General features: G+C 40.7%; 1 protein-coding gene across 1 annotated transcript; it reads left to right on the top strand.

Annotated features, from left to right (window-relative positions):
- The first annotated feature begins 61,054 nt into the window (after nucleotides 1-61,054).
- On the top strand, nucleotides 61,055-128,474 carry SLC44A1 (solute carrier family 44 member 1). The gene is made up of 16 exons (XM_084505147.1): nucleotides 61,055-61,312; nucleotides 77,968-78,057; nucleotides 80,670-80,812; nucleotides 89,493-89,629; nucleotides 99,191-99,284; nucleotides 103,586-103,755; nucleotides 105,526-105,615; nucleotides 107,613-107,740; nucleotides 108,642-108,828; nucleotides 110,463-110,628; nucleotides 113,922-114,078; nucleotides 114,320-114,403; nucleotides 115,538-115,675; nucleotides 117,545-117,781; nucleotides 119,293-119,373; nucleotides 121,622-128,474. The coding sequence occupies exons 1-16, from the start codon at nucleotides 61,286-61,288 to the stop codon at nucleotides 121,643-121,645; spliced, it is 1,953 nt and encodes a 650-aa protein (XP_084361273.1). The 5' UTR covers nucleotides 61,055-61,285; the 3' UTR covers nucleotides 121,646-128,474.
- Nucleotides 128,475-144,179: the final 15,705 nt, after the last annotated feature.

Raw genomic sequence — 144,179 nt, 5'->3', positions numbered from 1 at the left:
AAAACATGTTTCACAAGGTGATAGGTGCTCGAGTGGGCAAGAGACAGAGTGAGGACCGAACTGTTAGGTGCAAATGTAAGGAACAAAGGGCCAAATTTTAAGTGCTCTGATTTGATTTTGCTATGAAATGCTGTGAAATGACTTTCTTTGTTGCTGAAAGTCTCACTAAGAGCTTATTGGCCTCTGCAGTCTCTGAGCACTCTGTGCTTCCACCCAGGGACCAGCGTGGCTGTCCAGGCTGGTTATGGACATATTCTGGGGAGAGCACTCCTGCAGTTCTCCTCCAGTGTATTATCAGGATGATCGCACGATGCCCACATTAAAAGTGTTGTCAGTGAACTGTGGGAGCGTTCAAGGAGATTTGCAGTGGGTGGACCAACATGATTTTACTGTCAAAACTGCAGATAGGTCTTCATCTGTCTCTAAAGGCTGTCAGTGTCTCAAAGGCTCTCCTACACAAAGAAATCCAGAATTAGTTTAGTAGACCTGAGCTTTTAAAGTGACTCCTTTGCAGCAGCAACAGGCCAGGCAGCGTGAAAACAAAGTGGCTTTTAAATCACTTTGTTTGCTACATCCAGATCTCAGGGAAGATTTTGACCCTAATTTTTCCAGAGACATTTTCTAATAGCAACCTTGATGCAGAGGCTTACCAAATCAAGATAACACCTGTTTCTCGTAGGGCTTTTTCTCACCATGTGATTTTCCAAACAAACTGGAAGGATGGCCTTTTGAAACACAAACAAGACTCGCTGACAGAACTGTCTGGCAGTGGCTCAGTTGCTTTGCCTGGCCAGTGTGATGCCAAGGACCGAGGAGGGCACCTCTCAGGCTGTCCTGTAGCCAGCTGGTCATCCTCCTCTAGTAACGGGGACTTGTTTTTCTACAGGAAATTCAGTCATAGGCATTTTCCCTTAAATATTTTAAGGCTGGGGCTAAGGCTGAGTTCATAGTCTCTGAACTCACAAGGGAAAGAGAAGCTGAATCCAAACAGCCAGGGCACATTGTCTCCAGAGGAGGATGAGACTGGTTATACCTGTTTTATTCATATGTGGCATCCCATGGTCACTTGGCCTATATTCTTGCCTTCACCTCAGCCAGACACTGGGCTAGGAAGGACTCCTCTGTGCCCTTTGGCTTGCTACTGTGGTTGTACTGATACATCTGGTCGTTGCTGCTAATTTTTAAAATTAGAAGAGCAATTTTGCCAGTGGCAGGGAATCAAGAAGTTGAACAAGGATAATAATGCAGACACACTTGTGCTGCCCTGATGCTGAAATGAATAATTAGTCTTTTGTTTTGTTTTGTTTTTAATTTAGAAATAAAAAAAAAAAAAAGAGAGATTGAGAGAGAGAGAGAGAAGATAATGGGTCAGATTTGGACCTTGCTACAGCCTTTAATACAGTTCTGTTTCACATACATTCATCCTGGGATTACCTGCACAGTCCATAACCTTCTCTTTTCCAGCATAATCTCTCACAGCTGCCAGGATAGAAGCATGCCAAGGCAGGGCCAGGGCCTCTGGGTGCATAACAAGGTGGGTGGAAAAAGAGGAATTTAACAATGAACTCCAGAGTTCCCATGAGCAACGAGATTAAATGCCCGTGAATCTGTGCTTTTCTTCTCTTCTGGCCCATCATGTGTTTGGCTTATCTCACAAGGGTCCAGCATGTAAATAGGTTTGCCCTACACACAAGTAAGTCTCAAAATGTCTATGGATACCAAAATAAAACAGATAATGATCATTTCCTTCTCCTGAATAAATGAGTCAATCCCCTAAAGCAAATTCCTATCACTCTTCATGTCCACTTGCATTTGGCTAAATGTAATCCTTTTTGCAGCACTTACCACAAGCATGCCATTATTTAGGGAGTTCAGTTAAAAAATAAATAAATAAAATCACCATCTGCCAGTGTTAGCATCACTGATGTCTGAATATCACGGTTCATTAATCATACACGAAGGGCATGTGCAGGTGTGGTCAAGCTTACTCTTGGCACAAGCTCTGCATCAGTAGGTCTGAATGTCACCTTCCATTGGGATCATCCAAGAAGGTTTTATTTCCAAGGGAAAATAACACCTTAGGCTTTTCAGGAAGTTTTTATATCTTTCACATTTTGCCCCCTGCTTCAGCTAAGTTTCATTTCCTTTCTAGTTACAAACCTGTTCCCCCTGAAGCCGTAGTTCCCTGAAGTTCCTCGTACCAGCCAGAGGGAGCACTAAAGAACAACTCATGATGCTTTTCTGCAGTCTAATAGTGTTGCTTCTGCAGTGAACAGAAGGCTCACGCACTCAGTCTGTGCACATTTTCTGCCTTTAGCCTTGAGAAATCATTTTCATATTTCAAGGTTTTGTTCACAGTCACTTGAGTACTCAGGGTACAGGTGTCGCAAGTGCCAAGGATTAACTGACAAATAGTCACTTTATTTGTTTATTTATTTGTTTGTTTTCTGGAGTTGCATGTTTTGATCTCTACTGGAGAACTTCTTCAACTAAACAACAAGAACATACATCTCAGATCACATTTGAGTCTAACACATGTTTTTGGCTAGCACAGGCTTGTAGTTTATTGTGTTAGAAGAGTGCCCTAATTATGTACACATATGCACACTTACATGCATTTCTATCAGGAGTTATCATTCTATGAGAACTGTCTGGACTACAACCAAGCTTTTAATTTCCTTCTGTGGGAAATGAGTGAATCATAGGTTTTCACTCAAGCTAAGAAAATCCACGTGTAAGAGCATTTCTGGGAAGTGATACAAAAAGCTTGCAAATGTGTTTAAAATGACCTTTACTTAGACTTTGAAGCTACATTCCTGGAGTTCTCCTTTGCCTTGGCTATTCATTCAGCTCTGGTATTTCAAGAGAAAAAAAATATGAAAGTGGGGGATCTCTAAGGTAAATCAATAGACAGAGTACAGAACTGCATATCTCAGGGACCAGAAAACTCTGTGGATACCACTTCAGTGCCTTATCTTTCCTCACACATAACCTTTCCTACCCAACTCATCCCCTTAGCAGGACCAGGAGCTACACAGCAGCTACGGGACATTCTATACAGCAGCTAGCATGGTGAGGGCTTGATTTAATGGGCTTCTAGGTGCTACAGGAATAAAAATAATTGTACAGACAGTTATTTCCCAAGTGCTGTAGAAATGTTTTTATTATTGCTTTTGATCACATCGGACTAGAAATAGCATAAAGACCAACTTTTTGGGGATGTTCCACAGAAACACATGCCATTAAAATAGACCACAAGTATTAAAAGACTCTGTATGTTGCTTGTAAATAAATAAAAGGAACAGTGACACTCAGTGACTTTCTAACAATGTATAAATACTTCTTATAAAAAATAATAAATGGAATGCTCACGATGACAGATATTTTCATATTTCTCATACAATGTTTAGCCACACAACAACCATTACTATTAATGGAAATTGGAGCCCTAAATATGTGTGTGGTACTTCAAAAACTCATACACAGACATATAGTACCTAAAAACAGAATTCAGAATTTATTGGCAGCTAAATGGAGAACTGAGGCAACTCAGGTAGGTAGCATCAAAATCCCCAAAAGAAGCACACAGGTATGCATTTACACTCTGATTCATACCTTACGTGGTTTACCTGGCAAGGGTTTGGTAGTGGGGGGCTGCAGGGGTGGCCTCTGTGAGCAGAGCCCAGCAGCTGCCCCGTGTCAGAGCAGAGCCAACTCCAGACGGCTCCAAAAGGGACCTGCTGCTGGCCAGAGCTGAGCCAGGGAGTCATGCTGGGTGGGCCTCTGGGACAGCAGATTGAAAGAAGGGAAAAAAAGCCCTTAGAGCAGGTGGATGTGGCCTGGAGGAGGCTGCGGCCCATGGAGAGCCCCCGCAGGAGCAGGCCCCGGGCCGGAGCTGCAGCCCGTGGAGAGGAGCCCACACAGGAGCAGGGGGTCTGGGGGGAGCTGCCCCCACCCGTGCTGGAGCAGTTTGCTCCTGGGGCATGGATGGATGGACCCCATGGGACGGAGCCGTGTGGGAGCAGTGCTTGAAGAGCTGCTGCCTGTGGGCAGCCCCCACAGGCTCAGTTCAGGAAGGATGGCATCCCGTGGATGCCATGTGGGGCTGACCACAACCCCCATTCCTCATTCCCCTGCACTGCCTGAGGGCAGGAGGTAGAAGTGTTGATAGGGGGAAGGTGTTTTCATTTTTGTATGTTTGTTTGTTTCTCACTTTTCTAGCTTGTTAGTAATAGGTAATAATTTTCTCTTAATCTTCCTATGCTGAGTCTGTTTTGCCCATCACAATAACTGTTGAGTGATCTTCCCACCCTTATCTCTACCCTCAAGCCTTTTTCATCATATCTTCTCCCCCTTTCACTTCTAGGAAGGGCATTGAGAGAGCAGTTGTGGTGGAGCTCAGCTACCCAGCTGGGTAAAACCAGCACCACATGTCACAGAAAGACCTAGCAAAAAATCTAATGTGGGAATCAGGCAGAGTCATAAGAGGGGGTACATTGTATGACTCTGAACCAATAAAAAATTCCCTCCTTTCAAATTACTTTGAAGACATCAGGGTCCACCAGTGCTGGTCGATTTTTAAGCACAGTGTCTCACAGAGCACAGGAACAGGCAATTGCATAATGTCAGAAGTCAAGTAGGCACAGCAGAAGGCCAGCTTGACTGAGCAGGGGACTTCTTCTAGGGCTTAGGCCAAAAGAGAAAGTGAATGGATGCTGGAAGTGAGGTTGGGTGACATGGGAAGACTACAGTGATGCTGTTCACCACTGCAGAGAGAAAATTAATGTGGCCAAAGCTCAGTTAGAGTTAAAGCTGTCCAATACTGTGGGAGACAATAAAAAGTTTTATAAAAATATTTTAACAGCAAGAGGAGGACCAGAGAAAACACTGGTCTGTTACTTGATAAGGCTGGTCACTTCACACACAGGGACCCAGGAAAAACAGATGTTTAATGCATTCTTCCCTTCTGTCTTCAATACAGATAACGGGCTCTGGGACACCAGATGCCCTGAGTTGTAGTACTTTGACTGCAGTAGTTATAGACTTCCAGACAATCCCAAACTTGTGTGGGATTTGCTGCTTCAGCTGGTTGCGTGTAATTCTATGAGACCCAATGGGATTCATCCCAGGGTACTCAGAGAGCTGGCTGATGTTATTATGAGATCTCCCTCATTTTTTTTACAACAGTCTTGGAAATCTGGAGAGGTCTCAGTTGACTGGAAACTGGCAAATGTGGTCCCAATTTTCAAGAAGGGCAAGAAATAAGATCCTGATAGTTACAGGCTTATGAGTCTCACTTTGGTGCCAATTATAGAGAAAATTATTTTGGGAATTATTGAAAAACACCTGAAAGATGATGAGGTCACTGGTCACAGCTGAGATGGGTTCATGTGGGGAAGGCTCTGTTTAATTATCTTAATTTCCTTTTATGACAAAGTCACCCATCTAGTTGACCAAGGGAAGCCAGTTGCTGTAATCTTCCTGGATTCCTGTAAAGCTTTCAATACTGTCTCTCACAGTATCCTTCTGGACAAAATGTCCAGCATACAGCTAGATAAAGACATAGTATGATGGGCGAACAACTGGCTGATGGGTTGGGCTCAGGGGGATATTGTAAAAGGTGTTATATTAGGCTGTCAGCCAGTCACTAGTGGGGTTCCCAAGGTCCTTCCTCAACTATTACAGAAGGTTTTTTGTTTGTTTTTTTTTGTTTGTTTGTTTGTTTGTTTTTTTTTAAAAAAGGATATTACTTACTACCAGCAAGACATAAGTCTCAATAACGATATAGTTAAAAACATTACCCGTGTAGTTCTTAGTTTCCACACTTTTTCCTGGTGTTATGCCTACCCTCTGCTGTTTTCATGGGTTCTAATGTTCACAGTTTCCACTTTGTTGGAGGGGAAGGGGTGGAATAAATCATCAGCATCCACATTTATTTGACAGGAAGCATATTATGTTGATTTCTCTTTCTTACAGTCCTTTTATTTTTCACATGTATGATGCTTTCTGTTATGATTTCTATTATGATTTCAAACCTTGCTCTTTCTCCACTGGTCTGCAATATTATAACTGAATTTACTACATACAATGTATTTTATGTATGTGAAAAACTTGCATTTTTTTTTTCTCTTTGTTATTCCTACAGATAGCTTTACCCAGCTCCAGGTTTGCATTTCTCTAACTTAACCACTGGGGATATGGGGCTGGAAACAACCTGTGTCCTAGCTCTTATCACTCCATGCCCACACTCTTCCATACAGCATTCTGTGTTTTCTGCTGTCATACCAGGCCGGTTATTCCTCTACACTACATCAGTGCATTAGAGCCATGTCTTGATCTAAACTGAATAACTACTTACTACTACTGGTATAAAAATCATGGCTGTGCCATTCAATGATATGCAAAACTAAAAAAAAAGTCAGACATAGCTGCATGGTCATTAGAACAAATGACATTACAGCTAAATAAAGTAAAAACAAAACTCCAGTCAGTCAAGAAAATTTCCAGCAAAGCAAGCCTGCTGTAGTTCTTAGGCCCAGCAGACTGTACAAAACCTGTGATTTTTTTGACCACTACTGCATTACTAGGCTATAAGGCTACAAAATCTGCCACAACTATGAAGTTCACTCTTGAGACTTTTCTCTCCACATTCAGGATCTATTAGAATAAGCATTCCCATTCACCTTTGGAAAATAAAAGCAAGTTTTTAGCACTAATCTGCCAGCATCAATTATATTTCAAAGAAGGTACAGTACCCATGAAAGGGAGAGTTTGAAGACATTCTTGGAGGTCATTCCAACCCTATCCCCAAAGCAAATAGGAGGCTTGCAGTGAGTCTTAAGCTCTGGACCCAGCTGAGCTGCAACAGTACCATGTGTCAGACATGCCTTAGAGTAACGCCCATGCTTCTAAAAACATGCAGAATTATGCAGAGAGAGGCAACATCTGCTCCTGTCTATGCAAAAAAGGGATTTCTAAGATTTCATATTGGTTGGCCAGAAATAGAAAAATTCTGAGTGATAAAAATTGTGATTCAGTATTTTCATATCAAATGTCTAGAAATCCATAATAATTCATAATTCAGCATAAATACCAGAAAAGGTCCAAAGCAGTTTTGGTGCAAGTTTCCAAACTCATAGCTGAAGAGGAAGTGGCACACTCTTAACCCCAAATGTTAAATAAGTAAACTCTGAATACACGGACACTTTGGCATTCTGCAGAGTAGTATGCCTGAAACAACAATCTAAATTCATGCTACTTTGTAGCTCCTTTAGGAAAAAGAACAAACAAAAAATATCACAACTATCACAAAATCCAACATCGTCTGCATATGTGGTTTAGTATTAATATTACTACATTAATAATTATGCACCAAGCATAATGTGAAGTTCTTTTGGACATTTTGATTTACAAAATAGATAAATATGAACAAAACATTTTATAAACACAGATAAAGCTTAGTTAGTCAACATTTCTGCTTTTAAGCTTTGAGTTTTGGTTACTAGTCATTAATACTTCCATAATGAATTTCATTCTTTAACTTATTAAATTTGGAGATTTTGGTCTGTCTCTAAAAAGTGAACTGATAGTCTGAGTGTATGCCAAACTCTAATAGGTGTCTTTTACTAGGCATAGGTCAATACAAACACTGTCTGATTCTTATTTTGCATTTAATAATGCTTATCATCTATCACTTGTTCAGCTTCAGAAGTACTGCATATTCAAATTGCTTTAATATCTCTAAATTAAAGTCTGATCATGAATACACATACAGCAAATAGCAAATTCACAGCTTTATAAAAGTAATGTTAGCTGGAGAGAAAAATACTTTTATCCATAAATAACCATAAATTTTTAATAACTAAACACAGTACAGGAGCTGATATATTCCGACAGGAATTTTTGGTTTTGATAAAGTGTTTTTTTTCACCACAGAGTTTCTGCTAAATTATTTGACCAGCACTCTTAAGAGACAATCCAGTAATTACAGAAACATGCAATTATCTTTAATCACCTGATCTGTCTATTTTACTGAGATAAGTGAGATCAGCTCAATGTTAATTTGTGTCTGCTTGTCAAAGATAAATGATTCTCCAAGCAATCCATGAGATAATGGTGGTTAATACATTAAAAAAAATAAAAAGAAAAAAAATATCCCCCTTTCTCCACAGAGTCATAATAGGTTTGGGTGTTCTTACTCCTTTATATTTAAACCCAAGTTTGTGAACTCTTCCCATGGACAAGTATGTCTTGAGAGGATCACTTTGTTAAAACCTTTAGGTTTCATCATTTCTACACATGCCATTTTAAAAAGTTGAATTGATTTTACATTAATTCCTTGTTAAAAAAAAAAAAAAAAAAAAAAAAAAAAAAAAAAAAAAGTCGGGTCCCATCTACCCACAAAGGCTTTAAGCAAAGAGTGACCAACTCATGTCCTTGAATAGATGATGCATTCCAGGTACAGTTCTGGTGCCAGACAGTAATATTTTGTACAGGTGGGGATTGTTGGGTAATCCAGACCCTACATGAAGGAGGAAATGAACCAAGAAGTGGCTCTCAGGGTGTCTCAGGTTGCCCTGAGGAACATAGGCTAACCATTCCTAACTCCACCTATAATGGTGTGTAATCAGGCCCTGGTGCTCAGTATTATCTCCTGCCTGTGAACAGCCCTGGAAAGCCCTACCTCCTTGATCCTCCATGCATGTGGTGTGTTGCTTGTGGTTATCTGCCACGTGAAGACTTTGGTGTATGTCTCATTGCTAGGTGGCTGGGTTACTCTTACTTTGAACCCTACACTAATGTAAGTGATTGCAATATTTTTCTATATTTTCGGTCTGTTCACATGGGGAGCTCTGTTCATCCAGGAACTGTCCCCTTGTTTCCTCATTCTATCAAAACATCTGGAATAACTTTCTGATGGCACACATATACACTGAATTATTTAGCTCCCTTCTTCATTCCTTGTTCTGCTTCCTTAATCTCTATTAAATAAGTAAATAAATATTACATAGTTTATGTATTTTTTTGTGTGTTATATTTTATGTTTTTTATGTTATTTTCTTTTTGTTTGTTTGTTTTGGGGGTTGGCGGTGAGGGGATTGTTGTTGGATAGCAAACTAATTCCCTTTCCTATAAGAGCTAAGTGTAATACTGGAAGTGGCTAACTCCAGTCAAAATGCAATTGGGATAAAACAGCATCTCGGGTTTGCCATATATAATCTTTCAGTCTTATCCCAGAAGGTTTTGCACCCTCAAAACCACCCTGCATGCCCTCAGGCCACAGCCATTTCAGTTTCAGGCTAAAAAACATCAAGCTACTATACTAAACCCCCCAGCCATCACAAAAAACAGTAACTGCCTCATGGCCACAGAGCATCACTACACCAAACACGTGCTGTGGATGTGACCACCTCTGTCTAGAGTCACCAACAGCTGTGTACTAAAGTCTGCATCACTTGAACTGAAGAGAATGAGCTGGATGCAGCTAGCCAGGATATACAGCCAAGAACACTTCCCATTATTAATTAACTTGTCACTTCATCCAGTCTGTTTTGGTACAGAACTTCAGCAGCAACCTCAAATGTGTTTGTAATAAAGTCAGGTCTGTACTGACAGCACACGCTGCAGTAATATTATTTTCACTAATCTGCATCAGGTCCTACAGGAGGAATTAGGTCTGCAGGGATTTACAGCCAACAGCTGCAGCATTAGGGAGAATAAACTGGTCTCTGAGCTTAATGGTTATAATGAGTGTTTAAAAAAGCATATGTACATGAAGGTGAAAGAGTGTGTCATGTTTGAATTAAAGGTCTAGGCTAGGCTGTATAAAGGTTATTTGTCATCTCTCTGGTAACATATTTGCAAAGTGGGAGGATGGCTTGTGTATGGTTGCCCTCCAGGTCTCTGGCTCCTGCCTTGGTGAAGTACATTTGAATGAAAGTGACAGTCTAGAGAGCCATACTCTGCTCTGAGGTGTACGTCAACAGGATGAGAGGTAACAAGCTACAACCTGAGAAACTCTAGTGTGGTATCAGGAAAAATATTATAAAGGTGTTCAGCCACTGGAACAGGGGCCCGGAGTGGCCTGTTGGGGGATCTCCATTCCGCAAGGTCCAGCTGGGTAATGCCCTGAACAGCCTGGTCTCATTGACCTGCTTTGAGAAGGCAGTTGGACCAGAGACCTTTAGAGCTTCCTTCCAACTCAGTTACTCTAGGGATCGATGATGCTTTCAAGTCTGTGAAAACTTCAGTGACGAAATGTGGTTCTCTGGGAGAAGAACACTTAATGCTCTCTAGATCAAACCAATTTACATCAAAGCACCTAGAAAAATTAAAATTGCAATATCCCTGTGATATATTTTTACTTTTCTAAAGCACTGACAATGAAGTGATAAACAATTCCAGCAGAGAAACATCCAGCAACACTGTAGTTACTAACGTGTATTTTACCAGTGTTTTGGTTTCTGAGATTTGAATTATAGTTGGCCATAGCTCTAAGATATTCTACATATGAAGAGTTGGAAACCCTTTCAGAAAAATGTAAAAATGAACACCATCATTGCCAGTCACATGAATCTTGCTCCTCCTTTGATGACAACATATAATCTAGGTCTTCTACAGTGTTCTTCATCCATATAATTCAAAATGTTTTATGAAAGAGACTGTAAACATCATCTTCATTTTATAAAAAGATGCTTGAATATGGAAGGAAGTGTTCAAAGTCACACTGAAAAGCAGTGTGGTAGAGGTAGAAACTGAACATGTCTCCCCTATATCAGGATAAATATATAAAAAACCTTTTATCTTTTGGTGATGATCACACCAAAAGTTGGGGAAATAATCATTCTGACTCAACCCAATCCAAAGGACATATTGGTAAGTTATCAGTATACTGCTGAAGTGGAAAGTAAAAATTACAACATTTCCCATTGTTTTTAAAGCCCTTTTTTCCCCCTGAACTCAATACAGATTCAGAACACTTTTACTACTTGGTGACTGTAATTATTTTTGCCAGCACTACATGAGAGCTCCAGTTCAAAGCGTCACCTGGCCACAAATATTTCCAGCACACTGCAAGTGTCACATTGCAGAGCTAGCTGCTAAATGAGAGGCCTGAACTTCTGTCTTTTTCAAAGGACAATCTGGAAAAAAATGCTAGGTGTTAAAATAACCTGATAAAGACCTGCAAATAGAACGCTATTTTCTTTTCCCTAAATAGTTACTGAAGTATAAAAAGAGAGTTGCTTAAATCTTTTGTCTTACTTTTCTAGAAAGGGTAGAAGGACAGAAAAAGTGACAAAAAAGCTCAATGCATTCATTGATTATGTCTACAGAAAACATAATGAAAATTGCACCACTGCAAGGGACTGGGGATGTCAACAGCAATCCAACTCTGTCTTATATTAACTTGTAGGCACAACTACAAACATGAGACATTCAGACCAGATGTCCACCAATCCAAGATCTTGCCTCAGAAAATGGCCAACGGCAAGGGTGTAGGAAAAAAAATACAAGAACAGGATGACTGGAGAGAAATTTGTTACCTGATATACTCTGCTATCTTTCAATGTCTTGAGGGTTAGGGACTTCCTGAGGCAGGCAGAAACTGTATCCTCACCTTTGTATTTATTAGCCTGTGATGGACTTCCATTAATTCATCTAATGAAATTCAGTCAAGTTGCCATCAGTTCTCTGGGGTGGCACTCGCATGGCCATCATGTGTGGTGTAGGAACACACTGTGCTGGCAAACTTTCATATGGACAAGGGCTAACATTATTATAACACCCCATGTAAACCTGGACCTAGTGCTAGACACTCCTTTACAAATAAAGGTACCACCCATTTTGCTGAAAATGTTCCAAAGCTGAGGTTTTGCTGGTCGTTCTTGTTCTCAGAACAACTCATCAACACAATGATCTACCTTTGTGGCCTATGTTTCGAGCAACATGTGAAGGCTATTGAAAGAGTGTTGTCATAAAGGGTGTTGGAAGCTACTGACCGGTGCCCACAGCCTTTTGCTGTGAACACTTCCTCTTCCCCCTCTTCCTGCCCATCCCCTCCATACAGAACTCAGAGGACTAAATTATGACTGCAGTTTGATGTGGGTACTGTCTTAGTCATCTCTGGTGTTTTCATGCTGTCCGTATGCCCTTTGAGTTTCACTTGTTTTGCACATGTTCTTGGATCTCAGCCACAGAAGCTTTTCAGCGGACCCTGATACAATAACTGTTCATTTTTGGTTCACTGCAAGGCTGTAGATGATCTTTGCTCCCACTCTTGGAAGGAGTTGTGACGGTGTTATTGGAGGCATGCCGTGCTGTTAGATTGTTTACATCATAGAGAAGTATCTGTCTGTCCAGCCAGGCAGATGCTACCAGTTCTTTATCTCTTGCACATGCTTAGGCTTTCACATCATGCATCTCTTTATAATGAGGCCTCTAGTGGAGATATTCTGCAAGTGTTAATAAACTCTTAACAACAAAAAGCCCAAAGTGATCCAAATGGAACAAACACCATCTCAGTAATTCCCTTTCATAATTTCAAGAGTCCATCTTAAAATAGGGAACATTACCTACAATTATAGGGACAGTCACCTGCCCTTGGGCTATGCAAATGTTGGAAGAAAAGCTTAATCTAATCTTATGTATACAAAACTCTTGTTTAATCCACAATGTGGCAGATATCAATCACTCTGCATTTACATAATGCTGGAGACAAAGAGTGAGCAAACCCAGCCACCATGCCTTCTCTTTTTTCTTGCACATAAACATTACACAAGTGACTGACAGAATTTTTAAAACATGTAAAAGGCCTCAGGTGTCTGGTTCTTTTTATTATCATTATAATTTTTAGGCATAAGAAATATCAAACAGCAAACATTTTCACAGAAATTGCTGATGTTCCTAACTCAGCACTTTTGGACAGTGTTTTCCTGGAGGGGAGGAGCGGGATATAAAATGATTTCAGCCAGATGCACCATTAAGTTTAGATGCTAATGACAAAAATACCGTGTTTAAGACACTTAAGGTTGCATTAATGTATCTGATCTGTGAGTTCCAGTACGAGGACATAAATATAGTGAGAATGTAAAGTCCTTTTATTTAAAACTCTGAATGCAGGACAGGTTTCCAGAGCTGCTGATCATATATAGCTGTCACTAGCTTATATGGGATCAGCATGTACTTAACATATGGAAATCAGACTAGCTTTGTTAATACAGGTCCTGGACACTACAGGTTTTTTTTTTATTGTTCTATATGGTTGAGGAATACAGAATAGTAAAGCTAAAAAGTAAAAATTATAAAAGAAAATAAAAGACAGAAAAAAAAAAAAAAGCCGAGCTATCACTGATTATTTGCTGCTTTTAAACCAAATAATTTTTAGTGAATTGTGAAGTCAATTTTCTTTTGTTTGGCTTTAGTAACGTTGCCAACTCTTAACTGTCCAGGAAAATACAAAGAATTATATGTTAGTGAAATATGCTACAATAAGTTTGCATCCTACTGTCAGGAATTAGTTAATCAAAGTGAGAAAAATGAGATTTTAAAGAACATATTTGGTATAATGAGAGGTTTTGAGATCCTGAAAGGGTGGAACTGCACACCAGAAAAAGGCATCCCTTCTGCCTGTCAGTTATTTTGTTCTAAACAGGGTGATTCAGGGCACCAGGCACAAGAAAAGCTGACAATGCACAGAATAATGTTCTGCTTCTTTGTTGACTACTGGGCCAATCTTTCAGAGCCTAGGAAATGCTGGAGCTTTCATCCTGTGCCTCTTGATGTCTTCTATCAATGATGCTTTTCGAGAACAATATTGCACTGTCTGTTACTGTTTCAGTGCTGGTACAATTTCTATCCCACAAATAAAAACACCCACAGCAATATTTGTATATTGTGCCTCCTGATTAACAAGCAGGTTTGGGTCAGCATTGCTTTGAACATAAACATCCATTTCCCATTCAATCCCAAAAATCAGTGTTACGTGCTCCGTGAAAACTTGCTGGAGATGTATTTTATGAAAGCATTGTATTTTTACAAAAGTGTGAATTTTTGCATCTGTATGTGAAATTTGGGCATTTGTGGTGATAGCTGTGTACTTGTGATGGTTCCTGCTTACCGTGGTTAAATAGGGCTACCACTTCACTGGGGTTGGTAGCTGTGGGCTGTAGCATTGCTGATACCACTGGCCATATACATCTACTAAAAAGGAACTCTGAAGCAGTTTCAACACACAAAACAATCAGGAAATCCCAGTTCTTTTGAAGCAAAGGAGAGGGGAGGAGGTCCCTTGCCAATGAAGACAAGATTCCACCTTTGGTATTCATCCACAGCTTAACCTATGTGTTACAACTGGGCAGCCACACTGCCTCTGTTCCACATAATTTGTGGAACAATTTGTTATTTCCAGGCATGGCTCTGAAACAACAATTCTTCACACCACTTTGCATCAGCATGAGAGGCCCTCACAAAAGGTTTCTTCTGAGAACCATCCCATTTCTGCTGGCAGCTGGAGCTAATATAAAGGTTGTCTCTAGCACTTTTTGTGGTCACTTTCCTTCTGACCTTAGCCCAAGCTTGTCCACTCCATTTATATTTGGTTTTGCTGCTGGAATAGGTTTCTCTTTCTAAAATAAGTCAATTCACAAAGGGCTCTGTGTCTGCCTGTGCTTGTGGAAGGTTGCATGTCTGCTTGTTCTTGCACAAGGGAAAGCTGCAGGACTATGAAGACAGTAGGAAGTGGCAAGATGGGAAGGGGAAGGAATGTTTTTACTATATTATTACCTAGACTTTCCAGAACTTTCCAATTCTCTTCTTGGCTATCTTAAATAATTTTCTTCTCAGCAGGTTTTGCTGCTTTAATGGGAAAGAAGCATTTATTTTCTAACTAGTAACCAATTGTTAATCTTTCCCAGAGCCTTTTCAGCCTGTGGATTTCAGCCTCACGTAATAGTCTTCAACAAAGCACTTCAAAAAAGTCATTTAGAAAACTTCAGTTCTTTAGCATAAACAGTTTATTTCATCCTTCTTTAGCTTATGTAGCTCAGCATTACAACACTGAAGTCAGGGTACTCTGCTGTTTGATATTAGTTGGGAACCCACCAGGCAATAATTTGTTCCACTGGTCTTCCTGAGGAGTTTACTTCAGAAGTGTTATTTATATAGGCACAACTATTTCATCCCCTCTTAGACTGTTCACATCACAATGCTAATTCCATCTGTAATGACTTCAGAATATTTTCTTCCAACAGCTTTTTCAGAAGAGCAGCATAACTTGGGCCACTCTCCAGACAAGCAGCTGTTCTGAATGATAAAGAACATTTGTCACCAGCTCCCTTAGGAACTCCCAGGGAGATGTCATACCGTCCTGGCAAACACTCACCGATTCCTCCAGTTTTTATATCACATTTATTTTCAATGTCTCTGCTTATGACAATAATGGAATCACAAAATGGCTGAGTTTGGAAGGCACCTCTAAAAATCACCTACATGTAATCCAGCCCACCTACCAAGCAGGATCACCTAGAGCACACTGCACAGGATGGCATCCAGGTGGGTTTTGAATATCTCCAGAGAAGAAGACTCCAAAGCCTCTCTGGGCAGCCTGTCCCAGTGCTCTGTCACCTTCACAATAAAGAAGTGTCCCCTCATATTCAGACAGAACTTCCAATGCTCCACCAGCAGGTAAACATCAACGTGTCTTTTCCCTTGCAGGGAGGACCACAGCAAAATGTTAATTTTGCTGCTGCCTTTTGAGGTTCTCCCTTTACAGAAAGTATTTATTTTACTTTATCTAGTTATTAAAAGTTATTTATTTTACTTTAGAAGACAATAAGGAAGAAACGATTGTAATTTCCAAAGAGTTTTTCTCCCTATATCTGTAATAGAAGAACAGTACCAAAGAGAGAAAAAACTACAATTCTAGAAGTTCAGATTATCATATAATGTTGCTCCAAATCAGGCAAACCCCACTGATTCCCATGCAGAATCAAAGCCTTAGTATTCAAGACACTGCCAAATAATTAACCAAGAAGAGAAGCAGATGCCTACATGAAGTTTATTCATACCTGGAAAGCTTATGTAATTTCTGGCATTTCCTGTCTCCAGCTGTACTGTCAACAGTGCTAAACATTTATATCTTCAAAGCTTTAATTGCTCTGTATAGGAATCTTAGCGACATATGTGCTATACCTACTATTATCCATGTTTATGAAGAGCAGGTGACAGCAACAAAGAGTAGTATAAACACCGCTGGGAAGAGAAGGTAGATTCTGGGATGAGCACAAGAGTGTTCCTGACATATAACTGTACCAGATCTTCTGTCAGCATATGCCTTCCCCTAGCTGTATTACCTATTCCACCTGAACTAGGAAATGAATCAAGGATGTAATCACACTTCGGGGGCATAAATACTCATTCACATTTGGGCTAAAGATGTTCCTTTCACTAAAAAATTATCTGGAATTTCATTACAACCAAACACTCTGGAGATGTCCTCCCTGTTCCTTACACTCTTGCTTGATAGCTTTGACAGTGTACCTGCTGCATGGACATCATGTCTACTTTGTAAGGAGGCTGCCTGCAGGCAGATTCAATGTGTCTGTTCCCCTTGGAGACGTCTTACCTACCTGCACATCCCAAGGATACCCAAGAATTTTCCTTCCAGAAGCAGCAGCAAATTTGAGACCAAAGTGACTGCAGACAGAAAAGGTGAGCAAAGTGACGGGGAAAGGACAGGTGAGCTTTTATAGTGCTCAAGTCCAGGGCACACTGCTGAGTTTCTCAGGGCAGATCAAGGCATGAATGTAGTGCCAAAGAAAGACATCAAAGTCCTGGAAGTGTGCTGGAAGTGTCCAAATGCAAAGCATGTCACTTTAGAGCAGAAACTCCTGTTTGCCCAGCTGTTTGTCTTCATATCCTGATAGTGTTTTATGAGAAAGATTTTCAGCAGTCACAGGCTGCAAATTTCTATGATTTCTCTAATAATTTCTGAAACCATAGGACAATAACCGTCAAATTGGACAGACAAAGCAATCATAAAGTTACAGAACTGCTTCAAGTTTTATGAAAATAGTTGTATGGATGGCAGAGTCACTGACTGTTAGTCTGTACACTAAGGGAAAGGCTGCAGCTTTCACTAAGAACTGATTGGCAGAAATGGGACAAAGATACTACCAGTTCTCCAACCACTGGAGACTCTCCAGTCAGCGTCATACTTCACTAACGAGAAAAAATCCCTTCTATAATTATTTTTACAGGTTTAATAAGGGGTTTACTGTTTAATTAGGAGTAAGTTCTCAAAGCAAACCATTAAAAAATAGAACAACCATAAGACACATCCAAAGAAATGAGGATTCATGAATTCTCTAGTTCTGGAACTAGTTCTTTTGATTCAAGAAGTAGAATCCAAAATTTTACTTGTATTTCTACAAGCATCACTTGCTCACACTTTTATATCCATTTTTTCTTAATTCAGAAAACCACCTCAATTCAATGCATACAGGCACAACCTGTTATCCTACCCTTGTTCACTGTTCTATTCACAAGAATAAAACTTTTAATAGGACTTACGCAACTTAGGAGAAAAAGTCATTAGAATGTTCCTGGACTTCAGCACTTTTCAAACTTCTGTTTCTTGAGTGCATCTACAGAATTTTTTTCAAGTATTTGAGATTTACATGAACATAACAATGGATGTGTTGTGCCCCTTACATGGAGTCTTGGAAATAGAAAGTCTAAGATAAAATTTTATCATAACAACACAATGTGACTCCAGAGTCTCTGATGAACATTTTGTGAGATAGTTAATGTGACGGTAATATCCAGGCTTGCTATTATCATTCACATCTAAGAATTTCTCAGGGTTATGTTGACATTTAGGTTCATGCCAGGACTGTGCTGGTTGTCAATTACTTCCAAAAATAAAAATAAAAAAATCTAGATCTGCCATGATCTGGAGAGTAATTTCTCCATCAAGATAGTCAGCATTTAGTCTTTGCTGTGGATTCTCTGTTTTATTGGCACTATAATATCAAACAAATGCAAAACCTCACACTATCTTTCACTCTCCACTTTATTATGATCTAGATATCATCCTACATTTGGCAAGGGTGTTCAGGAGGTGTCTGTTCTATTTTTGATCTGCTTTTCCATATTTGAATTTCAAATTGGAGAAAAATACAGAAAGAGCATCTCTGAATTCTCAGTCTGATAAGTCAATGTGTAGTGAGTTAGATTTATAAACAAAATCTCTCTTTCCTATATATATATATATATTTCCAAAATATATAAATACAGATTCAAACACAAACAGAAAATACTTTTCAAACCTTCTGTGTCTCAAAAGAAAGACAAACCCCACAGGCTAGCATGACAGAACTGCCCAAGAAAGTCTTATTTCTCTGCACAGTCTAAAAGAAAACCCTTTGGATTCACCAGCATTGCATTCCCTTTCTCCATGCAGATCATCTGAGGCAAGAATGAAAGATGGACCTTACTTGCCCACATCTTTACAAGGGTCCAAGAAGTGACAGAGTGCCAAGAAGGAGACTGTACCACCAGCTCACAGTCCTTCTGGAGGAAGTCCTTCTCCCACTGAAGCAAGTTTTTCTGCCAGAACTCAATTCCTGCCCAGAGTGCTGCAGATATTGTACCATTGCACAACTCAGTTTTCTGATTGTTATGAGACAATTCATGAGAAACAGTAGTTACTTCAGATTTGCAAGCCAAGATATGCTGAACATTTTGGTCCAGCTATTTCTGTGATGTACTTGCTACACTACAGCTCTGCAACATATTGTGAGGAAAAAAAAAAAAAAAAGTGTAGGACAATGCAGGCCTTAATCTTATTTCCCATATTGTGAGCTTGACTCCTTAAGAAAATCCAGGTAACACTAAAGCACTGGCTACCCATCTCCTTTTCAGGCAGTTCCAAGTTAATACAGATTTTTTAATCCACTGAATAGCTTTGCAACCAAACATGAAAGTTACTTACACTATAAATGTAAAAAGTAGAGAACTGGCAAACTGGCAGAGGAGACAGGTGGACTTCCATAATTCCCAACAGAAAAGGCAGGCAGAACATTTCTGTATTTCTCTGAGCTGTAGTCAGTGGACTGATGGGCACTGACCGGATGACCATCATGCATGGAGCTCAGGGCAATGTGCTGTTTGTTGCAAGGAGGCATGTGGGACCTGAACAGGGATGAGGAGAAGCTGGGTTCATGCAGTGAGGAGAAGAGAGTCACGGGACATAGGACCCAACTTTAACTCACTATACTCAATTAGTGCATGTCATGGAGAAATTAATTATCTCCAAATGTAATTAAGAGAAGCATTTTAAGTACTTTATTTCTACTGGGATGAAAGTCTGAAGATAGGCTGATTTACTTTTGCTCTAAGTCCCTAAACATAAGTTCAGAATACAGAATCATAGAATCACAGCATATCCTGAGTTGGAAGGGGCTCTCAATGATCACCAAGTCCAACTCCTGGCTCCACACAGGACCACCCAAAAATCAGACCATATGTCTGAGAGTGATGGCCAAATGCTTCCTGAACTCTTGTCAGGCTTGGTGCTGTGACCACTGCCCAGGGCAGCCTGTCCCAGTGCCCGGCCACCCTCTGGGTGCAGAACCTTTCCCTGACAGCCCATCAGCCTGACCCTCCCCTGTCCCAGCTCCATGCCGTTCCCTCGGGTCCTGCCGCTGTCCCCAGAGAGCAGAGCTCAGCGCCTGCCCCTCCGCTCCCCTCATAAGGGAGCTGCAGGCCGCCATGAGGCCTCCCCTCAGCCTGCTCTGCCCTGAGCTGAGCACACCCAGGGACCTCAGCTGCTCTTCATGTCTTCCTTTATAGACCCTCTGTTACCTTTGTAGCCCTCCTTTAGACGCTCTGATAGTTTTATATCTTTTTTACATCGTGGCACCCAAACCTGCACACAGTGCTCAAGCTGAGGCTGCACCAGGCAGAGCAGAGCAGGACAATCTCTTCCCTTGACCACCTAGCAGTGCTGTGCCTGATAAACTCCAGGGTATGGTTGGCCCTTCTGGCTGCCAGGGCACACTGCTGGCTCATATTCAACTTGCCGTTGACTATAATCCCCTGATCAATTTCTACAGGGCTACTCTCCAGCCTCTCATCCCCCAGTCTGTACTTATAGCCAAAGCTGCCCCTTCCCATCTACAGAATCTGGCACTTGATCTTGTTAAATTTCATAAGGTTGATGATTCACAGCAGTCTATTCTATTAAGATCTCTCTACCGACAATGGAGTCAACAGCTCCTCCTCATTTATTATCACCCGCAAGCTTACTCAGTATGTATTCAAGTCCTGCATCCAGATCATTTACCAAAGCATTAAAGTGAATGTTGGAGCCTTGGGGAACCCCACTAATGAATGACTGACTGCCAGCCTGATGTAACCTCATTTACTATTACCCTGTGAGCCTGACCTATTAGCTCTCATTGTTCACTCATCATACTATGTGTTTGTCTAGCTGTACGCTGGGCATTTTGTCCAGAAGGATACTATAAGAGACAGCGTCAAAAGTTTTACAGAAATCCAAAAAGATTACATCTTTTGGTCTATCTGGCAAGGAGAATAGTGCCATCTGCCCATATGATGTTCACACTGTGTTCTCAAAACAAAAACAAACAAACAAACAAACAAAAAACCCACAGACTTATTTAGTACTTAAACATCTGCAGAGGAGGGAGAAGAGGACATGGATTCATTTTGAGTGCAGATGCTAACTCTGCCAATGTAAAAATAGCATGTGATGGGCCAGCCTACTGCACCGGAGGCCTGAAGCATCATTGAGGGTTATGGAGCAGGTATGCAAGAAAGAAGCAGTGACGATCCCATTAAGATTCATGGGTAAGGACTTGAATGACTAGCACTTCCAGAACCTCAGACTGACTACCTCAGAAATAGAAAACTGCACTTAAAGCAAACAAATTTGATTGCCTCTTCTCATACCTGAAGAAAGCCTACAGAGAGCTTGCAAACTCCCAGCTACCTTGAGTGCAAAACTAGGTCCTCTTCTGTAAGAGAATTATGCTATCTGTCTATAAGATGTTCACACTACTTTTGCTTTTTGAAAGTTGAGTGCCAAGCAGCTGGATCTTTTTGGTCTCTTACTTTTGCCAGTTTGTGGGTGAGCTTTCCACAAGCCAGTAACATGTTAAGCAGGATGCAGTCAAGAGGAAGCTGGAGGAGAGGGAGAGAGCTTTGTCAGAAAGCAGACTTCTGTACTTTTTATATTCAGTCTGAGCAGGGAGTGGAGTCTTTCTTCTGCACAGTGATGCTGACACTGCCCAACTGAAAACACCTCGTGACAACTGGCCCAAAGTGCTGGCATGGAGGATTTTGAGCATGATTTTCCTTGAAGAAGGAGGAGAGAAATTACTCTGAGAAATCAGGAAATAGCTCTTCACTGGGAGGTGGTCAGGCTCTAAAGCAGGCTTCCCAGGGAAGTGATCATGGCACTGAGCCTGCCAGAGTTCAAAAGCATTTCGACAATGCTCTCAGACACATGGTCTGATTTTTGTGTGGTCCTGTGTGGAGCCAGCAGTTGGACTTGATGATCCTTGAGGGTTCTTTCTGACTTGAGATATTCTATGATTCCTCCAAAACCTCTGTAGGTTTTTCATTTCTTGATGGTGGTATGAAAGGTATAAAAATGTAACTCGTCCTATGCACATCTACGTACTCTAGAAAATTTACAAAGAGAAACAGCTCAACAACTCTGCAGTCCTAAGCAATGTCATACCTGATAAAACACATGTTCTATCTGCTGTTTGAATAACCTGAAAAAATGAACACCACTCAGCTATAAACTGCCAGCCAAGAGCTGTACAACCTCCTTTTGCCAGAGCATCAGTGATGGTATGAACTACAGAGAGAACTATTAAAGAAATGTTAACCACTGTATGAGACCAGATAGCTTATACATGTAAGGAGGCTTTCCACCCACTCTGATCAGTTCAGACAGAAAATTTACTTTGTTTTCCTTATTTGACCCCCTAAATTGAAAGCCTTTGGTAAAATCCTGTAGTAAGGTTTTAAAGTCACTGGACTCCTCTTTGGATTCTTTCCTGGGATTTAGACAGATTGATATGTTATGCTCATAGAATACCTTAACTCAGCAGAGAATTTTTATTCCAAGCCGGCACCCGTGTTAACCTGCTGACATGAGTTTGATTTGGTAGTTGTATTACTTTAGTCTTGAATTGTATTACTTTAATCTTTAATCTAAAGCAGTAAAGCTTTAAGGAAATGTTTTCTTGATTTGATAGTTAATCGTATGGATAAAATCAGTCCCAAGTTTCCTTTTCTTTGGTAAGTGACATGAGTTAAGGCTCCAAATCCACTCGCAGAGGACATTAAAAACTTCATATAAATGCCCCACCAGCACACTTGTAGGATCTTACTCGGTCTCTTTAAAAACACTAGCCTTGCCATTAATAATTAAGGAGGAAAATAAATGAAAAAAATATTTAGTGTCTAAAAATAACAACTAGCTATGAGATAAAATACACTTCAGCTCTCTGTGATTGCACCATTGGCAAAGGGTGGGAAAAAAAGACATACTCTCCCTGGGCAAATGCAAAACTTCAAAGGCAATATGAGCCTGTCAACCTGCTAATCTCAAGTGGTAACAGAGCTGGAGCTGTCAGGAAGCACTAACTACTTCAGATAGAAATGTTTTTCCATAATAGAAATAGTATAATTGAAAAAACAGATTAATACTCCACTTAAAAACAAACAAACATACAAAAACTATGCAGCACTATTATTCAGTACTGAATTGCAAACTGAATTCCTTGCTTGCCATCTCTCTTCTTATGTTAGTTATTATATTTCACTACGCAACAGCAGGATGAGCTCAGAAGGAAGAGCGTCTGTTGAAGAGTAATGACATTTTTCACCCAGTATCACTTAATCACAGAGTAATGGAATAATTCAGGTTGGAAGGGACCTCAGGAGCTCTTAAGTCCAACTTCCTGCTCAAAGTAGGGTCAACCAAGAAAGCACAACAATATATGACAATTGCTGGTGAAACTGGCCTAAGTCACTCTGGAGATAAATCGTTTTAAAATCAATAGAGCAATATAGACATTACAATGGAGTAATAGGTAGTAATTAGGCAGAGGGCTTTTCCTTAGCTGTAATGTAGTATGTAGCAAGGAAGAATTGTACAAGTTGTTTAGTAGAGGTTACATCTGAAAGACATTAGGAAGGGGAAGTGGAGGGATAAGGAAGTATTCTCCTTCCCTTGATGTAAAGCAAGACAGTTTGTTCGGTTGTATGGTGTGGTCTGTGAAATAACATGTGGCTGGGTAAAACAGGAAGTAGTAAAATCTGCTGAGCTTCGATTGCTGAGGTGGTAAATTACAGAAAAGGGGCAAATAAGTTTTGCGCCAGACTCAGACTAAAAGTCAGTAAGAATAGTTCACTGAAGAAAGTCATGCTGCAATGAGTTATCTCAGATCAAAACCTGGCGTGCGGGATATGTGTTTTTGATCCTACTGAAAAGTTAAATTCAAGACAAATTCTAGATTCCTACTCACTCCTGATCTCTTCCCAAAGAAAGGCTTACACAAAAGTAGCAATGTAGGCATGTGAAAAAGAAAGCTGATATGTTATAAATATATGAACATATAACATAGAACATACATGTTCTAAAGCAAAAAACTGATAAAATAACTACAGAAAAAGACAGGTTGGTGAGTCATATCAAGTATTTTGTGGTTGCCATAATTTCATCCTTATCTTCTCTGCCATACCTGTCATGCTTCACCTTCATAAAAATTAGTAGAAACCATGAAGAACCACATCCCGGAGGAGCTATCCAAATATTCAGTAACTGAACATCTCACAGAATCACAGAGAGTTATGTTAGACTGATAAAGCATGGCCACCTAGTGCAGGTTGCCCAGGACCATGTCCAGATGGATTCTGAAGATCTCCAAGGAGGGAGACTCCACCACTGCTCTGGGCAGCCTGTGCCATCTGCACAATAAAGAATTGATTCCTGATGTTCAGATGGAACCTGCTGGTTTTCAGTGTGTGCCCATTGCCTCTGAGCCAAAGGTCAAATGTATGATAGCAAGTTTGTTCAACTGTTATTGCCCATCAGGTTGGATTTAGTGTTGCTTATCCTCAGGAACAGCAACCATGCACTGTATTAGGGTACTCTCAAGAAGAGGAAAAAAAAAAAAAAAAACACAAAACAAAACACATCAGAATCTTAACCTCTTTTACTGTTATTACCACCAAATAATAAAAAAGAAAGTTTCAGAGTAGGGAGAGCAACAATGTTGAGATTAACAGCCTAGCAAATTGGATTTGTTTTGAATGAGAAACCTTCACTTTCTTCCAAAACAACTTGTATCAGGGTATCTAGATTAAAATAAATATTTTGGGCAAGACCTCTGCATTCTTCTATACAGCCATAGAAATGGTACTTGTGACCTTATGAAACCATCCACCATGGCCCCTACGCTGACAGCCTATGTTTAATAACAACCAGAGACTGCCTGTTTCACGTGACAGGATGAACAGCCAGATAATCCAGTAAGGCAGAACACCTTCCATCTCACTTGGAAGGCATCCTCTCAGTACAGATAACAGCTATTTATCCTGCAATGTTCTCTTGCTCATTGGCGCCAAAAGCTCTATGAGAATTGAGTAATCCATGCTTTATGCAGCCCTTTGGTGAACTCTAGTAACCCTTCTGCCTGCCGCTACTTACTTGTCATAGACTATACAGACAGGTTCAAAAATTCCCTTGTGGGCTGGCACTTCTCAGAGACACGATTTTGCAAACAGTTGTTGATCTGGGTGGCTTCCATTGCACTAGAATAACCCCAGGACTGGGACAAAAACACCCATTGGTAAGTGCCCTCCCAGAGAGGCTATTTACATAACAATAGCATATGTTCTGCATTTAATTATGATTTTGCAAACATGCATTGGTAGTAAACACATCGGCTAAGCAATAACTGTACATGCAAGCACAAGCAATATGAGTTGTGTTAAAAGAAACAACATCTACTGAAAATTGTAACTATTAACTTAGTGACTGCTTGTTTGCATCTAGTTACTATAACTTCCAGGAGTTGTTGGGACATGTTAAATCAGTGACTTCACTTTGTGCTTTTTGATTGTGATTATTCAAATGCAGTCTACAAGAAAAAACATCTGTATCTTTTTCTGGTCAAATATGTAAACTGGGCACAGTAAGAGGCAACAGGTACTCACAGAATAACTTGGATTCAACTACAATGCCTGTAGCAATTACACAATGTATCATCAGTACAATTACAGCAAGAAATGGTTCAGCTAGACCTACTGGGGACATTACAACAACAAATACACCAAGCAGCTGAAAGCATACATATATATATATTACATATATGTAATATGTGTATATATATATGCATGTATATATATGAATATACCTGTATGCATATTTAACTGTGCTTTTTAACACAGGAATATATACAAAATGTTAAAGACAGCCCAAATGTATTTCCTTAAATATATCTTTTCCATTGGCATCATGCATGGCCATAAAAGCACAATTGTTATGATCACGAAGTCATAAACCATACAATGTTCTTTTGACTTTCTGATCTATATTTTATGATTTTATGATCTACAGGTTTGCTCCTGAATTCTGGTCAAATAGCCTAGTAACCAAAAAAGCTCCATTAAGGTCTCAGGACACATTATAGCCAGCTAAGGGTCTGAATGGCCCAGAAAGACTTCTCGTGCAATTCATGCGTGAAGAGCACGGGATCATTGGATAATCCAGGTTGCAAGGGACCACGGCAGGCCTCTAGTCCAACTTCCTGCTCAAAGCAGGGACAGCCATGAGACCAGATCAAGATCCTCAGGGCTAGGTCCAGTCACATTCTGAAAACCTCCAAGGACAGAGATAGTACAACCTCTCTGAGCAATGTGCTCCACTGTTGGCTGTCCTCATGGCAGTACAGTTTCTCCTTATATTGTTCTGGACCTCTCCTGTTTCAAATTATGATTGTTGTTTCCTGCCCTTCCACCATGCACTGCTGTTTCCTTCACCAAGTTACAGAAGTTAACCAACAGGACTCTGACATTAAGCCTTCATCCATTTGCAGACTTTCTATTTTTCCAGTGGAAATATGGATACCTGTATGGTAAATTTAAGCCTTCTAACCAGGTAGTGGTGTTCTTTGATCCCCTTACAAGTTGTTGAGGACGATCAGCTGGAAAACACTGTCAAGATACGTTCCCAAACACAGGAGAGAATGGTTTGTCAAGTTTCACTGTGGAGGTAGGGGGAACAGAAGGGTAGTGTACCAGTCTAAACAGGAAGATGAGCCTCAGCAACAGACAGTGAACAGTGGAGAAACCTTAACAGAGCACACAGAGTAATTTTATTAAGCTGCAAAGGAAAAAGTTATAATGGAGAGAACATAATCTCAGGTCACTAATGAGAAAGAGCTGGCACCTCAACTGCTGTAAATCTGTTGTGCTCCATTTCATTCAGTGGAGATATATGCCCCTCACACCACCTCAGGATTAGGCCTGAAGTATCTTACTCCCTAAGGAGCTGTTGCTTGTCTCATTCTATGTATCATCTTCCACATGCTGCACATTATACACCAGCAAGGAGTTGCTTGTTATATCTGTACAGTATGGCACTGCATGGTAATTCATTGCACACTGACATGTCAGAAATTTTTTTAATGAGGTGTCTCTGCTGCTCCAAAATAGGGCGAAAGCTGAATGTTAAGTTTTACTGTTTACATTCAGCATTCATTTAGATCAAGTGGCAATTCAATGTTCTCATGACATATTTTAAACTCCTTTTGCCACATTCCTACTGTTTAAGCAAATAATCATTACTCATCAGATATCCATTACTTTGTCACAAGACAAAGGTGGAAAAGTCATTGCAAAGACAAACAGTTCTGACAAAAATTTGCATGATGCTAGACGGATGCTAGGCAGTCTGCTTGTGCAACTGTATTGAGACAGAACAAGGGCTACATTAAACAGCTCTCCTTTTGTCTGCAGGATGGAAGGAAAGAGTAGAAGTATCTCATTCAAGTTTAAGAGAAAAGCTATCCCAGAGACAAGGTTGTACAAAATTTTATTCTAAGTGAGGCTGAATTTGCAATCTGAGGTAATTCTGATAACAGCCACTGAGTTACAAGTCATTCTATGATATCACTCTAGATCTTTAATTACATCCCCTGTCTAGGCAGGTACTTAAGTACATGCTAAACTCTCGTTTCAACAGGATCACTCACATGCTTCAAAGCTAAGACACACGCTTGATTGAGTGTCTAGCTTAATCATGACTGAGTTTGATCCATTTCTAAATCAAACTAAGTAAAGATCGTAACAGATTAGAAGGAAGTTAGATTTGCCCCTCAAGCCATATGCAATATCCCATGTCAGAGCAGATAAGGCACAAGGGTTAAATAGAAGTGTGATAAAACATGACTCACATTGCATTGATTTTTAATGAGGCTGTTAGGTAGATCTTTTGATGATGTAAATCAGCATAACACCATCAAAGCTGACAAAGTAATGCCAATATGCATTTGCTGAGATTTACCAGCAGAACAGTAAGATGGCAGAAGAACTCAAAAGTCCAGTATCCCGTGGACACACACCACGTTTTAGCTCTGCTGTCTCATACTTATATTATGGTATTGTAATACAATCTTCAGTCCTATAATACCTATTCACACTTTCTCTGCATAGCAAATGAAGAAAATGAACTACATTTACTTTTATGTGAGCAAAAAAATAAGGGCAAATTGTGCCTAAAGAATCTGGTGGCCTTCTAGGATAGAGTGACTATACCAGTTGACAAGGGAAGACTTCTGTCTTCTATGTCATCTACCTGGGCTTCTGTAAAGCTTTTGACATGGTCCCACATGACATCCTGATCTCCAAATTGGAGAGATGTGGATTTGAAGGGAGGACCATTCAGTGGATAAGGAATTGCCTTGAAGTCACACCCAGACTGTGGTGGCCAATGGCTCTATGTCCAGGTGGAGGCTGGCGACGAGTGGTGGCCCTTAGGGGTCTGTCTTGGATGGTACTGTTTAGTATCTTTAGTAACTCTTTATTTTTGAGGAAGTCAGTATTGAACTGAAAGAGAAATGTTTAGAGAAAATAAACTCCATCTCTCCAACACTAAAAATACACAGAAAAAAAAATCAGGGCTTGAGATATACATGAAACTTTCCTCTTGAGAGATACAAAAAACATATGTTTATTTTAAGAATTAAAAAGGGAAAAAGCAAAGTTCACTGAGGACCTTCACACTAAAGCTACATGAAGTCATGACAGCAATAGAGATAATGTGCTTTAACTACTGCTTTCTTTTCTCAATTGTTGTAAACAAGAGCAATCAGTGACTTTTACGAGTGTAAAGGCAGGAACAGATAAAACTACATTTTTAGTATAGCTTACGTTCGGCTGTTACATTCATGGAATAGTAATGATAACAAGGACTCTTAACAAAATCTTCCCCCAAAAAATATACATCAAGAGGAATAATAAATCTGCACAGAGTTGTTATGATTTCAGATTAAAAGCTGTCATCAACAGGAGTTTGGTTCTGAAAAAGGAGGTAAACGCCTGGCAACTCTTGTGGATATGACCTCTATATCCATTCTCATCACTGACCATTAACAAGAGGAGTTGCCCAAGTGAGGTTGTAAAGACTTTGGAGCTCTTGAGTCACCTTAAAGAAGTGACAAGATTTTAACTTTCCTTCTGAATCACTCTGTTATTACATGCTGTTTATTGTCCTTTCCTCAGCCCACAAGAACACAGAATTTTTCCATAAGGTTAACACCAAACAAAAAGCTAAATTGTAGAGCGTGGTCATTTTTAGGAAAGTGTAAACACAAAGTTAATCACAAAAAAAAAAGAAACAGTGAAAGCGGTCCACTTTTCTCCTCCCTTCTATATCTCATAGGAATTGTCATGGATTAAACACGCGACTAATCTATTCTGTGGATTCGGGTCAAACAGAAGCAGGTTCTCTCTATAGCAAAAAGAGAGAACAGAAAGTAAGAGAGGTTTAGCCCTCTATCAATATGAACTCTGACTTAGAAGAAAAAAAAAAAAAAAAAAAAAAAGAAAGAAAAGAAAATAAAAAGTGAATATATACATTTATAGCAGATATAAACTGCTCTGTGGAGGTGCCTGAAATGGCAGAGCAGCATCAATACAGAAGGGAATTTTGTTCCCACAGATGTAACTGTGTGTGCCTGCAAACTCAGAACCTACAGCCACGTGGCCTTGACACACCTGTCTCGCTCACCCATCTTTTGCTTGAGACAATGCTGTGTCCTTGACCAGCTCTCAGGGTTAACAAGGCCTGCTTCTGTACCTTCTGTACAGCCTATTATCTGAAACATAAGAATGGTTCAAGTGTCAAAAGATTTTTATTTTGCTTCCCCTGTTGCCAGCTGGTTTACTAGGACTTAAAAATAATTCAGGCCTTTCATGTTATCTTCCTGGTATGGTAAGATCAATGGCTTGAGATGTTACCGATGGAGCAGTATTGGTTGTTCTTTACTAAACCGTGCTTTACTCTAATGGCTTTGAGTTTATACAAGCTATTACCCATCTGTCGAGTAACACATCTTTACAATTCTACAAGTACCCAAAAGGAGGTTGCAATGAGGAGTGTGTTGGTCTCTTTCCTCAGGTGACAAGCGATAGGATGCAAAGAAATGGTCTCCAGTTGCACCATGTAAGGTTTAAATTGGATACTAGGATAAAGTTTATCATGGAAAGGGTGGTAAAGCATGGGAACAGGTTGCCCAGGGAAGTGGAGTCCCCATTGCTACAGGTATTTATTTAAGAGGCGTATGCTTGTGGCACTAAGGGACATGGTTTAGTGATGGGACTCGATATGTCAGGTTGAAGGTTTTTTCCAACCTAGATAATTCTATGATTATATGATCTATGATCTATTCTAGGGACCACTCCTCCCAGTGCCTATGAGGCAACTGGGTACATGAGCTTGCAAGCTGACGCAGTACAACCCTCTTCCCATCTGACAATAACTTCTGGCATTATGAAAAGTCCTACCTCCTAAGTAACTTGCTCCACTAACAAAGTTAAACAAGAAGCACATGATCCTCCAGCACAGTAGTCCACCAGATAGGAGATCTTCTGTCTGTAAAAAAAAAAACAAAAACAAAAACAAACAAACAAACAAAAAAAACACTCTTTTCAAATAGTGGAGAGAAATAAAATTAAAACTCTCTTCAAGAAGCCATTTTCTACAAAGTTGTTAATTCAAGGCTCATGGTATTCAAAGATTTTACTTCTTTAAATTGAATTTTGGGAGATTAAAAATATTGTCATAATACCTACTAACCAAAAGCCACAAACTGCTCTTGTATTTTCATACATAATCAGGCAAAAGTTAAAAGGTCCAAGACTAATTTTGAACAAAGGTTCTTCCTCCACCCTGAAATGATAGTTTGTTTCAAAAATGGCACCAAGCAAAAGGGGCTGTCAGCCTCTCAAATCACCTCTTTGGAACAAGACTACAAGTATAGGTTTCCCTCCCCCTGCTTGAGCCATACAAGCTGTCTGTCCCCTTTCTTCCCTCACCTAACTCCCAACATGCAACTTTCTGTGCTGGGCTCCTTCAGTGGTGCTCCTCTAGATGACAGCCTGCTTTCTACTGGGCTTAGCTCTAAATGAAAGGAAGACTTTTTGACTCCATTTCACAGCAGCAAGATCCTGAAATGATGTGTAAATGAGTGAGGGGAAGAGGTGAGGGTTAAAGTCACATATCATGGAGCAAAGCCTGTGGAAGGGCTGAGCAGCTGCTACAAATCAAGTGAAGGACTCTGTGGTGGGGACTATGAACAAGTCTAGAGTTTGAGGGCCACCTAAAGGTCGGCTCGTAAGTACAGTACAGAGAGGAATGCATACCAAGGTCAGGCAGGACTTGGTTTGGCATCACTGAAGGGCTCATGGTCACACATGGAAGACTTGACCTACAAGCACAAAGTGTCCAGGTATTAAAGGGAGAAATGGAAATGTCACTGTCTGAAGAGAGTGTGCTCCCAGTAGGCAGAAAAAAGAATCATCATATCTCAGGCACAAGCAGTTCTCTCCCTCCCACCCATGCACACACACCTATTGCACTTTACCTTTCCATAGCTGAACATTGCTGGTTGCCTGAGAGAGCAGCAACTACCCATGCAACAGCAGCTGAAAAGCTGTACTACTGAGATGTTGATGAGTGCAGCACACTGGGAAGCTGCAGTTCCTAGCAAAGGGGGCTGCCCAGCAAGCCTTCCAGATGGCAGCAGGAGCTGCAAACAGAGGAGCTGCAGCTTAGCAAGAGAACAGGCTGTCTTTATATGTTTTGGAGGCTACAACATCCTGCTGTATCTACAAAAATGGGAGGCATATCCGCAAGTGGTGTGAATCTGCACAGCATTAGTAACTCCAAAGTACTGCTGCAAGTTTATGTAAAAGTAGGCGTAATCTCTGTTTTGGCAGACACCTACAAATGTCTTCAGGGCATTGATGATCATTTTGTCCTCTACTTGTATAACTCGTATAATGGTACTTTGACCTACATGTGGCCCTTAAGTTACTAGGGAAACCAGTAACAATAATAACTAACAGCTCTCACAAAACACTACACAACACAAAAACATGCAAAGGGTAAATTATATGAAAAATTACAGGTTTACCACTTTCTTTCCCCTAGTTGTAAGACCTACACTATGTCCTACAGAGCAAGGAATACTGAGAAAGCTATTAGCACTTTAACTGCAAAATGCTGAATTGATACAGCTTTTCAGCTTTTATTTCATACAATTTTCCTCTACACAGAACAATTGCTTAGATGGCCTTAGTTTTATGCCCTCAGGAAATTTGAGCTTGTTTACAGAACAAGGCAAAATAAGCCACACCATCCTTTACATGGTGTTTATAACACACCATGAAAATGGTTAATTATCTCTTGAAACATGCATATGTGTAATATATGACTTTCATACCTTTCTTTTTTCCTTAACTTTTACCCAAGGCAGATCTCTGATCTTTTTAAAATATTTCTGCCAGCATGAGAGAATGCCAGGCAGGAAACAGAAACAGGGAGTGGAGAGAAAATGCCAGAACTGGGGCTAGGAATGGGATGGATGCTGGCTATATCACAGAAGTCAAACTGCTTATATGGCAGGTGTTTTTGTTTGTTTGCTTGTTTGTTTTATGCTAGCACCTACATAGATTGTGTTTGTGATGTCCTAGCCAAGGCTCAGCATTCCAAATTCTATGCCATAAAAGCAGTCAAAATGCAGAAATACAGCTCCATGAATAGAATATGCTGTCATCTGAAGTACTACACATTGCATCGTGGCATATCACATTAAACAATATTCGAACTGTCAAAAAAAATAAATGAATGGTGCTTAAATTATCTAAACTCCCAAACATTTTGTGATTTTTTCCCCAGTATGTTGCTTAAATGTTTCAGACTTCACTAAGCTGGTTATTTTCTGAGATAAAATTACCATGACAAATTCAGCTACAGAACTTTTATTCTGTTTTGGCTTTTACTTTTCCTAATCATTCTCAAATGTGTAAAGATGTGACAAATGCATTTGGTATGCTCTGAAACTGGAATAGAAGCATGTTAGGCTTTGTTCACCCAGGTGTGAATAACATTACAAGTTACAAGCAGAAGGCATGGTCAGCCAGGACTTAAACCAGCTAATGTTGCTTACAAGGCACCAGGAAGGCAGTACAGTGTTGCAAGGTGCTTACCATGGGGCTACTATTTGCCTGCTGAAAACTGAAATCACACAGTGGTAGAAAAAGCAAATCAGAATTGTGTTTATCATAGAATCATAGAATATCCTGAGTTGGAAGGGACCCACGAGGATCATAAAGTTCAAGTCATGATTCTGCACAGGACCACCCAAAACTCAGACCTGAGATGTCTGAGAGCGTTGTCCAAATGCTTCCTGAACTCTTGTCAGGCTTGGTGCTGTGACCACTGCCCAGGGCAGCCTGTCCCAGTGCCCGGCCACCCTCTGGGTGCAGAACCTTTCCCTGACAGCCCATCAGCCTGACCCTCCCCTGTCCCAGCTCCATGCCGTTCCCTCGGGTCCTGCTGCTGTCCCCAGAGAGCAGAGCTCAGCGCCTGCCCCTCCGCTTCCCTCGTGAGGGAGCTGCAGGCCGCCATGAGGCCTCCCCTCAGCCTGCTCTGCTCGGGGCTGAGCAAACCAAGGGACCTCAGCAGCTCCTCGTATGTCTTGCCCTCTAGACTCTTCACCATCTTTGTAGCCCTCCTTTGGACACTCTCTGATAGTTTTATATCCTTCTTATGGTTTGGTTCCAAAAACTGCTCACAGTATACACAGCTAAGGTATTGGATTTAGACCCTTGTTTGGCATGCCTGTTTTTATAAAAGTTTGCTGTTTTTATTGTATCTAGATAGGTGCAATTAAGTTGCTAAGACAGGTGTAGGAAGTTAACCTATGTTGTACCAATTGTTTTTGTCTCTCTTCTTATGTAATATTAATACTTCTTAGCCTTTGACAACTGAGGGCAAATCTGGCCCTAGTTCTCCAAGAAGCATTGTCTGTGGTGTGGACTGGCCTTATCAAGAGAAGGGAATTCACTTTGTTACAGATGAAGCTTGCAATATTACAGAAGTCAAACTGCTTATGCAGGGGCCTTGATCTGAGATAACGTTTGTGCATCTTCTGTTATTACACTTTTCCAAAATGAAGGAGTAGTCCAGCCTGCAAAATAGATGTTCAGCTTTAATTGCTTAGCACTGTATCTTTTGCCTTACCAGAGACAAACATTGCAGGTATATTTCAGGCCTGAATTATGTCAGGTTTCTTTTCATCTGCTGTTTATTCAAAGGCTTTGTTACAATAGTCACTTTCATTCTCTTTCTCTTTCATCACCTGTCACATTCACTCCCTTCCAGTGTCAGTCTTCACCCTATCTCCTAACTTCAGGAAAAAGAATACCAGCCTCCCAACCAGCGAAGAACACATTTTGAATGACCTACATATTTTCACCTTATCTTACACTATCTGTTTCTACAGTGATTGTAATGAATACATATACAAATCAAGCAACCTCATTTTTTTCACTTTATTTTTCTGTTTTCTGGAGGTGGTGGATTTTAATGTCTATGGCTCCAAAGCTTTAAAACACACACTTAGAAGAAGGCATCATCTAAACTTTGGTGTTTTTTGTTTGTTTGTTTGTTTGTTTGTTTGTTTTGTTTTGTTGTTTTGTTGTTGTTGTTTTTTTATTTTTTTGGTCTGTTTTATTTTTTTTCTTTCTTTCCATTTTTGAAGACATTAAGCATAAACAAAAGACCTGGGGCGTACTAGGTCCTATAGTGCAGCCTGTCCTCTCCTGTTAACAGTTCTTTGCAGGAAGCCATACCTACAGAGTGGAAATTAAAACAGGCAGGACTGGGACTAGGAGCTCTGCTGAGGACAGCAGTATAAATCAATTTAGCAGCTACTCATCTGAACTAAATCAGCACATTTCTGTAGTACAACCCGCTGACCAGGTGAGGACATGAGTCTTTCACAGTCCTACATTGTGGAGACTGGTCGTGCTTTAGTGCAGGCTGTAGAGACTAGAGGAAATCCCCCATTTAATCCCCTTACAGCAGCCATCACATCATCAAAGTTTAACTGCCAGCTGTCTACATCTTCTAGCAGTTGCTTTTCTTTCAGAAGCAAATCTCTCTCCCCAAAATTCTCAACAACAGTAATTGCTGTACTGTTTATTTTCTGTATATATAAATATTGAGATCTTTTAAGGTGACTTTAAAAAATACTAGCCAACAAACAAGCACTCTAAAACATGACAGTAGCTATTTCATCAAGAGTGGGGGTGTTTCCCACATTCAGGGTCTAGCTCTGTAAATGCACCTCATCCTGTTCATGACGCAGAGTGCATGAAGTTATAGTGGCAGACCATGACAGAATTGGTCAAGGTAATACGCTGGCACCAGCTTCCTCCCATCACTGGTGGTTCCTGTGCCCATAACTCTACCTCTCAGACCTCTCAAAATCCAGTTGACATCTCCCTCAAAAAAAAAAAAAAAAAAAAAAAAAAAAAAAAAAGGAGCAGTTGTCTTGTGTTGGAGAACTCTAAGGCATCCAGCATAAGGGATTACTTTGAATAATTCACCACTCAGCATTTAATTCCCAAGAGGTTTTATGGTATGCACTATCCAAGCACCATGAACCCTGCCTGCTCCATCCCAGTGAAGCAGTGGGCTGCAACTGTGCTCAGTTTACCTGTCAGAGACTGAAAACAGAGAGAAACATGATTTGCCAAAGCCACATAACCCATGGTACTTCACTATAGCTCAGTCATTGCCTTTCCTAAGTATTGCAAGGCACCCCTTTGAGCTGCTCTCCCCTTTTGTTGGAAGGGTAACAGTTGTATTGTTTTCCTCGCCTCCATCATCCCCTGGTGACTAGTAAGAAGCCACACCCATCCTGTCAGAGTCAGGCTGAGCGACACTGATCCAGTGCTCTTGACAGCCAAGTCTAAATAGCATCAACTGTTATGCCTAGTACAGAGCAGCTGCCCCTTAAAGCAGTCACAGCTGGCTTACTGTGCAACAGGCCATCTGCTCAGCGAGCACAGATGGCTAAGAACAGAGCAACTCTGGGGTTTGCTCTCTTCCCTGGCTCCAGGTCAAAATAAGATGAGAGTTTTGATCTTCAGATTATCAGAGGGATGACCTCTCTCTGAGTAAGGTTTCTGCAACAAGCAGGACAAAGTCACAGTCAGCACGGAGCCAGGCAGAGCAGCTGCAGGAAGCAGAAAGCTCCCGGGGGCTGCAGCAGCTACTTGGGTCTCTCTCCCACAGGAGATGAAGAAGTCCACACAGCACAGCACTATTCTAAGCACACGTACAGATACAGAAACAAAGAGCTTCTGAGGACCCTCACGTAAGGAGAAAGAAAACTTTTTACGATCTCACTTTACAAAATTGTGAAACACTCAGATACCATAGCGATGTCTAAGAAGAGAAAGATTTTAAAAGGAAATAAGAGAACTGCAGAAGGTGTGAAAAAAATAGGGCTTGAAGAACAATACAGAGTAATCTTAAATCTAGGACTCACAGCTCTGGAGTCTCATGGCTCTCCTCTATCTCAGCTGGGTGCATTTAGCTGACTGTGTTACACAGCTTCATTTTCCAAAAAATCTCTGAGTAATTATGAAATCTGTTTGAATACATGGGTAATTCAGCTGAAGTAGAAAAGATTCATTATGTACCTAAAGTGAAGCATATGCGTAAATGTCTTACTGAATAGTTGTTAAAGTAATCAAAGCAATTTCTACAGGTGAAATATTTGCCACTGACATATATGCATAGCATATCCCTTACTGGAACCATGAAGCAACATGTTAATTCTTCCTCCAGCTTTAGAAAATGGAAACAAACAATGAAAAAAAAAAAAAAAAGGATATATGCAAGATAAGATGTTCAGTGGCAATAACAAACAGTAACATAAATGACAAATCTTTAGGATTCTCATTGTAAAATAACCTCAGTGCTGCTGTTGAGACAGTTACAGACTTAAAGCTGAACTTGATCAGTTTGCTGAAGGTCCTCTTATTAGCATGCAAGTTCCTGTAAGGACCAAAAATTCCAGTACAGACAGAAAAACAAAACAAAACAAAACAACAACAAAATGGGCTTCTTTCAACAATCCGGTGACTGATACATGCCTGGTTCCTAAAGAGCTCATTGGAGCTCTAGATATACTGGAACAAAACTACCTGAATGAGAATTTGAATGGAAAGGGAAGGGCAAGGGATACAACAAAGAACCATGCTCTCAATTTCTGCTGCAAATGGGAAGTATCTCTGAGGTTATTACTCATCTTCACATGAACCCCATTTCCTATAAAGGTGACTTCTATGTGTATCATTGTAATTTCTTTTAAATGCCTAAAGAAAAATAAGAGGAATTAATGATTTAATCTTATGTGTCAAAAATACATCCACAGAGTAGAGCTGAGTAAGTTTGGAATTCACTTTCTGATATGGATTACCCAAGCCCCTGCATAGTGCAGGGTTATGAGCTGCAGACTGAGAGTTTGCTGGTACTGTACAAAACAATGTTCTCTCCTGTTCCATTCTGGTGATTTTTGGGTCTGGATTGTTTGTTCTCAGCAGCCTCCTTGTTCTGCATGTCTTACATGTCCCTCAGCTTACTCTCAATGTATTTTGATTTTTCCAGACCACCATCGGCTTCTGATCTCAGCTGTAGCAAACCAAACACAGACTTAGTTCAAAGTCAAAGCAAAACTGTGGCTCACTGAAATCTGTAGAAAAAGTTCTGCAGAACTTACATAGAGAGAGCATCATTCTGCCTGCGTGCCCTAGAGAAGCCCACCTGCAAAAGCCCAGAATGGCACCTCCCATTGTCTTTCACTCAGACAAGACCAGAAGGTTTCTAAGAAATCACTGACAAAATCTTTGAGATAATCTAGAAGGCATCTGCTTCTTCTTGTCACTGCAGTATGTCAACATTTCTCAGACTTCAGCTCATGTGCCCATGCCAGTCCTTGTAAGGTAAGTATGGGTTCTGGAAATTTATTTTTTTTCTTGCAACACAGGCACTTTGAAGCTTTTGTGAAAAGTATGAAAGCACTTTCATGTCTTCTTTGGCTGATCCCATCTCTCATTCCTTCTCTGGTTCTGAGAAGCAGCTGTAAGTCCCTCCGCTCTCAAGCCATGCTCACAGTATCAGAGCAGAGGGTCATCACAACTCAGATGCCGTGAGACAGACCAGTAAGTAAACTTCTCTCATGGCCATCAAAGAGCTCATCATTCATCCAGCACTTATTATACACAGTATTCTTACTGGTGTCACTTTATTCTGCATCTAAGCTTTCCTGCAAAAATGACTGCATTGTGAAACAGGCAATGAGAGCAAAACCCAAATTATAGTTATGAGTCAAAACAGAGAGATACTAAATCCTAAAGCTGCTTACTCTTTTCTCATGGAGTCTGTCTGGATTTGTGCCATACAACTGATAGCAATGTCTAGACAAATGGGACAGTAGCTAGAGAAAAACAAACAAACAAACAAACAAAACAAAACAAAAGAAAATAAAAAAAAAAAAAAAAAAAAAGAGAAGGAAAGAAACATCAGACCTCTGAATTTTAGCCTAAGTTTCAAGCAACATGGTATGGTTGCTGCCTGGAAATGGATTCAGTGCTACATCCAAATTTACATGTTCTGTGCACAAATTCTATGAAACTCTCTTCTATGAGATTCTCTTATCTAACAAAGTTATTGTAATAGTGTGCTGGGAACAAGGAGGAGGTTAAATGAGATTTATGACTCCCGAGGATGATATTTAATAACATGACAACAAGTTGATGGGATGGATGTCACTTTAGTAGCAGCACTCTGCCACCTCACATTGATCATTCTTTGGATCACTTAGATTCACAATATTCCCACTCTTTGTGTCTTGTTACAAAGCTTGCAGCTCCAGATTACAAGCTGTTCTCCAGGTACAAGTTACTATACTTCAGGCTTTTAACTGCAACTGTTTGTATTTGCTCAAGGGCAAGAATTGATGGAGCTGTGAAGTGTTGCTGCATATGCTGGCTGGTGTTGTGTGTATTAATTTTGTCAGACAAATCTTGTTCGGTCCGTAGATACCCTGAAAAAGATAAACTGCCAGCATTCAGTGGCATTCCTCGCTGTTGTCTAAGAAGCATCTCTCTTATAGAAGGCATGTGGTATGACTTCCCAGCTTCTGTAATTTGCTCTTTCTTAAAAATACAAATGACAGTAGATCTAGGATGCTTTTTTACAAATATGGTCTCAAAAAGCTTTCCTTTGTTGTCTCCTTGACATTACATATATTGTTCTGCATAAAAAGTTCTTTGGCAAGTGAGTGGAGACTCTTAACGCAGTAAGAAATATTATGATCCTGTGAGAAGTGCAGGAAGAAGACTATATTTTGACTCTCCAAACTGAGACTAAACTTGTTCTGTTATATCTCAGATCAGTGACCTAAACAGAAACACAGAGATATATATTGCCATGGTGCTTTTCAATTCTATTTTTCAAAAAGGAGATAGTAACTATCCCTACTTCTCATCTAGAAACAGATGTATGTATGCTATGGCAAGAGATAATGGCCTTCTTTTGTTAGCATGCTCTTATCACCTTCATTTGGTTCTCTGGTCCTGAACATTGAGCTAACTCCTACTCTGTAAATAAAATCCTCTCTGAAGGACTTTCTTCCAAAACTTCAAAGTACTTCAAAGATATTTGCTCCAGCCAAATATTTAAATTTAATTTAATCTTAAAGGCTGGGACATGATGAAAACAACTTCACACCCAACTCTAATGTGGTGGGACAAGAGAAAAATACAGTAACATTTGACTGACTACTGACCAGTAGGCTTGGCAGAATCCCACCAACATGCACTTAGGAGGGAGGATGCACAGTTTAAGTAAGCACTCATGCTGTCCTGAACTGGGACTGGCAAACAATATTGGAGCAACTGTGAGGAATTCATTAGCAGACATGCATTTGCATGAGAAACTGGCAAATGCAGCTACAACAAATATATGTGTGTGTGTTGCTTGGTTCATTTGAACAGGGCTGCCTGCTGAGAATGACCTTCTGCTTTGCCTGCTTTCCATTTTATAGCTGGCAAGCACAAGCTTTCTTTCTGAGCACTCCTACCATTAAGCAGTGCAAAGAAAGTGGGATTCAGAGTAAACAACGCTATAAAGGCTGGATTGCACCTCTGAAGAGTGCAAAAGAGAAGCTTATTTGTTCCAAAAGCTTGTTGACTCAGTGGGCAAGTGGGCATATTTGGCACTAGAAGAAGCATACAAAAGCTTGTCAGAGTTAATTCTGAAGTAGAGATTTATGTCGACAGCCAATATGGCATAAATGAAAAGATGTAATAACTGGCATTGTCAACTTGTAAAAGAGGTTGCAAGGTGTGTTGCTGCTAATTACAAACCCAGATGTTTGAGCTTCGTAAGATACAGCAAAATTCACTATTTTTACAGATAAATCTTGTAGATATTCCTACAGAGTTTGTAATGACAATATTTGGTACAGCTGAAGACTGTGGCAGAAACAGGTGGAAACAGAAATAGGTAGAAAAAGGGAACAAGGAAACAGCCTTCTTAGGAGCATGAATGTGTCCTTTTGGCCATCTGAAATAGATACTGCTCTCTTATCAAGTATCCAACCAATAACTATCTCAATCAAGCAGCTGGTCAATGACAGGTATACATCATTTTTCAAAAGACTGGTTGCTGTTTTTCAACAGCTGGAGGTGGTTGCTTTTATAAAGGAAATGCCCAGATGGATGCTTTAATGCAGTGTATCTCTGTTACAGGTGATAGCAGTAGCATTCTGTTCCCAGATGACCACAGTCTAAGGGAAATTTTACAAAAGAGATGTATGTTTAATGTCATTACTTTCATGAAGGCACGGGGCAGGACTCAGGAGGCCTTCAGCTGTGTTATGTATGCCACATTAATCTATGCAGAGGCTTAAGACCAAGAAGTGCAAAGTATGCATGACTCAAGGCAAAACAAACAAACATGCACCTGTGGTGCATCTCTTTCTGCTGTATAAATAAACAGAGCTGATTAACAGTTCTGAAGCAACTCATGTTTTCTGCAGTCTGCTTGTCTGACACTGATTGGTCAATCTTAGCTGTTACTTGTACTTCATCCCTTGATTTCATGGAGAATAAGTGATTTGCTACCAGCCTGCTGTAGATGAATAGCCAGAATTATACTCAAAAGCAAGTCTGACTTTAGTTTTAATGTTGCAATCCCAATCTGAGGTCAATGTGCCTTTGCTTTCTCTCTGTGAGTGGGTTACAGTTCTTTCTTTGCAGTGTCACGACTAACCCGTTTTTATCTTTCTCTTCATTTTTTCCTTCAGTTCTCCACCAAAAACTGCATATCGGACTTTTCAGTGCAAGGTTATACATGCTTTACTAGCTTTCTTTTCTCATTGTTTTTGACACTCTGCAGCAAGAATGATACATTTCTTTTTCAATAAAGTGAACATTCAGTTTTGATCTACATGCCAACAAAATCAACTAGGGTAAGAACAGTAAGCCAATACACCCAGAGACAATAGAGGTAGACTGTATTGTTACATTCAAGTCTTTGTTGCATTCTTCTCTTCAACAAGAACTTCGAATCATGAATCTTAAACATGACTGGCTTTATTTTCATGGCACTGATGCATGAACCCATTCAAGAAGTGAAGATGGGGGAAAGTAAATATTATGATGCTTGGCACTGGATCCCCTTAAAGCTTTGATGTTCTTTGAAGTTTCATGCTGCTTCAAAGCAGGAGTAGTTAGTTGCTTGTGCTGTTCAGATTACAAAGACCTGCCAACAGGGGTGTAGCTCACATACTGGTCTACCTAGGTTCAGAGTGGCGCAGAATCCGGTGCTTGAGATTCTGCTTCATTTGTTCTCATGCTCATGATAACAACAACAATAACAAAAGCTACTGGAACTTGTAAGGGTCTTGTACACCCAGGGACTGCAAAGCAGTTTGCAAAAGGTCAGTAAGCATATTGACAACATGTTAATGAGTGAAGAATTCATCCACATTTAAAGGGCTTTCTCAAAATACTTCAAGGTATTCATTGTATACAATGGGCCCACTGAATCCTCATCAGTCATCTGTTCTGGTCAATAGATCACCTTTTCATTGTTATAATAAGCTGACAGCTGGCTAGAATAGCCTCGCTATAAAAATACCATCTTCCATAAAACTAAAGAGTGGGTCATGGAACAGCCATCATGACAATGAGACATTGCTGTTTCACTTTCACTGGAGCTCTCCATCAACAATTACAAAACAGTTTCTGCTTCTATCTTAGTACGTTTTTGGCTGCTTAGTTTACCACTGAACAACGAAGACTGTATATCAAGCCATCTATGTTGGAAAAGATTGATTTGATCAGAGATATATTTATACATTTAAAGACATCATTCTGTATTGGGCACATCTTTCTGGTCAGACAGATTAAATCTCAGGTGGATATTATGCAAGTAGCATTCCAGTGACAGGCAGGTAAGCTGATAAAATTGTTGTCCTTAATGTTCAAATGAGTTTGTATGCATGTGGAGAGAAGAAGAAAAAATGGCTATGAAAGCAGGGGCAGTAATGCTAGATTATTTGTATAATAATAGTAGTAGTAGTAACAAGAGTAATAATAGTAATAATAGGAAAACATGCTTTTTAGCCTGAAACAAATAGCACAAAATATTGAACACAGCTCTCAAGGACAGTTGTTTAGAAAAATAGAAAAGATTTACTATGAAGTGAAATACCATACATTTCATTGTTAAGACACCTGTTAAATGTGATGATCTCTCCTAACTCCACAAAGTCACTATTTCAAAGAACTAGGTTGATAGATGATTTTTTGGAAATCAGTGTAAAAATAACAGAGTCAAACCTGACCCACTCAGTTTAACTTTAGCAGCCAACATTAAAAAGTGTAAAAACAAGAGTAAAGTATGCTAAAATCTCAAGGTCAGAGCTCCTTAAATATAAGTCATTGTGCTGTATATGCATCTGAAGACTTTGGTTGAGCCTCTTAGTACAAAGAATCATATAAAACCTTTCCTTTTCTGAAGAGTTAATGGTCAAAAACAAGGAAGATAAATGATTTGGAATGGAGAGAGGAGAAGCACACTTCTGAGTTCCAAACCTTCTTTGTAGCCACTGTGCAGTACTGTCTTTGTGGATTGTTATGTGGTTAGAATCAGATTTATTAGAAGACAGAAAATCTGGTAGCAGATCATCTTCAGTCTGAATAGCTCTATATGAAAAGCCAGAGTATTGTTTGAAAAAACAATCAGATACCCAGTCCTCTGCTTTCACTGATGAAACAATTTCTGACACAGTCTGCCCGGAATAATAGCATCTAATAAACTAAGTGAAAACACAATCAAATTTATTATAACTGGGTCAGATTAGGCAATTTCAGTTTGATCATTCAGTGAAAATGATCCCTGCGTCCTGATCCACAAAACAAACTCAAATCAGAGACTAAATGTAGTGTTGTGCTAGCCACAGAAGCAAGTTCCTTGGTGATGAGAAAGTCCAGTCACATGCTGATGGATTATAAGTAGCATGTAAGTAGCACCCTGACAAGTTATACAACTCATGCTTCCAGTCAGCAGCTAGCCAAAAGCAGAGCGATCACTTTCCCTCTTCTGGAATCATTCCAATGTTACTTCAGATCTGGGAGTTGTCACAGGTGCTCCCACTGGTATAGGAGCTATATCATCTGAATACGCTACAGACAGACCTGCTCGATTGCTACACAGAAAACACATAGCAGAGAAAGATCTGTGGGAAAAAAAAAAATCCCAACGTCCATACCAAATCCTCTCAGTAGAGCCTGGGAGAACATTAAAGGATTCTCGCCCTGTTCTTACACTTCCCCCTAAACTTCATGTTTTGGCTCGTATTAGAGAAAGAGAGCTGAGGTCTGGCCAAATATGACTCTTCACATGTTCTTATAAAATAGAACAAAGAGGAGAGAAATGCTGTGGTCTGTCTTTGTGGAAGGGCAGACTAATCACCAGTTCAAACTGGCCACTTTTTGCCCCTTTTGCACATATTGGTGTATTCATACAAGGGTATGGAGTGTGGCTTTCTTCTGCTGTAATGGCTTGGAGAGATGCCTCCTTTCTTTCGCAAACTGTAGTATATTCACACGCTTCGCTCAGTAGTTCAGCAATGGCACCCCTGCAGATAAAGAGAATGACTGGAGAATGTAAGATTTTCTCCATCCCTCTGGTTTCGCTAGCTGCATGCCAGTCCAGCACTGCTCTGCTTAACTAAACACATGCAGATGATTTCTATGTGCTGACTTGCAAAAGCATTGCAAAATACAGGAAGGAGGGGAAAGGCAATGCTATTTTGCTGACTGGACAGAGAAGGAAGAGCCATCAGTTCTGCCAGTGAGAGCTACACCAATATGCCTGGCAACTAGAAGTTCACAGTGCAGTAAATCTGCTGTTAGTGGATTTCTCATTTTCAAGTCCTGTCATGTTAAGCAGCATGATTTTCAGATGAACTAATTGAGCTAGCAGGAAGCAGGCATCATAGCAAAGACTTTGGCGGCTATTTGCAATAGGGTCCTTCCTGAGAAAAATTCCTTGTCGGGGAAGGCAGACTCAAGCTGTCTCTCTTGCTGGTATTGCAGAGTCAATTCCTTTTGTCCTGAGTGGTTACCAACTCTACTCATGCACTCTGAGACTATGTGACAGGACGACAGGACTTTCCAATTCGCAAAAAAATATTGGGCCCAGAAGCCTGAACTCTAGCATCTGCTAAGCAAAGCACCAAGCAGGCAGTTTAACGTTATGCATGTGTTTGAAGTTCAGCATCCTTCAGCCAATCATTTAAGTATATGGTTGAAATCTTATTTCAATTATAATTATTACTGTGTATGTAAAGTGCTTAGCTAGGCTGGATCCCTATGTCCACTAAGTTCTGAGACTGAGTTTTGCTACAAAGATGCCAGACAGGCCTGCAAGAAGGTACAGTGGGATGCCTTTCTGATAAAGTCATTTAATTATGTTTTAAGTAAAGTCACCTCCTGGGGAGAAAAAAAATCCACAAAACATAGCAGCCTGTGGGGGATGATTTTTGCCAATAATCATCTCTGAAAAGTCATCAAAGGTTCTGAAGCATCCTATTGTTTTCAAAAACCCAGTAATAAAACAAACAAAGTCTTGTATCACTATACCAAACCTCCCGCCTTGTAAGAACAGCCAAAATATTGGGATATGAAAACTTTGTCATTGCAAAACTATTTTTAATACAGTAGTTAACAGCATTTCTGCTGACATCCAAATGCTGGGTGCTAAAAATATTTTCCGCCTTCATTCTAGAGCAGAATTCTGGTATGCACAAAGAAGTAGCTGCTGTCTTCTTTGAACACAGAACAGGTCTGACTTCTAAGGCTAGGTGCTGAAAAAAAAAAAACAAAAGCAGAATCCTAGGGCTGTGAGCTCTTTTATTCTAAATTAGATATGCAGTTACTGCAGCTCTGTGGCATATCAGGTCTTTGAATGTACAAATGGTAGGATGGCTATCTCACTGCACATTCCAAATGAGGGTCAGTAATATTTTTACAAATTGTACAAACACATTGACTACAGTGTTGTAAGGGACCCTTCTACCTTCTTGAAAATAAAGTATCATACCATCTGAATAGTAAAATGAGACTGATTTTTTTTTTCTCACGTTAAGCAAAAATACTTATCGAGGGCACTTATTCCCATAGACAGCAGAAGCGGAATGACTGGATCCTCCAGAATTTCGGCCAAACAACTTGTCTTCAACAGCTGCCATATATGGCAGAGTCAAAAATAAACATTGCTTCCATCTCAAATGTTTAAGGAGATGCTGTTTCTGATTCCCAACTACAGCCATGACCATAGTATATCATGAAGCACAGAGATTCCTGCCTTTCTCAGTGGAGAGAGGAGCAAATGCACTTTTAAGACTGTGATGTTTTCTTTACTCTCAAGTTTTCTTTCTATACAACTCCCTCCTGTCCACCACCACAACCAGTAGTGATGGCCAGGTGTACAAGCACAGAAGCTTTGCATTTGGTACCTTGATCAGAACATGTAGAAGTTTAATAGTGGGACACAATGTGAGCCTCAGGTTCCTGGCAAACAGAACTCTTGTTTGACATATTTGAGTTTAGATCTCATCTTTTACTATGTGTGTTTTGAATTTGGGTAAGGAACAATGCTGAACTTTTCTTGTGGCTTTTCTTAACATATGTCAAAGATTCCACTTTCACATTCAACAAAAACACTTTATTTTTGCTAAGGAAAATGAGGAAAAAAAAAATCAAAAGAATGGTAACAAGACATTTGAGTACAAAGACTCAAGGAAGGCAGAAAGAAAATATGAAATTGCTTGAATCACCACAGCAAACCAATTTCCTTCTGTTAAAAGCACTGAATTGTGCATACAGAATAATTCTCAGTGGTCTCAAGCCACAGAGTTGGTAGCAGCTTGAATCAGGTTTCAAGTTTGAGGACACTGAGACCTGGGAACATGGTTCAGAATATTATGAAGCCTGTGAAATGCAAAACAGGAGTTAGGTAATATCAGATTTATTTTTTATTTATTTATTTTTTTTTTTTTTTTAGCACTTAAATTCCTCTCAAGGTCCAAAGATTTTGGTTCATAATCTTGAAATCTCACTCAGCCTCTGTGAACATTTGGAAGGAATTCTCATACTAGCAAATTCCTCCTGAACACTGCTACTACCATGACAACTATTTATTTGGAATGAAATGCATGGGGCGACAGATGTTCCTTCATCATCCATATGCTGAAATATTATGCTTCTTCATGGACAGGCAGAAACTTCACTGTTTGGACAAGCTTTACTCCCTCCTCCAGCCATCCTAGTGGAAAAATTACTCAAGAGTCTCTTGACTTGCAGTTTATAAGACTGCAAAATGTGGTAATTATAGAATTAAGGATGATGGTAATAATGATTTTTTCTGTACTGCATGACTGCCCTGGCACAGAACAGTTCCTAACCCTGCCTTTCAGCCAGTCATATATGCAGATCTACCAGGAGAGGAAACAGCAGGGTTATTCCAGACCAGGAGACCCTGTTATCCCCATTTGTTTCTCCACTTGACCCATCCTTGCTATGGCCAAGGACAGAAGATACAGCAACTTCAAGATGAACTTATCAAAGTAGAAGCTGATTGGATCTAAAGCTACTTCATGTATCTTTATGTTTAACTTCTCTGCAGTGTGCCTAGATTTGTTAAGTTTAATCTCTCTGTAAAATCACATTCCTGTTAAATGTGACTCCTGAGCATTCTCCATTGACAAAATGTGCTTGGAATTAAAACTATTATTTAAATGTTCTCCCTATATTCTGTGACCTAAAGATTCAAACCAACCTAGAACACTTTGCAGAAAGAGCTTAGCTCAAAAATATCCTGTGCTTTAGCATCAGTTTAGATTTTCACCAGTGTTAGCCAAAAGAACTAAGGGATTTGTCTGAGAGACACATGCCTCTTGAGGAAAAGCAGAAATATTATCCACAAAATCGAAAAGTTCCTTGGAATCAGGGTTGAGCCTCTGTTGACAGCAGACCAGCAAACCCAAACCTGAGGACTGAATTAATAGGAGAACCTGTCAAATCTGCCCGCGTCTTGAATCCAGCATAATTTGAGTGACTCACCAGCTGCAGGACAGATTGCATCCTTGGGAGGGAGTCCTGCCTGTTGTTTCACAGGACTCCCTCTGTCAGGACTTAACTCAGCTGCAGGGACAGACATGGAGGAGTTTATTAGCATTGAAAAAAAAAAAAAAAAAAAAATCCCGCGTGGTTTAATAACGCCAATTGTGCCACCTAGTGACCAAGGAGGATTAACCTACAGTCAACGAAAGGCCCGGAGGCAGCTTGGCTCAGCTACACCGTGCCATAACCCATCAGCACCGAAGGCTCGCCCAGGCAGCCTGCCTGCATGATGCTCAGAGCGTAAAAGGGAATGACTGCCTGCATGCTGCTCAGCAGTGCGTGGAGGAGATGGCTGTGCCAATGTATAGACACCCACTCTCAAGGTTCACCAGCACACACTTCAGCTGCTGATGACTCTAGACCTTGCCTTCAGGGAGCTCAGCAAGTGGGTTCAGCTATTGCCTGCACAGAAGCACAACACTGGCAGCGGGGATGAAGGCAGACACCGATGTCCTTTTCCAGTCCTTTGGCTGATGTGGGTGGTGATTCCAGCAGGATGTTCCTGTGTTTGGAATTCACATATGGAACCCTTGCAGAGTGAGGCTTCGCAGCACAGTTCTCCAGATGAACTGCCAGCAATCAGCACCGACTGTAAAGCCTGTTGGCCATTAATTTCCTAAATGGCATCTAGAGTCCTCTGAGCTGAGTTATACATGAAAAGGACACCAATTGCATCCAGTGACAATTCATCTGCTCCTCTCTGTCGAGGGCCTTGTGACCTTATTTTCATTGTCCTGTGCATGTGCCAAAGTTCCAGAAGGAGATGAAGTATTTAGCTAGGAAGTGTAGCCATGCCTGCTGTTATAAAGGAAAATGGCAAGTAGCATGGTGTTTAGAAAGGTGTTAAAACAACTGGCTTCCATGAATGTGCCTTGGAAGCATTCCTAGGACAGGCAGGTGCAAACTCCTTGCTGTCTGGTGCACTTTGCAGTGCCTACCTACAGCAAAACACTCTTCAAGCTTTTGTGAAGGGGCAAGCAAATGGATAGAAAAATGCGGTTGAAAAAACAAGCTCTGTTTCTACACCTTGTTAAACTAAAGATGCAAAAAGCTGAGCTGCTTACAGGCCTGTATTACTAATTAATAAAGCCTGCAATTAATCATTAAAAACATGGCAGGGCCAGAGCTGGAAATAGAATCCAGGCTTGCTATCTCCCTCTTCCTTGCAGAAACTAGTAGAGAATCCTTTGTCTCTGGGTAGTTGTGCATCTGCTTTATATCCTTAGTAACACTGCTATAGAAAAAGCTACTGGAATGGAAAGCTACAGGGCTTTCACTCTAGTCAGATGGTTTGTTCTTCCTCATACATCTGTAATTCTGTAATTTCCATTAGAATCGGTGGAACTACAACAAAGTGAGAGGAGTGTGCAGTCCAATGTCTACACAAATGACATGTTTCATACAGCCACTCAGCCTTGTCTTAGGAGAAGAAGGCAAGGTATTCAGGAAAGCCTTTCAACTGTACTTCAGCATAGCTAGCTTTAGCTGGTTTCACGGTTGGAGCTATAGTGTTTAAGCAGAGTTTTTTCAACTGTGAATGGAAAAAAAAGGAAGTAAAATAGAAAGTATTTACTTCCCCTGATGAATGGCAGACTTTGTCACAAAGCTATTCCTAAAATCTCTTGGAACCTCCTTCTGTACCGCACATATTTACCACTTGGAAACCAAGGCACCCAGGATTATCACAACGATGCTACAAAATAAATATATGTAAATCAACAGAAAGCCACTTGTTTTTTTGTTTGTTTGTTTGTTTGTTTGTTTTGTTTTTTTTTTCTTTTTTTTTTTCTTTTTTTTTTCTCCTCCATACTGTCATGTTAAACAGAAATGCTAAACTGTTGGTGATTAAGCCACGTATTAGAACAACTAAACACATCAAGATTCTGGTAGGAGAGAGAATGATGCCAGATTCCTGTTCCACAATACACATCTTTATCTTCCAGCTCCATCTGGTTTCTCAGCCTGCCCTGTTCTGTTCTGATCAGGGAATAAGAAAATCTAGTTACTGTTTGAAAGCAGAACCACTAAGGCAGCATTTGTTTCAATAACAAATTGGATTCAAAAAATAACATTGGGGAAAAAATGGAAAGTTGCATAGATACCAGAAGAGATCCAGGAAACATGTTTTTATCTCCTTCTAGGGAACTGAACACTGCATATGTTACTGAAGACAGCAACTGTGTCTGAGGGGCACAGTGGAGAAGGGCGTTGAGATCTCTGACGTGTTAAATCTAGAAGGTTCAACACAGATGAGATACCTTACTGTTACATCTGTACTGTTTCTTCATACGGATGTGTAGGCAGCTTTGTTTTTATGAACTATACTGGCCCTGCAAACCTACTTGAAGACTGAAAATTCCAGGGCTAGCCTGGATGTTCCCAGGTTGATACTGCAGATGATCCCTAAATGACTAATGATTTTGGTTCTCCATCCAACTCCACCTCCTCAGGGTGGAGAACCAAAGGTCTGCTTTTCAGAGCTAATGCTAGATCTTGCATGTGTGTGTGGATGTTGAGGATGGTTTTTGTTTAAATAAAAGAAATCAGAATCAAAGCACAGAGGCCTCTGGAAAGCATATAGTGAAAAGTCTTGTATGCAGACAGCCAGCTTGAAATTCACTCTGCATCAGAACCAGAACTACAACATTTGTAGTTCTTTACATCGGAAGAGTCCCTAGGCCACAACTCAGAACTGGGTACAACTTTCCTACTCCAGAGTAGTGAGGCACACTAGAATGGACACACAGGAATAAGAATTTATTTCCTTCCAGAATTCTTTTTTTTTTCCTGACAGAGCACTCCTTTGCAGAAGTCACAGTCAGCTCTGGATAATGTGTCACTGACTTCAACAACAAAATACAAAACATCTATTACCCTATCAAACACTGGTATTTATACCCACCTAGGATTTAACAGGGGAGAACAACTGCTGCAATACGTATTCATTCACACCCAGGTCAAAGAAAACACAGTAACAGCAGGAGCCAAAATCCTCTCTACCTGGAGTGAGAGCAGCTCTTCTGCTTCTTCTTTACCAGTGTATCATGTATGCCATTTAATGGCTTCTTGATGACTCACAGAGCAAAACCTTCTCAGAGCAGTGTGCATCTGCACTATAAAGCAAATGTGGTCCCTTGTCCCACCTCATTAGCTGAGCTGGAGGTTATTTATTCCTCCAAGTCTGAGAAGAAGATATAGAAATATCACAGGAAAATACTCCACGGGAAAAATCCACCACAGAAGGGTTGTTTTGAAGAACCAGATGTGGTCAGCTCTCCTTCATAGGTTACCCTCCCCCATTAAAAAAGCTGGATCCACCCACTAGGGGATGATAGTTCTCTCTTCCCTTATCTAGCTACCAGCACTATGCAGCAGAACTGGTACTTTGGAGATGTGGAACTGGTGGCTCTGATCAGAAAAAAGCTTTGCAGTAGGATGACATTTACTCTACGAAAGCCCTAGAGGTTGAGCTGTTTGGCAAACATGATGGAATAAAAGCTGAAAAGCAGGGCAAGTCTCTCAATCATAACTGATGCTTTTGAAACTTCTACTTTGTCATCACTTTATAGCAATTGGATTCTTTTGCTGTTTTAAGAAATATTGCATAAGCAGCTTCTCGCTGAAAACCACAAGCTTTTTGAAACTGAAACGTCTTGTGGTAATGCATAAATTTTGCTGTAAATCTGTGAGAAGATAATTTTGATACCTGAAGTACAATGCCTGATCTATACTGGAGTCTGCCCTTTGTCACTAGCCCTAACATAACCAACTGTTCAGTGAGTAAGGCTTTCACTTGTAAAATGAGTAAACAGCAGGGGAATAGTCCCAACATCATCTGCAATACCTTAGTAATTAGCTGATCAGCTCATTAAGCAGCTTTTTTTTATATATATTTTAAAAAGAAAAAATCTCAAATCTTTTTTATTTTTTATAAAACTGCAGAACAAACAGCTACTAAAATCTGTAATTGTGGGATGGTCACCTTATACCACTGAAAAGGAGGTTTTATTGTGTTAAGTCCAATGTCTAACAAAAGTAGTCTGACAGTCAGAGAAACAGTGTTTTCTCTGTTCATGCACAAATCTTCTTGCCTTTTACAGGTTTCATTCATTCGTTGCTCCTGTTCCCAAACACAGACCTGCCATGCCCTCGGCCAGCTGTCTGCGTGGGGAAGCAGCAAGGGAGCTGGCTGCTCCACAAGAGAAGGGGAACCTGTAGCTTTGTTACAGCTGGTGCTAGCAGGGACCTCACCAACAAGGTGCCAGGATGCAGAGCAGCACATCCAGGTCTGGATCAGGGCCAGAGAAGGTGGGCAGAGTCAGACACAATCCAGTGCTTAAGCAGTCCAACGTCATGCCTGGCAGAGAGCTGTCAAGCACTGACTGAGGGCTGCCACCTCTGCTGTGATGTTGCACAGGCAGGGCTTGGTGGTAAGGCCTCAGCATAAGAGCAGCCCCCAGGGGAGAGGAGTGGGAGGCCTTCTCCTCTAGCTTTCTTCACAACAGTTCCTACCAGGGAGGGAGCAGACCTTGGGCTCCGACTGCTAAACTCAGTTCAGCCAACTCAGCTCCCTGAAGGGGGTGCCCTCTGGGCCCTACATAATGAAAATCTGGAGCAAGCAAGGAGAGGATTCCTCACCTACTTTAAAATTTGCAAGAAGGCTTTTGGTAATTGGATATTACAAGCCACTACCTTGGATAGACTTGATGGATAGGCTCCACCTCTGTAAAATAAACAACCTTCCCGCAGCACTGTTAAAAATCCACAGCAACACAAACAAAGACCCTTCTTCCATATTTAAATGTTTTCCATCTTTTGGCTTGAAAACTGTCTCGAGAAATCTCTGGGATTTGAAAGTGACGCGCTCTTCAGTCTAACCCTCACCAGAAATGGCTACAAGAGCACCCCTACCAGTCACCATACCCCACCCTAGGAGTTTTCCAAAGTAACATGAAAACTGGTAAAGCTGCAGTTTTTGTACCCAGCATCTGTTGAGGTCTACAAGCTGGCTGCTTGGTCAGGTTGCTGGAATCTAATAAGCAAGGTAAGAGGGACAGTGACAGAAGGAATAAAGAAAACCTCTTCAGTTCATTATTAACACTCATCCCACCTTCCCCTTGTGTTCTTTTGCCTGAGTCCCTTCACACTAATGTCTCATTTCTGTGTCATAATTGTACTTTCATTAGTACTGCAACAGAAGTTAAACACTTCTGCTTGTCTGCCACCTGTTCCAATGACACAGCGACATACCTGTTTCTCAGTGTCACCTGCTCAACAAGTGAAGCTTAGAGTATCTTCAAGTGAAGCTACAACATTTGGCCTGTCAGCCTGTTATCTGCAGGCAAACTATTCCTGCTTTTATTTTCAAAGTATTTTCTTCCCTGGAAACTTAAAAGTATTGCTAATGAAAGCGGTAATAGCAGGTAAACCTGATGCAGGTGACTAGCAGCCGGCACCTGAATGATGCAAAGAGAAACCAGAATATTGTGGAGTACTGTTCAGTTAACCATTACAGGATGGGCAAATTAAAAAAATCCTATAGACAAAGTCTGGCTTCCCACACATTATAAAACAATTTACTCAGTGGATATTATTCACCCATTACTTTGCCAAATGAAACAAATGTAGCCAGAACAAAATAAAAAAATAAAACAAACAAACAAACAAACACATTGGCTGATTGTGTTCCTGCAAAATACTTCTGAGTTTGAACAAACAATGAGAAAAAACTGTATCTCTGCTTATTCTGCAGGCTGTCCATAGCCTGCGGGTAATCAAAGACCTGGTAATCAAAGATAAAACTGCTGATAAGAAGAAATGCTTGAAGAATTTAATAGAAAATGCTCTTGTCAAGCATGATGTCAGCCATTATTCAATGTTTTCTCTTTATGCTTATATGACAGTGATTATTGCAGATGGGCAAGGATTTTTTTCCCCCCCACCCCAGCTTTTTGTGGCCTTGGACCCCACAGCTGTTAGTACGAGGCTGCATCAGCTACAGAAAGGTTGATATGTGTGCCTGCTGATAATCTGGTTCTATGGAAAACTCTCTCTATAGATGTAAAATCCTCTCCCGAGATTGCAGAGCATTCTTCTACAATTAATGATCTTACTGCCCTATATATTTTCTGTTACAGGCACAATGCTAGCAGTGTACAGGTGGTACAAACTAGCAATGTAAGCTACCGGCCGATCTAGAAACAGAACTCAGCTTGCTTGACCACCAGACAATAATCTACTAAACCTCACACAATGCCAAAGTCCATTTTCTCATCCTCATTATTGGAGAATTATTATGACTAGACTGCTGTGCTTGTTGTTGCTTTAGTCCTGTTTTTTTGTTTTATTTTTTTTTAATCCATCTTCCCCTTTTTCTTTTCCTGACATATTTTTGTGTAGTAAGTTGATGGCACAAAACAAATACTGCAGATACAATCATCTTGATTTTTGTCAAAGTGCAGGTCAGCTTGCCCTGCACACAGTAAAAAGAGGCTTTTTTTTTTTTTTTTTCCCACTGTAGTCCATGGTTCTATTATATGTTTGTGACTTGCAAAAGCCAGTCTTTTCCATGCTGTATTGTTGAGAAGAAAGGGTGTTAAAGTAATTACCGAATTGATTATACATCCACTGCAGTGCACAGTAGATGTCAGGAATTGAATGTATCCCATTTGTGTCACTGTAGCATGTTGTCACCTTGACCATAGCCCTTTGCAGCCTACACAGTCCAATGCAGAAAGGAAAATGACTTTAAAAGAAGCATAGACCTGGTGGAACAAAGCAACGGAAATACGTGGAATCTGAACTCCAAGAGAGATTTATCCAGGCATTTAATTGAAGGGGATAAGTTTAAGGTTTTGCAAATGTCATTGGAAATGATACAAGGTGGGAAAATTAACGTAGCACTGGGTCAGATATTCCAACATTCTTATGAACGCTAACAGGCTTTCACTAAGCAAAGCACTTAGTTATGAGCTTAAAGGTAAGCACGTCGACAGTACTGTGGACTTTTGTGGTACTATTACAGATAAATGCATTTTGCCAAACGAAGGCCTCAATTCTTAATAGCCACAGAACGACTTCTCAAACTGTTAACAAGTATTGTTCTAGAAAAACAAGTGCTGTTATGCTACAGTAATCGCTGAAATGCCATTACTCCAGGAACTGCAGAGGAAAATAGATACGCTCTTCCTTTGATACGGGTGCTGTCAGAACACATTAAATCCATTATTCCCATAGGTAACAGAGGTATGCAGCTAAATTCTCTCCTGAAACAACAACAGAGATTCTCACCTATCAGATTCATAATATTGCCATTGTCTTCTACAGAGCTCAGCGGAAGTGAATTAAATAACGAAATGCACACTTCACACCTGTCTTCAGCCAGCAGAAGCCTGGCTCAGAGGTCATGGGCAGTGCAATATCTGATACTGCTGAACAGATGCAACCTGGAGGCATATATATATTGCTCACAGCATCATACAGCTGTCCAGGACCGGGAAGGATGAAAGTCCTTAAGACAAGTCACACTAGCTCTATCCCTTTCAAAGGTTATTTGCTTAAAGAAGCAATCTGAATTTATTATTTTTTTTTCATTTCAGGAAAAAAGTTGAGATTCTCAGGAGCCGATGGGTGCACAGAACTTCTGAAAGTCTCCGTACTTAGTTTGAGGCAGAACAATTAACCTCACCCTTGATTTTCCGACATCCTTATGAGCACTTACAGGCAAAAGCACTTAATAAGCAAAGCACTTTGTTTTGAGCTCAAAGATAAGTACGTCTGCATTTGTAGGAAATGTAAATTAAGAACCTCAATTTCAAATAGATCTTGATTCCTCGTTACTTATATTTGTACTTATTTTAATTGGAATGGGAGAACTGTATAAAAATAAATTGCTTTTCAAAGTGTTGATACCCTCATTTTAAAGGTGAACGTGAGTGATACAGAGAACAGCACAACTGAGTTTCTTCAGATAGCCAGTCACAACAACCAGGTTGGGGCCTTTAAAACCCAGCCTAGAGCAAAAACTCCATGTGCAAATCATGGAGAAGCCCTTTGCATCTTTTGTTAGCTGTCACTGCCAGCTGCACTGTTTGTATATGTGTTCTGCCATCTACAGTATGGAGCTGAATTAGGCCAAGCCCTGTGACAGTCCCATCTCTCTAACCACCTTGTTGGTAGAACTCACCCTCAAAGTTTCAAATCCAGGACTCGCACACAGATTACCCATCAGTCTTTTGATCTCTGTTGGTGTCTGTTCACCTACAGTACATCTGTAAGTGTTTGTGTCAATGGTAAAGCACCAAGTTTGGTCTTAAGTCTGCACCTGAATTGAATGCCAGCTCTGAAAGTGACACTGACATCCTCCACAGCCAATTGTCTAGAGCAGTGTCGTAGAACTGTGGAGTCGAGGAATGGCTTGTGTTGGAAAGGACCTTAAAGATCACCCGGTTCCATCCCCCCTGCCATGGGCAGGGACACCTCCCACCAGACCAGGTTGCCCAAAGCCCCATCCAGCCTGGCCTTGAACACTTCCAGAGAGGGGGCGTCCACAATCTACCAACTTCTGCTTGGCCACTACTACAGCTAATGTAAAGTCCACCACAGCTTAAGACATTGCTATATAGCAATGTCTCCATCTGTCCTTCCCTCTCACACAAAGTACTACACAGAAAGCCTGAGTTACACAACACACCGAATATTGCCATGTCTCCTTTCTTGTCTTACTCTGAGAGTAAGCTGAATATTCCTTGATGAATGCTTTCTTGCATGACATTAAGGAGTGCAGAGTGGAGCAGAACCTCCCTTCATACCACCTTCCATAAGAAAACAAATGACAGGTCCCTTTAGCATAGATTTTGTTTTCTTTATTTTATGCAGTAACTTTCCTCCAAGAGATTTACTGCAGCAGTAAAGAGATTTGTAGCAGGCAGTGCTCCATCTGTAGTCGTACATCCTCAGTGTGAGAGCCATAATTCTCCTAGAGTGAAATGACAAGAGATTGTAATGGCTAATCATGTATTATGATGATACTGCCTCCGCTGGAAGAATTGCGCTTGGCGTTCCGTGTCTCCTTGGGGCAACACAAAACTTTCTCACAAAGCTGAAACAAATAACATTTTTCTGGTTACTACTGTGACATCAGTCGGACATCTCTCCTTCCCCACCGTGCATCAGCACCATCCCAGCTCCTGTGAAGAACATTTTATGAAGAGTGAATTTCTCGGTGGGTTGGATGCTGGATATGGAACATTTCAGCTACAAATTGCCAGCGTGATTCCAGCTCAGGTTGATAATGATATAAATGTCTGGCAGATGTTTTGCTTGCATGAAATGATCTATTCATACAGTTCTTCATGCACAGGTGTCCAATATCAGAATGAAATCCAACAGGTTTTACATTGTGCAAAGCAACATATTTTAATATAGAAAAGATATTTTACTTTCATTATACCATCTATGGACTACTGTAGGCTGAGAGCAGATGCTTACAAAGGCATTTTGCCAACACACAAAAATATTTTTCTTCTAATGAGTCTTAAATTTTTTGGATAGCCACCAATAGACAGCCCCTCTGCTGTACACTTCTGACCTCGTACCAAATTCTTACATCTCCTAGACTACAGTAGACCAAAATCTTGATTCAGAATTGGGGAAGGAACATTTCACCCTCCTGATTAATTCAGAAAACTTTCTGTTGCTCTTTCTCTTTCCCTGGAGTCTCTGGTTCTCAAATTGAAACAGACTGAACCTGATCAATTTATGGGACTACAGCAAAAAGTAGAATCACAGCAGGTTTTCTGAGCTTCCCAGTAAGTTCATTGAATTATCTGTTCTTTTGTGGTCTGAAAGGTAGCAAGAAGAAAATCTTAGCTCTAACCTGAGAGCTCAGTGTTACTGAGCAGTATATAACTTCTCTTGGTCAGAGGTGAAAAATCCTGCAAGAATCCCATCATTCTAACTGCAAAGTGGGATACCTCAAATGCTTTTGCCATGACTAACACCTAACCAACAGGACCTTGAGTGTACAAACTGCAGCTCTCAAGATACAGCTTCATTTCTCTGCTCCATAACTGGTGTCCTGTGTGACTTAACACAAACACACGTGCTTTAATTCCTAGCAGTAAACAAGGATAAAAGCACATTTAACTCTTCAAGAAGACAACCAGTTTCAGGTGGCTTCTTAAATATAGAAGATAACGTGGCCTCAAAAACCTGAGTGGGGGAACGGGCTTTATCACCACATTGCTCAGAGACATACTACTTGCAGTGTGTTTACTGGAATGCCTTCTTACACTGTACTTTCATTAGTGTTCTGAAATCAGCAGGATCACTCTTAAATCCTGCACAGACAGACTTGTATAAAGGAAGACAGCTAGCTTGTTCACAGGGCAGATTATGAAGGGAATGTGTGTTTTTCTATATTAAAACAGATTAAAACAAACAATCAAACAAACAAAAACAAATATTGAGGCTAGGCACAGCACAGAGGATAGGATTTTTGAAAACACAGAGTTGTTGCCAAGCATTCATGCATGCAAATTCAGTGGTAGGTGGAAGAAGTAAGTGTAATGATAACAAGCAGAGTTTGTCTTTTAGAAGAGGGAGGGGAACACGCAGACTGTGACAACACCTTGCTGCTGCAGTACTCGATATTTAGACTGCATGGTATAACTCTTACCTTCCTTCAACAACCAGGGCAGATCTGGACCTCCTTTTGATTAAGCAGTTAGCCCAATACTGAGCCTGCCTGAAAACTCCATCCTAACATGCTTATTTTGGAACATATACAACAAATTTCAATTTTATCTAGTGCTATTTGACAGGCATGTCTCCTGTTAATTTGTAATAGAAGCTAAGGATTTTATTTTATTTTATTTTTTGTTTACCTTTGTAAAATACTTAAGTGTTTAAACATGGGGGCCCAAGGTCAGGATCTTACATCTTGTGAGAAAAGGTAAATATTGTCACATATTTCACACCTTCCGGAATGTTTCCTTATCTTCTTTTTTGTTCCCCCTCCCCCTCCCTACATTTCCTAGAGTGGAAGCAGTCTGGATATAAGCTACAATTTATTTAACTCAAGTACCAAAGCCATTTTGTCATTTTAGGGCCTTCTCTGTGGTGCTCCCTTTCGGAATATCAGATGGTACTTCAGAAACTCTAACCTGTCATTCTGAGTCTAGCAATGAAATGAAAACAGAGATGAAGCTCATCCTTCTTAGCTGAAGGGAGAAGGGCAGATTCAAATCTGCCACAGAAAAAGACCTAGATTCTTATTAACTCTAAATCTGGGCAGTCAGATTTACGCTGTAACAGCTTGCAATGTAAAGATACCTTAGAGCAGATTATAATCAATTTCAGAAAGAAATCCATAAAACATGACTCAAAAAAAGGTACTTAGGCATATGCTTAAAGTTCAACTTATGTATTACTGAATTAAGATTCAGCAATCCCCCTTTCTTTACCTTCCAGTTTATTCCTGAAATACTAATCTGAATAAATACAAAAGCAAACGCAAACATGAATAAGAAAGAACCTTTTAACTCTTCCTCTCCTTTGTGTGACTGGCCAAAGAAAGCAGAGCTGAACTAAGGAAAGCCAGACTTCTATTGCTGCTGCTGCATCCCTGTCAAAAATGCAACTAATTTCCTCAGGGCAGAAGCACAGATAAGGGCAATTACTCTGGTGATTACTTCTAAGGCTCGGATTTGTCCAATTGCTTCCCACAGTTGTCACATACTTACACTAAACCCCAGTTACCTATGCGACAGCTGGTATGTCTTTACAAGCTTTTACATAAATGCTCTTCCAGCCACTGAAGGCCCAGGATTCTTTAATCACTACAAATCTACCATTCCCCCTACGCAGAGCTTTTGACTATTGGCAAGAAAGAGCCCACAAATGTGGGGGGCAGAGCCTGTGTTTAATCCATTACCATCCTCTGATAATCGTGCTGAATGTGTGAAGCCTGTAACTAGAAAGCAGAAGGCGGTATTTAATTATAATGACAACACTTGGATGAAACACAAGGACTAATAAAAAAAAAAAAAAGGTCTATTTAACAAACTGACTAAATCACTTCTATGGCACTCTCATCTTCCTGCTGTTACTGAAGCAAATGAAAAAGCAGTGCTCGGACAAAGGTCAATTTTACAAACGGCAATACTGCAGAACAGAGAAACTGAAGTGACATGTCCCACGACAGACAAGAAATGTCTAGGGGTTTCTTGTTACCTGTTCCTGTGTCAGCCACAAAAGGAACATGCCTCCTAGAGCATGTTCTTGCAGAACAGTTCTTTGATGGTCATGCTTTCAAATACAACAGAAATATTTGGGTAGAATCTGGCAGAGCAATCAACAATAATGTCAGGGTGTGTACAAGTGGTAAAAAAGATATTTTAGCCCAAGTGTTAGAAAGTCCAAAATGAAGATTGTGAAAGTGATGTTATTTGCCATTGAGGAAGAGCTAAAAAAGACGTATGATTCACAACTCACCCACATGCCAGTTTTAGTTCTATTTTGGAAGCCTCTTAAACTAGACTCCTTCTCTAGTCACAAGGCCTCTTTTGCCTGATTCTGCCTGTCAAAGGATCACTTTAAGCTGAAATCAATATGGTGTTATTCCTACTCACGGATAGTCTTATTGTACTGATTGAATTAAACCCGCCGAAAAGATTCAGCAAAACGTTTTAAAATTTGGAGTCACTTAATGCATTCAGGCCATCTCTGGGCCACATAAACTCATCTTTTGAGGGGCTGTGAGCTTCCAAGGGGAACACCGTTTCATCCTGAGGAAACCTGTCGCCTTTGTTGCTAGTAATAACTACATGATGTTAGCTGGCTCAGAAGCTTTCAGGCACTAGCTAACTGTGTGGCTTACAGAAGTGGTCCAGCCTACACTTGAAGCCTGATTTTATGTGTTATCGATACATCAAACATTGTCCTGATGTGGTTTGCATTGCCTTTATGTGGTTCGCACGGTCCTGGTGTGGTTTGCATTGCCCTAATGTGGTTCGTATGGTCCTGATGTGGTTCACAATTGCCCTAAGGTGCTTTGCATTGTGCTGATGTGGCTCCCACCATCCTCACGCGGTTTGTGCTGCCCTAGCGTGCCCCCAAGCCCACCTCCCCCCAGCCCCACGGGGGCAGGCACTGCACAACAACCAGCCCCAACGTGGGGTGCCTGGGGGAGGACCACAGCCAGCTGCACAGCCACATGGCCATCAGCTGCTGCAACGCAGGGATGAAGCACACGCACATCTCCTGCCACCACTAATGGGGGCTGGTGGCACCCGAGGAGACGAGGGGCAGAGGGAGAGTGAAAGGAAGGGGCGTGGGGGGAGAGAGAGAGGCGAGGCCTGGCCCAGCCCCATGCAGGCCGCGCCGTGCCCGCTGTTGCCATGGCAACAGCGCGGCCGGGCAGACGAGCCTGCGCCACCGGAAGCCGCCGGCCGCGCGGGAAGCGGAGGCGGGGCCGGCGGCTGGCGCAGGTACCCCCCGCGCTGCGGCGCGCTGGCCACGCCCCCTCCCCACGAAACCACGCCCGCCTCACCTAAACCCCGCCCACCCTCCCTCAAAGCCCCGCCCCTCACCCGCGGCCCCGCCGCCGCCGCCTCCGAGGGGGGCGCCGCGGCGGAGCCGGAGTCGTGCCCGTGCCCGTGCCCGTGCCCGTGCCCGTGCCCGTGCCCGTGCCCGTGCCCGTGCCCGTGCCCGTGCCCGCGCCCCGCGCCCGCGCCCGCGCCCCGCGCCCCGCCGACACCGGCACCGGTACCGGCACCAACACCAACACCAGCAGCACCACACCGAGCACCGCCGAGCACCACCGCCCCGGGGCGGGCCGCGCCGCCGGGTGGATGCCCAGCGCCTGCCCGCCGCCGCCTGGCGCCTAGCGGGCACCGCCATGGGCTGCTGCAGCTCCGCCGCGCAGGTGAGCGCCTCGCCCCCAAATCCCCTCAACCCCAAATCCGCTCAGCCCCATTAACCCCGTGTCCCCGTCTCCCCCCGCTGAGCCCCTTCCCAGCCCCTCGCTGTTCATTTATTTAAGATTTCTCCCCCCCCCCCCCCCCCAAAAAAAAAAAAAAAAAAAACAGGCTCCGGGGGGAACCGGCCGTGCCCTGCCGAGCGCGGTGTCCCCTCGGCGGTGTCGCTTCTGGTGTGGCCGGATCCGGCTTCCCTCCTTCCTCCCCCCCTTCCCTTTCCCAGCTTCGAGGGGGGAAAAGTCCGCCCGCTGTCCCAGATGACTCATCACGGGGATGACTTTTTGCCAGCCAGCCCTTCAGGCAGGGGCTTTCTTCCCCTTTCCTGCTGTTTATTTTTTTTTATCATTTTATTATTATTAATTATTATTTATATTTTTTTAACGAGTCCTTCCCGTGCAGAGCGCTGCAGAGAGCTGTCCGGTGCACGTCCTCCCCTGCACAGCAGCGCTGCGAGAGAGGCAGGCGATGAGCCCAGGGGGTAAAAGGGGTCTGAATTGCGGTGTGTGGGGGGGATATTTCATCCCCCCCCCAAGCTGCAAGAAGGGGATTTGGGAGCTGCCAGGCCACTGCAGCAGGCTGCCGGGGGTGCCCGTGGGGTCGGTGCTCGCAGCAGGGCTGCACACAGCTGTCAGGAGCGGCGCGAGTGGAGCCGGTGCAGACTTGGAGCACCACGAGCGAGTTTGGTGTTTGCAAGCGATTCTGTTTCCAAGTCCTCTCCCCCAGCCTTGTTCTCCGCGATTTACGCCCAGGTTGCTTTTCCTAAGTGTTTAACAAGCCCCTTTTTGGGTCTTCTGCATGAATCTGAATTGCCGTCCCCCTGTTCTGTGCTGCCCTTAAATGAAGCAGCAGGCTTGTTTGGGGGGTAGCGCTACGCCAAAAGCAGGAGAAACAGAGGATCAGAGGTTTTCACTGTCTGTCCTGTTCAGAGGCTTCGTGTAACTGATCTTGTTTTCCAGTGAAATTTGCTCTCCCCTTCCAGATCTCGTGATGTTAATAGTATGCTGCCGAACCTTTCATTTGCTTTCCCTGTGTGTGGCAAGATGTGGTACAGTAATTGACCCTAGCATCCCGTATATGTAACTGAGCTATAAACAATGGTTGGCTGTTTAATTCCTAAACCGTGAGCAATTGTGCGTTTCCTCGGGAAATCCAAATCAAAGGGTGGTTGCTGAATATTTTACCAGCAACAGTTTCGTCTGGCATATTGTTTGCAGAAATCACTCTACCAACACTGCATTACAGTCTAACGTCTGTCTTCTCCTCCCTTTATCATTAACAATAGAAGTTGGCTTCCTCATCTAGCCTTGCCTTTTTATTTTCCCCTTTCCTTGTTTCCTCTGAAGCTTTCCTTGAGCAGGATTCCACCAGACGTTCCTTCATGTTGCCTCACTTCTTATTTCTACCTGTTTAGCTTCATCTTGTCCTTTGATGTACAGTCATCACGATTCTTCACCCTCATTCCTTATGACTTTATCAAGTTGATTTCTCATTAAGTTTATTCTTCAGCTCCCTAGCCTGTTTGATCTTCATCTGCTAATCCCCGTTTTTGTTTCTGAGAGAGGTGATTACTTCTGTTGTGACTTTGCCAGCCATTTTCTTGTTTAGTTACTGCATCTCCCAAGTCCTTTCTCATGACTGCCACCTCCTCATCTCATTTACGTTACTGCACATACCTGTGACTGGTTGTAGAGCCAGGTGGATTTCTTTAATGTCTTCTTCCTGTCTTATATTTCATACTCAATTGCCTGTTTTTTTTTTTTTTTTTTTTTTCCAATTCATTTCACCAGTTCCTTTGCTTTGCAAGCTGTCAGGAGCTCTGCCTTAGGCTTTTTCCTGTATCTCTTTCCCTGCAGAATCTAAAGGCTTCCAAAAAAACATGATTGGAATTGGCATGTTTACCTTTGGATTCTCGTGTTTGCTTGAGCCTGCCCCCAAAGTCCCATTCATTCAATTTTAACTCCCAATGTGTGTTTTTTTACCTTTTCCTGGCATCATATTCCCTACCTGATTTTATTCACAGTTACTGTCCTTCATCTGTAAAACTGACAGTCAGCTCTAGTCTGCTTTCCTTCTTTTCCAAACTCTTGGAACATGAAATCTGAATCCGTTGTTGTACATTCTTTCCTCTTTCTTCATACTAAGTTCTTCCAATGCTATTTGTGTGCAGAGCTGCAATTTACTTCATTAAGCTCTCTACATACTCCTCCTGGCCAAGTTCAGAGGCTTCCCCTCATTTCTTCCCCTCCCTGGCCTCTGTGGCTTTTGGTATTGCCAATAATTCTCTGTATCTTGATGTTGTATTCTTCCAGAGCTTCTGTGATACTGTCCTGTTACTCTTCAAGTATGTTCAGACTGTTATTTTCTCTTCTCTGCAGCTGTGTGTGTGTGTATTTCCAGTTGTTTTCTGTTTTTTTCCTTGACAAATCAATTAAACATTTGTGATCTGAATCATGCACTTGAAAAATATCTGCATCATTATTTAAAAACCTGTGTTTAAAAAAAATCACACTCTTAAAAGCACACGACAAGAATAGAGCATGGTTGCTGTAAATCCCTAGATTTTTTATATATCATATTCTTTATGGAATCATGGAATGGTTTGGGTTGGAAGGGACCTTAAAGATCACCCAGTTCCAACCCCCTGCCATCGGCAGGGACACCTCCCACCAGTCCAGGTTGGCCAAAGCCCCATCCAGCCTGGCCTTGAGCACCCCCAGGGATGGGGCATCCACAGCTTCTCTGGGCAGCCTGTGCCAGGGCCTCACCGTCCTCTGAGGGAAGAATTTCTTCCTAGTGTCTAATCTAAATCTCCCCTCTTTTAGTTTAAAGCCATTGCTCCTTGTCCTATCACTACACCCCCTGACAAAAAGTCCCTTTCCAGCTTTCCCTCCCCAGCTTTCCCATAGGCCCCCTTTAGGTACTGGAAGGCTGCTGTAAGGTCTGCCTGGAGCCTTCTCTTCTCCAGGCCCCTAATCCCTCAGCCTGTCTTCATAGGAGAGGTGCTCCAGCCCTCTGATCATCCTCTTGGCTTTCCTCTGAACTCGTTCTAATAGGTTTAGTTTCACTGAAGTAGAAAATTCAAGTTTGTAGTTGAGTAGCAATATTCTCTTTACTTTCTTTCTGGTCTTCTCCTTCACCAGTGGTGTTTTCTGCTGTCTCATTGTATTAGTCCATGATAAATTGGATTTGCAGAAGGTACTGTAAGAGTTCATCATTCCCATCTCATCATAATGTCAGGCTCTGCTGTAAATCTGTTTGACTGAAGTAATCCATACAGGTGTTTTTTAAGCAAGCAACCTTCCTTTAATTGGGATTGCTCCACTGGTCTGGTATATAGCACAGCTCCACAAAGTTAGCATTGTTATACATGGGAGTCAGAAAATCATAGTTTATGAAATGGAACAAGTTGTGGGAAGAAGTGGACCTTCTCAGACTACTTTTTCGTGGAGTAGTTGTGATACAGAATCTTTTCTCCATTCCTGCTCTTCTGTAGATGAATTGAAGAGGCTGACTGTAGTAGTTCCAAGGTATTTGCTTTGGCATGCTGTTATACGACCAAGACAACTTATCAGGGTCTTGCTGTTTGTGTTGGGTCTGGGAAATAACTGTATTGTTTTTTGTTGTTGTTTCAACCCTTACACCTTTCTGTGCTATAAGCTTAATCCAAGATATTTGTGAAAGGAACTTCAAATCTTGAGTTCCTTCAAAACTGGAGGTGCAAGTGGGGTGAACAAAGCACTTGATATTCTTGATGGTTTTATTGGTGGCCTTGGTCAAAAGAGCTTTCCATTGTAAAAGGAGGAGAAGACATCATCCATTAACTTTCCGTTAAACTATCAAAGCATCACAGAATAAATGTAGAATTCCTTGCTTTTTAAGTATTTTCATAGTTCTGGTGACATTCAAGTCTCCTGTGAGGTGCTACGTATAATACCTATCATTAATTGCACTTCACCCATAGCTTTGTCAGAGGTTCTTGCCCTCAAATTTCTGCATATAAGAGGCACCAAACCATGCCTGTTTCATTGTGGACATGGATATGATGAAGGAAGAAGACCAGTTGTATAACAACGTTGACGGGCAGAAGCAGAATGAGTTGTGAGTTCTGCTTTCACCAGCTATAAGGTTTAGTTTCCCTTTCAACACCTTGACACCAGATGAAGCCTCTGGCAAGCAGTATGAAGGATGAAGCATACAAGCAGGATTGAGAACAGAATAAATCAGTCAGGCAACTCATGGCGCTCTTTACTTTTTTCTTTTTTTTTTTTCCTGCTGTATTTCTGGTCTGAGCTCCACTCACTTCCTGTGAAGCATCAGGTGTATATTTTACACATGCTGTCACAAGCAACTGTACAACAGGTGCGAATGATTCCTTTTGATCTTAGCACAGAAAAAATATTTTAACTACAGAGCTACTTGTGAATACTCTTCTTCAAATTCATTGAGTGATGTTAGCTACTTTTGAAGTTTAGACTGTTTTTCAGTTGTGTCAGATCTTAAAAGTTGTAAGTAACACATTATTTCCTTTTGCTCTGTGAGACAGATAACTCAGACTGGCTTTTTTTTTTTTTTTTGCACTTCAAAAATGAATTCTTGGATTAAGAGCAAGCATGGAACATTGCATCCTTACAAGACAATTCTTCTGTAAAGTGAGAGTGATTTTAGAAAGGATTAATTATCTTGCATCGTTAATAGTAAATGTTAAATTAAAAGCTTATGTTACAGTAATTTAACTGGCATCTAGATTGCTGTCAGCGATCAGACTTGTAGGTTGATAATCATAAGGGTGTATTCAGCGTCGTGCAACTGACAACTTTTATTTTTCATGATGAAGAAATGACACTGGTTATGTGGGGAAGTTGTCAGCTGTCTTCATGCTGTTAATTCTAAAGGGGAGCTTTGTGCTAACTATGCATGCATTTTTTTTCTTTTAATTATAATTCTTGTTCACTTGAACTTCAGGGGTTTTGTTTGTGAAAATCAAAACTTGCGGAAATAAGATAGGAACTGTTTTTGTTTTTTTTTTAATGCGTGTTTGAGTCTTTCTCACTTGAGGAAGCTGGGCAGGTACGTAAATCTTAAGGTTTGCTGTTAAAAACCACTCACAGGGAGTGTTGCCAGATTAGTTCTACCCACTGAGTGAACCGATTTGCAATTTTTTACCTATAGAATCATGGAATATCCCGAGTTGGAAGGAACCCACAAGGATCATCAAGTCCAACTCCTGTGTGGACCACCCAAAAATCAAACCATATGTCTGAATCAAACCTATATATATATACATTTAATCTATATCAAACCTATATATGCTTTTTTTTTTTTGGCATAAATTTCAGGGAACAAGTTTGTGTTGGTGAATAAATTAGAGGGCTCTTCTAAGTCTTCCAATCACTTCAAACTTTTATGGATTTATGAAGTAAACACATCTTATTGCATTTAATGATATCCCTAGACTGCCCCCCCCCCCCTTTTTTTTTTTTTTTTTTTTTTTTAAGGCTTTTAGGTAAGCAGATTTGTAATGTGGAATGAAAGGGTATGGTTGTATATAAACAACCTCAAGAATGTTTTAAGTAGAACAAAAAGTTAAAATTCAAAACCTTTCTTTTTGAAGTTCAGTTTTCCAGTCTTAAGATTAATTTTCTCTGCTTTAGTATGATTTCAATGCCTAGTGTGCCAATGCACTGCAAGAATGGGAGATGATTGCAGCATATAGGAAGGCTGAGATTCTGTCCTGCCTGTTACATGACAGTTTCTGTCTGTAGCTGTTTTAACCAGCAATACTGCTAGAATAAAGTGGAGTGTCGAGGCAAACAGAATGCAGTGACTTGCGCCTGATATCCTCTCCTTATAAATGTGATACAGTTAAGCAGCTGTTTACAGCACAAATGAACTCTGGACTGGATTTATTTTTTTCATTGGAACCACTGTTGCTGTTCTCCAGATGCATTATTTGTCTGAGGAAGGGATCTCTGAATATAACATTGAGGTCTGTAGAAACAAAACAGGAAACCCATTAAAGTGTTTTGTTCAAGGTCATTATCATTGTGTTCTGGGAATGCTTTTTCAGGCTCCCCCTAGTTTGTTATGAAGAACTGCAAAGTAATTGCCTACGTACAAGGAAGTGTGCTTATGTGATAAAGTAAGTGCTAGATACATTATTTCCCTTTTTATTCTCCCTCCCCTCTTTCTTCCATAAATCATTTAGAGGCTTCTTAGCATTAGTTCTTACTAGTCTAATGCTCTTTAAATGTCTTTCAGGCGCTGACTGCCCTCTTACTGTAATCCTGAGTGATTTTTGTTCTTGTTATGCTAGAATTTTGGGCCTGTTAAGTCAGGATTTTTTACCAAGGAGGCTATGTAAGCTCAAGGTTTTCCTGATCTCCATTAGAGGAAACTGGTGCTACTGGTGTTCTTTAGATATGGCTGAATATGCATATTGGCTTCTCCATTTCCATTATAGCTCAGTCTTTCAGCTTTCACATGCAGTGATGTAGAATAATATAGGTGGCCAGTGTACGCAAGAGTTGGTTCCTAGTGTTCAGTGTAGTGTCACAATTTTTTTTTCAGGATCATGTTTGTGTTGACACGTGCTAATATGAGCCTCTAGATTCACAGAACCCTCTGCCAAGTAGGTCTTTGCCTTTGAACCGTAGGATGCTCTTCTGTAACGACTGCAAATGCAATACAAAAATACACAATTTTATGACTTTCTGTTGACAGCTCTGAATGTGGGATGCATTTTGAAAGAATACTTAGCAAACTGCTGCCAGTGACTCTAGTACATGGCAACATCATTTTTCACAACAGTATTCTACAGGCCACGAGCTCTTAAAAAGTCGTGTTGCTTTTGGTCTTGAATTCTAGCTTTAGACAGTTCAGAAAGGAGAAAGTTCTTTTAGAGCAAATTACTTACCACGAATAGGGAGAGTGCACAGAAGTAGGGGCAGCATTTTCTGTGGAATGTCCTTAATTTTCTGTGGAGCCCCATGAGTGGGGCTTCTGCTGTGTTATTTCTTCTGTTGCTAATGTCACGTTGTGGCAAAGCTAGCCTCTTTGGAAGCAAAGGGCATGCTGTAGCTGGACAAAATTTTACTAGTCCCAAGTGTGGAAAAAAAAATGTGATTTGGGACTTGCAGTCTCAAAGTAAGAATAAAATCTCAGGATCTGCTTGATTGATGTACAAGTAAAAAAAAAATCAGTGTAGATGAACTATTTAGGTGTAAAATATCATTAAGCGTATTTCTTTTTATTGATAATTAGCAGTAGAACTATGGAAATAGGAAACATTCATTGAAATGCATATTTTAATCACCTGACAAATATTTCTGTCATATTTGTTAAGTCTTCTTACTTATTACCACTTTCAAATAAACACTTAACTATGTGTAATGAAGAGAAGAAACAAGGACTAAATACTCTGAGGGTTAAAAGCTGAGCTTTTATTTCCAGATGGCCTTATTTCTTAACTTCAAAATATCAGCAGGTGTGCTGATCATGTTGGCTGTTTTTTAAACAGCTGCGTTATGTTGCAAGATAAATATTTAAGTTGTAGACCGTGATGGAAGTGATGTCACAAAGGGAATTTTAGAAGCAGTGTTAAATATGACTGAAGCGATGTGCTAGTTGATACACAGCACAGCATATGTCAGATTCATAAGTGAAGTCTTCAAGTACAAATTTTCAGTGTAAACATCTTGATATTGAACCATCAGTAATATTTGAAGTGCCGTCTTATGTCCTTTCAATTTCATTTACGTTATGTTGAAAACTTGTAAATACTGTGTGGGGTGTATGGGATCATTGACGAAGTAGCAGGTGTGGAAACACTGAAATGGAGAAGCACAGTATAAGTTCATTACGTTTTGGTCAGTTACTTTGAAGTAGTATCACACGTTCAGAACCCTTTTTCTTTTCCTAGCAGGAGCTCAGAGCTGTCTGTGTACTTGAAAGAGCAGATGCATCTTCTTGGTGGACGAGGTGTTGGGGAATGACTGGAGATGTGGAGCCATTAGGCAGATAAGCGCATGGGTACCAAAGGTTCAGCTAGCATCTATTTTGCAGGATATTGAAAAATAAAGCATTTTGGAATGAGATTAAAGGAGACATTCCACAAAAATGGGCATTAAGCTCCACCATGACTTGCATATTCTGTAGTGCAGTCCCTTTTGGAATGGCCCGGAGGTGTTTGTGTTGACTTGCTGTCTGGAGAACAGTATCATTGTGGAGGGCGCATTGACAGAACACGTTTATTATCAAAAAATAATGTTTTATTTTAGAGAGAGCTGCCACTTGCAGCTGTGTATGCACCTCCTGTAACACGGTGACATGCTCTTTTGTCCCTGGAAGCAGGAGGCCCAGTCTCAGTTCTGTAAGTCTGGGGGAAAACAAGACTCCTCTCTACCACCTGGGGAATGCTATATCCACAGGCTTTTTGGAGTGAGAGCCACACAAACAGGGTTGGACCCAGAATTTTTTAATTCGTGTGCTTATGGAGGTGTTTTTATTGATGCAGTGTGGCTCTTTCTTATGATGAACAGGTATAGCTTAGCAGAATAAGTCTGTTTTTTGCTGGTGCGTGTTGCTACACTAGTAATGGAGGAGCACCAACAAATAGCTGGGTAATAAATCAGTTGTAATGGGAACCTGGGGGAACTGCCAGAATCCACGTTAAGCTGTAATGTGTCCTGCAGTGTGCCATATCAGGTATTTTAGCTGAATGCTTTTAAGGAACGGTCAGGAAATCGGTAGTCAGTGTTGAGCATTTTAACCAGTTCTGGGATTCCTTTAATAAACAGTAAGATAGCTGATGAAATTGTGTACTGCAGATAGTTTTAACACTCCAAGACTTTGCTTTGGCAATGCACATTCATCACACAAAAATTTTATGTAGAGAGCTAATCTCCTTGAGATGATTCTTTTCTCTCATAAGTTTGTATATGTGGTTCCCCACGTATGCGAACTTTTTTATTTTTTAGGAACTGAATCATCCAATCTTCAAAGTAATACAAGAGCCTAAAATAATTATAGGCTTCATTCCCCCTAGTGGTAACAAACACCAGCCTTCGTATTGGAATCGCCAGGGACTCTAGGCTCAGTTTGTTATTTGTGAAGGCTTTAGAAAATGACCATATTTTTTCCTTTGCTCTCAGTATGAATCCTTTTGTGCTGTATGTTAACAGGTTAGAAGCTGTCTAATGCTTTTGTTTGCAAAAGCAAAATGATTTGCTAGACCTTAATTTCACATTCTGATGTTTTACATGCTTGCTCATACACAGCCAATTTAGTAGAAAATGACTGATCTGCAGACAAATCCCCTGTTTTTCATGAAGTAGTTTCTGACTCATGATGTTTTTACGGGGATGCACTTCTATGCCTGTAACTGGTAACACGTGTTTTAACAGCGTTGTGGTCAAAACATAATTCAGGTACAGCATACTGGCTGTCTTATTCACTGCAGCTTAACATCCTTCATGAAAAGGAGAGAAGTGACTGGATACTTCATTTAATGATGTCAAAATGATGCAGCCGCCTATGAGAGGACTTCTTTCTTGGTTTTGGCCAAGCGTAATCTACAAACATCTTAAGCTATTAATGGAGTCAGGACTCATCTCCTCTTCAGGTTCCTAGAAATAGGATCTGTTCAGAAAAGTGGAAGAAGTTTTGTTAGGACAATGTACAGCTGTTGCTCATTCTCCTAAGCAGATGAATAGTGTGGAAAGGTGTGCCATACCCTGGTCACAAAGGTGCCATGCTCTCTGGTAAACCAGACAATTACATTCTTACAGTGAACTTTTTTTGTCAACTAGTAAATCATGTTTCTCCTTTTTACATAGGTGGCATGCATCACAGTAAATGAAAGCATGTGAATGGGACTGTTTTTTAGCTCATAAAGAGATATAAAATGATTAAAGAACCAGCACTTTAAATGATTGTTAGGAAACACTGAAAAATGTTTCAAGAATCTTTTTTTTTTTTTTTTTTTTGTCAGTGTGGGGATGTTTCCATAACGTGAACTTGTAGTTTTAAACTTAGGTTGCTGGACACCTTCTGTACATCACACATTTTTGGTAGCAACCTCTCTAACCTGTCTTGACTGTTTCTGAAGGAATACTCGGGAGTGGACTATGCCTCACGGACCATTTTGTGCCATGCACAGTGCAGCAATGGGCTCAGCAATTCTGGAGCATTAAACTTGCACTGTAGGTGAAGAATGACTATATCTGTACTCACTGTGCAATTCAAATAATCTGAGGGCTCTTCGTGGATTTGGTTGAACCTCAGGTCCTTCATCAGAACCTGTGTTCCTTGTAGGAAATTTGGCTCCGCAGGGCTTAATGGCAGTTTGCCACACAAGATCCTCATCAAGATTAGTATCTTTTTTGCCTCCAAGCACTGCATATTAATTTTATGTGTGTTCTGTGGCTGTTTGTCTCCCGTGTAGATAGATACATAGCTACACAGTCATTTCTGAATTCCTTGATTTACAAACACAAACATGGTTTCCAACAGCAGTCCTTTCCTGCAGTGAGCTACAGTTGCACATAACTCTGAATCCAGACACTACAGGAAAGTGGTAAAGCAACAGGGAATTTGAAAGGGATGAAGTTAGATGAAGGTGGTTCTTAGGCTGGGGTTTTGTAACATGTGATCTTTAAATGCCATGTCACTATTAATGTCCCCGAGGATTTTTGAAAGTCCAGTAAAAACTATCCTTTCATTTAGAAGGAAAAAAAAAAAAAAAGAAATACTTACAAAGGTATAATTTTAAGTTGAAAAACAAAAACAAACAAAAAAAACCAACAGAATTTTCAGTACTCCCTTAGCATTATTGGAAGTAGTTAGAAAGGATAACAATGAATATTTCAGATTTTTATATAGTGACTCTCTGCAGAGCAGTAAAAATACTAAATGAATTATAGCTATTTGAAAAGGTCATATATGTGATCCTTTGGCAATAGTTTAGACAGCTGGTAATTTATGTTTAAATAAAAGCTTTGGAACAAATAACACACATTTCATTCCTTCAGCAAAGTACTTTTTCTCCCCCCAGTAAGTCTTAAAATTGTTGGCCCAACTTCAGCCAGCTTGCCAGTGATAGCTAATTTGGCAGCGTTGGTTAATTCAAAGTTGCCATAGTCCTGTGAATTAATGAAAGGTTGAGGTCAAACTGTTGCTGCAGAGGAAGGGGCTGTAGCAAGAGCCGTGTTATTCTTAAATATCAGAAATCCTGAAGGAGAAAGAAGGAAAAAAAAAAAAAAGGAACAAAATAAGGAATTGTTTCTACTGCTGGAAGCATAGTGATAACAACTTTCACTGTGTGTTACATGTAAGAGGATCTGATGTAGTACCCTGTAGAAAGTGCAAAGGAAAGCAAACGTAACAAGTTTCATGCCTTCCAGAACTACTGATTTTTTTTTTAGGCTAGTTTCTGTTCTTAAAAACAAGATAAAAGTATGTCACCTTCAAAAAACAGAAGTCACAAACACCATTTTGAGGAACAAACTGTAGTTTGGATATTCGTATGTAGCGGTGTTTGTAATCAGCAGCCAAACAACAGTTCTGTGGAAGCTGTATTTTAAATGTTGTTGCCTTCCCTGATTTGATATCAACATCCTTCTGGGGGAGAAATCTTTGTAAAGGGTGTGTGGTTGCTGCTGTCACTGAGATACTCAAAGCTTGGAAGGTGGATGTGATAGAGCAGGGAGACCAGGGGCCAGAAGAGGAGGTCTAAAAAATTCAGTGCGTGTTGTTTACGAGAGAGTCAAAGGGTGGATTTATTTTGTGAATTTATTCAGTCTTTGAGGAAAGGTCAAACAGTTACTGAATATAAATGATGAAAGCAGTGGCTCATTTTCTGTACACGAGGCATGTGTCTGTCACTAATGTAACCCAACAAAAGTTTCGGAAGAGCGGTGAAATCAGTCCAGTCTGATTCGGTCTGGAAAAGTCATATCATTAAAGCAAGGAGTGGGCTGCAGAGGGAACTGGGCCAACTGCTGAAGTGCCTGAGAATGCTAGGATCTAAAAACCTGCATAAATCCAGGCCTGGTTGTTTAGAGAGATGAGTCAAAATGCCTTGTCTTGTACTCAGTTTGGAATAGAAAAGTAAGTGGCCATTTTGAAGTGTAGGAAATGTGAAAGCTTATTCTCAATGCCTGCAAATGGGTAGCTGGTTGTTTTGCAGCATCTTCATGTTTTACTAGAACTGGGTTAAAGGTGAAAGAAAACTAAAAGGAAATTGGTTGCTTGCTAAGAGGGAATGTCAAAATGTTTTGTGTACATGTGTTTTAAAGTGGTTTCAACTTGTCTATCTTATTTTCTGTCATTTTTGTTTTCAAGTGGAACTGAATTAAACCACATGCTGAAGCAGAAGAGTAATAGGTCACTGTGTTTTATCTAACAGGAGTTACAAGTAGAAGTAATGAATAATTTGTCTGTGGTTTTGGTTTTGGTTTGGGGTCTTCCAATCCAAGAGCTCTGAGGAGCTGCACTGGGGAGCCTTCTCTTGAACCAGAATAGCCTATCTCACAACTGGTATCTCATGAAGTTTGATTTTTGTTACTACAGACATTGCTCTAAAATATTGTCTTTGTATGGCTTTATTAACACTGTGTTTGGTTATCCTGGAATTAGACTGGCAGTTTGGAAGATTGCTCTTCCTTATGACTTGTGTCTTCTTATCGTCCTAAGGGATTTTGATGGAATTCCCTTCATCCTGGGTCTTTTCTGAGGTTTGTTTTTGGATGAAAAAATGTGAGAGCTTTTTCCCTTTTATTTTCTTCTTTTTTTTCTTTTTTTTTTTTTTTTTTGACCCTATCTTTAACTAAGATGTCTGTATTCTTATAACCTATGCTAATCAGAGTAGTTCTGTACTTTTCAGTTGCTATGTTAAACCTGCTAGCTAAAATAACCTAGAATCTTACCACTCCATGTCCTCTTGGAGTACAGTGGGTATATTTAGGATTTCTTCCTCCTGCCTTTCTCATGGGATGCAACTTCCTCTCCTGATGGCAAATTCTATCGTTATCCTGATCCTGTCCACATCTTTGCTACTTAACCACAGGCTTGATTACCCATATATATATATAATCCTACAGATGTTCTTTACTTGGCTTCCTGGTTCAGACATGTTACTCACAAATTGCCCATTAAACACACAAATGTCTAATCTCATGCAAAAATGTCTTTGATGCCTAATTTTTATCATACAAACATCTTCTGTGCCTTTTTTTTTTTTTTTTCATCCGACCGTGTCAGGGAAGTTAATGTCCTGGGCATCTATTGTAGCTTTTATTTTTTTTTTCATGATTCTTTGTATTCCCTGTGATTTCTTGTATCTGCATTCTTTGCCTGATGAGCCCCATTTTTGCACTTTTTATATGCACTTAGATTTGTGTTGCAGTCTGGTTGGACAGATGAGTGCTTCTGTGGTAGCCTCAAGTACAGTGATTACAATGATTACACACTCATTTGGATTCTTAAGTAAATAACTCTTAACCTCTAAAATCGGCACTGAATAGCTGTTACGGTCAGGCAAATGTTCCCAGCTTGCATGTTTATCTTGAAGAGCGTTCTATTGCATACAGTCCTCTGAAAATGTTCCTAATCCTCAGTTGTAGTGGTGTGCAGGTAGCATAGCATAAATTATAAAAGCTCTGTTTGAAGAGAAAAAAATATATTTTTTTAATTAAAAATATTTTTCCTCTATTTAACTTTCTTGCATTGTCAGATGTTGAAGAGTCTTAATCTGACTGAAAGAGAGGTGGAAATCCATTTAGAATTGCAGGCAAAACATGTCAAAGCAAAGTAAAGTTTTGATGGGATTTCATTTAAAATGGAGACAAAGCATGGTTTCCAGATGGAAGAACAAACAACACTTGTTAGAGTTTGTGTTGACCATAGGTTGACGATTTCTGTTGCCCAAGCATGAATATCAATCAATGCCTGAGTAATTAGCTATGTGTATAAGGGGAGGTGCCACTAGAGAGACCTAGACACCAGCATCAAAAATGAAGATTAAGGGGTGTAAAGCAATGGAAGAAGATTCAGTGGAGATCCAGAGTACAAGGAAGCAACTGAAAAGGAAAGAGCAAATAGATACTGGCAGCTAGCTTGTGTTGTGCCAACCTCAGGACAGAACAGAGGAGAGCCTAGCGGAGAAAGACACTGATCTAAAGATGTCATTTCTCATCATGTTAGTCTGATGGGTGGTTAAATTGCAAGCTGATAAGTATCTAGTGCCTTTTGAGTTGTCTCCAGTGGCAAATTTCTTACTTAAAATACCTTCCTTAATGCTTTTTTCCTTTTTCTTTCTTTCTTTTTTTTTTTTTTTTTTAATAGAAACTAATGTTTTGGAGTCAAGTAAAGACTACCAACACAGACTAAATTCTTCTGTGTAACTTTTTACCTACATGTTACACCAGGGCCTTCCAAGTTTTTTCGCTGAAGTAAAAATTGTAGTCCAGTTAGTAAATGAAATGGGTTAGTTACAGTAACTGTAACTAGTCAGACAACCTAAATTGCCAGAGCTATTCCAGAGGATGTCCAGTGGCTTTTAAAAATCCTATTAAAAGATTTTGCTTGCAGATGGTTCAGAGCGGATAAAACAAACAAAACAACTCCAGTCCACCCTGTCCATCTTTGTGTGCTGCCTCTTTTGTCAAGGGCAACTTACTCTTAGGTGCAGCTAGAGCTGAAATTTTTCTCTACTGTTTATAAAAAAAAAAAAAAAAAAAAAAAAAAAAAACAAAGTAAATCTCTAAAACATCCGGGGTTCTTGGAGTGGATTGAGGAATATGAAGCTTTACATATTTTATGCAATTCTATTTATGCTAATTAAAACAATATAAATGCCACAATCTAGCTGTAAATGTTAAGTGTGAATAGTATGTTAGTTCTAAGTGGGAACTCTCCAGGATCAGAAGGCAGGTTTACTGAATGAGTGCAGTAGAGTGCATAATGTGACCTTTTAGCACCTCTTGCTAGTGATTACTGAGTAAAATAGGAAGAAGTTTGGCTGTTCAGAACTCGGTGAATTTATGCAACATGAATTAACAATATAAACACATATATCTGCCAGTGGAGCTTCCTTAATATAAGATAGCAAAAATAGGATGGAATTCCCAAATGAAAAGCCAGACTGTTCAAAAACTGCTTCTTGATATATTGTGCATGCAGGATTTCTTCTTTATGATATGCAGTTTGTAGTTTTCTAATGCTATTATTTGTAAAGATTGCTTTGTACTGGTGAATTAACAAAAACAAACAAAAAGTCATGAATACCGAAAAAACATTTGCTCGCATCACAAAAGTTACATGCTACAGCTTCTTATTTATTTAGTTAGTTAGTTAAACTCTGCAAAAATACTGGAGATAGAATGGTTGGATGAAATGTCAACAGCATTTGTTTTGATTCAGTATTGATACTTATTGCCCTGTCAACTAAGTCTTGAAGATGCTTCAGAGTCTTGGGAGGAAAAGAAGTCTAAAATTTGAATAGCTTACCCCTTTTAAACCTGTTTCTGATGAGAGCTGTTGTATATGCTCCCTTCCTCAGTCTCCTTTTCTTCCAAAGTGGGTGTTTTTCAGGTCTTGATAGAAATGTGTGAACAGTAAGTACTTGAGAATTAACTGAAAAAGATTGTCTGTGCAACTATGTACTTTTAAAAGTAGCTACAATTAATATTACCATTATAATATCCACATTTTAATATGGTGGCTAGTTTTGTGCTACAGTCTGTGTTCATTCTTTTTTTTTTTTTTTTCGTAGAAAAGCTTATTTTCTTGAAGTATTTTTTTAAACTGTATTGCCTAGACAGCAAAATGACTAGTCTTTTTGTCTAGACAGCAAAAAGACTTCATTTTAGTGGTATATACACAACTATTTTACCTCATGAGCAGCAAACAATTTGAATTGCTTACAACTGCCTGTTTATTTGCTGTTTTGCAAAGAATAAACAGCTCTCAACATCATTGAGTGTTTCAACCTTTTAATACAACACTTTCCTTTATGACACCTGGGCAATACTGACTAGGGATTTCTTTGCTGAAGTGTTATACTCAGCTGCCTCTTGACAGATAGAAAAAAATGTTCCTTTAACAGCAATTTATTATATCCATTCTATATGTGTTATACTTGTTAAACCTGCCAGTAGTGTTTTCAAACTTGACAGTTTTTGAAAAGTTTAACCTTTTCTCCTTCATGGAAATCAAACTGTTGGAAAGTGGGTGTGGAAAACTACAACAGCAGATACCACTGATTCCATGCCATGAGCATCTCTTTCCAGTGAATAAAAAAACACGAGTGAAAGGAACCTGTTTCTTGGATAAAACACTCTAAGTTCCTGGATAAATTACCTGTTTCTTGGGTAAATAATTATTTGTTAGTCTAGCTTCCAATGGAGGTACTTGGTTTGAAGTGTCTTTCATGAGCTTAAACTTTCTCTTAAGTTTTTTGACCAAGCTGCTTCAGGTGTAGAAGAGACGAAAGGTAACTCCTGCTATACATTAATGCCCCGGAGAATTATTTTCTGCCCTGTTTCTACTGAGAAGAGGAGACACTTGAACAAACGTCGTTAACTCCATTTCTCTCTTCTCACACAAGAGCTCCAAGCGAGAGTGGAAGCCTCTGGAGGACCACAGCTGCACAGATGTACCATGGCTGCTCTTGTTCATCCTCTTCTGCGTGGGAATGGTGAGTAAAACTCAAAGGATTCAATGAATGTTGTGTAGTTAGTGAGTTTGCATTCATTAGAAAGTGGTTTTAAAACTCTGTATCCAGTAACTTACTTACTGGGTAAGGTGTGCAGGCTATACTGTCGTGGGAGCTGTCAGCTGTAGAACAGAAATGGGTCATATGCAGAGGTGAAAAGCCTTTGATAGGGATTCAGAACTTCTTGTTTGTGCCAGTTCTTGCTCCAGTTCCCTTTCCCCTGAAACTCCAGTTTCATTTGTACGTGATTTCCAGCGCTATGAGGTGTCACTTGACTCATGCTCCTTGTAGAACTGGGGATGTCCTGGAAATAATACTTTTGAGCCTGGTAAATAGTTCTGTGAATTACTGTAAGCTTTTTGCTGAGGAAAAAAAGACTGAGGATCCAACAGCTGGCTATTTTCATCTTGGAGGCTTACTAGAAGCACCAAATACTAACAACCATATTTCTAATGGTATGGTGTTTTTATCTGAGTTTTCCTGTGTGTTGAAACCCTCGTCATGCTCAAGACAACTTCACAACTCTGTGCACTTTATATATTAAAAGATAAACAAATCTCCAAGAGCTGCAGGTTACTGAAAATCGTAGTCTCACAGTACAGCTGATGTTGGAAGGGACCTCTGGAAGTAATCTGGTCCCATCCCCATGCTTAAGCAGGGCCACCTACAACTGGATATACAGGACCATGTCCAGGTGGCACAAGCTGTTTTGATTTCTTTTTATTTTGTGTTGTTTTGTGGACCTACGTATTCTGTTCTTCTTAAGCACAGAATGTCATTGTCTTGCATTGCTGCATTTCATGCAGTAGCCCTTCACCATCTGGAATTTCTGAAGGCTGTCAGCTTTCTCTGTTGCAGTCCCTTAGTCTCTGGTCTTTGGAATTCTTAATCCATTAACAATTTTTTTTTTAAATTTTCCTGAAATGTTTGTTATTGGCTGCACTTGAAGTGCAAAGATGACAGTTTTTCTTTAAACTATACAAATTATGTCATCACTGTAACATGTGAACATCTTAAAATCTTTAAAAGCACAGTATTCCCTGACAAACGAGCTAGCAGCTTTTGTTGTGGTTGTTATTTTTCTGCCTGTGTTGTTGATGCTCTCTGGTTACTCAGTCTATACCCACTTGCTCCACCAGTCATAAATTAGCCTGCTGTAGGTTAGTGTCCCAGATTTTCCTGTCTAAGCAATATAGTACAGAGAACAATTATCCAAGTGGGTCAAATAGCCTGTAAGTTAGTGTTCTAGGGGAATGTTCACCTGAAGAGTCAGTTAACATGATGGGCTAGGAGATCATCTTCATGTTACCATGACTTAGATTAGATGTGGGAGGAATTACATAATTTCCCTTACTGTGTGTGTAGGGGAAAAAAATGATGAACCAGCCAAGAGCCTGAGTTTTCTTGCATGTAAAATGCATGCTAGTAAATCCTTTATAGAACAGCAAGAGATTGAGAAAGTTGAGAGAGAATGCTGGAAATCAGCTTTAATTACTATTTGTGATGATAGCCTTTTGCTGACTTTGCCCTTGTTCTCACTTTGAGTATTAAGTCTAAGTGCATTAGTGCATTGGCAAGGGAAGGATAATGACCAGCTTGCTGTTGTCTGGGGTTTCTCTACAATGATAGCCTGTCCATCATAAAGATCACTCTCTTGTATCTTTAGACCTCTAAAACCACCCACATTTTAACTGCTAAATGCAGATTTCATTACCTGTTGTCATCAAGTGTCTATGATCCTGTTGCTCCACACGTCTCAGATGGTTTCTCAAATCTTAGCTTGTCTCATCTGTAAAAACAGTTCATTGGTAGTAGTGGAGCAAACCTATGGTTCACTTCTCCCCTGTCAGTGACATTGCGAGACAGCTCACGATTCTTTTGGAAGCAGTCTCCTGTTCACATCATCACTGCCTTGATCCTGATTTTGCCAGTGTAAACTCTGAACATTCACAGAAAGACCTGCCTGATTTGGGGTGTTTCTCCCATTGCCCCATGTGCTGTTTTTCATACTCTTCCACTGTACCTCCTTCTTTCCTGCATTTGAACCTGGCATTTGGAGCAGTTGATGCCTTCACCTGGCCATTCTCTTCTTTTGCTTTAGAGCAAAAAGATTTCCTTAAAATGAACCTATGTCAGATAAACCTTGTCCTTCTAGCTCATTTTGAAAGCACTAGATTTGAAGAAAGAACAAATCTTGAACTAAGAAAATCAGGATGGTCTGGAGTCTTCTAAGATGCATAATAACCCTTGAAAACTCCAGCTCTTTTTTTCACTGGCTGCCCTTGGCCTCCCTTCTGTTTCATGCACCACTTGAAGAGAATATTATGACTCTCACAAAAACAACTACAAGATTTTTAACTCTGCTTGGATAATGTACAGTGTTAGATATTTGAGTCTTCTTTTTGCCTTGCATTTTGTTTTATAATTGCACATTAGTTCTCTGTGGACTCTCCTTGTCTTTCTGTCTTTGATCTGAAAGGGTATTTAAAGAAGCTGTGCTTAGAAACAAATGAATTAAACTCAATTTTTCCAGCTGTCAAAAGAGAATATTACTAAATTGTTTTTTTTTTTTTTTTTTTCTTTTTTCCCCCCAGGGTTTTATCTGTGGCTTTTCAATAGCTACAGGAGCAGCTGCAAGACTGCTTTCAGGATATGACAGTTATGGAAATATCTGTGGACAGAAAAATGTCAAGGTGGAGGGAATAGTCAACAGTGGTCTGGACCTCACACAGAAGAAGTGAGTATGTGATTCAGTTGCTTAATTCTGTAAACCAGGAAATGCAAAACCTTTCTTCCTTTTAAAGTGATTTCCAAAAAAATGTGAAAGGGGATATCCTTTTTTCCTACTGGTCTTTTTCCACTGTTCTCACTTGGAGAACAACAATCTTTTATAAAATCCATCAAAAGTACTTTGAAAGTGTATGTTGACGGAAGTGTAATGTGAGCATAGTTTATTCACTGAGAAATGTCCTATTCTTAGCATTCAGTTAATGTGGGATATTGTAGCAATCACTAAAGAGTTGTCTTTTTTAGGGTTTTAAGTGTAATATAAGTGTTCTCAAATTTGAGAGTAGGCCTATGATATATATGCAGAAATGGTTTGACTTCTGACATCCTATGATTAATTTCTGCCATTGAGTTTAGGTGAAACTGGGATATATCTGACACATTAAAATGAGACTTTAAAACTTTAAACCTTGGATTCTAAGTAGAATGTATAAAAGGTGCTCGTGGAGAAAGTGCACAAAGATTTTAATCAACACACAACTCCTAGTAAGCAGTATCATGGGGAAACACACTTAAAGGTCAGAACTAACAAAGGTATTTTCTGTCTATTGAGAGGAAAAAACCTTACTACAGTTGTAGTGCTAGAGCTGAGTAACCAGAATTCTCGAGTGAGGGCTCAAAAACCTAGTGGATGTCTGTTGAGCTCTGCCTGCTCAGAATGCATCTGTACAATATGTGTAATGTTAGAAAGTAAGCTATGCAGTCTAACCTTAGAATAGTGGTACTAATTGTTATAAAAGATGTCTTGTTTACTATTTGATTACATCAAAGAGCTAAAAATTATTCAGTTTATGAGATTGATATTCTTTTGCTTCACACTTCATTTTCAGATTAGCAGATAATCTTCTATTTGTGGGGATTATTTTGGAAATATTTCTCATATATGCTGAGTTTGAGTTGCCATAATGAAGATTTCTAAATACCTGATTTTACTGGGTCGGGCTGGGATGGAGTTAACTTTTCCTGCAGTGGCCCATACAGTGCTGTGCTCTGCACCCGTAGCTAGAACAGCAGTGGTATCACACCAGTGTGCTGTCTATAACAAAGCAGTGCTGGCACAGCACCAGGACTCCCCTCAACACCCCTAGAACCAGCAGGTTGGGGGTGGGCAAGGGGTTGGGAGGGGACATCACCAGGGCAGCTGACCTAAACCAACCAAAGGGATATTCCATACAGTGTGGTGTCACACTCAGCAATAAAAGGTGGGAAAGTGGAAGGAGAGGGGTGGCTCTCATCGTGAAAATGTCTGTCCTCCCAAGCAACTGCTCCATGCATTTGAGGCCCAGCTTCCTGGGATGTGGCCAAACATTGCTTGTTGATTGGAAGTAGAGAATTTGTTTTTCTTCCCTCTGTGCTTCTGTGTAGCCTTTTTTTTTTTTTTTTTTTCCTTCTCTCCCTTTTCTTTTGAGGAGGGGGATTTGAGAGAGCACTTGTGTTGTAGTCCAGCTGCCCAGCTGAGTAAAACCACCATGCTGGTTGAAGGTTTAATGTTGCTAGGTATTTGGTGTGATTTCAGGAAAATTTAAATTAAATAAAACAGCATGAACACTTTTACATATTTATTCTGTCAAAAGAATCATTTCTTAATCTAATTGCAGCTTTTAGGAGGGTTGAAAAGCTTAACAGTTATGCAGAAAAAAATTCCTACTGCACGCAATAAATATTTTAGTGCTTTCTAAAGTCAGGTATATCAGTACAAAATTGTCATTCTTGTGTTGTGAAAGATGATACAAAGTTTAAAATTATCAACATAAACATCTTTATTTTTAGAAAGAAATGATGTCTGTCTTGGTGTGAGAAGGTTGAGAAGCTCAGGCACCCTATTGGAACACACCAAATAATAGTGTAATAGTCTCCCTAGGATATGTACATCACAGAAATTAGGCCATCATGAATACAAACATCTAGCACTGCTAAGTGATTTTCACCTTGTAAAGTCAATGACTGAAAGATCGCAAGTAGAAATTGAGAAAATTTTAAATGCGGTTAACATACAGAGCTTGTTGCTTGTCAAGCCAAAGTCTTAGTAAGGTTCAAAAGTATATTTTTTCAAAAAAGATATATCGTGGCTTGAAGTGTGACTGAAGTGGGTACACTTACATGGGATATCATCATCACTGGTAAGAGTGAGAGAAAATCTTCTAGAAAGGCAGATTATTCTGTAACTGTTCGCAGTGAAGACTCTGGTACAGTCAAGGGTACACAGCTTTGGTGGAGGCCAATTCTTATGTAAGCAAGTGATCCTTCCCACTCTCACTCTCGGTGACTTTTTGTTTTTTTTAGCAACTTTTCAGAAGAAACTATCTGCTTTGCATCTGAGTCTAGCAGATGGAGCTCCTGCACTGTCTGAGGTGCAGTTCATTGGAATATTTCATGCTATTTTATAGGAGTACTTTTCAGACATATGTAAAAATAAAGTCTTCTTACTGCTGCTTTCTATTTCAGTTTGTGAAGAGAAGGATGGGCTTTAAGATCCACAAATGTGATTTTCGAAACATAAAGTTATACTCATTTCATTCTGCTTGCAGAGTAATTCTGTCTTCATTTCTGAGTCCAAGGCAGAAAAGCTAAATCATCTGTAAAAACAGCATTTCATTCCTTGTAAATGACAGCAACCCATAAAGACTGTAATGAGGAAGTGAAATGTGGTCTGCATGGATATGAAAATCTGGATGGTAAGGGTAAGGAGCAAGAGTCCTCACAATAGTATGATCTGATCAGTGTACATCAGTTATGCTGACACCAGTGAGGCGTAATGTTGGGAAGGAGGTTTTTGCAACATGATCTTGTCAACAAAGAGTGAATCAAGCATCTCTTTATTTTAGAAAGAAAATACAGCTTTAATAGACTGTGCTCAAGGGTAAGACACAGGATGATAGACCAGCATTAGTTTAATGACTTCTTATCAAACCTGCCTGCTTTAAATAAGCTTCTTGCTTTTTCAGGTTTTGGCAGTTGTGATGGGGTTAAAAATGTCCATAAATGATGTCCATAGTAGCCAAATATTCAGTTTTATTTTTGGTCATTTAGTATTTTGCTGCTTGGGCAGAATCCAGTTAGTGCTGTTCCTCTGAGTACAAGAAGATGTTCCTATGCTGCTGCGAAGAACAGTTAGGGTGGTTTTCTGCCTTAATAAATGCCTTTGACTCAGGAAAAGGGTTGATTTTTAGCTAGTAAGAAAGCTCAGATAGAGCTTGCAGCATGCATGATGCATGCAGAGAATTTGGTTGAAAGAAACTGTATATGCCCTACATGTCATTTGTTTAGATTGGTTGTGATCGTTTAATTCATTTCTCCATTATAGCAATAAGATGCTTGTAAATCACAGTAAATGGTTGTTCTGTAAAGTACTCATTTGCGTATAAAGAGATGCCCTGAGAGCTGACAGAAAATCAATGACACAAATATAAGTATGTAGAAAGTACTTGAAGGTAAGATAGGCTTATGTGGTGGTTTTACCCTTCTGGGCAGCCAAAATCCCACTCCAACTGCTCCCTCACTCTCCCACCTCAATGAAGAAGAGGGAGAAGATACAATGGGAAGGGCTCAAGGGTTGAGGTAAGGACAGGGAGATCACTCACCTGTTATCATCACGGGCAAAACAGACTCAGCACAGGAAGATTATTGTAATTTATTACCCGTCACTAGCAGAATAGAACAGTGAGAAACTAAAAGCAAACTCGAAACACCTTCTTCACATCCATCCTCATCTGCCTTCTCTCTCCAAGAGGTGCAGAGGAACAGGGAATGGGGGCTGCAGTCAGTCCCTGACGCTTCATCTCCGCCACCCATTCATGGTCACTTTCTGTCCTAGCTCCAACGTGGGGTCCCTCCCACGGGATGTCGTCCTTCCCCAACTGAGCCTGCGGGCGCTGCCCACAGGCAGCAGCTCCTCAAGCACTGCTCCCACACGGCTCCGTCCCACGGGGTCCATCCATCCATCCCCCAGGACCAAACTGCTCCAGCACGGGTGGGCGGCAGCTCCCCCCAGACCCCCTGCTCCTGCGTGGGCTCCTCTCCACGGGCTGCAGCTCCGGCCCGGGGCCTGCTCCTGCGGGGGCTCTCCATGGGCCGCAGCCTCCTCCAGGCCACATCCACCTGCTCCACCGGGGGCTCCTCCACCCATGGGGGGGCTGCAGCGTGGAGATCTGCTCCATGTGGGACCCATGGGCTGCAGGGGGACAGCCTGCTCCACCAGGGGCCTCTCCCTGCACAGCCCGCAGGGGAACTGCTGCTGCCTGCCTGCAGCACCTCCTGCCCTCCTGCGGCACTCACCTGGCGGCTGCAGGGCTGCTTCTCTCACACTTTCACAATCCTCTCTCCCAGCTGCTATTGCACAGCAGTATTTTCCCCCCTTCCTTAAATCTGCTCTCCAGAAGCCCACCCAGCATGACTCCCTGGCTCAGCTCTGGCCAGCAGCAGGTCCCTTTTGGAGCCGTCTGGAGCTGGCTCTGCTCTGACATGGGGCAGCTGCTGGGCTCTGCTCAGAGAGGCCACTCCTGCAGCCCCCTGCTACTATGCCCTGTAAACCCAATACAGCTTGTTTGTATAATTTGACACAGTACTTAAAATAAACTGTTCATGGTTCCAGAATCAAGGTGAAGTGTATGAAGTTATGATGCTTTGTCTTCCTCTTTTTACTTGGGAAGAAGAGATTGTCCTATTACCTATTTGTGACTATGAAAAATACAGCACTTATCTAATAAACTACAAGTCAGGAGTCAAAACTGTTGATGCTGTTTCTAACTTCTGATCATTTTGAAATTATATTTTGAATTACTTCCCTAGAAGTCTGGAATTTTCTTTTAGATGTCTTAAAAAAAAAAAAAAAAAGCTACATTGAAATACAAACTCAAAACATGAGAACAAGAAGAAGTCTATATATATACATGTGCATTTTTTGATACATTTTGAAAAAATATGGAGAAGTTCATTTTTAATTTCCTGCCTCAGAATGAACAACTTGATACTGATGCTATTTTCACATATCATGACTTTTGAAAAGTTACACAAATTTTTTCCTTCTTTCTCTGTATGTATAGGAATTATTTTAATTTCTAGTTTTTATTACAGCTACGAGTGTAGATATGTTACAAATTACATGCAGTTATTTTTACCTCAAGTAACTTTTCATCATGCCTTGTTTCAGAGACAAACGTTTCCAAAAAGTAGATTAAGGTACAACATAAAGATGCTTTTTTAGGCTCTAAATCTGACATACATATTTCCTACGGCAAACAGATTTTTATTTCTAGGGCTGAAGCATATTCTAAAAATCTAATTACTTTAGTCTTTGTATTGCTGATCTAAGTTACTTTCTTATTGTTGACTTTGAAGAAATTGCAGCACAATATATGAACAAAACCTGCATTGACATGGTTTGGAATTTTCTGCAATAAAATCAATTGTTTTCAATAAATCATAGCTTTAAAAAGCAAACATTTTCCCCTGTAATGCTGGTGCCTGGCATTTCAATTCTTGTTTTACCTGTTAGAATTCGAAAACATCTTGCATCAGATTTCTTGAACCGTGGATTGAAGCCACAGATTCATAGCTCGGAGTTTGATTTGCAGCTGCCTTGTTTTGGTCAGAGCCATCTCTGAACTGCACTGTGTGGTGTTTGAATTATATGTATCTGTTTAAGGGTATGCCAACACAGCATGCTTCTGTCCAAATGGGATATGGCCCTGTAGTTGCATCATATTTCTCAATTGTCAGTCTTGACTTAAAATTGTAGTCTTCGTTTTACAGAGTACTCCACTTTCTTCCAGCCATTAAGATTATAGTTTGGTCTTTGACTTGAAATGAATGTAGAAGTGGGCTGTACTCCAGCCTGTGAATGCCAGAATTGGTTTTCCTGGGCTTTTCTCAGCAATATGTGTTCAGGGATGCTAGGACTGGCCTCCTGCCCAGGGAATTGGGGTCTCTGCCCAGGCTGAGGGATGCAGACGGACAGACATGCCCAGAGGTAACTGCAGGACATATGGCACATAGGCACAGCCTCAGCACACAGACACAGCCCTGTCCCCTCTTGCCCTCGTGCTGCTGGAGCCAGCCAGCCTGTTGCAGGCCCATACACAACACCCCTGGGTCCCCAGCACACACACATGGTGCTGCTGGCACCAAACTGATCTGTGCTGGTCCCCCATCAACTGTTGTCTGGCGGCAGACTTGAACGTTGCATAGAGTGAGATTGTGCTGAGAGACGTCAAAGCAAGTGGTTTAATGAGGAGCTGGGACAGGCTGCAGTGGTCAGGCTCATTCAGAGAAGCTTTAATGACCAGCCCCGGCTTACATGCAACTAGCCCCTTGTGTATCCTCCCATCCCTGTATATCTCATCAGCTAGAGTAGCCCCACTGACCTTCTGCAGCGTCCTGGACCATCAGGTTTGCATCTTTATCAGTTGAGAAGTCCCGTTTTGCCTGCAGCTTCATGTCTGTGTGTTTGTTTCCCCTCCCTTATCACAATTTGATGAGGTCCTTAATAATGCAGTCTCACTGCAAAATAAGTGTTCTTTGCGTATCCTTACTGGTTAGTGCAATGACCAGTTTTGTTCTTGTCACTGTCTCCCTCATCATTTGTCATGCTTTATTCTTACATGTTCTTGCTGATGGCTGCTTTGATCAGATGCTCTCTCTCCACATACCCTTAGAGAATGGAAGAACATCTGCAGGGACTTGCCGTCAAGAAGAGAAGGCTGTAAAAGGAGTGTTCAGTTAAAACCACTATTGTTTGTCTTAGTATCACTTAGAAGGTGTTTTCTTTGAAATAAAGGGAAAGTGTGGAATTCATGGCTTGTTGCTCACACCCAGTTAGTTACCTTGGAGATAAGGCAGAGGTTTTTGTGTGTGCTTACTTCCTAGATTTTCATGGTCTATGGAGTTCTGAGGTGTGTAGAATGTATTCAGTAAAAAAAAAAAAAAAAAAAAATTAAAAAAATCACAGAAATAGGGACAAAGAAAAGGAATGTTTTAAGAATCCAAGTGGTGCATTACTGCGGTACACTTCATATAGATGAAAGTTTTGATGGAGTTTCAGGAGGTAAGACAAGAAGTCTTTTGAAGCTAAGGACTGAAAAAGTGTGCTAAGTAGTAATAATTATCATACACTGCGATTAGGCAATAGAAACTTCCCTTTCTTTTCCCTGTGTGAGAAAGTTAGACAGCAATTGGCACGTAGATTGAAAGTGTTCAGGCAGGATCTTAACTCTAGCCATTACACATGTGGCCAACTTATATGAAGTAAACTTTTTTTTTTCTTTTCCTGGTATCTGCACAATGATTTTTGAACCAGCTTTGTCCCAGTTGTTTAAAAAAAAAAAAAAAGATAGTTTGACATTTATGCATGGCCTGTGAGATCTGTTATCAAAAATATCACTTTAGAAGTATTGTCTCTAAAGTGTGTAGTATCAAACGTGTTGGAACATTGCCTTTTCCTTTGTAACGCTCTGTCATAGCACATCCTTCTTAAAAGTTCCAGTTCAAGTAATCAAGTAAAACACCAATCTCTTTGAAAGTTGTATTTATTTCTGATAGTGTGCTTGTAAAAGAGTCTTCTTATAGTGTACTATGTAACTTAGTGTACTTATAACTATGTATAACTATATGGTAGTTTAAAAAAATATTCCTGGATCAGAAGGGATTTTTACTGATTATAAGTTGAATTTCCCCTGTGTGAACTGCAAAAAAAGAAATGCTATTTTACATGGTAGTTTTGTTTTGTTTTCCAATTTTGGTGTGAGATGATATGAAGAGAGTATTTCAATGTGTAGTGTGTCAGCAGAGTTACAGGAATTTGAAGCACTCGTTCAACTTTCACAGAAGAAAAGATTCTGTGTCTGCATTATACCATGAATGGACAATACAGTAGGGCAGTGTTTGCAATGTGATGTGTGTAGTCAGGAGAAATGATGGCTAGGAAGCTATAATAAGTACTTCACAAACTGGGTTTTTAAATGACAGTGACCATCTTGAAAAGTTATTTAATAGAATCTCTCTAAAATACTGTACCTGAACCGTAGCTACTAGAAAGAGATGAACAATTTTTATTTCAAAATAAATACTACCATGATTTATGGTATGGGTATGGGCTAGTGGTATGGAAAATCAATCTAAAACAAAAAGCTGTTTTGAAATGCTTTTATCATATGTGTTCATTAAAATAGTGACAGTCTGTCTTTTTTTTTTTTTTTTTTTTTTTTTTTTTAATAGCATAAGTATAATCTTAGAGGGTTTGTTGTGTATTTTGGGAAAAAAAATGGAAAGTACGAAGTCATGTTGAAGGCTGGAGTGAAGCATTATCTCTGAATTTTAAGACCCATATCTGTGAAGAGGCATGATAGAAGTGCTACTCTTTTTGTAAACAATACCATTTGAATGGACTTGAATCTGGTTAAGTTACATATCTCTTCTGTGTGATCCAAAAGTCTGTAAATATTAGTCTTTTTGGCACATATGTTGAGTATGTCAATTATTTTTACCCACACAATTATGATAATAGCAAGTTTCCCGTGTTTCTAGGTAGACTGAAGATTACTCTTGAATGAATCTTTTAGTTTGAAATTAAATCAATTTTGTTCAGTGTAATTGTTGATTAAAACAGAAGTAATTCACATATTTTTCTTCTCTAGGTATGTGTTCTTCTTGGATCCGTGCAACATTGATATAGTACATCAGAAGATCAAATCTCTTGCTTTGTGTGTATCAGCTTGCCCAAGGAAAGAACTAAAGACTTTGGCTGATGTTCAGAAATTTGCAGAAACTAATGGTATGGAAAAAACATATCTGTTCATGTACAAATTTAATAGTATTAAAGAAACACTTGTACATTAGCTGAACTAAAAATGGAATCTAGTTTAAGAAATGGTGATGAAATAATGCAGTATTTTTTTAAACTAAAGCTTTGCTAAAACTTACAATATTGATACGTTCCTGTTTGTGTCTTGTACAGTTTTGAAAGACCATTCTTAAAACAGGACCAGAAAGTATGATGAGAATTAAAGAGAAGGGCCAAAACTGTTGGGTGTGTTCTCAACTCCTACGGAAACGCTCTGATTTGTTCAACAGTAACTGCTGAAATATCCTCATGTATAAGGGGCCAGTGAGAGCTGTACTGCTGTCTGTGCTTGGAGCATGTCTGTGGGTGTGAGAAAATGCCCTGCTTTCAGTCAGTGCTCCAGTGCAGCCCCTGTTTTTCTGGTGGAATTATAAATAACATTACTTGCCTGTCTCCATAGTTATGCGAACAGCTGTGCCAGTACAGTGCAGGGTTAGACCAAGAGTGGTGGCTTCCTGGTGTAATTTGTGCAGAGCTGTCTGAGATAAGTCCACAGTGAAAGTAGGCGGTGTTGGAATATGATTTCACTCTTAACCCCTTAACCATGTGTTTCTCTTACATAAAACAGGTCAGTTATTTTTTGATGTGAAGTTAACATCAGTGGAGTCTTGTAGAATTGTAGAATCACAGAATGGTGTTGTTTGAGAGGGATCTTAAAGGTCATCTGGTTCCAACCCCCCTTGCCGTGGGCAGGTACTTGAAATAGTGAAATGCAGCCATGTCTTGTTTTACCACAAACACTGTTTCTATGTTTATAGGTTAAGTCTTGTATTAACTGTGCCTGAAATATGTTCAGCATAAACTATCTTTTAAAGTACAACAGAACCCACTCTTCCTAAAAAACATGCTGTGTCTTGCCCACGTGATTCTTCATTCTAACTGTTATCTATGTTAGCATTTTAGGTTTTAAAATAGATCTTTGACATTTTTGTTAATTAATATCAGAGTCAGGTGTTTGAGCTGAGAGAAGCTTGGCCAGAAGTGTGAAGTCCGTTGTTAGAGAAGAATGGAATCATTCGTGAGGTCAAGCGCTAATTTTCATTATATGATCCTGAGCTTGTTGAAAAGGAGCAAAAAACTAAATTGAGCTTTCCTCTTGTAGACGTACTCTGTGCAGGACTGAAATCACACAATTCTGAGAAGCTTATCTTCATGGTTATATTTTTGTTTGTAAGTTCACAAACCAGGGCAGGTTCCACAAAGTGGTACTTAGTAGCAAGTGAACAGTTTACCTACTGAGCACCCTAATTGCTATGGCTCCACACATGGTGAATGCATACTCTATGTACAGTAAAAGTTAAAGCATTATTCAATCCTGTGATAGACCAAGAACAGTGAAATAGAATCAAAACTATAGTACTGAGTAAACAGAATCATTTTTCTGAGAGACGCTTCGTAGCTCCAAGAGTAGGTTTAAACTAAATAAAACTAATAAATTGAACTGGCAGCCTGTTTCAAGTGACCTTGGAAGGTCACTTCTACACTGTAGGAGTCGACTGTAAAACAAATAATAAGCAAACCTGAGAACTTTGAACATTTCTGCACGCAGCTTAACTGCAATTTCTGTGTTTGTGATGTTATCAAGTTAGAATTTTAAAGGGTACCTGACAAGTTCTGAAGAAGGCAAGAGAGTTGTTTCATTTATTGTGATAATCAATGCTGAGTTTTCCATACTTGCAATTTCTAGTGCATAACCAAAAAAAAAACAACAAAAAAAAAACACACCTTAATGTATGAAGATGCATGGGTACAGAATGCAGTCAACTCTTAATTTTGCTCTTCTGAGCCCTTCTAAAAGCTTTAACCTTTTCTACAACCTGAAAATAGCAATTGTGCTGGGTATAGGCTCTGCGTAGGCTGTTGCATGTGCATTTGAAGAATTAACCATTTTCACCTGGCTCAGATGCCATCCCTGAAATCTCTTTACCTGTCCATACACCTTGGAATTCTTTTATAAATCACTGCTTAAGAATCCTTCCATCCCAAAGAAATCCCCATTGTTCCTCAGAGGTTATATAGTAAATTCAGATAAAACATTTTACCTAAGCATCTTTATCAGAAGTTGTAATATAGTAAAACATATTGCAACATCATTGGATTGATTCATGATTTTATCAGTATCAGGTATGATTCTTTAGCTATTTAGCATTCATGGTGTCTTTTCCAAAATGGGAGAGGAACTTGGCTGCCTATGCAAAAAGTGACAAAACTGCTAACACAAGGTAGGGTTCAGAGTGTTTGTGGCAGAATTCTTATTGTGCAATGCAACGTGTGTCTTTCTGTAAGCAAGATTATAAATAAGTATTTAGGGCAGAGGAAATGCTTGCTTGAAGCATGAAGAACATTTCACGATGAAGCAGCCTTCTGGTTTCCTGAATCTGTAATGAAGCACTTGCTATTCTGCTGTAATTTAGGAAAAAGAGATGATGTGGTGAATAATGCTGCACCATTTCAGGTCAGTAACCTCTCACTCACCCCCATCCCACTTGCTCCTTCACTGTCAGGTCCAGCATTTGCAATACCATCCCTTCTAAGAAAAGAGAGCTCTGTCCTTTGGAAAGCTTGGCTGATGTTAAGAAAACAAAGTGTGTGCCTTCAGTCTGTTCAGAGTGATTGACACATGAACACTAGCAACTGGCTGGGACCTCTTACGAAAGGAGACACGGGAGGAAAAAGCTGTGCAGTTGACCACTGAGATTTTCAGCCTGTACAAAGATGCGAGTTGAAAATCTTAGGAGAGTTCTGAAGCAACTCCTGCAGCTGATGCAGTGCTGACTAGGAACATTTTCTAATGCTGCTCAAACACAGCCATGCTAATAATTGAGCTTGTAGATCTGTGGGTTTTGCAAGACTGAGAAACTTATATATTTTGAACAAACTGTTGCTGGTCTGCTCAGATTTTCTCACCCAGCAGAGCACTTTAGGCGGGGAGTGCTTGGGATTCAATGTTTTTATTGGTCTTGGCCCTTGAAAAACAATGCATATTGAGTATTGTGGCTAAGAGCTCTTTTTTGTAGAAAGGGTGATTGATGCTTCAAAATGTAACATCCATGAAACGTTACAATGACCTTTCCAAGGTCTTGCCAAAGCATTTTTAAATATCCTTGAAGATATAATTCATTTATGACAGTGTGAAATGACCAATGACATGTCATTATCTAAAAGAAACACTAAAACAGGTGGCCATAATTTCTGACATGTTTCATTCAACAATAAGTGTAATGACTAGTCGTTATGAGAACCACTGTTCCTATCTGTTATGTAAATGACCAGATGCAGATTTAGGAATCTAGAATATTTCTATTTTAAAATGTGTTGTAAGGCATCTTGTTTGTCAGAGTACCATAGCTAGAACAGGCTACTTGTGGTCCAGGAGTGCTTAAGAGCTCAAGGTAAAACCACAGTAAGTCTGCTACTGAGACTGGCCTGAAAAGTAATCACTGAAGGAAATCAAGCTGCATAAGTCAGCATAAGGTCATCTCTCTGAGCTACGGGGAGGAACCAAAGGGAAAACAAAAAGGATTTTTCTTTCATTTGAAGATAATGAAATCATCAAATACAGTAGTCAAAGTAAGCCTTTGTGGCATGCTGTTGGTATTTGCCTTAGAAATAGTGGTTACATTTCTGCCAGCCTCTGACATTTTTCTTCTGCTCCTGTTGCTATCCCAACCTTTCTTATTTATTTATTTATTTATTTATTTATTTATTTATTTATTTATTTATTTATTTATTTATTGGGGAAGTGTGCTGGTTAAAACTTGATCCCCTGTTCATTATTTTCCAGAAACCTGTTGTACCAAATTAGTTATAGGCATATTATGGTTAAATTGATTCAGCACCACTGGGGTCTTTGGGAATCTGAATTTGCTATTAATTTTGATTTATTTATTTTTTTAAAGTCTGGAATAAAAGTACATTATGACTGGTTTTGAAATATGGGGCATTATGGTTACTCTACCTTGTTACTATAGCTGCCTGTCAGAATTGTGTTGAAAATGGACTCCCTGGTTAGAATGAAACAGTTTTCACAACAGATAGGCTGCACACAGAGTCCTGCAGTAATCTACACCAATATGGCGTTATTGATAGCATGAAATGTTTGATAGCGTTGTCCGTAAGTGCAATATTTATTAATTGTGAAGAGAGAAAAAAAGGGACCATATTTTGTGTGTAAAAACTCTTGCTCTGATGCCATCTTAAAGGCTGTTTTCTGGTCCTTGCTTTGCAAATACCTTTTTACTTTTTTTTTTTTTTTTCTTAAACTTTCTTTAATTTTATGTCTGTTGTTGGTAGTAACAAGAAAAGTCCAGAGACTTTTTGCCTGGAAAAAAAAAGAATGTCAGGAAGAGTAAGGTCTTGAGAAAAAGGAATAGCTTAGAGAAAGTTAAAACACAACAACAAAATGCCTTATTCTTTGGTCTTGTAAACTTGAGTAGTATGTAACTGGAGAGTAAAATGAAATTACCAGGCACCGAGTGGCCAAATATTTTTTAGATTAGTTATGGGTGAAGTATGAAACTTACTGCAATACGACAATATTTTAAATACCAAAAGGAAAAGAGTTGGACTTACAATGTTTGGATTTTTAAAAGTAGAAAAGTACTCAGGGAAACCCTGGATGCCATCCTGTGCATCGTACTCTAGGTGGTCCTGCTTGGCAGGAGGGTCGGACCAGATGATCTCCAGAGGTCCTTTCCAACCTCAACCATTCTGTGATTCTGTACTAACCCTGAGCCATAAGTGGTGAAGAGCTAAAGAGGCAGTAGGAGATAAACAACGGCTACTAGGCTAGATGCGCTTTTAATTTGATTCCAGAATAGCTGATTTTATATAATAGTGAGAAAAATATGAGTGGATGAATGAGTAAATTAATATTTGTTTTCAAGTTCCTGTACTGCTGATTGAGAAGGGGATAGTCTGGGCTTTTTAATTACAGCTGAAAATACATCTCTATGAATTTTGACTCTAGGACATTAAAGGCATTTTTAGGTTTTATACATACAGTTATTTGTAACATGAACTATGCTTAGCTATTCAAGTAGTTCTTTTCATGGCCTTAAAATCTGGAGACATCTGAAGGGTCTAAATCATGCTGTTGTTTTTTTGTGTGTGTGTGTTGTGTTTTTCTTCAAACATTTTTGCAGGCACTGGAGGATACTTCTTTTAATTTCAGTCCTGTATTTATTTATAAAAGCAAGCTGTGCTTTCTCCCACCCTCTGATTCTCACTCGTTTAAAGAAGTGACAGTACATCCCCCTTTGGAACAGCCAGGATTTTAAATACAGTCCTTACTTTCCTTCCTTGAAAACACACAGCACTTCTGAAAAATACTGGTGGATAGATCTAGAGAATGAAGCTTGCTTTATCCACTGAGAACACATCTTTTGCATTAATCTAAGAACTCAGGACCACAAAGTGGTTTGTCCTATGCCTTCTTGCTTGTCTCAAGGCATTTTTCTGGTTTCTGTTAGGGCCCAGAGATTAGGTTGAGGTGTTCAGGTGAAGTTTCATCCTTGTTTGGCCTCCTGCATGTATTCCTGCACCATTCGCACAAGGGCTCTCTACAATATTTAGGAATGTTGCACAGTCCTCTGATGCTTCCACATTAGCTGCTAGTTCAAAGAAGTGGAGTTCTTGTTTTCTTACTCATTTCTGACTCTGATGGTAATTTGTGCATAGCTTAATGCTACTTCATTCCTAAATGAAGCATCAAATGTGAAATGTCTGCTTCTAGAGTGTCTTCATTATTCTAAAAACCCAAAGGCGAATGGGAAACTGATGCAAGCCTAAATTTTATGTATTCTTAGTGCTTGTGTTGTGAATGGAATTATTTCGTATGGTGGTTGACAGGGTATAATTACAGTTGTCAGACCTCGCAGATGAAGAGTGAAGAAGTCTGGTCAGCATCGTCTATTTCCTTTCATGATAGTGGGAGTCTTTTTCCACTTGGCAGGAGTTTGTAGAGAGAAGGTTTTGTTACTGCTCCCCATAGGGACTTTTTCTGAGGTCTTACAATGTTGTGCTCTTCCGCTTTTTGTTATTGGCAGAAGTCTGCAATGTATGGTAACATACCTTCTTTTGTGGTAGTACTACTTGGCATCCTACACGTTTTGTGCTCTTTGGCTGTGAAATTTGCAGCAGAGTTCCCCACAGGTATACGAACCAGTGTCTTAAGCTTCCATTTTCCATTTTTTAAAGGAAACAGTGGTGATTGTTCCTATGGCTGGGTTAAGGTTGAAAGGAAAGTTTGTTTTTCGAGATTCTTTGTTCCAGTTGCAGCCCCAAAATGTTCTAAGGCCTGGAGGAACTCTATTTGTGGAAAAGAAACCATGGATCAGAAACTGTTGTGTCTCCAGAATACCACCTAGTAGGTGAAAACAACTAATAAAAATCTGTCAAACCAGTAAATTGCGTGTTTTCATTGCTGGCTGGGCAGCTGTTGCCCCACATAGTTTAGAAGTATTTTTCTTTAAGGTTACAATATGTTGGTATCTCAAATTCAGTCCCTGCAGGACAGTTTAATGTTAGTTGCCTGATGATTTCTCCAGAAGAAATAAATGGACAGCTGTGGGGAGCAAAGAAAGTATTACTTCAATGATTTTTCAGTTTGTTCTCTGAGTTCTACCTCTAATGCTTTGCTGTAATGTAATGCTTTTAAGAGTGATAATAATTCAGGAACGATAGTAATGTCTCTGGTGAACTAGTTATCTTGGCAAGGTAGATCACTGAAGCTCGTCTTTCAGCTTTTCCAGGCCTTGTAAACTCAAACAGCAAGACAGCAAGACTGAGACTGGCTATGCTAAGATAGACTCTGCTAGCCCATACTACTAACTAGTATGGGCTGGAAGGTTTGGGAAAGCAATCCATCCCTCCCGTTCTCACCTTACAAAATTCAGACTTTTATTTATTGGTGCGCAGGCACTCTCTTGTTAAGAAAATCTGCTTGATGTACAGTGATACAGTACGCAAGCATCCAGTTTGGTTGTGGAGCTCTGCCACACAGTATTAGTGAAGTCAGAAGGTTTTCAAGGCAGAAAGAAATATTTGTTTGAACAGTAAAAACTTCCTCTGCCTGATTGTGTAGGACAAAAGGACGAACAAATCTCATGGGCATTATTTCAGCTAATTTGTTTTGACGCAGGGTGGCTAATGTCCCTTGTCTGACAAGCTCCATGAAAACACTTTCCCGCTTGGCTGGGAGTCTAAAGTAGTATGTAACATGAGGTGGAAAGCAGAAGGCAGGAGACCCACAGGAATCCAAAGAGCAGTTCCCAGGCGAGAGGAGATATTGGCAGCCAGAGGCATCCACTGCTCCTTTGCATGGCAGGAAGGGGAATGCTCAGGAGGGCTCTGGGGTGATTTAGCAAGGTGCCTCCAGTTTCCTACCTAGTCAGGGACTTGTTGGGATATCCTAGTCTGCAAGTTCTGCTTCAGTAGCTTTGTGCAGATTAGGAGCTGGCATCCAGTTTTGGTTCGCTTGCTTTTGTGGGTTGGGATACAAACAGAAGGTCTTCAGGTGTACATTTCTTTGCACAGGGTCTAGAGCCTTCTTCCCAGGTCATAGTGAGTCCTGTCCTTTTCCCCTACTGCTGGAACTAGTAGAAGGTGCAAGGAAACATGGCTTCCCACAGTTCAGCTCTCTCCCTTTGGATTATGAGGGACCTCTGCATAACTGTAGTGAAACACTGATAGTGTTGAATGAAAAAATGACAAAGCAGGAACCAAAAATTTTTTATCGTTCTTTATCAAAAATTCATTATATAAATTGAAGTACACTTACACAGTTCCTTTTCTTCTTGCTATGGACTTCATTTTATAGTCATTTCTGTTACTTAACTTTTGGCCTGTATTCAAAGCAAAACAAAAAATATATATGCAGTATTCTTTTTCCTTGTGTTTCTAAGTGAGGGTACACATGTGACTCTTTCTACTGCTGCCTGCCCCTTCTCCAAATTCCAGAATTGTTTATACACTCATTTGATTCAAAAGTTTGTATAATGACAGAATGATGTCCAGAGTAAACAAAATTCCTTATCAGTATAGAGCCTTTTATCCAAAAGGAACGTTAATTACTTCAAACTATTATGTAAAGAAGATAATTTGGTCTGATGTCTGTATATTTGATGCCATGTTTTCCGTGTAATAGCAGAATAGCAGAAAACAGAATTCATATGTTTACCTTCACTTTGCAAGAAATCTAATTTTCTTCAGTGATGTACTTGATGTTTTGGACCGCTCCCAAAATACTAATTCATAGAAGTGATACTTCACTAGCGTTCCAGTGCTCTGTCTTCTCTTGCAGTCTGTAAACAGATGTCTGTTCACAGGGACAGCAATATGGCAATAGTAAACAAGATCTATACAAATAAAAATCTACAATTTCTACAAATACTTCCAATTTCTCCAAGTAATACTCCTGTCTGCTGTCACACAGGCCAAGATAAGACTGTTTCTCAGAAGTCTCAGTTTAATTTGTGTAAAGACACTTGTCTTAGATCCAGTTTGTAGAACTCTCTGCTACCAAGTATTTCTGGAGAGGAGACTTTGAGAATACAAAGAATTGAGTATCTCTGGGGAAGGTCAAGATGTCCTTAACTTACTGTGTAGGAAAAAGAATGCTGAAGGCTGCAGGGAATGTTGCCCCTTGCACTGAGCAGTAAGCAAGCTGCTAGCAAATAAACTCGGGGAAAAAAAATCTCTTTGCATAGGAAGCTTATCCCATTGTAGGCTTTATGTCTCCCTCCAGTTTCAGAGAGACCACTGCTCCAGTCTGATATGGCAATTGCTGTATTCCTTCAAGCACTGACTCAAATGTCCAGTGCCTTGATCACTGACAAATGAAGAGGGATCTGTCTGGGTGATGTACTTCCATGAGGTAGTTTGAGTTCAGTTAAGTTTGGTTGTAGGCAACTTGATCATTGTAATGCTGTACTGACTTGTGTATACATGCAGCTTCATTTCCAGAGCTTTGGACGTCTGATGCAATCAGGTATTGTGTCCAGCCAACTTTCTGATCTCAGCAGTTTGGTTCATTTGGTCCTTACTCTCAAACCTGTAGGCCAGTACCATTTTAAAAACACCAAAAAAAAAATCCCCTCCACAACACTTTAAAGTTTTATTTCTATGAGGAATGTTGTCTCGTGCAATACTCATACACTGAAAACAATACAAGAGAAAGTGTGGTGGAGTAGCAGGGAAGGGAGACTGTAAAGTGCGTTGTGTCCTGCTCTTTTACAATAGATGGTGAATTAGCCTTTTCCACTTGAACACACAAATGCTGGAGGACCCAAAGCTAGATGGAAAACGTAATTCTTTTACACTGAAGTATGTGCTGGGCTTGATTCAGTGTTGCATTACTGGAGGAGCTGTGGCATAACATTGTGGTAATAACACGAAGCGCTACAGAACCAGGACCTGTATCAATTTTAATATTGTTTGCGAATAATATTTGATTTTTTTTCCCACCAATCTTTTTTTTTCCCCTCTCAACAGGATCCACTCTGTGTAGCTATGAACTACAGCCATCAGAATACACTACAGATCCAAGGGCTGCCAAGTTATGTCCTAAATACCCTGTTCCAGAGAGGTAATATTAACATCTTGTCTGATTGGGGATGAAGGGAGCAGAGACTTGTTTTGTTTGTGAAAATACTGTAGAAAATACTCAGCATAGATTTCTTCTGTCTTGCAGTTGGATGTTTTATTGTAGTATTGTCACATGTTTTTAGAACACATTGTGAATGCAACTTGTAAAGAAAAACCTGAACTATCCGCACATGCATTAATAAGATTATTGAGCTAATATCTTCAAGTTCTCTTCTGTCTCATGTAACTGATACTGCGCTGAGTATCAGCTGTTTTACTGCCTTTCACCCTACAGCCAGCTGCCTTCCAGCAGTGCAGTTCAGATACAATTTCTGAGGCCCATTGGATCTTTGAGAGGGAAAATGGTATAATCACACATAGTTCTCTTGCAGTGTTCACTTCTAACACCTTAACCTCAGCCAGTCAGATTGAGCAAATTGCTTCATTTTTGATTCTTTCAGTCCCCAAATGACCAATATGGGGATGCCTAAGAAAAAAGAGGGCTATATTTTATAAACAGATTGATTTGAGTTTTATTGTTCAAAATACTATACTGGACTGCTTTTTGTGAAGTAGAGAGAAAGGATTGTAGCTCCAGAAACTCTGCAAGCTGTGTTGGCTCCACTGAAAATGTAGAGATAAACATTTCTGAAAAAAAGAAACGATCTGTTTCCTGTTTTACACACCTTTCTGTCAGAATTCTATTCACTGAAGAAGAATCAAGTTGTGTTTCCACAAATTTTAGCTTGTCAAACATACGCAGTAGAGGTTTGTAATTTGTTATTCTTGCCCTATGGATAATCTTCTGTTACAGTTCAATAAATGTCAGTTCTAGAAACTCTGATTTTAAGTAGCTATTGTCTACGTGGTAAGCTATCCAGCAAATAAAATTTCTTTAATATTGTATTGGCAATAAATAGCAGCTGGAATATAAACTTTTTTTTTTTTTACTTTTCCCCACAGCAAATCAATATTCCATGCAGCTAACCAGCTGGTATAGCTGTAATACAAAAACAAATGAAAATTTCAGTGCCAGCTTGCATACTGAAAAGGCTCGTCATTCTTAATTTTTGCTAGAATTATATTGACTTTTCTCACTGTGTGTTCCCACATCATTCAGTATGAATTAATATAACTTAATAAGAAAACAGGCAGATAGAACAGCATGTCAGAACTCTAATGATGCTATGTAAATTCCTTGCAAAAAATACCTAGAGTTATTTCTGAAAAGCTATTGTGCCACTGGCATATTTCCCTTTTGTTGTTTGTCATGAATAAAATGTACAACACGTTTGAATATTTTCTGAGATTGAAAAGTCTGAACTTGATGCCCAAAGGCAGAAAAGGCCTATACTGTATCTGCAAACCACTCTGGTTTTCAGATTTTTATGGTTAAATTATTGGAGAAAATTGGTGTAATTAGGAGGGGAAATGGAATCCTGTGGAAGGAGACTAATGAAAAACTAGCAGCACCCTTCAGGCTGAAGCAATCAGGCAGAACTTACCTAGCCCTCCTTTTCTCAGATTTGATCTGTCAGAAGCACGAACCATAAGGTCAATGGAATGGAGGTAGCTCAATCTGTTAGGCCCATCCCTTGATACTTGATGACATGGCTTCTTCACACCCAGATGAGTCTTCTGGTCTCAAGGGACTCTGATCCAGAAGCTTCGAGGCACTGTGTACAACTTAGACTTATCAGTGCAGTCCAGCAATGTGACCAGTGATTCACATTTCTTCCAGTAACTGGCTACGATCTCTCAGTCTAAGTAGATCATAACCTCACTTTTTAGTTTTGGAATAGAGAACTCCAGAGGAAAACCTAAACAGCTTTTCCCTGCAGCATTTATCTCTCAGCCAGCTCTGCAGCAGTCTGTTCTGTAGAGGTTATAAAAAAAATTAAAAAAAAATCAGATTAACAGTGGCATTCCAGCCAGGTTCACTACACACAGGTTTTTGTGTATGCCTGGGTGTGGCTGAGAGACAAAACAGTTATTTTCTGAGGTCTAATATTTGAACAATTAGGTGGGTCTCTTAACTTCGTCTGCTGGCTTGAACTTCACTTGCTCTTGTTCATGATTAACCAGCATACCCTTATTCTCAGAAACTTGCAATTCCATTCAAGTATGCCATCTACCAAGTAATGATCAAGAGGCCATATAAGACAGTACAGGACATAGGAAATAGATCTATTACAGCATTTTTAATTAAACAAGTATCTTCCCTACTTGTTGAGTCAAAACCACTGAAATAGCAACATATCTCAAAAGGTGGATTCTCAGGAGTCCAATTTATTCAAGAAGGCTTGTAGGAACCACTAACCTCATTTCTTATTAATTGCAATAATGTTAGAAAATAAATATTGCACATGAAAATAGGTAACTTAAAATGTGTAGTGAAACTACTATAGCATGAGAGATATTAATTAATACAAAGTGGTACACCAGAACATTTTTTCCTCTGTTAGGGTGTACTTTGGAACAAGATTTTAATCCTCTTCATTTTACTCTTCAGAACTGGTATTTTCTTAATCAGATGCAGAAATTACAGTCCTTTCCCTACACCGAGTTCAAAATTTGGGTGTTGTTACTGGTATTGGCAACTTTTAAATATTCCATTCTTTCTGAAAAGTTGGATCAGTTAACAGTTAAATGAAACTCATATTTCAGTATTTCCCAACATTGCTGTGTATGATGAAGAGTAGTACTCTGTGTATTCTAAAATAGGCAACGTTGTAAAAGGCTGAGAGGATACATAGGCTCCCTTTTAAATACAGCAGCCATAATATTGGTTTAATTTTTCTTTTTTTCTAAACAGTTGTGAATAATACAGTATTACTTTGCTGTGCTTAACTGCTGTCTTCATCGTTAATCAAAAGTAGAGCATCAATATGACCACCTGCAAATGTGTTTATCTACCTAGCACAGTGAGTTTAAAACCATATAATTTACAATTGTCAGTCACTTCAAACAAAAGCCTAGGATCTATTAGTTATCTAGGTATGGCAGGTGATCATAATTTCTCCTGAATTATATGCAGCGTAATTTCACACACTTGGTTTTCAGAATGTTGTCTCCCACCTGTCAAATCCCCCCCACCCCCAAAAAAAAAAAAAAAAAAAGAATAGGATGTGGCTGAGGCAGTTGTTTTACTCACTATGTGTTTAAGATGGAGGTTAGAATTTTGGAAAGGCTTGGGATTAGCAAATTGTTATAGAGTACAGGAAATTACTGGTTTGTGGGTCATTGCTAAAATGGGAAAACTGCAAAAGATTATGTGCATTGCTTCTGCAGTCCACTGAAATCTTTTAAGTAAGGAAGATTGGGGAGGATGAAATAAACGTAAAGGTTAAAATAAAAGACTGACTTGATACAAAAGACATTTCTTTCGTTGGATCCAATTACAGGAAGGAACATGTAATTCATGGAATATACATCTGAACTGGAGTTGAGGAGAAGGATCAAAAGATGTAATAGGCCACTTTGAGATCTGACATATTTTATGAGTCAGGAAGGCAGCTACTTATTGGGAAATACTTGGAAAACAAAATTACACACTTTTAAAGTGAAGTTTTTTGCTCTCTTTTATCTTCCTGTGATGGACTTGATAGCATGTTGTGCTGAGCATTTGGGAAGTTTAATGCATAACATCAGTATTTTCAGGCAGGATGCTTCCAAAGCAGAAATAAGGAAACCATAAAGGCATCTTTGTGTGTTTTGCAAAGGATGTGGTGCATTATTTTAACAAAGGTAATGAAGATAATCACTGTGATTGTAATCTTCAACAGAAAAACAAGCCTAGTGTGGGGGAAGACTAAGAATAAACATACTGGTTTTGCTTGACAACAGTTGTAAGTGCTGATGTCTTTTAGTGTAAAACGTATCCTTGCAAGAAGAATATTGTCAGTCTGGGATTTCTTTGCTGCAAATATGGGCCAGTACTGTGTTCTAACACGAGTGAAAGGCATTGTTTCAGCTGCTGGTTCACCATGTGACACTTGAATGTGAGATGTTTAACTGGAACTAGGAACATGTATTTTCTGAACCTTGCTGTTTAAGGGTGGGAGGGTAATATGCTATTGGAATGTGCACTGCAGCCTCACAGGGTTACTTGTAAGAACATCACTTCCCATTATGATCATCCTCATTCCAGCAGCACTTGTGCATTCAACACATGGTTTCTGGTTATGATGTTATGAGGGTGGAGTGGTTGCATCTATTCACCTTTCATTTGTGTGTTGATGTGGCATTTATATTAAGTAGGAGTAATTTTTTTTTCTGATTTTTTTTTTCTTGTGTCACCAGTGCACCTATTCCATTCTTCCATCGCTGTGCTCCTGTGAACATTTCCTGCTATGCCAAGTTTGCAGAGGCCCTGATCACCTTTGTCAGTGACAGTAGTGTCTTACACAGGCTGATTAGTGGAGTTATGACCAGCAAAGAGATTATAATGGGACTTTGCTTGTTATCACTAGGTAATTGTTTTTCTCATTACTAGCTATTACTGCAATAGGAGATTGTTAACACTCTCTAACCACAATATGAGAAAAAAAAATACCGCCATGTATTATAGCAAAAAGCCCTTAAAAATGGTTCAGAATGATACGTATTTTTTGACAGCTGGTTAACTTCTTCAGAAGCAATATACATGTGCATTCCTGTTTTTTCTCCTCTCCCACGGTGAGGGACAGAACACTTGGGGCAGTTGATTAGTCAACAAGAGTTTTGACATAGTTAACAAAGCATCCCCATGCTCCTCCTTTTTATTGCAATATTCACCTTTTCTTTTTATAATATTAATCTTTTGCCAACTGAAGTCCCTTTTCCAATAAAAAAAGGACAGGGTGAGAAGTGCACAATAATGTACTTCTCCAAAATGTAGATTTTTTAGTTTGTTTCACTTAATTGTGCAGGCTTACTGGGATATTTAGAAGGAAAACGTGAAAGTTAGGTGCCTATTTGTTGTATTGTATGTTACTTCCTCCTTCCCCTCCCCTTCCCCCAAAGTTTAAAAACAAACAAACAGAACACTTCATGCCTTTTGAAAATGTCAGCATTATTGAGCTGGAAATTCCCAGCTGTACAGAGGTGCTGAATGGATTTTGCAGTAGCAAAATGCTCATTTCTAGTCTATGGCGTGACACATTTCACCAGACAGAAGTACTGTAATGAAGTGTTGTAAATTAAGGTGAAATGCTATTCACCCATGTAAATTACTTTCCCAATGAGTATATTTTAGTCCTACTAAATATAAAATCTTTACACTTAATATACTAGGTATACCTAGTGTAGTAAATATTAAATGGAAAGCTCCAGATACTGGCCATGTAAAAAAGAAAAAAAGGAGGATACTAGTTACCACTTAAAAAATAGTAAGACCATTGAGTATCTTTTCAACTGTAACTAGAGAGCTGTTTATTGTGCTAATCTTCTACCCTGACAGCTGTATTAGTCTGATAGTAATGGTAAAATGACTATTCAAAAGCTGAAACCTAGTGGCTGAATTAGCAGTGCTACTGTTGGGTTAGAGTCAGAAGTTAATAGAGGGTTTTATGTATATTTAATTTTAACTTAAGAAAAATATATAATTCTTACTTTTTTAATACCTTCATAGTTAAATAGAATATATTTATTATTAAACAATAGGGTAGATTGTGTGACTCACAAAGCCTGGTTCAAGCAGCTTTCATGTGGAAGTGTTAACTACTGTACGCAAATAAGTATGTGCAAAAATATGTGCATGCACTTATATAAAACATTCCCTAAATTGTAGTTGGCTGACACTGAAGAGGTCTTATTAACATGTAGTTCCTGAATGGCAGTGGAACTATTGAACAGAGCCTAATTTTGAATGCTGAAAATAAAGCACAAAGCTCTGTTCCTCAAGAGGTGTGCTCATGTTAGTAGCCTCAGAGTACTATCATGTCTTGCTGTCTGTTTTGTCATTGTCTAAATACATCTCTGTCTGTATGTACACATTATGTCTTGTATGTAATGTACCATGTAAATGTACTTATGCTTTCTTTGTTTTAATCAGCAGCACCAAAGCAGATGTAGATGTGCCTAATTTCCTTAACTATCTGTGCAGTGAGTTTGTAAGCCACAGAAAATAAATCTCTGTCTAAAAACTCTGTTGGAAGACAGTTATGTAGTGCAGTGGGAGAATTGGAAAGGCTATTCCTACTTGAAATAATTGCTCTGCTTATTTCATTTGTCTTTTTTTTTCCTTTTTTTTTTTTTTCCAGTGTTGTCCATGATTTTGATGGTTATAATCAGGTACATTTCAAGAGTACTTGTCTGGATTTTAACAATTATTGTCATTCTGGGATCACTTGGTAAGTCATGTTCATCTCCTAGTTTTTGAGTGTCCAGTTCTCTTATTTATTCTCCATGTCCACAGGTTAGCTAAATCCTATACAGATCTTGGGACCGTACCTGTTTTTTCTGCTTTCCTTTGAGCCCCTTGCAAGATAGGTGTTTCTAATTGCAGTCCTCTCCCAGATAGCATGCTGCTCCATAGGGATTTGCTGCACTTTCTCCTTGGCTGGCAAGCTTCCTGTCAGTCCATACAGCTCATGTAGCCCTAACCATTGTCTACTTCTTAACCTACCTCCAAGCATGTCAGCAAAGAAGCTGGTCTGGATGTGTTGATGGCTCACCAACCCATGGGGTGTACTGAAGCATGCAGGAATCAAAGGACAGCTATTGGTTATGTGGCCTTAGGACATAGATGTGTCCATGTAAACCCGGCATCTTCACCAGCCCTTTCAGTCATCTTAGACTCTGTAGGCATATCTAAAATCTGTTTTGAGGAGAGGATGCTTGTCTGTCACTTCTAATCAAATCCTCACACTTCCATATGGCCCAGGAAGTCCTGTGTGACCTAGGTCATGTTTGAAGTGCAACCAGCCATAACATCTTGGGCGTAACCAAAGATTGTTTTATTCAAAATGATTTAGTTCTCATGAAGGCATCATTACTTTATCACATTAACTTCACATTTATAAATCTATTACTCTATTCTTGATACTCAGTAACAAAGCCACAAGTAATTGGAAGTAATTCAAAGTATCATTTCAAAATGATCAGAAGTTAGAAACAGCATCAACAGTTTTGGCTTCTGACTGGTTACTTGTTAGGCAAGTGTCCTATCACCGATTTGTGACTATGAAAAATACAGCAACCTCCTCTCCCCATGCAAAAACAGGAAGACAAAGCATCATAACTTCATACACTACACCTTGATTCTGGAAGCATGAATAGTTTATTTTAAGCACTATGTCAAATTATACAAACAAGCTGTTCTGGGTTTACATGGCAAGGGTTTGGTAGCAGGGGCAGATGAATGTACAGAAGGAACAAGAATAAAATAATTAAATTAGGAAGTACTGCAATGTAATTATTGCAATTCATAACTGCAGTGAATTGAAAAAAAATGCAGGCCATCACTTTGTTTTTCTTTTTACTGCTCCTGGGATCTGTGACCACAGAAAAAGGAAAAAACAGATGTTTTCATTTAAATTTGCTTTAGAGACTGAGCAACCATGCTGAATGAAGGAATTGAATGACTTATTGCCATCTTTTACTATGTTCTAAAAAAAATATTACATTCATTACAAAAACTGAATAAGAACGTGTCATCTCTGAAATATACTGCTTATTCTGTGTTCACTGTTTGTTTAAGAGATGCCAAAAGAACATCCTCCATTTAAGACCTGAATGGAATACCTTCAGCAAAGGCTTGTGGTCTCTAAATAAGCTTCTGCAAGTGATTCACAAAGAGCAAAAGAACAGAGAAGGATACGCAAAAGAGAAAAAAGTGTGTTCAGACAAGAAGTTAAGTCCCTGAGGGGCTGGTTTCCTGTATATATATATCTAATTTCCCTCTCCTAAATTTTCACGTACATCCTACAATATAATTTCTCTCTTGATTTTTCTCTTTATCACTCTTTCTTTCTGTTCTTCTTCTTTTTGTTTCTCTGTTACCCGTCTAGTGGGCAATCTTCACTACTAGGGCTCCGCATGAACTAGTCTTCTCGCACACTTAATCCTAAACCACAAAGAGCTGCAGGTCTTTTAAGTGGGCTTATTGGGGTGAGATTGTGGAAAGAGTGTATCCAATTGAGAAGAGGTCAACAGAGGAGATTCGAGCACTTTTCCATCCTTTGAAGTTCCTGTTGAGTTGTCTGTCAGTTCCCTTGAGTCTTCTACTCCAGACTGGACTTAAGAAACTGAAGACTTTAGGTCTTTAGGTACTAGGCAGTATGATTGTGTCAGGAAGAAGAAACATCTTTCATTTGTCTTTTTTTTTTTTTTCCCCTCTAAAACATAGGTGGTACAGGAGTCCTGTGGTGGCTCTATGCTAAGCAACGAATATCTGCCAGTGCTGTTGAGAGTCAAATAGCCAAAGAAAATCTTCAGGCTCTCCTGATCTATGCCATTTCAGCTACAGTCTTCACGGTATGTTTTGCTAATGACCATATAATTTTCTTGTTCCACATTTCTGTTTGTCTCTCTTTTTTTTTTTTTTTTTTAATTCAGGTGGAAGGTTTATATTACACAAGTTTTAAAGAGTTTATTTCCATTACAAGTTCTGTTGGTGATATATAAACGTATATTGTTACCTTCCTAGAATTGCTCTGTAATATCTGTCCATGTGTCAGGAGAGAGTTCCTGACCCTGCACTTTTTATCCTCTCCTGTACTCTAAAACCTCTGCATGGACCTCCATTAAATAGCTGGAATATGGAACTCCCAATTTCACTCATTTTTGTTAGATCCCAAGTTCAGAAGTACTCTGTCATTTCGGTTTATTTAAAAGTCCTTAGACTCTTCACACTTCTGAAATGAGTTGTTCCCAAACTTCTTCCATTTACACATGGGTTGTTGTGAACTGAAATGCTAACGACTACTGAACTATCGTATGTTCTTTCAGCCTAGCTGTTTGTTTCAGAGACAATGACCCTGTAACTAAAAATTGTCAATGTTGGACTAATTTCCATGGCAAGTACAACACGCAATGTCTAGAAAGAAGCATTAAATCGCATTGTTTGCTAAATTTTGCAGTCTGCTGACTTTGGTGGTTTGTACAGCATAATTAAGGATGGAATCTGGCCTACCCTCATAAGTCTGAGGCTGATAACGATCCCAAGTAAATAAGTCTGAGATTACATTTCCCCAAAAGTATAATTTGGAAAATACTTTCTCACTAAAATAAGCTGTTAGATGTTTACATTTTGATCTTGTGATCTTAAAGTAGAGAATGTGTTAGTTTTCTGAGTTTGATTATCCTGGCTGTGCAAAATAATAGCTTGCTTGTTTTTTAATTCTCTAATATGCAATTTGGAAACTTCTCCCTCTAGGTTATATTGTTCTTGATAATGCTAATTATGCGCAAACGAGTAGCTCTCACCATTGCCTTGTTCCATGTGGCCGGCAAGGTCTTCATTCACTTGCCACTGCTAGTCTTCCAGCCATTTTGGACATTCTTTGTGCTTATCCTCTTCTGGACATACTGGATCACAGTCCTGCTTTTCCTTGGTACTACAGGTAAGCAGCTCACAGGCTTAATTTAAATACGGTACTGTACCGTATTTTAGCCTGTTTTCACACACACAAACAGGTAGTAATGAAAGGGCCATTGCATGTATGTTCCATCTCCCAAAACATAGATACACTGAAAGCAGTTTCTGTTCTTCATAACCTAGGTGTCTAGTATTTTCTAGATTATTATTAGTGAAATGTTCTTTGATTTTTGTGCTCTTCATATGACATAGTCAGAGAGCAGCAAGTGTACTCTGAATTTCTTCCTTTTATGAAGATCATAAATGAGAGCTTTGCTTGTGTTCTGTGTCTGACAGGAGCTTCTAGAATTATTCTTACAGGTCCAAATCTTAGTTACTTCAACAGAGAAACATAACAACTGCTTTTTAAAATGGGAGATCTGTGTGTTATTTTGCAGCAAGTTGTGCACAATAGAAACCATCATTCATCACTAGAACCTTAGAATTTTGAAAATTACTGCTAATCCAAATGCAGCAGTGTTTCTGGTCACACAGCTATTTCCACATAATACAAATTAAATATTTTGGATTTCATGCTCTGAAATTTTAGGAAGGGACAGAGGTAGTAGAATCTTGTTCTAATTACTGTTGAAATTTTAAGTTTTCATCACATGATGTTCTGTGTCCCTAATGAATGGCAAGTTACAGAAAATGTTTGCCTCCAAAGTCCCAGTCCCATGCTTCACTCTGCAAAGAGATTAAATCTGTAGGAGAATTTAGGCTGATACTTATGTCTAACTGACAGAATTCTTTGATAGACTTTGATTCTGCAAAGACTAGTGTATCCTTTTAGCTTCATATGCGCTCAGTTTATTCACTGATGTCAGTTGAACAAAATCTTTGTGCAAGTAAAGCCAGAGCTTTTCAGTCCAAACCAGGGGAATTGACAAGTGCACATTATTTGTGTACAAAAAAACCCTACATTTTTTGAAGAGCTTGTTCTCTAAAATTTAGATTATTTCAATAGTTCAATTTATTTACAGGAAAAAATATTTTTTTATATACACGTGATAGCACAGCTAAAAATGTAGAGGAGGTATTGACAATGAGAGCTCAAAACACTGGTTTTCAAGGTAAATATCTTATACACGTGATACTACTCAGCATTTTTCTGCATTCTCATCAGCAGTTTACATAACAGTTGCTTACAATAAATGTTCGTAGTGTGGGCTAGTATGGTGAAATAGGGCATTGCCTAGGATAGTTTTGACATGTACTCTAAATCATCGTATATCACGCTATTCAGATTCAAGACAGCAACAGACAAATCAAAAACAACTAAAGCAAAATTCCTTTTATAATGTTTAATTATAGGGGTTCTTGTTACTTTGTAGTGGTGGTTAGTCTTGGAAATTTTCACCATGTGGCTAAAATCTAAAAAGTGCTGCGCAGTACTGAATATGATCAGAATTCTTGACTGCTTTTTTTTTTTTTTTTAAATGCCATTATACTCATTGTCTCAGTAGGTGTGTTTTTCTTATGAACCATCTTCCCAAGCTTGATAATTAGTAGAAGCTAGAGCTGTTCTTTAAATGGTTATGAACTGCTAACACCATATACTTTCTTCTTTCACAGCTGGTGTAATCATTGTAGTCCTTTTCTGACCTCATTAATTTCTAGGTAATCCTGTCCCAAATGAAGAAGGATTTGTTGAATTTCGGATGGTAGGCCCTCTGAAATATATGTGGTGGTACCATGTAGTGGGACTGATCTGGATCAGTGAGTTTATCTTAGCCTGTCAGCAGATGACAGTAGCTGGAGCTGTTGTGACATACTATTTCACAAGGTAAGAATAACGTAGCTTTATTGTGAACAACCTAGAAATGGAACTAGCAGAAATAACAAGGGTTAGAGTTTAAAGGAAGAATACTTTCTTTCTGCCTGAAAGCTGAAGAGTAATTGGGTTGTATTAACTCTTCTTAAATCATGTGAAGTCCTAAAATAACCTGCTTTGCTGGTTATGGATGGCATTCTTGGTATTTAAGACTCGAAGTCCTGTTTGCCATGTAACCTGTGCGTGTTGTAATAACAGGAACAGTTGTTGACAAAACAGAATGCACCTGGAAGACCAAATTTAATGTTAATAATCAATGCTGATGAAGTCAGCACAGGTCAAAAAATAACTGACAGCAAATTATTATTGTTATTTTTAAAAATGTGCTTTAAATTAATAACCATTATTAATTCTTGTACAAGATTACTCAAGGTTTTATTAGATTCATCACTATATATGGATTCTCACAAAATCATGTACAAGTACAAAAATAATACAAAGTATGTGTGCATTAAAACTCCATATTACATATTTGTGTCACTGTTGTGTATGAGAGCATACTTTACCTTGGCTATTGTGCATGTATCTGCTAGCTGTTCAGGAAGGCAATACAGTTACTTGAACAATGCTTTTAACAAATTTCAGGCACAAGAGTTTAGCTTTACAGAGATAAGAGACTGATTTCAGAATCACAGACTTGTCCAAATAAATAAGTCCCTGCTTTAAGCTTTTGTCTCTAGCATTTGCAGACTTATCTGAAATTAAGACTGCTCAAAATTTGCTTTAAATAAGTGAAAATTAAAGTACTTGCTTTAGCTATTTAGGACCTATTAAAATAAAAAATAAAAAACTGAACATACCCTCAACAAGTTTGCCAATGCCACCGAGCTGTGTGGGAAGGGATGACGCTGTAGGGAAGGCATGCCATCCAGAAGGACCTCAGCAGGCATGAGAGGTGGGCCTATGTGAACATCATGGGGTTCCACAAAGCTAAGTGCGAGGTCCTGCATCCGAGCTGGGGCAATGCCAAGGATAAAGAGAGCTTGGGCCGAGAATGGATTGGGAGCAGCCCAGAGGAGAAGGACCTGGGGGTGGTGGTTGACGAGAAGCTCTGCAAGAGCCAGCACTGTGTGCTTGCAGCCCAGAAAGCCAACCGTATCCTGGCTGCACCAAAAGCAGCGTGGCCAGCAGGGCTGGGGAGGTGATTGTCCCCCTCTGCTCTGCTCTCGTGAGACCCCAACTGGAGCGCTGCGTTCAGCTCTGGGGCCCCCCAGGAAAAGAAGGACATGGACCTGTTAGAACGAGTCTAGAGGAGGGCCATGAGGATGATGAAGGGTCTGGAGCAGCTCTCCTATGAAGGCAGGCTGAGGGAGCTGGGGTTCTTCAGCCTGGAGAAGAGAAGACTCTAGGCTCTGGGCAGACCGCTAGCTGAGGGTAGATTTACGTTAGATACAAAGAAACTGTTCCTTACTCTGCGGGTGGTGAGGCCCTGGCACAGGCTGCCCAGAGAAGCTGTGGGTGCCCCATCCCTGGAGGTGCTCAAGGCCAGGCTGGATGGGGCTTTGAGCTATGTGGTCTTGGTGGGAGGTGTCCCTGCCCATGGCAGGGGGTTGGAATTAGGTGTTCTTTAAGGTCCCTTCTAACCCAAACCATTCCATTATTCTATGTAGGATAGGATATGATATATAAAAAATCCTAGGGATATACAGCAACCACGCTTTGTTCTTGTCATGTTCTTTTAAGAGTCTGATTTTTTTAACATGGGTTTTTAAATAATGATGCAGATATTTTTCAAGTGCATGATTCAGATCACAAATGTTTAATTGATTTGTCTTTTTTTAATTGAGACTGTTATCTGAATTATATTTGATTCCTTATCTGCCCTAGTATCTTAAGATGTATCAAAGGCAAGGAATTAATTTACTATGCTGACAGAAATTCTGTTATTTTATTAATGATGAAATCTTCAATTATACTGGTGAATGCATCTGTGAAGTTATTACAAGATGCTAGAGGGATGTACGCTTGTGAATAATGAAACTAGACTGAGTGAAAAACTGCAAAAGTACAGAGTAGAGAGGATAGTTTTGTGTTGGTACAGATTGCTTAGCAATGCTTATTCTTCATCTGTAATTCTATATATTTTCTGTCACCTGAAAAGGAATGATTTTACTTTTAACTGTACCTATCATTCCTTAACGGGAATTTTAAGTTAGCACGTATAAGTTGCTCCCTACTGTAATTCTTTCTTGCATTTTAAAGTAGATTTCTAACCTGAAAAGGGACTCAGTAAAAAGGAAAGGGCATTAATTTGGAGTTTCCCTGTTCTTTTGGACATTAGCAGCTTTCCACAGCAAATTAAATGAAATTATCTATAGAAAAATGTTTTATATGTGTTCAATATTGATTCACCCTAGTAGGACGGATTCTTTGCAACTCATGCAATAACAGATCTCAGCATTGTGCATTATAGAGTCAGCAGTCAGTTATGTTAACCTGAAGAGGAGAAAGTGTTTGGGTTGTATAGGTATAGATTAGACCATAACTTTTTATGCGATTGTGCCCAAGGGAAAGTAGAATTTGGCTTCTCCCTCCTGAGCAGTAAAAATTAATTGGAAGAAAATATAGGGAAAACCTGTTTCAGTTATTAACATCTCATGATTAAGTTGCTTGGAGATTATTTTTATGTGATAAAGACTATTTCTTGGTCTTTTTTTGAATGAAATTTGCATGAAAATAATTTTCTCCCAAGCTGGGGAGTTGTTTTATGTTTGGAATGTTAACACTTGCTCCTTTAATACTTGCTTTCTTGAGGATATAATAGCTAAATTAGAAATGCAAAACATCCGGAAAAGGAAATTTACATAATAAATTAAAATAGTAATATCCTCTTCAAGAATGTCTCGATTAAGACCTGAAACAGAAGGGGAAGACAAGGCTGGCTGTTGGAAAAATGCTGTTGTTGTTCTTTACTTTTCTTTTAAAGGGCTTGAGTTTCATACCATGAAGCATAATTTAGAAGAAATTGTTATTTGGCAATAACTGAAATACATACAACTGCTAGTAAGGCTACCATTAAGATGTACTGTTTCTTTATCCTATTTCTATTATTACATTAGAGCCAAAGGTGTGACTTGCACAGGCTGTCAGTGTTTTATCCAGAATGCACAATACACACTGACAGCCGGAGGAAGGATAAGAAATTCCTTTTGCACGCTAGCCTTTCAGGAATTTGTAGCAAATCTATAGGTAGACTTTAAATATACATTGATCATTCTACTTCATTCTTTTTCTCTTTTCAACAGGGAGAAAAGGAACCTGCCATTTACTCCTATCCTGGCATCTGTTAATCGGCTTGTTTGCTACCACCTAGGAACAGTAGCAAAGGGGTCTTTCATTATCACATTAGTGAAGATACCACGAATGATTCTTATGTATATCCATACACAACTCAAAGGAAAAGTAAGAGAAACAGATTCCATTTTCTTACTGAAACTCAAGGCCTGATGTGTTTACAGATAATTTAGTTAAACCTGGAGGGAGGTCTTTGGAAGTCTCAGTTTGGAATATTTGGTCTTTCAAAGCCCATAGAACTGAGAGTAGCTGCTGGAGTTACTGAGATCAGTTACTGAAACACAAAGGAATATTGTTTTCTTGTTTTTCATGGTATCATTTTCCCCCCACACATTTTATGCTTTCCTAGGAAAATGCTTGTGCTCGCTGTATGCTTAAAGCCTGCATCTGCTGCCTTTGGTGTCTAGAAAAGTGCCTGACCTACTTAAATCAGGTAAGATTTCCAATATTCAAAAAAAAAAAAAAGATAAAAGATATAATTTCTAGAATGTAATCTGAGGCTGACACATAATGTATTGTACTTTGTAACTGACCTGAGGGGTGGTACTTAAGTTTTGTTTCCATTACTGAAATTAAAATGCAAGTCATGGCATTGGTCTTTGTTCAAAGGTGAAAGAAGGTGAAAAACAGACAGTATTCATCTTTGAGAACATTGTATGTCAACTTTAGATGAGATCTCAACAGATTTGATTAGTGGTTGGAGATGATCTCCCTTATGTCTGTTCTTCCAAGCTACATCTGATTTTCAAAATACGTTTTCTGTGACAAGGGAGCGAACCTTTTCCATGTGTAATATTTCATGTTCACAGGACAGAAAAACAATATGTAACATCAAATTGTCGTTGTCATCTACAAAGTGGAGTAAGAGCTGCAAGTTGCAAAGAGCTGCACAGGCTGGTCAGGCTACCTCATAAAAAACATTTGTTTGGCCTATAGTTCCACCTCTTAAATACATCTCTAACTCCCTTTTACAGTTATGTTTTTTTGTTTGTTTGTTTTGGTTTTTGTTTGTTTGTTTTTTGTTTGTTTGTTTGTTTGTTTTGTTTTGTTTTTTTCCCCCTAGAAATAGAAAAAATAAAATCATAAGGAAACAACAGTGTAATCCTTGGAAATTGTCCTGGATAATTTTGAATGCAGTCTATTGAAGTATCTAGAAATTACCTTGGTGGACTTCTATGACTTTCAAAGTCTTATATTTCCAGATTTTTTTCTAACAATTTAATTGCTGTAGTGATGCCACTGCTCACCTCCTGCAGAGAAACTGCAAATTCTGTTTAATTAGTTTTTACTGGAATAAACTTGTTAATGCATAAATCATGAGCAAGGGAGGAAAAGAATGGTAATTCTCTACTTTGTATAGTCTTCTGTCAGCTGGTACATACTGATTGTTTCAACGACTCTCAAGGGAATCTTTACTCTTTAACATCATATGACATGTGCCTTTTTCAAAAGCCATGCCTGCCTTCTTTCTCCCTCCCTACTCTTGCCCCTTTAAACTCTTCTTCCCACCTCCCTCTGAAATATCTGATCATCCCAAATTTTCACTTTCTTTTTTTTTCCCCCCCAGAATGCATACACAGCCACAGCTATCAACAGCACCAACTTCTGCACCTCAGCAAAGGATGCCTTTGTTATTCTAGTGGAGAACGCTTTGCGGGTGGCTGCCATAAACACTGTTGGGGATTTTATGTTGTTCCTGGGAAAGGTATGTATGCTGTATACAGCTGTTAAGGCCTTCCACGGCAGCAAGCTTTCCTTAGCAACAACTTGCACCCCCAGATACAAAATGCCTTTGAGCTCCTGTTTCTTAGCATGACTTTATCACATCTAGCTGCATCCTATAAGGAAGGGACTGAGGGTGGTTAAACAACTGATCCACTTAGAAGTAGATCCACTTCAAGCAGAGGTCATCAGAAAGGAATGGCTGAAGATATTGGCACTTTTTGCATGAATTTATTTAAGGGAGTCAGGAGAAATGTGACCAGAAATACTGAGTTTTTGATTGGTTTTGTGGTTAAAAAACCTGAAGTTTTAAGGAAAGAAGACATTTCCTCTGAATTCAGCTCTCTAGATTTTTGTTGAAATTTGATAGTTTATTGATGACCATTTTTGTCAAAATTGCACTGGAAGGTAGTATGGAAGCCTGCATTGAGGAACTGTCAGCTTAAGTTACTAAGTTACTTTTACTCTGAGGATTAAGTTACTTTTACTCTGAGAATTAAAATAGACTAGAATAATTGCTGTGGTCATCTTTTTGTCTCTCCAGGAAATGATAGAGACCTACTTTATGGAAATTTAATCCAGTGAATTATTGTTATCCTTTTAAGGATTTTGTGCCATTATTTACTAAAATACTTAATACCTAGCCATTTAAATCACCTGTGCTTAAGCATTTGGTCATTAATTAAACTGAACTGTCCTCCTTATTACATTCTTCTATTAAGTCAGAGTTCAGTGGGCTGAACTTTTAATCCAGTAATTAAATCAATAAGATGTGAGGAGAAGTAAATATATAACGAAGATACAGGTGCTTTAGTGATCATGAAATGCATAATGCAGCTTTATGGAGGAATCTGAAATGTGTTAGGGAATATCTCCTTGAAAGGATGTCTCTCAAATTATTGGAGAAATGCCCAGGTGACAGAAATATTAAAATGGACAGTGCAGCATATCAAAAATGGTATCATCTAAACAGAGCTAGGCTGCCAGCATATCTTCTCTACATTCCAAGCCAGTGTTTTCATAATACAGTAAGGCTGACCTATTTTACAATTTCATGTTTCTCTGCAGTTCATAATAAAAGGTTGGGAAATGTTCAAAATGTTGAGTGGCTACAACAGTTGTTTTGTTTTGTTTTGTTATCCCTAAAGACCAAACTGGTACCCAGTGAAATATCTGTTAGGGCCTCACACACAGTGTAGTTCAATGAAAACAGAGATGATGTGCCTTACCTGAATTAGAATGATCTCTTATTTTATTCATTTCTAGTCTGACCTATAATCTAATCTACTCTGATCATTTCTAATTCTGATATACTTCTCCTTATATGGAGACAAGACAATGATAAGACAAGCTTGAAAGATGTTTTGGCTGAATTGTTTCTTCCAGCAAAATGAAACACATACTGTCTCTGAAGTCCCACACTCCCAAAACAAATAAACCAAAACCAAATGCAATTGCACATTAATTGTATGGTAATATCTGGTTCTATTTATATGTAGTTATATATTATAATTGACAGGGTAAAGTTCTTTTTTTTAGGAGTATTCTGTAACACTAGAATTGTGACAGCAAGATACAAGTATAATTGTCTCTGAAAAATACCTTTTGTGTTGACAGATGCATTTGAAACAATTCTGACTTGCGCTTGCTGGACCAACAGATAAAACATCATTCCTATTGAGGGATGTGAGGAACCAAGCCTGTAAAAATGTCATTAGCACTGGCTAAATGACATCTTTACACAAAACCCCCTAGTTTTAGGATTGGCAGAGCAAGGAGCATATAGGTTGAAACAAACAATCAGAAGGCTTCTGTCATTGGAATTCTCGTATTTGTATGTTTTCTTCTTCAGGTCCTGATTGTCTGCAGTACAGGTTTGGCTGGGATTATGTTGCTGAATTACCAACGAGATTACACTGTCTGGGTGTTGCCTCTCATCATTGTCTGCCTCTTTGCGTTCCTGGTTGCTCACTGCTTCCTTTCCATTTATGAAATGGTCGTTGATGTCCTTTTCTTATGTTTTGCCATCGATACAAAATACAATGACGGAAGCCCTGGGAGGGAATTCTACATGGATAAAGTTCTCATGGTGAGTTTCCATTGCACTCTAAGAATATGGCTCCATAGGACTGATTTCTTGAGAGTGGGGTGAATGCACTAGCTGAGTATAAAATAAATTTATTTATTTATTTATTTATTTTTAAAACTTGGATTACCACGCTCTCTTACTCATGACTTGCTCAGCCAAGAGTGGTGTGGTAAGCATTAGATTAGTGATGCCTCCCTGCTGCTATTGATTTCTACTTGCTGACAGCTCAATGAGCATTCCTCATACAGAGTCATGCTCCTGGGTGTCATTTCTTGTAAAGGATGCAGTGCAGAACAGAAGGAAGAAAACAACGGGTAAAGGTTTGCTTCTTGTTCTTTCCTGAAAAGGACCTCTCTTGAGATGTGGAAGAGAACAAATGTCAGAATATTCAACCCCACACAGAGCTAGTGACTATGCTGAAGAAGCAATCTGAAATTGCTTCTCAGTCTCTCATGCACAGAAGCAACAGGTTTTTCATTCTGTGCTTGAGCCTTGATACTATGTCAAGGCTCTGTGCACAATTTATTTTTAATTTGTTTGTTCCATCTTATTACCAGTTCACTCTAACTGTATGCCAAGATGTAAAAATTGTGTTCCTCCAACCATTCAGTTTGTTACTGATGGTCATTTCTTGATAATGTTTTTCCATTTTAAGTGGCAACCACAGAATATGTCCCTGTAAAATGCACCCCCAAGTGTAGGCTGGTGAAAGTCTTGTGACTTCTTAGCGAATTTTTCCTTTCTTTTTTTTTCTTTTTGAATACTTGTTAGAAAAGCGTGCCAAGAATTTAACTTTATGTTTTGGTAAAACAGTACAGAATCTAGAGTATATAATGAAAATGATAGCTGTTGACTTGTTTTTTAGCAAAATGTTGTCTCAGAAGCAAATCATAGAAGCCTTGCAGGTTTCTTTAATCAACAGGAGGTGTCACAAAACATCAGCAGCTAAAGTGTTTTTTATTTGTTACAAGTGTTTATATTTGTTACAAAATGACTCTTATCTTCAAGAGGAAAGAAAAGATAGAAAGGGGAATTATTACCTTTGTTAGTCTTTGAATAGGTAATTTTGACTGGGGAAAATTTGAAGAATTTGCATTCAGGGAGGTCAACAAGACCTTGCAAGTAATTATCTCCAAGTTCTGTTTAATGGTTCTAACATTACACACAGTTCACAGGGTAGGGTGTAATAACTGGTGTCTCTGTTTTTGTGACAGTCACCCTCCTACATTCCTTCCCGATAAAGGAGAGCTTAGAGGTAAATATATAACTTAAAACAGCAGACACGGACAGATACCTGTCTGGCGTCCAGTTCTTCAGAATTAGATGATGGAGACCCTTGTGGCTATCTGGCAGGCTCTTTTGATATATCATGGGCAAGTCTGAACAAGAGGAGCGGAAGAAGCAAGTTTCATTGATTTTTTGAGCAATTACATCTTTGAAGTTTTGTATCTAGATTATATGCTTGGAGTATGCCCTAAGAAAGTACTTTTCACATTATTGCTGTTTTTCAGGAGTTTGTGGAAAATAGTAGGAAATCTATGAAGGAAGCTGGCCGGGGAGGTGGAGCTGAGGGCAGAGAGCTAAAACCAATGGTAGGTGCAGATGAGGAGGTGGCGATCCTCCAAGAGTTTCACTTTTACTTCTTCTCCCTCTTTGTCTTTACTGACTGCACTTCTTCAGGAGAAGTTTTTGTTCTCTGTATCACTCAAGATGTTCTGCTTTTTCTGTTTGTGAGCTTGCCTATCACCTGGATGGCAGAGTTTTTGTCACAGCTGAGACCATCTCCTGTAAAAGTAAGATGAAAGGAACTGTGTCATATGAAACAAATGCAGTATCATTTCATCAGGATTAGTAGTGCATGCTATGTGGTATACAGACAGTCCCAACTGCTGAGTACTCTCAAAATAAGATGATGATGGAATTCATTACACTATTCTGACTTCAATCCTCTTTTCAGTCCTGAATTAAACAATTTTTGTTTATCTTACATACACTGTAAGAGCCTGAAGAATACTACTGAGCACATCCATTGTTGCAAAGTAGGACCAGGCATTTAAAGCTCTCACCAAATTATTTTATACAGCGCCAAGGGATTGTATACAGTGATTCCTTTCAACCTGCTCAAATGACATTTCTCCCAGTTGTTTGTTTTATTGCCAACTACTTATGTTGCTTGTCTCTTGTGTGCTCTTTCCATCTCACACTGTCAAATATGCAGACAGTGAACAATGCATCATTTATGCTTCTGCATCCTGTCTTACTTATGATGTGCCTGTTAGGAAGGCATTGCATGTCTGAGTAGTCCAGAATAAGGAACAGCTTTACATGGTACAAGTAACAGATAGGTGGATGAGTTTGGAAAGTGGAGAACTGAGAGCATATGATGGAGAGCCAGGCTGGGCAAAGTATGACTTGTCATCATGCAATATGACTTTGTGAGATACAATCTTCTTCCATTGTTACTTTCTCAGAATATTTGGGGCCTGACTCAGTTCCTTATCAAGTGTACATTTTGTTAATGTAACGGAATCCAAATAAGTGTGTGATAACAGTAAGAATTTTTTAAATGATGTATGTGAAGCCATGTTGCATGAGCACTTTTTGACGTGGCTGGAATGAGTTCCTGCTGTAGAACTGGTAGATGTGTAGCTTTGTGTGTTTTGCTATTTCATTATAGCATACCAGTTTCTAGATTTGCTTATGCCTAAATGCTGCTGTGTTTATACATTTAAAAAACTAATTCTGTGCTCATTTAATGTTTTCTTCAGGGAGTAATTCTAGCTGTTCAAACAGACACTTATGTTGGGACTTTCAGTGGCCTAAACACCATAAAAAATAAAGCTACCATTAAAATGGTTGAACATTGGGTTTGCAAACCAAACCCTCTGGTCACATGCACAAAAAATCTCCATCCAAAATTTTATGTTAGTCTCTAATTCAAAATACTGGTTTACAGTAAGTGGTTTTCTACTTATGCTCTCCTCAGTGCTAGCACAGACCACTAGTCAGACTTGTACTTGAGTAACTAAAGCTTGGATATTAAAACCTGTAATAACCCCCTTGTAAAAAGACAAACCAAGTACTTGCAAGTCAAGCATCTTTTTGTTCTTTTAGAAACTTGATTCTAGGCACTTGAGTCTGGCAATGACAAGAAGTCCTCCTAGGACTTTCCCGGCTGGGGAAGATGCTGAGCACTTGGGACTCAGCCTGAGTGTCATGTGCTGAATTACTCCCAGTTCTGCTGCTCATTTGATAGTCTTGTTTGGAACTGACTGGGCCTTGTTTTCTCAAGAGGTCTTCCATTTTGGGGTGTTAAACTCCAGCTGAATAGGTTCTGAAGTATTAGGGCCTCAGTTACTGACAAGGGCTGCACACAGCATAGATAGTAGCAATTACTTCTTTTGTGAAATTTGTAATACTTTGCCCAAAGGCATTGTTAAAGGTTTCAGATTCATCTGGATTAAGATCATTAACAAGTCTATTCTAACAGCTGCACCTGTAGTCCACAAATTGGGTGTCTCAAAATTAGCTTAATTTTTCTTCAAAAAAAATAAAGTCCTTACTGTTTTGCTTCTGTTCCCTTGAAATGGATATTCTGTAGGTATGGCAATTAGTTCTATAAAAGCCAAGTGCCCTAAATGCATTTGTATTTTAGATAGGCATTTAATAGTAGAGATGAGGAAACATTTTGGACCTTCTGTCTCCAAAGAGACTGTCAAGGCACAAGAAGAAAACCTTTTCACACTTCTTTCTTTATGGTTTCCAGTGACCTCTTTGACTCAGTTTCTCCTTGTCCTTTGGCATTTGTCTAAGACTATACTGTATGACTTTGTTTTCTAGGCCTCTGGAGCAAGTTCATCTTGAAACTAGCCAGCCATATTGGAACCCATTGACATTCCAAAACAAAATATATATATACATATATACATACATATATATATATATATATAAAATAAACAGCCAAAATCAGAGAAAAGGAACAGGGATTTAATACTTTTTTTAACAATTATTTTTGTGAAACATGTACTCTTTTCATACGGGTGGCTTTTACAAGCAGCTTTATCATTGTTCCATTTTTTTTAAATTATTCATTGAAGTCATGGAAATGTTGATTCTTATCTGCTTGATATTTTACAATCTGGAGGAAGTATTGTAAAGATAATCTGAAATGATGATTGCATTTAGGGACAGATTTCCCATGACATGGCTAATCTTCTGAGTGTTTTATTTGCTTAATTTGTTTAAATTTGCATTAAATTTAGGACAGCCACATGTGAGGAAAACCTTCAAATCAAGACAAGTCTTAAATTTAGGTTTTTAAAAGGTAGTTTCAGTGAGAGTTAATTCAGTTCTAACTGGTTTGTAAGCAGTCATTTATTCCATAGCCTGACAGGGCACAGTTTTATTTGTCAGTATCAGATATCACAATAACCAACTCCTCAGGTATTCAGGTGTGTGGGAGCCCTTGCATCTCCTATTCAACGGAAACTATAAAATGGGGAATAATAATTTTTATATGCAATCTACTTCCTGTTTTCCCTTACCTACCCTCTTACCCATTATCCCCTATCCTCCCCTTGAGTTCAATAGCCTCCTTCAAACTTCAGCAGTGCTCCTTTAAGGGTATGGATTCTTCATATGAGCAATTCAAATAACAGATTATTAAAGCTCAGTCTTAGCCATACTCATGATTATTTCATGACTAGACGTAAAGATGCTGAGGATGGAAAAAGAAATGAACTGTCTTACTGTACAAAAAAGTACTGTATGTTTCATTTCATTTAATGTCAGAGAGGTCTGGGATGTGGAAGGGACCCTTCCTTGCCTGTTTTCTCATCCATATTTCTATGTACTGTAGCAGGTGGTTATAACAGAAAAGGGCAGAGAAACATTTCTTTGGAAGTGTAACTGCCAGTATAGTTATCTAAAGTCATCAAATAATGATAAGAGAACGTGTTTTTTTGTTTTGTTTTTGTTTTAAAAAGAAAGATTATTATGATTGAGATATTTGCATTTTTTCAGTCTGGAAGTTCACCAGATATGAATGCTACTATTGAATTGTTCAGCATATTGTAATGGTAAATGCTTAGAAGTGTATTGCTAAGAATTCATGATCTGTCAATGCTATATACTCCTTTTGTTACAATTTTTTTAAGAAAACTATTTTTGTTATGTAAAGTTAATATTTCAGAGCAGAATTTTTAAACTTATTGCACTAAATATAAGCTCTGTACAAATAAGTAATGCCTCAATGGTTTGATCACTCCATTCAAGAAAATCTTTTGAAAGAGACAAGCCCTTCTGTAGAAGCTCTGCAATGGAGTGGAGAGGTATGTCTAGGTAAAGAAATGCACAACTCGTATTATTGTGGTTTAATAAGTAAGCAGTTCTCTGTGCTTCCTTTCAGAGGATCAGACTCTTAAATTGCTGCCGAGGGTTTAAAAAGATAGAGTATCATGTAACTAATCAGTGCTCTTACCTTTTAGCAATAGTGGAATATTTCACTTTTGCTTCTGCAAGTCATTTGATTTGTTTAGTTTTCTTTCAGTAAGCCAATTAATAAAAAGATTTACTGTTTTCATATCACAGAAACCAAACTGTATGAAAAGTAAGAAAATAAAAGTACATTTAGAAATGCTATCTGGGGGGGGAGGCAGGGAGACAGAATTATCCAGTCTTGCAAGCATTAGACACTTGTTTATCCGAACCATATCAGTAACTCCACTGACATCAGGAGGACTCTCCTACGTAGGGAAATTGTAAGTTATACATCTGTGCATATGTGTATGTTAACTGGAACTAGAACTTCAACCTAGGATTCAAACTGGAGCACTGTCGAGGCCTCTCAATGTGAGTTAGAGGTCAGGCTATCTAGAAGAAGCAGTTGCACTGAACACTGATGTTTGTGTAGATCAGTGGGGTTTAGCAACAAAATTTTTTAAAACTGGCGCAGATGAGTCCTAGAAACTGGATTCCAAGGCTAAGAGACTTATCACATACGCAGTTGCTTCCAGAGAAACTGTAATTTCCGTCTTGTTTGGAAATTATTGGAGGTGCTTTGATCGAAGCCTTGGATTCTACTCATTTTGACAACAAATACCTGCCGTGACAAGTTCTGCAAGTTTGTGCTCTCTGCTCACTCGAAGTGGGAGCTTTTCTCTGCAATCACAACTAGGACTGCAATTGGAAACAAATTTTGTATTTTTGTATGACTTGACTGTGCACCATTTTTATAGCAGTTTATCCTGTTTTAAAAATAAATTTGTTTTATTTACATGGTGTTTAAAAGATACAGGCAACACTTTTCTATGGGTAGCTGTAATGTTTAAGTGACAAATCTATATCATTACAGAGTTCTTAATAAAATCATATGCACCATTCCTGAGTGTGTATCCGGCATGCAGAGCTTTTCAGTCATGCCAAAATGCATTCCATCCACATGCAGCCTTTCCAGTGGCCCTTTAAAGCTTTTGAATGTTCTTTGAAGTTCATGTGCAACCAGACTGCAAGCTGCCCTCTTCCAGTGCGGTCTTGTGCAAGGAGCTAAGTAGAAGGCTGGAGTCTAAAGAGACAACTTTTCAGGACAAATTTAGCGTCTGCTTTCCTCCCGTAGTGGAGGTAGCAGAGAACATTTGACACGTAAATCCCTAGTTGGCAGTAGAGTTGCTGGGGACTGCCAATTGTGATGGATTAAGTATTCTTTTTGCCAGCTGGTTATCAAGGCCAGTATGTGGACTGCTTTTTGGGAAGCAGTCTAGACCAACTAGTGTGGTGCTGCACTGGGAATAACACTGCAGGAGGAGCAGATGAGGCAGCTGAGATATAGAAATCATCTCCTTGGAAAGTCCACTGAAACAAACAGTGCTTGAGGACTGGTGCTTCAGGCTGGACAATCTGGGTTTAAAAACCAAGCCAATATGATTACTGGTTCCCAGCATTTGTTTTTTTGCAGCCAGTCTGGATCATAGCCTCTGATCAGCTAGGCTTCAAAGGAAAAAAGCATGTCATTCTTTGAATTGTTTATTTTTTCTCATTATATTACCTTCCTTTTTGTTTTTGGAAGCTTAGCAACGTGTTATTACTTCTTTCAGCCCTAGAGAATATTTGTTCTTTTAGCTCTCATTTCTGTATTGCTCTTTCAGCAAAGGAGTGCCAAGCGGTCAAGTGTCAGCTCCCCTTGTCCCACCGATCTTAGCACATGCCTTCTCACCTTCCCAAGGCAATGATTCAGGATATCACCTGGACCGAATGGGAGGGGGAGTAGGGGCAGAGCTGAAGTTCTGAGATGTTTATTTTTGTGTGTGTGATACCACTCCATCACTGTGCTTGCTGTGATTAGGAGTGCAACCCATCATCTCTACAATGTCGGTGCTGCTCCGCAGCTAGACAAAGCATGTGATATGGCCAGTGTAGATCTGCATCTTCAGCCTTCCATTAGCTTACCTTCACGCCCCCAGCTGCCAAAAACAGGATTGGATTTTATACGTGGCCTTAGCTTGGCATGGTAACCCAAGGACTTTCTGTGTTAGGAAAGCGTGTCCTAGAAGGGACGACCTGAAGTGGAAAACCAAGTACATGTTGTGGTGGGTTGACCCTGGCTGGCAGGTAAGCCCCTACTCAGTCCCTTGCTCCCTCCCTCCCAGGAGGACTGGGGAGAGAATCAAAAGGGCAAAAGCAAGAAAACTCTTGTGGGTTGTGGTAAAGACAGCTCGTTACATTAAAGGAAAAAAAAATCAAGAGAAGAAAGACAACACCAACCAAGTGATGCAAAGGCCATCACTCGCCACCTCCCACCAGCAGACCGATGCCCAGCCAATGTCTGAGCAATGGCTACTCTGGAAAACTATCTCCCTCACTCCAGTTTTATTGCTGAGCACGGTGTTACATGGCACGGGAGAGGTTTCTGTGGCCTCTTCGGGCCAGCCATCCCGGCTGTGTCCCCTCCCAGCCTCTTGCCTACGCTGTCAGGAAGGCCGGGGGAGAAAGGAGAAGGCCTTGTCCCCGTGTGAGCACTGCTCAGCAATGGGTAAGGCACCAGCGTGTTTTGGTCACGGGTCTAAAACACAGCACCCAGCGGGCTCCTGTGAAGACAGTTCTCTCCATCCCAGCCAGACCCAGTGCACAGGTCCACTTACCCAGTAGTTAATCCAAGACTCACTTTCCACGTTTCTGTACAGCACCTTCTCAGGGTGGTTACTTCTTTCTGAAAGGGCTTTTTTCAGAGTAGGCGATGAGCCTGCTCCACAGTGCTCCCTTTTAGGGAGGGAGCAGGGTATGCTGACTCTTACTCTTTCAGCACAAAATGGGGATGTAAAGCAGAAATGAGCCCTGTCTACATCAGCGTTCTGGCATCTGAGCAGCCAGCGCTGGAGACAACATATTTAATGTGCCCTCAGGGCCTGCACTTTAGTGGTTTGCTCTGAGTAGTTATGATGTATTCTATGAATGTATGTTACAGAGTCAGAATAAAATGCATGTAGCAGACATATACTCATCATCATCATCCAGTGGTCATTTGGTTCTGAATGCGTATTACATGCTGTATTGAACATAGCATAGTCATTTTAAGAAACACTAGAGATTAAAAGTAAATACCTTACAGTGCACATCCCGGTTTTGTAAATCATGGCTTTGCCTGTGCAGATACTGTTTACTAAATCTAAACAACTCAAGTCCATTGTTTCTTGAACAGCTTGCGTGTCACATTATCACTACAGAAATCCTATTTCATCTTTGTGGAAAAAAAAAAACAAAACACAACAACAACTCCTTCCAAAAGGAGGAAACTCCTTCCCCTCCGTGGGAGAAAAAAACAAAAAAAAAAAAACAAAAACAAAACCCACCACTGTTTCACAAAACAAAACCCAACAGACTTACCTGAAGCATTTCTTGCACTCAGCTTGTTTGTTGGGATGATGGAAGTTTACTCTAAATATTTTTCAGTGCTCTTCCAACTATTTCACCTCTGCTGTTATTTCCATCACATTGCAAGAGAGATAATGGAGATTAGTAACTTTGTATTTCTTGTGCTCTGTAGCAAATACTGTTCTCAAGATATATTTTTTCTTTTATATTTAGAGAGATGAGGGAGGAGATAAAACTTGTCTCTTCCAGTGTGGGTTGTGTATGGAAGGCAGAATTTCTGGTCTAGGGTGGAATTGTTGAGGTATCTTGCAGTGTTTGCAAGCTGATGCAACCAAGCCAAAGCTCTTCAGAGACGTTAGGATTATGAAAATATTTCCAGGGAGAGTAGGTAGCATGAATCCATCTAAAAATACCCATTTGGAGGCTAAAATACTTGGCATTCATTTGAGAGAAATCTGCTAAAACAGAACTATCAGAAAACTAACAAACTGTCAGATTCTACTCCCCTGTCTCGCTGAAGCAGTGATGTGATGTGTGGATATGCTGAGAAGCATTTGGCACTTTTCTATAGAAGGGCAGGGCTCCCCACAGGATCGAAGTTGCAAGAATTTGAAGCAAAAGTTCTAGCTAACCAGCAGAATTAGCTTGATTTCAGTGACTTTAAAGACAGCTCTGGCATCGCTGCGTATGTGTTGGAACATGCTGGTAGCATTGGGGGTTACCATTCCTCGATGTGCCACCTCTCCCTCTGTTTTGAGTGAAATATGGGCAGGTAAGGACTATTTCAGAAAGATTTAGTGTGATTATGGAGCTGAATTATTCCTGAAATCCGCAGAAGGTAGGCACTGACTGGAGCTCCTGTGAAAGTCGCAATTTGTAACTTTCAAATAAATACTGCATGTGCTCCAGTGTTGGTATTGGATGGGTCCATCCCTGCTCAGACTGAAAAAGGAGGACGTCTCTCATTAGAAAAATAGTGCAGCAGACAGCGAGGTTGTCTGTGTGAAGGTGGGGAGGGAGTGAGGAGAACACAAAAAAGGTTGTTTTGTTCCCAATACAGTCCAGAGAGCAACTGCCAGAGGGTAGGGGGAGCCACGGAGAGCAGAATTTCAGAGGTAGAAAATATTTCCCAGGATCTTCACAGTAGTTAAGAAAACTCCCATTCCATTTCACAGACATCTCACGGCAACATCCCCTGTGCCCTGCTTTTTATTTTATTTTATTTTTATTTTTTAATTATTATTATTATTTGGCTCTGGAGGTCTTCAGAGCAATAAAGAAGGTATAATCCCATACCTATAGAAAGGAATTATTTTTATACTGTGGATTGTGTTGCTGGTTACAGTAACTGCAGTAAGGAGACAGGAAAATCTTCTGAGCAGATGCTAGAGGCTTGACAGTGGTTCAAACAATACTTGTGTTGTTGTCGCCCATCAAAGCTTCACACACACACACAAAAATAGCTTTTCATCCTCTTTCGCTCATAGTTCCAACAGGGCAGTCAAACCCCTGCACTAGTTTAGTGATTTACATTCAATAAAGATGAATTAACAAGTGCTCCTTTTTTTCCAATGGAATGCCACCTCCTTTTGGAATGGGAAAAGTAAACGTGAGACTGTTTATTGTTGTCTGAGAACTTGAAATGTTTTATACTGCAAGCTGTGAATGCAGGAAGAGAAGGGAAATTTAACAGTGCTGATCTAATCTTAGATTTTCTGTGTAAACTGACATTGTGCCAGAATACTGATGCAAAACTGTATTTTAGTCGAAGAAATGTATAGATTTTTTAATGTATCAAAATAAAGTTTGTTTTTGGTTAAATAAGAAAGAGTTCCTGTCTCTGTGGGGTGCTAAGACCTCCTCTTCCTATTAGGAGTGCTATCTCACAGCCCTGAAAGCAAGCAGAGTCCATCCAGGTCTTCGCTTAAGCTTTGCTTTGCTCTGTGCCAGCCTGCCCTTTAGATGAGAAGCTGCAATAGTGCTGCGCATAGCTTTTTGTCTCCCTCTCTGTCCTGGTGCCGAGAAAAGCAAAGTGATGTTAGTGCTTTGCTGAGTTGGGTGGGATGAATGGGGTTTTGCAGAGCGAGTGTGGTTTTTTTTTATTATTTTTTTTATTATTATTTTTTTTATTTCTTTCTTCTTAGTAACCTCTTGCTTCTCAGATTCTCTCCTGGAGATTGGGATCTGCCCCTTTTGCTTTACTCTGTTTGTGCAAGTAGTCTCCCCATGACCTGGTTCCTTGGCCTCTCTGAAATGTAGGCACTTGAAAGCTCAGTCCCACACAGAGCAGGCTGATCAGCCTTCACTTGCAGAAACCCCTGCTCACACCCAGGATGAAGGACTGTCAGGACTGCCAAGGCTACATGGCTCAGATTTTATTACTAGTAGTAGTAGTAGAAAACATTAATAACAATATGTTAATAATATGTTAATAATGTTTAATGCAACATGCTTTGCCCTGTAGAGACAGTTTAGGAGCCAGTTTCCCTGCAGAGCAGGGAAAGGTGAAGGACGTCTTGTTCTGTACTATATCTGTTCTGCATCTTCCATGGGGCCAGCTCCTCTTTCTGCAAGGTCCTGTACATGTCCCCTGCTCCCAATATTTTCTGCAGAGATATTCTTCTAAAGGGGTTTGAAAGCTACAGATGGGTGGTGAATAGAAACAATGACAGCACCTGTATAATTTTACTAGCAGATTTATGTGCAATTGCAGACTCGTTCCTTTCTCCTCTGCCTCCAATGGGCACAGCAAATTTCTGCTTTCATACTGCCAGTTTTTTAATAAAAGTGCCATGCTGAACAGTGTTTTCTGCTTGTATTATTGTTTGCCGTGAACAACTTCAGCACTGCATCTGCATAAAATGGTTTAACTTCCCTGGGAGCCACCTCCAGCTCTGACTCGATGTTGAAGCCACTGTGGCGAATCCCTTGTGCTGCTGCCTGCTGTCTGGCTGCACATCTCAGCGCCTTGTGGTTCCTCTGAAGGTGTGCCCCCTCATCTCTGAGAGCCCTTTTCGTGGTTTATTTAAAGGAGAAAGCAGCTCAGCTTGGCTAGGTGGGTTTAGTTGCTCGGGGCAAAACAAAGGCAGTCAATGCCTGTTGTCAGCAGGGATGTCAGGGGCAGGATGCTCTGAAAAACACACCTGGTTCCCACCGAGTTCGCCTGCGTGAGAACTGCAGAGCAGGAGCACTTTGTGAGAGACTGAAGCCCTGCTGGGGAGAGCAGCTCTGATTCATCCTCAAAATGTGAGAGTTTCTTGGTTTCCCAGGAATAAAAAAGAAAAAAGGGGGGGGGGGAAGGGGGCGGGGGTGCTGCGGCTGGAGAGAGAAATAAATGCAGGGAGAACCTAAGGGGACATGGGACGTGATGTGGATGGGGTGGAGAGGGCAAGAAAAGCAGGGACTGGAAACGCAAGAGCAGGAGCTGTCCTTCAGCAGCAGCATCTCCCACTGCCAAGGCACTGCAGGCCCTCAAGCTAGCTGCAGGGCCAGCTCCCTGGCAGGTACCTTGCGATCCCTGCCGCCTGTTCCCCTACCACAGCTGGAGGATTGCTCACCTTGCTTTGTGGACAGCAGGGGTCTCCTGCCTCACCTGGACGTGGGGACCCCCCAGCACGCCACAAAACAGCCTCCTTCTCCCCGCAGGTCCTCCACTGCTGGAGTCTGACACAGCTCCTTCCTCCCACGGGCGGCCGCCAAGGAGCTGACCCAGTTTCAGTTGCTGGTGTTTAGATGTTTAATGACGACTAGATGTTTAATGAAGACTAGCTAGTGCCCAGGGAGAGATTATTTAGAATTTCTAATTACTGTTTAAATTATGAATGTGTGAAATGGATGAAACTTGCACTCCTGTACACAAAGCACCTAAAGAAGCTGCTTTTCTGACACCTACTGTTGTACTCTGCATCTAAAGTTCAGTCCTTGTTTACCAAAAATAAAGTGGAAGAGAGTGGAGTGCAAGGGCAGATTTTCTGAGACCCTTGCTAGAGCAGTCAAAGCTGGAAATAAAGCCCATGACAGAAGCTACTAAATTGTTTTATCTAGCCACCTGAGCTGACAGGAATCAAGTGGGAGACAAATAAATGGGTGAGCAGGCATTTCACACTAAAGTGCCTTGGAGAAGAAATCACAAGCCTGAACCGTGTGCCCTGCTGGAAAAAAAAAATCAAAAATTAAAAAAAAAAAAAAAAAAAGAGTCTGCCGCAGTCCCAGAAACAGTGATAAGATGTCCCTTAATTTTAATTACTTTTCTGGCACCTCTGAGCTGTATTCTGGTTCTAAATACTAAGTACTGGAGGAATGCAAACCCTGGGCAAAAAACAGTGAGCAGGTGTTTGCAATGTCAGATGAAGCAGGGTGGTCTGCTCCCCCTTCATATCGCAGGGCCCGCCACGTTCCTTGTTCTTTGCTCTGGGGCCTTCCAGATAAAAGCAGGACAGCTCGAGGACGGGACACCTGCCTGGGCTGTCCCACTGCTGTGCCTCCTCTGTATCTCAGGGCTCATCACCCGCAGTCTTTGTGCTTGCCTCTCTCTCCCTGCTGACAGGGATGCCGCGAAGGTAAGTATGAAAAGTCCCTGAAGCTGGAACACTTCTAGAGAAGGTAAAGGGATTTCAAGGCATGAGTTTGCTGCCTGTTTCATAAAGCCTGTTAGGAGGACTGCAGAGGACTGCATTGTTCTTGTGAGTGCAGAAGTCCTGCTGCCTCCAGACAAGGAACACCACAGTTTGCTTTTGAAAACTCTGTGGTGTTGCATCCATTCTTTGTGAGACAATGCAAGGACAAGAAACCTCAAAAATACTTCCTCAGAAGAGAAAGCTCAAGAGCTTTATCAAAGTGTCATCTGCTGAAAAAAAAACACCACTAATAAACACAAAAAGCACAAAAGTGTGCAGGTCTGAGTTTCCCAGAATTTCACATCTTGAAAAGCTGTTAACACTTCAGAAAGAAATAATAAGGAAGCAAAAAAATAAATGAAAGGTGCAGAACTGTACATGAACTTGATATTTATGTTCACAGCATTTTGTTAGTGGGACAGGGCCCCCAGCCATCCTATAAAAGCTGAACACAGTTTAGGAACAGCACACAACGAGACTAATAAAGAGGCCATTGAGTTTTCAGGCCATGGGCACGAAGCAACTGTCGTTCAAAGCAAGGTAAACTCAAAGCAAAGGTAAATGTGGCCATGAGCTGTGCTTGGGCCCCAGAAGGGGGCTGCAGCTACACGTTCCCTGCTGAGCTCTTGCAGATGTTTTCCAGCCATCTTCTGGAGGAATCAGGCTAGACAGGCAGTAAGCAGGGAATATGTAAAAGGCAATAAGCAGGAAAATGGGATGCAAACATAGCTAGAACACAGCCTCTTCAGGAGTGGGCTGTGGGAAAGCTCAGAGGGCATCCCAGATCATTACCAGATCATTATCGTTTTTTTGGAGAGATGGCAACAGTACATTTCTTTGCAGGGTGAGTATTTGTGTTTGTCATTGCCTTTTACAGCTATCCTAGAAGAACAAAACTGCTGCTGCTGGCAAGTAAAAGGAATTAGGTCACCTTTGCCTAGAATTAAACATTTGCATGGAGCTGTCTGGGAAAACTGCATGAAGACAGATGAGCCCCTGAAGTCTGGGGATCATTGGATTTGCTGCCAGAGAAACCGTCCCTTGAGTGTCTTACTTTTGCAGGGGATCAAAGCTGTCCTTACTGCCTTTGCTGGGAGAAAAACTGTTAGGAGGCCTGGTAAGAAATAATGCACCACTGTATACCATAACACCATCGTGCTGTGAGAGCAGTAACAAAGCAGGCAAGTGGTGCTGAGCATGTCACGTGTATGTGGATTTACATACAGTGCTTGCTCAGATTAGTTAGTGGAAACTATTAAAAATGATCACGTTGAAGCAGGCTACTCTAGAAAAATGCAGCTGCTTCTGAGCCAAAGGATTATTTTTTTACATTAAAAAAGCCTCAGAAACTTCTTCATGATTTCATTCTTCCAGATGTGCCCTGCCAACTTGCTCAGCCTAAGGCCACAGCTCAAAATAAGGCATTGGCAGCATTATGAGCCTAAACAGTAACAGCTTCATCTGCTATTCTGTTCCTTCCTTTGCAGTCACAATAATGAAATCCAGGGGGAATTAAAAGCACTCTGACTGCAGAGCCCATCAGCCAGCCATTGTAATTTGGCTATGAAATAAATAACCATTGACTAGCAAGCACAATTAGCTAATAAGATTGGTGCTTCATCATAACCCCATTTCAAACAGGCTGCTGATAGAGTAAATTTGACACCAAAATAGCATCACAGGAAATGCTTATTCCTTAGAACTGATGGTGTGTCCAATTAAGCAATGTTGCAAAGAAACCGGCAGTGATTTTCTTCACAGGCTGCCATCTGGAGGGATTTCTCTGCAGGATGTTGTGCACAGACCTGTGCTGGTGAGCAGATTTTCCTGTTTGGCACCCTTTCCCTGGGCACAGCCAGGAGAGGATGGCCAAAAGCACCAGCTGCAAAGGCCATCCTGCCTCACGCTCTCCTCTGTGATACCATCCTCAAACATCTCTGTCTGGCTCAGCTCACCCCCTGCACCTTGGGACGTTCTGCTGGGACACAGTGGTCCCCTCTTCATGAAGACCAGGACATCCAAATGCCTGTGCAGAACATTTTGGTGGTTCCTAGAAAAAGGACCTCACTGGGGCTGCAGGGTCTCATGGGCAGCCCACCCAACTCCCAGTGAGGCACAGCTCGCTCCCAGGCTGCTTTCTGAAAGGAAATTTGCAATATTTTTATTTTTACTTGTACATAAAAGCCAACTGCTCCCTTTTCTGTCTGTCCCCAGCCTCTAGCAAGCCACAGGACCTGCGGGCCTGTGGCACCACAGAGATAATCCTGGTGCCGTGAAGTCTCCTGTCTTCAAGGCACCTCCCTGGCAGCATCAGTTCAGGAGGGGCCTGTTACAGAGATGGATGCTGATTACATCCATTTACATCACGAGGGATATCCGTATCCCTGCTGGGCAGTGTGGCCTCAAACTTCTCTTCCTCTGCCTGCTGCCTCGCTGCCCATCTCTGAGCCTGCCTGGGGCTGGGCTTGCTGAGGTGGCAGCCAGGAACCTGGGCTGCTTTGTGGCTCATTTCCACCTTAGGAAAGGGCTGTCACCAGCTCAGCAGCCCCGTGACACACGTTCGTGGTCCCCCTCCTCCTGCGAGGGCCACCTCCTGCCAACACGTGTCCCCCTGCGGCCTGGCGCGGCCTGGCGCCATGTCCCGCTGGGCACTGCGGGCCTATGAGCGCTGTGTCAGCCTGAGCAGATAGGGAGCTGGCCTCGCCACTGGCCCCGGCCACGGTCAGGAGATGGGCCACAAGGGTCCCTGCACCGGCACTGCTGGTCCCTGACCTCCCCCTGCTCCTGCCCCTGCCTCCCCAAGCTAGTTTATCAGAGCGTGACCCAAGGCAGTGCACCCGAGGTTGTTGCTCCCCAAGAGTAAAACAGAAAGTCAGCCCTCAGGGCAAAGGTTCTCTATTCCCTTTGCATTTCGGTTGCAGCAACAGTATGCCCAGCCGTGCTGTGTTTTTTCCTGCTGCCAGTCTCGTTTTGCTCTTTAGCCACCCTTCCCTGTTAGGTGTGGGAAGCTAAGGGGCCAGATCTATCATTCACGGCTGCTCTCCTAAGGGGAAAGCACTGCCTTCACAGAGGTGCAGAAATGTAACTTTCAACCCTTTTCCAATTCTCTTCTTGTCCCTGAGGCTCATATCCCCCGAATTATTTTATTATTATTTTTATTTTTATTTTTATTTTTTTTTACTGCAGTCATATTTTTTTCTTTTCTCTGAAGAAACACAAGATCTTTATGACATGGGTGTTAGAAATGGCTCAGTCTTCAAAATAGGATTAAATAAAAAAATAGGATTTATTAAAAGAATAGAGGTAAGCAAAGAACGCTGGATGCACTGGGAGTCTCCGCTCCACCAGGACGCACACCAGTTACATCAAGTAGCTGATTTTTATGCTCCTAGACTAATACATATTCATTACTACTTCTAAAAAAAAATAGATTATTATAATTAGCTTCCAGGGTCCAGTCCCTCCTACTGGAGCATGCGCATCAGTCTCCGGTGGCCCCTCTGGGGGTCTCTAGGGGTCTTTCATGCTGAAGGCTCATAGTCTTCCTCTCCGGTCTCTAGGGGTCTTTCATGCTGAAGGCTCATAGTCTTCCTCTCCAAGTTTTTTTCTTGTCCTTTGTACTCCTTGGCACCGTGTCAAGTGTATACAGCATCCCCTGCAGGTCTTGTCTCCCAGCCATCCTTCAGCTTCTTTTTTTTCTTCTTAATCTCTTGGCTACCTGGCCATATATCAGAGGCCTGCATAGTGTCCCATAACAGTCACTAGTTGTTATCAGTTGTTCTGAAACCCCCAGACATCAAAGACTTCATACAAACACAAATAGCTTTCTTATTGACACTTCACCAGTAATTAAAACATTCTTCACCAGCCATTCACAAGGACAGTCACACCTATAGCAGTGTTAAATTAATCTCGAAGAAGACAGAGAAAAGGCTGTAACTGTTAGAAATAGAAGTCTGGAATAACAAAAGCAAACAGGTTTATAAATTTGAGGATTATTTTCTAAAGACTTGATAAATTGACTAGAAAGAGGGGGAGACTGGGACACACTGCATCTGTGGTTCAAGAATTAAATTGCCAGCGCAGGGCCCAGAGGCAGGCAGGACTGTTCTTAATGGACACGAATTGTTAAAACATTCCTAACATGGGTAAAACTGAGCCTGTGCTCCCACTGTCTGTATTTACTCTCAGCTACTGTTCTTTTATCTGTCTGCCTGACACTCCTCTTCCCCGGCTCTCCAGCCCAGGCATTGCCCCAGTTGTGTCTCCCTGTCACTCATTTGATTCTCTGCTGTTCTCTGTGATTTTCCTACAATAAGCCCTTGGACACCATGCACGATCCCTGCTTCTGTCTTAGGGTTTAGACACGCCATGGGGAAAGAAAGTGGAAGCTGTTTCCACTCTGCAACTCTTCCTTGCCCTAATAACTGCAGTGAAGGTAGACAGATGGACAGCAGCTTCAAATCTCTGCCCGGCCTCTTACAAGATCAGTTGATGACCATGCAGTTCCAGTGTTATTTTAAGCTATAATCTCCTTGCTCTGTAGCCAATTGCTGGTAACAGAGAACACAGCTCTGTTGCTACCTTCTCGCATGCTCCATGCTATGATTCCAGTTCCTGCATATGTGTGTCACTGTATAACACTAGATAAACCCAGGGCTCCCACTCTAATACAGAATATTACTCGTGGAATTTCAATTGCACTTGGCTCTGTCTCCCCTTAATCATGCTACAAGCAGAGTGGAGAACAGAAACACACTTTCAAGCTCTTCTGAATAACTCACAGTGAAACGGCTTGAACAAGGACCCAAAAGCCCTATGCCCTTGTGGTTTTCAACTGCACTTTTCAAGTAGCATTTAAGTGAAAGGGCAGGATGCCAGGTCCCTTCTTGATACAGCACTGGACACGTAGTCACGACTGTGAATGCAGGTGGTAATCTGTTTGCATTCCAGTCAGAACTAGTACTCAGGCTCATATCCAAACAACCCAGAAGTTTTGGATTCAGTGTGTGTTTTGTCTTGGGTCCAGCTATAATTTAAATAATCGTGTGTATTGCGATTTACTTGAAGCGCTCCCTTTGAGAAAATGTGAGGAAGTTACATGTATCTACATCAAACTTGTTACGGGTCAGGTAGCATGAAGAGACTCACACTGATTGCTGCAGGATTTTGCTGCACCTTTCAGCTGAAACCCAAGAGCACCTGAAGGTGACTAATGTCTTCAGTAACCAGCACTTTGTGATTAAAACCTCCCTCAGTTAATGATGCTAGCAGAGCATAGTGCCACATGCTGAGTCCCCAGAGCTTTTATGTTCTTTATTACCCACCTCTCCTCTGTAAGACCACAGCTGGAGGGTGGCAGACCACCCTGGCCCTGTACACATGGACATATACATGTAAGCTCTTCTAATTGCAAGTTTGGCCCTGTGTTGGTCTCATGGTGTCCTCTTCTGCACAAACCCTCAGCATCACCTGCTGAGAGCAGGGACTGAAGCAGCCTGGGACGCAGGTGGGGAGAGGGAGTGCAGCCAAAGGGGCCTGCTGACACCCAGGTATAGGGATGCTTGTGGGGACATGGCACAAGTCCTGGGATAGAGCAGAATAAACCTGCAGAGCTTTGCTGATCTGTCCATCTCCACACAGTGCCTGTCATGCCCCCAGAGGGCAGGCAGGCACTGTGGGGAACAGGAACAGGTCAGCTTGGCATCAGGGTGCAAATGAGGGCTGGTGCACCTCTTTCCTCCTGTACAGGACAGCGCTGGTGCTGTCGGGGACAGGGCTGGAGCTGGCTGCCCTTGGGAGGGAGCTGTGCTCCTCGGGCTTTCTGTAGAAATAGAAATATGTAGCAGTTTGGCACTAGTAGATGAAGTGGATGGAGCCGTAGGCCAAGAGAATGTACTTTTAATCTTTTGTTTTTAAGCAGAAAAAGTGTAACACAGAACCAGTTGAAACTGGAATACCAGAGAGCAGGAAAAAGACTTTAATTACAAAATTTCCTAATCTTGAGGTAAGAGGAGAAGAGAAGCCACACATACAGAGAATCACCTGGAGACATACAGAGACCAATCAGGAGAAGGTGAAGCCCCGGGCCCAGAAATGCTGCTGACGGATGTAGATGGCATGCAAAGGAGATGTGGAGGAGCAAGGACTGTAAATTAGGCTAGTGGAAAACCAGGTTCCCTCCTTGGAGGCACCCAGCTGTAGCACTCATAAAGAAAACTTAGTGGAAAAATCTCTCAGTTTATCAACTCAGCAGAAACCTAGGATTGAACCCTGCTGCCATGGCTGGCATGCATAATCCCCACAACACTTTCAGGCCATTTGCACCTCCCAGGGAAAAGAAAGAGGATTGCCATCCAGGCTGCAGCCTCCTGCTCCAATCTGTCTGGTCTCCTGCCTCCATGTGTGCAAGAGTATCCTCCGGGCCTAGCCTCCAGCCCCTGGCACCCTGCTCAGTCAGACACCAGGCTGTGCTCCTCTTCCCCCCCAACCCGATCACCCCTGGCTCTCCTCCCAGCAGGCGACTCACAACCTCACAGTGCCATCAGGTGGGTGATCGCTGCCTGTACCTGGAGCACCAGGAGCCTTCTCTGCAGGACACACACACAGGGTGCATTCACATCACCACTGCTTTCGTGCACTGGGAGAGGAGGGCAAAACGCAGAAATGGCATGAGCAGGTCCCAAGCCCATGTAAGAGGGCAGTGGCTGATCCTCACTGGGAAGCAGCTGCAGGAAGCCTCGTGTGTCGTCCTCGCCATGTGCCACCAGTCCCAGCATCTCCTTGCTGAGTGGCAGCCACTAAGGCAGCAGTGGTGGCCCTGGGCATGCAGCAGTTTCCCATAGGAGTCAGAAGTCCTTGTCTGATATTTGCTTGGAGAACCTCCAGTGAGGGAAGGGGGAGGATCCATGTGGCTAGAGTGAAAAACAGTGCTCCTTAACTTGTAACGGTCAGAGCAGTGATAATTTTCTTTGTGGAGGCTTGTATGATGCACTGTTTTGGATTTTTGATGAAAATGGTGGTGATAAAACACCAATGTTTTGGCTGTTGCAGAGCAGCACTCACAGAGAGCCAAGGATTTTTCAACTCCTGGTGCTGCCCAGCCAGCGAGGAGGCTGGGGGTGCACCAGGAGCTGGGAGGAGACACAGCCAGGACAGTTGGCCCAGGCTGTCCAAAGGGATGTCCCATGCCATGGGGTGTCATGGTCAGCTAAAAAAGCTGGGTTAAAGAAGGAGGAAAGGGGGGATGTTTGGAGTGACGGTGTTTGTCTACCTAAGAAATCATTACATGTTGTGAGTCCTGCTTTGCTGGAAGTGGCCAAACTCCTACCTGCCGATGGGAAGCAGAGAATTAAGTCCTTGTTTTGTTTTGCCTGCACATGTGGCTATTGCTTTACCTAGTAAGCTGTCTTTTCTTAACCCATGAGTTCTTGTACTTTCACATTTTTGATTCTCTCCCTCATCCAGCCTGGGAGAGTGAGCGAGTGGCTGTGTGGTGCTGAGCTGCCTGCCGTGATTAAACCCCAGCAGTATGCCAGCACCAGTCTTTCCCTGCAGGTTAAAGCTTTTCCTTCCTCATCTCTTCTTACCTGCTGCTCCCTCACCCTCTACTAAACAAAAACATTCAGTAGCAGACACTTTTACCATGATGTGCTTGCTTTTATACCACGTGAAAAATCTCCCCTTCCTTGCTCCTTTTCCTTCTGCCTTTTCCCCACTCTGCCTCTTTTCTTTCTGCTCATGCCTGCAAGAGCTTTTCAAAACGTTCTTTTAAAATGTGAAGTGACTTCTGGGCTGCTGGCTCCAGGCCAGCCCTTCATATGTGGTGGCTAAGAAAATGTACTTATTCACTGCATTTTGACACGGGTCAAAGCTTACTGCAATAGGCACTTCAGCATGAGAGGAGCAACCTCAGAAACTGACAAACTGTTAAGAGCAGAAGAACTCAGCCTTCATCTTCTCAGACAGGTGACTTCTGAGAAATATCCCTAACTTTATTTTCACATAATGGGATTTTATTTTCTTTTCATTGGGTCTTGCAGACTCCCTTGGCTCTACTTGAATGGTGTACATAGTTATATCCTACCTGTATAGGTATATCCTGCATCTTAAAGGGTACCTCTCTCTCTCTCTATATATATATATGAATTAAACAAACAAACAAATTCACAGTAGTTAACAAAAACTTGGCTTGGTCCTTTTGACCCTTGTCTGACATAAAGAGTAATTAGTAGGAGAACAAAACACAGAGGGGCAGGGCTGAAGTGGCCCCAACAGCAGCCAGCACCCCCTGAAGCACTGACTCCTTAGGAACAAAGGCAACCTCCTGTGGAGGAATGGTTAAGTGAAGTAGGTCATGTGAATGTTGAGCAGCTAGGAGGCCGCAAGTTAACAAAGTATCGAACACAGCTCAAATGAGCCTGAGAAAGTACGTAAATAAGCCTGAGAAAATACGTGAATGCGGCCTGGGAAGGAATGTAAGTTCTGGGAGGTTTTAGGGAGGTTTCAGGTACAAGGACATGATATCTGTTGGTATGCTGGGAAAGTACTAACTGTGTTACTTTGGTGGGAAACTAGCTGATAGAATAGAGAAATGCACTAACCAATCATGAGCTTAGCTTTTGCAATATGTATGAGCTAATTATATTGAATTAGATAAAAGACGACTGAGCTATCCAATAAATCGAAGTTCACTGATCACTCATATTGAGCGTCTGTGTCTTCCTTCCGTCGACAACAAATGTCCTCGCAACAACCTCCAGCTACTGGAAACGAGCACCAGGCACCAATCCTGCTCTTCCTAGCATTGCCCAAGGAAGTGCTGAGCACTGGGGAGGGTGCATGTCTGCCTCCCAGCACAGTTGCTCAGGGTGCTCCTACCGATGCTGCAGAGAAGGACACTTTGCCCTGGAGGGGTTGTTCTGGATCCCGGAGGTGGCAGGAGCTTGGTGCTGTGCTGAGGTATCGCTGTGCTACTGGAGGGCTGGCACCAGCACAGGGCAACAGCCTGCCCCCTGACTTTGTTAACAGAACTGTTTTTACTGGGCTTGGTGCTTCCCTTTATTACTGCCAGAGCTCATTTATTTTCACGTAAAGCCAGTTTCCTGGGAGGGAAGGCCAACAAGGGGAGCATCCTGGTGGGGGTCTGTTACAGACCCCCACCAGGATGAGGAGACGGATCAGGCAGCTGGCAGAAGTTGCGAAATCATCAGTGCTTGTTCTCGTGGGGGACTTCAACTTCCCAGACATATTCTGGAAGCACAATGCAGCCCAGAGAAAGCAGTCTAGGAGGTTTCTGGAGAGCGTGGAAGATGCTTCCTGACGCAGCTGGTTAGTGAGCCTACCAGGGGTGACGCCCCGCTAGACCTTCTCTTCACAAACAGAGAAGGACGGGTGGGAGATGTGGTTGTCGGGAGCTGTCTTGGGCAGAGTGACCACGAGATGGTGGAGTTCTCCATTCTTGGTGAAGTCAGGAGTGGGATCAGTAAAACCACAATCTTGGACTACAGCAGGGCCGACTTTGAGCTGCTGAGGACACTGGTTGGCAGAGTTCCTTGGGAGGAGGTTCTGAAGGGCAGAGGGGTCCAGGAAGGCTGGGCGCTCCTTGAGAAGGAAATCTTAATGGCTCAGGAGCGGTCTGTCCCCACGTGCCCAAAGACGAGCCGGCAGGGAAGAAGACCCCTGGCTGAGCAGAGAGTTGTGGCTTGAGCTTAGGAGAACAAAGAGGGTTTGTAATCTTTGGAAAAGAGGGTGGGCCATGCAGGAGGACTATAAGGATGTTGCGAGGCTGTGCAGGGACAAAATTAGGAAGGCCAAAGCTCATCTGGAGCTCAATCTGGCTACTGCCATTAAAGACAACAAAAAATATTTTTATGAATACATCAACACAAAAAGGAGGACTAAGGAGAATCTCCATCCTTTACTGGATGTGCGGGGAGACTTAGTTACAAGAGATGAGGAAAAGGCTGAGGTGCTTAATGCCTTCTTTGCCTCAGTCTTTAGTAGCAATACTGGTTGTTCTCTGGATGCCCAGTACCCTGAGCTGGTGGAAGGGGATGGGGAGCAGGATGTGTCCCTCATAATCCACCAGGAAATGTGTGGTGACCTGCTGCAGCACTTGGGTGTGCGCAAGTTGATGAGGCCGGATGGGATCCACCCAAGAGTGCTGAGGGAGCTGGTGGAGCAGCTGGCCAAGCCGCTTTCCATCATTTATCACCAGTCCTGGCTATCGGGGGAGGTCCCAGTTGACTGGCGGCTAGCAAACGTGACGCCCATCTGTAAGAAGGGCCGGAGGGCAGACCCAGGGAACTACAGGCCTGTCAGTTTGACCTCAGTGCCAGGGAAACTCATGGAGAAGATTATCTTCAGTGTCATCACGCAGCACTTGCAGGGCAAGCAGGCGATCAGGCCCAGTCAGCATGGGTTTTTGAAAGGCAGGTCCTGCTTGACGACCCTGATCTCCTTCTATGACAAAGTGACGCACTGGGTGGATGAGGGAAAGGCTGTGGATGTGGTCTACCTTGACTTCAGCAAGTCTTTTGACACCGTCTCCCACAGCATTCTCCTCAAGAAACTGGCTGCTCTTGGCTTGGACTGGCGCACACTTCTTTGGGTTAGAAACTGGCTGGATAGCCGGGACCAAAGAGTCGTGGTGAATGGAGCCAAGTCCAGTTGCAGGCCAGTCACTAGTGGCGTCCCCCAGGGCTCGGTGCTGGGGCCGGTCCTCTTTAATATCTTCATCAATGATCTGGATGAGGGCACTGAGTGCACCCTCAGTAAGTTCGCAGATGACACCAAGCTATGCGCGTGTGTCGATCTGCTCGAGGGTAGGAAAGCTCTGCAGGAGGATCTGGATAGGCTGCACCGATGGGCTGAGGTCAACTGCATGAAGTTCAACAAGGCCAAGTGCTGGGTCCTGCACCTGGGGCGCAATAACCCCAAGCAGAGCTACAGGCTGGGAGAGGAGTGGTTGGAGAGCTGCCAGGCAGAGAAGAACCTTGTAGCATTGGTTGATAGTCGGCTGAATATGAGCCAGCAGTGTGCTCAGGTGGCCAAGAAGGCCAACAGCATCCTGGCTTGCATAAGAAGCAGTGTGACCAGCAGGGCTAGGGAGGTGATCGTCCCCCTGTACTCGGCTCTGGTGAGGCCGCACCTCGAGTGCTGTGTTCAGTTTTGGGCCCCTCGCTACAAGAAGGACATGGAGGTGCTTGAGCGAGTCCAGAGAAGGGCGACGAAGCTGGTGAGGGGCCTGGAGAACAAGTCCTACGAGGAGCGGCTGAGGGAGCTGGGCTTGTTCAGCCTGGAGAAAAGGAGGCTCAGGGGCGACCTTATCGCTCTCTACAGGTACCTCAAAGGAGGCTGTAGTGAGGTGGGGGCTGGCCTGTTCTCCCACGTGCCTGGTGACAGGACGAGGGGGAATGGGCTTAAGTTGAGCCAGGGGAGTTTTAGGTTGGATGTTAGGAAGAACTTCTTTACTGAAAGGGTTGTGAGGCATTGGAACGGGCTGCCCAGGGAAGTGGTGGAGTCACCATCCCTGCAGGTCTTTAAAAAATGTTTGAATGTAGAGCTTAGTTATATGGTTTAGTGGAGGACTGGTTAGTGTTAGGTCAGAGGTTGGACTCGGTGATCTTGGAGGTCTCTTCCAACCTAGACGATTCTGTGATTCTGTGATATTTGATTTCAGTTCTAGTTCTCATGAACTCTGTGACAATTCTGGGCACTGAAGTGGTGCTTTCCTTAGTGTTAATTGCACCAAAACTATGCAAAAACCATCTCTGTTCAGTTTTCTCTGACACCAGTTACAGTTTTTATTATTGCCTTACTGACTCAAACAAGACTGCGACCCAGAGCACAGCTACAAAAAAAGCCACTGTGATTCTCTGGCACCAGGGCACATGCTGGAAAACCATGTGTGGGAGACTGCCCCAAGGGAAAGAGGCACCGACAACAAGAAATAGAGGAGAGGACTCGAAGTGCAGGTGTGTGATAGAGTGGCATCTGTGGGAGGGCAGCCGTGTCTAGTGTCTGAAGCTCACATATACAAGAATAAGTGGGAAAGTAAATAACTGCAGAATCTAAAAGTTAGAAGGCCGTCTGGAGAAAAACAGAAGGGCACTAGCTGAGTGGCTTAGGAAATATTCTCTCTTGAGACTTCAGAAGCGTTTTGAAGCAGGTTTGGGGGCACATGCAGGTAACGACCTTTGTAAGAACATGCAGAACACCAGGAGCGTGCACAGGCCCTCTCACCAAAACCACAAAATTAATCCATGTAAAGTGTATGCATAAATAAAAATGAAAATTGTGTATTTACATTTGTGTATATGCCTACAATACTTTTACTGTTTTAGTATTTTTTTTTACCCTTAGGAAGACACAATGGGTATGTGCAATTTTAAAGAAAAAGTCCTATTCTGAAAGGATGTAATCACTAAGAAGATGAAATATCTCTGAACTTTGGAACTGCTTGCTGCTGGTTTGATATGGAACAGAAATGATGTATGCAAAGGGAAGATGGCTGGAAGGGTTGCAATGGAGCAGTCCCAGCCATCATTCAGCTTACCTGTTTGCCAGGGGTGTTTACCAGCCACACACCCTGGCAGCTGCAGGCTGCTGACTTCCATAGAGGTGGTCTGAAACAATACAAGAGATTTCTGAGGTGTCCTCAACCCAAAGCCTATTGTGTTTTTCTGTTCAGGGCTAGCAAAATCAGCAGGCGTGCAAGACAGAGCTGGGCTGCTCTGCCATGGGTAGCGAGGGAGAATGTCCTGGTACCAGCAGTAAGTGTTTCCCCTGCAGATGTAAGACTCCTTGTTTCTTGTCAGACTGAGGTGTCAGCCCAAGCAGGCAGTCTTCACTGATAGCCACGATTTTTCTTCCTGTTCTTTTGTATGAAATTTCCATTTGTGAGAAGCATAAAA

The sequence above is a fragment of the Aythya ferina genome (assembly GCF_964211825.1).
Source record: "Aythya ferina genome assembly, chromosome: Z".
Classification (NCBI taxonomy): Eukaryota; Metazoa; Chordata; class Aves; order Anseriformes; family Anatidae; genus Aythya; species Aythya ferina.
The sequence above is the reverse complement of the archived record's forward strand: the minus strand, read 5'-3'. Positions and strand labels throughout refer to the sequence as shown.

Bases quoted from the DNA above. Each gene is read 5' to 3' on its own strand.
- SLC44A1 (XM_084505147.1), top strand. From the start codon at position 61,286: ATGGGCTGCTGCAGCTCCGCCGCGCAG. The intron at 99,285-103,585 runs GTAATATTAACA...TTGTGTCACCAG, and splicing joins AAATACCCTGTTCCAGAGAG to TGCACCTATTCCATTCTTCC. The intron at 117,782-119,292 runs GTGAGTTTCCAT...GCTGTTTTTCAG, and splicing joins ACATGGATAAAGTTCTCATG to GAGTTTGTGGAAAATAGTAG.